General features: G+C 33.3%; 1 protein-coding gene across 1 annotated transcript; it reads left to right on the top strand.

Annotated features, from left to right (window-relative positions):
• The first annotated feature begins 9,536 nt into the window (after nucleotides 1-9,536).
• On the top strand, nucleotides 9,537-103,634 carry LOC115884599. The gene is made up of 10 exons (XM_030903228.1): nucleotides 9,537-9,791; nucleotides 83,396-83,621; nucleotides 84,037-84,204; nucleotides 84,270-84,404; nucleotides 87,955-88,277; nucleotides 90,465-90,613; nucleotides 91,398-91,922; nucleotides 93,599-93,805; nucleotides 100,862-101,076; nucleotides 103,101-103,634. The coding sequence occupies exons 1-10, from the start codon at nucleotides 9,755-9,757 to the stop codon at nucleotides 103,297-103,299; spliced, it is 2,184 nt and encodes a 727-aa protein (XP_030759088.1). The 5' UTR covers nucleotides 9,537-9,754; the 3' UTR covers nucleotides 103,300-103,634.
• Nucleotides 103,635-121,896: the final 18,262 nt, after the last annotated feature.

Genomic DNA, 121,896 nt, shown 5'->3' with positions numbered 1-121,896 from the left:
TTAATTAAAAATAAAAACTTTTTTTTTATTATGCGACGTTTCGCCTCATCATGGTGGGCTTTCTCAGGCACTTTATTCTTGAAGCCGCAGCCGCCTTGCTACGTGTCTGACACATTCTTCTATATAGACTGGTGGTAGCAAGGCGGCTGCAGCTAAAATCAAGATGCTGAAAAAACCACCATGATGAGCTTTATCTGCTCAAAGTTTCCATTACAATTAATAAAAAAAAACCATACCAGAAAGGAAAATATATATATATAATATATATATATATATATATATATATATATATATATATATATATATATATATATATATACTTGCCATATATATATATATATATACTATATATATATATATATATATATATATATATATATATATATATATATATATATATATATATACATATATATATATATATATATATATATATATATATATATATATATATTTATATAAGAGTTTTTTGCCTTGAACTGCTAATATTCTAATATAGAAATTAATTCCACGCTGTGTTCGACATAATGTGGATTAACCTGCTCTCACTACCGGTTTCGGGGCCCTACCCCATCATCAGATGAGCCTGGGTATTTCCACAATATGTCGAGCACAGCGCAGAGTATATAAACACGACTTGTCGTAAAGTAGCGGTAAGATATTAAGTCCCGCATCGCGAGATAGCGGCCTGCGTGCAATGGTAGTACTTTCGTACCACCGAGGCACAACTATCGATAGTAAATAAAGGCTTTTTTCGGCTAGCCCAAATTATATAATGGAAAATAAATTTCTTGCAGTTTTTAGGTATATAATAAAATTATATAAGAGTTTCTTGCCTTGAACTGCTAATATAGAAATTAATTCCACGCTGTGTTCGACATAATGTGGATTAACCTGCTCTCACTACCGGTTTCGGGGCCCTACCCCATCATCAGATGAGCCTGGGTATTTCCACTACCAGAGACCATTAGTGGTTTCAGAATTATCAGGTTATAATCCCGAGCAACGATGAGTCTTCCTGTGCTGGTTCAAGACAAGCTCTGCTCTCAATTACCTAAAACACAGAGACATTTGTCAATGCGTATCTATATAATAATGCTATATATATATGTATATCGTAATAATAATAACTGCTCATATGCATATATATATATATATATATATATATATATATATATATATATATAATGCTATATATATATATATATATATATATATATATATATATATATATATATATATATATATATATATATATATATATATATAATTATATATATATATATATATATATATATATATATATATATATATATATATATATATATGTATATATATATATATATATATATATATATATATATATGGATATAATTCTAAAGGTTTAAGAAAAAAAAATAAACTCATATATATATTTACAGGGTGGACCATTTTGGTTGTTTCTATAGGGTATCTAGGAAACCGTGAGAAATATTCAAATTTTGATATTGCACTCTCGGATTCTTTTTTTGAAAAAATTACGATGGCGCAAACGGATCGTGGCTATCTTGATTGAATTTTGTACTTTTTTAAGATGTTCGATAGTTTGTTTATTTCAGCAACCACAGAAAAATTAACTATACATTCCAAAGGCACTTTTCTGTGTAGAATGCAGTGGCGTAGTCAGACTTTTTTCGAAAAAAATATTTTTTGATATATTAACTATACTTTGTACCCCCTGTATATTTTTAAATTTTCTTATTCAGCTTGGCATGGGATTCTCGACAATATATAACACTCTATATTTATTTTCACTATTAACCTCAACATTTCAAATTTTTCTTAAATTATCCACTTAGTAGATAGTAGGCCGCGCCGAGTAACAAAGTAAACGGTTGTCATGGTGATCGGAACATACCTTTGATGGATGCGGGACATTTCATTTCAACAGATTGAAGTGTGTGTAATTTAAATAATGGCAGCTGATTTATATTTTGAGCGGTATCCAGAGCGCGAGCAACCAAACCCAGCCATTTTTAAAAGGTTAGAAGATAGTTTAGTCAATTTTGGATTTTTTCAAAACCCGCGTCCGAAAAATGATCATAAAGAAGATGAAGAAAATCAATATATTAATATCCTCGGAGCCGAATACATGAATTAGGAATTAAATAAACTCGAACAATACGAAGCAAATAAAAGATAAGTGTGACAGAAACAAAAGAACATATTTTAATATAAACTCAAGAGGTTACTTCAATCGGGCTTCTCAGTCAATATAAAAAAAAATAAAAACAGAAAGACTACATTAAATGTTCAAACTGCCGCCCATTATAATCTAGACAGAGTTGGTACCGTCTCCGCACGCCGCCGCTAACAGCATTTTAATAGCTCTATTTGATGTTGTTGGATCTAGTGTTACGGCTCCGAGGACATTAATAAATTGATTTTATTCATCTTCTTTCTGATAATTTTTCGGACGCGGTTTTTGAAAAGGTCCAAAATTTGACTAAACTATCTTCTAACCTTTTAAAAATGGCTGGGTTTCGTTGCTCGCGCTCTGGATACCGAAATATAAATTAGCTGTCATTTGCTTATGTTTGTTAGACTCAATATAACATTCTAACATATTATATTTCTCAAAATTTTCAAATTTACTAATTTTTTTATTATTGAAATTACACACACTTCAATCTGTTGAAATGAAATGTCCCGCATCCATCAAAGGTATGTTCCGATCACCATGACAACCGTTTACTTTGTTACTCGGCGCGGCCTACTATCTACTAAGTGGATAATTTAAGAAAAATTTGAAATGTTGAGGTTAATAGTGAAAATAAATATAGAGTGTTATATATTGTCGAGAATCCCATGCCAAGCTGAATAAGAAAATTTAAAAATATACAGGGGATACAAAGTATAGTTAATATCTCAAAAAATATTTTTTTCGAAAAAAGTCTGAGTACGCCACTGCATTCTACACAGAAAAGTGCCTTTAGAATGTATAGTTAATTTTTCTGTGGTTGCTGAAATAAACAAACTATCGAACATCTTAAAAAAGTACAAAATTTAAGAATCCCCCTGTAGTCGAAACCGATCAAGATAGCCACGATCCGTTTGCGCCATTGTAATTTTTTCAAAATTTGAATATTTCTCACGGGGTCCTAGATACCCTATAGAAACAACCAAAATGGTCCACCCTGTACAATATTATGAACAATATTTTTTCAGTGTAAAGGTTTAAGTAAGTAGGCTTTGGTCTAATCTATTGACATACCAAATTCCATTTAAATCGGACGATTTTTTGATTTGATTCATTGATGATTGGGTTTCGTAGCGCACGAAACATCGTCAAAATATCATGAAAAGATGGGGCTCTTCGAGCGCCATCTACATTCCGAGTTTCAGCCCCCTAGCTCACATACGTCCCAAGTTACGACGCTCCTTCTTAACCTCCGATCGTTACCACTTTTCCTGGCGCCTCTCGTGTGTCACGGCCTTGAATTTCTACTCCCATCGCGCGTAAAGAAGTTTTACTTCAAAATATTTAGCCGAGAGCTATTCTTAGTGCAATTAATTCTGGGTTACTCTACTGTTAATATTGTAATTTAATACCCTAAACAAACGTGATACATTTAAATTTTCCGATATTTTCGTCAATCTGGCATCGTGGCAATATTCCCGATGCAAGTCAAGGGTTCAGTCTGACCCTGACCTTCGCCCCTGCTGTTAAGGGTAGGGGACGTTTACCCTTCCTTTCGCTGCTGTTGCGGGCTGCAGGCGCCGCTAGGGCCGGGTTTATAATTGGCTTTTCTTTTTGAGCGAAACTCGCAAAGACGTTTTCCGCTACGTCGATCATGGACGTAGTGGAAAATCTAAGAAAGGGAGTTTTTGTCAGAAAATGCATAATTTTTTAATATACTAGATCACCTGAGGGACTTGTTCTTACGTTATTTTCTAATGTGATTTTAAAATATAGCGGTTTAATTTTAGTGTCTCAGAGATGATGTCAAAAGATTTTTAAAAATGTTAAAACTGATTTCATAATATTACAAAAAGTGTGCTTGGGAATTAAAATCTAATCTCTAATCGTGGTGTTAAACATTCTAGAAATTGTTAATAACTGGAGTTTTGAAAAACTACGATACTTTTTATGTTAGTTTGATCTAATATTGCATTTGTGTAATTTATTTTTTGTATTAAAGATCCTGGTTTTGTTTACTTACGAATAAAGAGAGTCGATCATTTTTTCTTTTTTAAATAAATATACTCACCGACACGAAAAATGACACCTTAAAATTTTGATGTATTTTAGAGTTTTATATATTGTGTTCTACTGGACCGATTTTGATGATCCTTTAAGCAATTTGTAACTAAATTAGTTTGTAACTGACTTTTTAGCATTTCTTTCTAAATTAAAAATGAAGTTTTCATTTGTCAATTATACGAGGGAACACAAAATGCTGGGAATACAAAATGCTGAACACAAATATTTTGTGAAAGTTTGGAACACTTGTGGAATATGTTAAACAAGCAAGGAATTTAAAAATTATTTTGATATCTAGGGGCATCCTTTCTCGATGGTTTATTTTTTTGTTTCATCTCATTAGCTATTTTTTTTGGAGTTATTCGCTTTTGAAGAAGTCATAGTTTTAACCTAAAAATGACGAAAAAAATGTTATTGTTTTTTTTCAAAACCGAATATCTCAATAAAAATAAAGCTATTGAGATGAACCAAAAAACAAACTATTGAGAAAGGATGCACCTAGACAAAAAAATGCTTTTTAAATTCCTTGCTGTGTTAACATATTTCACAGGGTGTTTCAAACTTTCACTAGAATGATTATTGTTAGTTCCTAGTATTTAGTACGTAGAAAAAATTGGGGGTATTTGGGAAGGCTCGAAAGGAAACAGATTATGATTACAAAATTACATTCATATGCAGGGAAGACTGATACTATATTGGCGAAATGGGTTGGGTAGTGCAAATACGTACAGTACGTCTGTCCGTTTTGTAGCTACGGGGTATCCGTGAGAGGGGAAACGATATTCTCTCGATGTTTTTCCTAAAAAATTAGACAACGCGTCCCATCAATAAAAATTCGACAAATTTGTAAGTAGCCAATAAAATGAGTGGGCGGAGCGATTTGCGGTGACGTACTCGTCAAGTCGACGTATAAAATATATTGCTATTTATTTAAATGTTTTTTGTCCGCGTTCCTTTCATAGACACAGATCCAGCAGACGTACTTTAAATATTACACTCACGCACACTCACGTTAACTGTACCTACAGGAAGAAATGATGTAGAATATCATCATAATATACAACTACCAGGCGCTACATGCTGTGGTATACTTTTTTTACCGTAAAGAAAGCATGCATTAATCTTTAACTTGCAGATAAGTTTGTTTGATAAGTCCTGTGTGCACTCTCCAACGGAAGACAAAAAGTAACGAGGCAAAGAAGACTTGAAAGATAACATAAGGACCCCTTAATATTACCATTAATATTATGAAAGGTTAAATTTAGACTTTAATTCGATTTTAAATACGAAAATACAATATGAGAAATAGTGTTAATTTTGTCAACCCTGTAACTCTTAAAGGTTATACCTGTGAAAAATATTCATTCACGCAATTTTGTAGAGAATTTTCTGATCTTCAATTTTCTGTATAGGGTACTTTTTCGTAGGTGTCATATTTTCAGAGATATAAGCTAAAACGTCATAAAAGTGACATTTCCATTTCCATTTCCTCTCCTCTCCACGAGCTCATCGTCTATCTTCGAGGACTTTTGACACATATCAGCCCAAGTCTAGAGAAATCATTTAAAACCATTTTCAAAACTGTGGGATTTTTTTCCACCGATTTCTCTAATTTGACTGGGCTAAACTATTTGATTTCAGTGTTTACTGGTATAAATTTCTCAATGATTCTTTACATGAACATGAATTTGATTATCCTGTAATACCGACTAACGTTTCAAAAATTTTCAGATATTGCGATCAAAAGATCGGATGTCCCTCCAATTTGTAAAATACTTAGAAGAAATGTTCAGGTTTGGGATATAATTCTGTGAACCGCTCTAATTTGTAACCCAGAAATATATTTAGGAATGAAATCTACGAAGCTAGTTCTTAATAAAAAGTGATCTTATATTTTTTTCTTGTAATAGTAGAAAACCGTCTTTTTTTTAAGTTACACCTCGTTAAAAAGTTTTGATCCTGTTCATAATTCAATCCGTTCAAAGAGCTGAAAGTTATAGAAATGTAGTTATTTTAAACATTGTGTAAAATAGTTAATTTCTTTTTAATTTTTTCTAAGTTTCTATTATTTCTGGAGCGACAAAAGACAGTGCTATTCAATTTTCCTTCTAGTAATCTTTCGGAAGTACTGAATTAAATGCACTCGTGCCTGTCTATGAATAGTTTCGCGCAAAAACTCTTTCTTGCGGGTTTGAAATTGTCTCAGGACCGCCCGACTTTTAATTCCTAATTAATAGGACGCCGAGACGCTCCGTGAAAGACAATATGGTCGCTGCTGACGTCATTTCCACCCAAAAATCTTGCCACGCGCCTCTTTTTCTGCACTTTCGACCTTGTTGCCACACAGATAGCGATGTTCTAACAGACGAAGCTGTTTTTTTTTTAATTTAACAGAAGTGTTGTTGAATGTAGAATCTGTAGGAATCTATTGTGTGTCCCACTTTCTTGTGCTATAACGAGTTATAACTCATCACACAGTCTCGGGGCTTTGACAAAAGCCAGTATTTGAGACGGCTTCACAGGGGCTAGTTCTTCATCTCCGACATTAATCGTACCAAAGTTTATGGTGCAAATGGTTGTCGTCTTGGCGCACTCAGTGTTGAGGTGTTCTCCATTTTCCGTTTACGGTTTTTACGTTTCCCCATTTTCCCTACAGAAGCTGCATTCTACTACTGAGGTGTTCGTTGAGAAGACAGTGTCCTGTTAAAATACCCGTGACAATCCCAAGATTGTTCTTACTTAAATCCAAGAAAATCTTTGATTTTTGTCGGTCGTAAGCTTTGAGAAATTTCTTCGAGTATCTTAGACCTTTGGAGGATTCCCATTTCAGGTTACGGAAGCAGAACGGTTCTGGTCCAGTTAGTGGAGTGTTTGCTCTTTTTCTAGCTGGATCGTTTGCTTTTTCATTGCCATTTCTATCCCTTAGTGAGGTGACACACATAATAGGAGGACTTTATTTTAAGTAAAGCCGTAAGCATGGTAGGTTAAGAAATAATTATAAAAATTTAAAAATAATGCACGATTTTCTACATCATTTTTTGCGAGAAAAAAAAATCACATAGACGTGTTCCTGGGGTTGAAATATATCACCCTTAAAAGTATTTTCACTTATTTAAGACTCACCCTGTATAAGCGTTTTCAGGAAACGCTGGCCGCGTTATCAATTGAAACATAAGTGTAAGTCTACAAATATTTTACGGTGCAGATATCGACTCAGAGTTAGACTCGTTTGCGAGAGCGGGGATCTGCATTACGATGAGTCAATGATACAAATAGTGAGACAGAGTAGTATGATATCTGTTTTGAAACAATAAAAAAATATATATAATATAATGGTATAATGATTTATCTATACTTAAATGGATGAGGCGGCGAGCGTTCCCTGAAAGCGCTAGCGTTCCTCTCTGCAGCTGATTTAGCCACGATCTCTTTATTTATCTGCCCGTTTGCATACGGCTTTTAAAATAAATAAATATGTCATTCCACCAATCGGCATGCATGTATGCCATAATTTTTTTTATTCTTCAAATTTAATTTTTTAATCATTTTTAAAATTTCATGCCTCTTTCGCGTTGTCTGTCGGCATTTTAGCGACTAGAAAAATGTCTGCCAACAATTTTCCACGTTTCTTAATAATAAATAAAAACTATTTTCGCAATTATAACTCGTGTACCTTATAATAATTTTAGTATCAAAATTTCACCCTTTCGATTGGCCGCCCCCGCTTTAAGCCCCGGGTTCGCGCTGACAGACATGACTATTTCGTAATGGCTACACAAAAGGATACTTCACACAAAAAATTAGCCATGCAACGATGATAAGGTTTTTTTATGTAGCCAGCTTTTAGACTATAAGTCCATTATATTTCTTACAACGTACCTAACTTAATCTTCATTACGTATAAAGGGTCATACTTCCTTGTCTAAAGTGAACGAATAGAAAAAGGCAAACATCGTATTTGTATTACCCACCGAAATCGAACAATACGGATCGCCGACTGTCAAAGTTAAATTTTAACGACTCCGATAGTTTCCCGAAATTTTTTTTCCCGGAAGAGGATTTTTATCACTTCCAATGGTCTAAGACACTCGAAAAAGTTCCTCAGAACTTACGACCGGGAAAAATCAAAGGTTTTCCTAGATTCGAGTAAAAACAATCTTCGGATTGTCACGGGGTTTCTAACAGGACACTGTCTCCTCCACGAACATCTCAGTATAGGCTGAAGATGAGAAACAACGGCGAATGTAGATTCTGTGGGGAAAATAGGAAAATACTAGAACACCTTATCACTGAGTGCCCCGAGACGACGACCATTCGTGCCATGAACTTTGGTACGGCTGATGTCGAGAATGGAGAGCTGGTCTCTGTGGAGCCGTCTCAGATACTGGCTTTTGTTAAAGCATTGAGACTGTATGATGAGTTACAACTCGTTATAACTCAAGAAAGGGGAACACACAATAGATCTGTAAGGTCGCGGTGATTAACTACCCTCCTAAATATTCTACATTCTACAACTAAATCGAAAATATTCACGTGTTTTATGGAGAGCATCGGAGGCTTTAGGAATTTCATGCTCGACTCTGCAAAGAATAATTTCCAGAGGAATCGTGAAAGATAAAGAACAAAAAGCAGCAAAACAAGTCACAACATTCGTTTGTCCCGTGGAATTCCTGCTTATAAGATCCATGGACATATTATTAGGGGACGTATTTATTCATTGTATACCGCGGGTAGGCTACAATAAATTTGCCATTGTTTAATATTTCGTTATTAAATTTGTTATTGTTAGTTTAAAATATGGAGTGTAGAGGTAGGGTAAAGGTTGCAGTTATCTCTACACTCCATAGTTTACAACTTTTTATTCTTAATCTAAGTTTACAACTCATGGACCAAGTCAGGAAATGCGTGAAAAGCTATATGGCGCCGAAAATTATGACGAAAGTTTCAAACTTCGCAAATTGAACAGTATACACATTGTTTAACTAATTTTATTAATAAATATAGTGAGTTTACAATACTCATTACTTAGTTATAAATGTTAACATAAACGTGTCTAATTAAAAAAGTCATAGTTGTAATACATACTATTATAAAAAATTCTCTTTTAAACAAAACTGCGGCAATTCTTAACAACAAAGCCAACAAAGCCTTAGAAATCACTACCCCGCAGAAACGCGGATACGCACATCCGCTACAGTAGGTACCACCATAGCGTGGTGCCGTCGAAAAGACGGCCTTCCAAGGTTGTAGACAACGAGCCAGTACTGACATTGCACCAGTTCCCTATCGAAAACCATAGACTTAGCAGCAGTACGGTTCTTGCCTCGCTGGTCGCTCGTAACAGTAAACTCGCTGGTAAAAGTACTTCGTCGTCGCGCTAGTTTGTGGTACCCTAATAGGGTACTTCCGCGTTTTGTCAAGTTGCAGGGTGTTTGGAAATTTGTGATTTTAAACCAATAATGAAAACTTTATAGGTCCTATTAATTTTGAATTTTGGAAAATTTGACTACCATGGTACTTTTACTTCAAATAAGTTTGATTTTGATTGGTGAGTAACTTCGATCTAAGTTCCAGTTTTTTATAGACTTTCGGAAATAAAATAACAGAGTCAGTTTATATCATATACAGGGTTGTTCACCACATACGACACGGAGTATTGCAGCTAAACAATTATATTTTTACAAATTGTAAGTTTTGGGTTCGTTGATGGACTATTAGAGCTACAATTTAAAAATATTTGGTAATATTTTTACGAGATACAGAGTGTCCCAAATAAGTAAAAAATATTATAGTTGTATTTTTTTAAATGGAACACCCTATATATTATTCTATTTTTAGATTCTACGATTGAAATAAACGTAAATTTGATTATGGTTTATTATACTTAAACCTTACCGTTTTTGAAATATTTTCAATTTTATGAAATTGCAGTAAACATTTTTAAGCTTCATTTCTCCAAGGGTATCAAAGTTTTTGATACTAAATATTTACTGAAGTTTATTTATTCATCAGATATTGTATTGCAATAATAAACAAAATACTGCCTTATACAGAGCTAAATAATTATTAGCTTTAAACGGTAATAACTTCTTTAATTTAAATAGAACACCCTGTATATTTTACTAGAATCAGATGCACAATTTAATTGTCTATCAAATTGTATTATGCTATTCTTTACTTATCTCTTCAAGTTTTCGTAGAAAATACATTTTCTAATAATTTAGGTCTCATTTATCACTATACCCATGGAATATTGACATTTTAAATGATTTTTAAAGATGTAACACATTTTCAAAGAGTACAGATACTAATATTGTCGATATAGTTCGCTTATTTCATTAAAAAATAAAAAAAACTGTTTATTTTTTTTTTGTTAAAGAGGACCAATTAATATGATCCCAGTATTCAAACTACATTAATTGACGGTTTACGTTGATTTATAATAATTGCAACAAATACTAAAAAACTGAATTTTGTATGTGTATTAACGCAGTATGATAAAAAGTTATAAATTTTATATAATTTTTTTGACGAATACTTATTTATAACAGAGGCGTTCATTTTTATAACTTTTAATTATATTGATTTCTCAGTCAAATCCACATTTATTTAGAATAATTTATTAATTAAAACAATTAAGTACCAATGCAATTAACTAATTTTTGGGCTGAAGTAATGGTGGTATATTTAATTGGTATACTCTTACAAAAATTTTAATAGTTTTCTTTTTGTAAACAAATGGGCTTGCAATATTATTATTTTTACCACAGGTAAATTTTTTAAATATGTTGCTTTAAAAAAATCTAAAATGTCAATATTCCATGGGTACAGTGATAAATGAGGTCTAAATTATAATAAAATGGATTTTCTCTGAAAATTTGAAGAGATAGATAAAAAATGGTATAATACTACTTGATAGACAACTAAATTGTGCATCTGATTCACCTGAAATATACGGGGTGTTCCATTTAAATTAAACAAGTTATTGCCATTTAAAGCTAATCATTATTTAATATAAATTTTTGGACACTTTGTATAAGGTAGTATAATTTTTATTATTGCAACACAATATCTCATCAAAAAATAATCTTCAGTAAATATTTAGTATTAAGAACTTTGATACCCTTGGAGAAATGAAGCCTTAAAATTTTTACTGCAATTTCATATAATTGAAAATATTTCAAAAACGGTAAGGATTAAGTGTGATAAACCTTAATCAAATCTACCTTTATTTCAATCGTAGAATCTAAAAATAGAATAATATACATGGTGTTTCATTTAAAAAAAATACAACTATAATATTTTTTACCTATTTGGGACGCTCTCTATCTTGTAAAATTATTTTTAAATTATAGCTCTAATAGTCCTTCAACCAACCCAAAACTGACAATTTGTAAAAGTTAGTCAGTTTATATCAAGTATAAACAGATTCAGTTTATACTTGATAACGACTTGATACTTGGTACATACAACTCGAAACATCGTGTAATGAATGAACCATCGTGAAAGATATGAAAATACAAATATCTTTGGTGTAGCCTGAAATAAAATATTTGCTTAAACCCTCATTGCCTTTAACCCTTAAGTACTAACATATTGAAATAATCCCGCCTATACTAACAGACCGTCTGAGAGACGCATTAAAAAAAATACATATTTTGTTTGTGTCTAACAGATTTTTTGTAAGTGGGGTGAATCATTAGCATTAAAACTACAGGAAAAAAATATCGAATGATATTATGCAAACATGTTGTATATTTTTGAAATAAAACTACTAGTTTTGGATTTTTGACATATCTTTGTTTCTCATCGAGATAGAAAAAAAACGAAAGGAAAATGAAAAAATATATTTATTATTATATTTAGCATATAAACGGATATCTATTAAGCACAACAAAGCAAAATAAAATATAAAGAATAAAAAAATGACAATGCCTAAAGATGGGCTTGTTCCCGACACACTTTTTTGCGCATTTCAAACAAATTGCTCTCTTCACTTTCTTCGATATTAGTCTACTGATCATTCACATCCATATTTTCATCATCTATAACAAAACATACAAAGCTACATACCATTAGATATTAGTTAAAAACCGTTTTTTACCTTCTAATTCGAATTCAGAATTATGATCCCTCTCTATAGCAAAATTTTTGCCACATTCGGATTCTATGTCACTATTTTGATATTATCGCTGCCAGTCTCTTCAAACCGCTTTAGAAGAGTATCCTTATAATTTTGCTCGCCATACTTCACATGTTTTGAGCTACTAAGTGCTTAGTTCATTCCACAAATTAGAAAAAAAAATTACGTTAACGCTAACACTCCGTCTGTCAGACGGCATCGACAGTTTGAACTAAAATATTTCGAAAACTACACACTTTCGCAAATTGCCCTGCCGGTCTTTAACTTGTTTTGATACGTATTGAAATTAATTACATAGCTGGATGATAATTAGAAGCGGAGAGGGGGGGGAGATGTCATATGTCCAGCTAATACGTTGCGTCTGTGAGACGGGGTGTTAGTACTTAAGGGTTAATTTTTGAATTTTGGTGAAACCTGGGTGTCGTACTGCCGACACTCGAACGCATTAAACAAGTTGCAACAGAGACATCTTAGACAATTCTTAAGAATCAAATGTCCAAAGGTGTCGGTCCTTGAAAAAGCTAACTGCGAGAGTATTGAAGTCATGATTACAAAGTCCCGCTTATGATGGGCTGGTCACGTATGCAGAATGCAAGAAAACCGCATACCAAAATTAAATTTTAATTAAAAATAAAAATGACGAATGAAAGTTTTCCCTATTTTATTTTACAGAAATATTTATTGGCCAATTATTCATTTTGAATGGTTAATACGAATTCGTTCTTTAGTTATGAGAGATACAAAAATATTAAATTTGGCAAAAACACGACCAAACAAACATAACAATCACAAGTTATGTCACAATATGACAAATCTATTATGATGATTATGATTTTCTTCTAGAGTTCTGTGTAAAATATTCTCAGTTATATTATCTATGAAAAGTTACAAAAAGCACACTGTAAACATACGAGAATCTTTAAAAATCAAATATATTTCGTAGATCAGTACTTGGAACATACAAGTCGAAATGTCATGTAAATAGATACTCTGAAATAAAATATTTTCTCTATTTCCACGCATCCGGTAGCTGGAGTCAGTTTAACTGGTTAGCCAATCCTGGCAAAGTAAACACTTTTTCGCCTCAGTGCCACTACCACATGCTAGTGCTGGCGCGGCGTAGCAGGAAAACTGGAGCCAGCTATTTTATACGTGTAAATCAGCCTCTATATTCGAAAAAATGATTTCGCGAATAATAAATGGGTATGTATCTTAGATAAGTATCTAATTTACACCCTAAAAATTGTTATTAAGAGGATGGTGTAAAAAATCATATATTCTACAGGTTTCTTTTATGTTCGTTTTATAAAGAAGGAAAAACAAGATACCTAATAAGCCTGAGATAACTTCTGGTACTAAAACAGCTGGGTATATTCTCAATGAAGCAGAAAAATAAAAAAAAAATGTCGTTCATATTCACCAGCTGTTCCAGTAATGAGCGACGCCACTAAGGTACAGACAGTACTTATAATAAGTACCTACATTCTGTTACTACCCATGACAAAAAGGTAAACATTCTGAAGAACCACGTTGACTGCATGACAACATAATCCCCCTTTTATAACAACCAGTGGTAAACCTTCAAATATACATAAATTATCGCAAAAAATAACCTAATACACTTTATTGGAAACTATACAAAGAAATATTGTTTTGCAAGGTCAAAAAACAAGACGTATTATCCAACATAATTACACATATGGTTATTACGACAATATAATATTATTTTTTGTCATTTATATTTTTTTTTCATTGAATAGCAATTATAAGTTTGCTACCAGATGCCTTTTTACACAAATTAGTGTTCCAAATAAATTTAAACCCCTTTCCCAAGAGCTTTCTCTTATATTGCAATTTACAGGTATTTACAGGCATTATGTTATTTAATGAGATGAAAATGAAACTAAAATATTACATCCCGCTTATTTCTAGAAATTAATGTAATATTCGTGGAAACTAACAGATGGAGTAACATAGGCAAAGTTTAGTATAAAATTTTTACTTTTTATTTTTTTATTTTACATTTTAGAAAAAAATGAACTCTAACTACTAGTTCTGTAGCTCCTAGGATAAAAAAATTGAGAATTATGTTTAAGTGCAAACCTAGACTATGTACAAGGATGTATTCCAGGAAAATATTTTAACTTCATAGGGTGGCTCAGAAAAGTGTGCGTGTAAAATATAAATAAATGCCTTTATTGTCAAAAAATTTTACAATTTGTAGACAAAGGTAAAGTACATAAAATACAAACAAAGTAACAAAACAAGTAAACAAACAAAAGAGAATATAAAACAAGTATACAAATTACATTGTCAGTCTTATTGTTTGAAATAAACATTTATAAATGTTTACAACGTCAAAGAATAAAAAAATAAAAATAGTATTCAAAAATATTTAGTAAGTTTATAGTAAATATAGTAATAGCAAATATTAGACCAGTGTTTACAAGATCAAATTCGATTATCAAAATATAAGTCATTTACGGCGGAGGAAGCCTTGTCTAGTAAATAAGATTTCAATGCTTTGCCAAATGAAGAAAATGATGTTATGGATTTGATTTAAAATGGCAGGTGATTGTGCATTTTTTTCCAGTTGTATAATATTGAACTTTTAACTAACTCTGAGCGTGGGGTACGTGGGGTAGGTAGATAAAGATCTTGCTCCGCGTTTCTGAGTGGATAAGTGTGAGATGGCCTATCTTGAGAAGCTGATACATGCTTACGTATTGGGCAAACGGATTCAAATATAAATAAGGAAGGAAGAGTTAATATTTTCAATTTTTTAAAAAAAGTCCTGGCAATGAGTTCTGCTGTTTAGTCCCAGTTTTGTCTAGTAAATAAGATTTCAATGCTTTGCGAAATGAAGATAATGATGTTATGGATTTGATTTCAAATGGCAGGTCATTGTGCATTTTTTTCGAGTTGTATAATATTGAACTTTTAAGTAACTCTGAGCGTGGGGTAGGTAGATAAAGATCTTGCTCCGCGTTCCTGAGTGGATAAGTGTGAGATGGCCTTTCTTGAGAAGCTGATACATGCTTACGTATTAGGCAAACGGATTCAAATATAAATAAGGAAAGAAGAGTTAATATTTTCAATTTTTTAAAAAAGTCCTGGCAATGAGTTCTGCTGTTTAGTCCCAGTGAATATCGAACAGATCTCTTCCAGAGCTTGAAAATACCAGGGTATTTTGAAGCATCTGTATCGGAGTTATTTTTTTTTAAATGGAACACCCTGTAATATTATTACATTTTTAGCTTCATTTCAGATCACCTATCATAATCCTAAGATATGATAAATATATTTCGATATTTTCAGAGGCGACAAAAAATGTAGTTGTCACTGCAAATGTAACTTTGAAAAACTTTGGTTTTACCGCATTTCGAGTTGGTTAGCATGGTTATTTGGAGGGTGTTAATTCATTGGCAAAATCCTAGGTTTAGCGCTTTTATCCTAGGTTTTACCGCGCTTATCCTAGGTTTTACCGTATTTCGGACATTTACAGTAAATACCTACTAGAACGACCATTTTACGAAAAAAAAATCGGTTGTCGGTTGAGTTGGAAAATATTTATAGTAAAACTAGCGTATACCAGCGACTTCGCGTAGAATTAATCATTTGTAATCAGTGGTGAAGCTATGGGGGGTGTTGGGGGGGGATGCTCCCCCCCGATGTATAATTTAGTTGGGAAATTAGTCATGACAACGCGACGTCTAAATCCCAAATTAAAAATATTAAGGATGGTACGATTTTATTTTAATTTTAGAGTTGTCATAACAATAATTATTTATGCATTTTACAATGGTCAATAATGTTAAATTTAAGTTTTAAATTAATAAAACAATTTTTTTTAAACTAGGGTTTTTATTCCTATCACGATACATTATTACATGTATTATGGCCTCTAAAAAAAAGTAGGAAGTTGGAAAAATTGCTTGTCCTCAAAAATATTTTAATATTTGAGGGATAGTTTCACCCCCTTAGAATTCGAGTTTCGAAAAATCCCTTCTTATCGAACCTCTACACCCTAAAGTCAATCTGTTTTCCAAAAATCAGCTTTTTACGTCAAGCGCTTTAAGCAGGATCGTGATTAATCAATGACCAGATTTTTCGAAACACCCTGTATACATTTTTAAAAAATCTTAAAATATGTTAAAAAAACAAAATAAAATATACGCGTTTAAGCGTTTTTTCGGAAACTTGACCGTTTTTTAAATAAAAAATATTGTAATATTTGAGGGGTGGTTTCACCCCCTTGGAACTGGAATTTCGAAAAATCCCTTCTTATCGAACCTCCACACCCTAGAATCAACCTGTATACCAAAATTGAGCTTCTTACGTTGAGTGGTTTGAGCAGGATCGTGATTAATCAGTATGTCAGTCACTTAAGGATTTTATATATTAGTATAGATTTATGTAGGGGTGGGGGTAGTATTCACTCTTCCTTTACTTTTTCTTCGTTTTTGTGAAAGTCAAATTTAATGTTAAAGCACTTAGTAAACATAGACCCCCAAAATTTTATTCAAATCGGAATAACGGTTCTTAAACAATCTGGAAAAATGTTTATTTTTTAAAGTTTGATGACCCCTAAAGGATAAACGAAGCGCTTTTATATAGAAGTTTTGATTTAAAAAAATCGTAGTAGTTCTATCACAGTTCTATGTCCACGGAATATTGAAATACCCTGTATATTTAGGAAAGTAATGATAGGTGCGTGCAAATTTTGTGATTATGAATATTATGTTTTGATGAAAATTGACTATTAACTATAACAAAATATTCTATAGCAAAATAAAATAAAATTTTAATATTTTTTTGACTTATTAATTATATAGTTTATTTTTTCCTTTCAGAATGAATTATTGTTGCCCTATTTTTTGCTTATTTTTAAAATATCATAAAAATCAATGCTTAGAATAATAAAGTTAATGTAAAATATGAGTGTTAAATGGGGACTGATTTTTAATACAATTTTACTACAATTTTAGTTACATGTTAGTAAGTTAACAGAATTGGTAAGAAAACACCAAGACATCTATAAAGAGCCTCTTTAAACAGAGATATTAATGGACTGCCTGAAAACCTGGAAATGACATTAAAAGCTAGAAAAATAGAGCTATTTTTTGAGAAATGAAAAACCCAAATTGATGAAACGATTCGGAGAGATTGGTATTCGTATTTTTAGAAAATATGTCTAAAAAAAAAGGATTGTAATCTGTGTTTTTTTATTAAATAGTGTAAGAGAATGATTGCTGGCTTTGTATTTAATCCCTTTAAAATTGTTTTTTAGGGACAAATCGGGAAAAAAAGTAACTCTATTAGTTTCAGACCATTGCGCGTGGCCGTTAATTCCTTAGATCATAAATTTTCGTAGATAAAGCTATAACTGTATAACTTGGATGTCGACATATATTTTTTCTGTGATTTTGTAATTAGTCATTATTTAATTACATTCTATTTTGATTTATTATTCATTACTAGCAAACGTGCGTTTAGTGTCTTAGTGCCGCGCTTATTCAACATATTCATGGCAACGCTTTCTATTATTTTTCGAAACACCGGTTCTCATTAGATTACCGAAGTTAAGCGACGTAAGGCGATGCTAGTGGATGGACGGATGACCGGCTCGAAACTCTGCATCGTGCGTTGTCCAATAAAGGCAAAAGTGTAAAATATATTGACACACACTGCTCATTCACGTTTCGAGGCCGGATGAGATCGGATATCTCGTGAGTCGATTTAGACACTTGCCAAGTCGGTAGGCCATTGACCATGATATGGCCGAAGACCGCGGCTCAGATTCCGCGTAAACAAAGTAGGCCCCGTCCAGATTAGCCCTGGCAGCAAAAAAGAGACGTTAACTTCAAATCTTTACTTTACTTTACTTTCTATTGTAGTGAACAGTAAACTGCAGGGAAGAGGAATGGGCATTAGATACAGATACAAGGACGGTCTGTTCAACATAAAAAGACTCAGAGTAAAAATACGTATAAAATTCATCACAGAACTTCAATATGATGACTGCGCTCTAGTTGCAAAAACGTTACAGCAATTACAAGAAATACTGAACACATATACCTGGGAATAAGAGGGTCTTAAGTTGAACATCGGTAAAATTACAATCATGTGCACACCCCGGAAAATTATAATAATGCTATAAAAATTGGGGAACAATAATTATTGGAATATGTAGCGGAATTTAATTACCTCGGCAGTTTGATTTCGGAAAAAGCCAATATCGACTCTGAAATTCAGCACAGAATTAGCACCGCTTCAAGAGCATTCTGGAAATTAGACAGGATTTGCTACAACCATAATTTGAGAACAAGAACGAAACTTGCAGTGTACCGAGCAATAATAATCCCTACCATGTTATATGGCTGCGAGACATGGAGAGTGACAACATATCTATCAACCGCCCACAGGTGTTTATCAATCGCTGCTTGAGAAAAATACTAAAAATCTTTTGGCCAGACACTATACGTAATACACATCTGCTTCATCTTACAAACCAACAAGAAGTAGGCATTGAAATTTGCAAAAGAAAATAGGGATGGATACCTTGCGAACACCTTGCGAAAACCTGATGGTAATATAGCGAGATTAGCGTTGGAGTGGAATACCCAAGGAAAAAGAAAGCAAGGACGACCTGCTCAAACACGGAGACGTTCCATACTGGATGAGCTTCAACAAGTAGTAACTGCCAAAAATAGGACCCGATAGAGAGCTTTCACTGAAGCCCTTTGCTCTGCGTAGGAGATATAGGATTCTATACAATCTATGTTATATGGAAGCGAAACCTGGATGCCGTATTGTTAAGAATCAAATGGTACCACCATGCCTCAAACCTGTCGTGTCTCAAACGATCCAAGAGGTCGGACACACGAGAAAATTCATGGATAGCTGACACACGAGGAAGTTTGCAACCGTTGTTGCTTTCAAAAATTGACAGATATGGAACAGTTTAGAAAATAGTGCACTAATACCAATGACCTTGCGATATAAAGGTCGAATTGCGGTGTCACAATATTTTCCCAAGCTCTCAAGACAGTGAATCCTAGCTAGGCAAGGATAATCGGCACCCTATCTTGGTTTGGAAATCATTGGCATCCGAAAAATACAGACAACATTCAGAGATTTTTTCATTTTTCTGCCCAACAACGGGACTTTTCTCATTGGAGAAAACAGTCACTGATGACCCGAAATCTCCAAAATGTTCCTTATTTTGGAAACTCCAATTTTTGTCCTGGTTTTACCTATTTGGTAGCTCGGAACCAAGATAGGATGCCAATGATTCTTGCCAAGCTCTCAAGAAAGTGAATCCTAGCTAGGCAAGGATCATCAGCATCATATCTTGGTTTTAAAATAAGGAACATTTTGGAGATTTCGGGACGTCAGCGACTGTATTCTTCAACGAGAAAAGTCCCGTTGTTGGGCAGAAAAATCAAAAGATCTTTGAATTTTGTCTGCACTTTTCTGTCTGAGTTCGTTGGGTGGAAACACTTTCATCTTTTGCCGGCCGACCTTTGCTTGCTGCCGTTTGTTCTTCATCAAGAAACTTTCAGATTCTACAAAGGATTATTGTATAATTAGCAAAGGTTGAAATTAAGTAAGCCGGAGCATCCTCGGTAGTTAAACAAAAAAGGAAATTATTAGTTTTTCTAACGCAGTTTGCAGTCGTTTATAACGCGTTTTCTTGTTTAACAAATACGAGATAACCATTTTTTCAGTGTTTGGTGCCAATGCGATAAAGTGAGCTAGAACGAAAGTCGTTTAACATTTATTTAACGAGTTTGACGAAAGAGTCGCAAGTCAAAGAGTTAGTTGTCTTTGACAAATATACCGGGTGCGTCTCAAAAGTGGCTTACCCTTATAACTTTTTTACTTTTACAGATAAAAAACGAGATTTGGTGTGTTAGTATATGACATAAATTAGGATTGATTGACGTATTCAATTGTTTTTGGTTTCTTCTTGTTTCACCAGAAATGACTACTATTAACTTTTGATTTTTAAATGGCACCCTTGTTATTTTTTTACTTTATTCGATCGAAAATGACACTCTGAATAGAATGACATATCATATATCGGATACGGTTTATTTGAAATTGTAACATGCGGTTCATAACGACAATATGACTCGAAATACCAAGTATGTGGTACCAAATTATTTGTAAAAAATGTTTTTTTCCAAATATGCCAATGAGCCACCCTTGTTCTATTTGAAAAAAAATGAGATATGATTAAAAATACGATTTGGGCATCTTTTAACCGACCAGGACAAGACACGAAAAACATTAGACGATCAAATCTATTTCTCCAAAGCTCCTTGATTAAAAATTAGTATTTTTAACACAGCCATGGCACTCTAGATTGAAATTTAAAATACGATTTTTCTTTAAGCGAAAATGTCAAAAGTTGACATGTGATATGTTATTCTATTCAGAATGTCATTTTTTATCGAATAAAGTAGAAATATACCGCGGGTGCCATTTAAAAATCAAAAGTTGTAGTCATTTCCGGTGAAACAGGAAGTGACCAAAAACAATTAAATACGTCAATCAATTCTAATTTATTTTATATACTAACATACCATATCTATAGTTTTTTTTATCTGAAAAAATAAAAAAGTTGTAGGGGTGAGCCACTTTCGAGACGCATCAGGTTTGTTTTTATAAGCAAACTAGTTGTAACTGAATAAAATCCGCCTTTATTGTGAATGATATGAATCACAGATTAAAATTTATTAAGCAGTAAACCTATACCGAATCCATAAACTATGCATGGTCTAGGTTCAGTCCAAATAGGCGTTTGAGTAAAATAATAAGAAAATTTTAATTTCCAACTGGTTGCAACAGAGAGAAACACTAGGGAAAGAGAGAGGAAGAAATATTTTCTTTAACTTTTTCCGCTCTTAATTAAAATGCAGTTTTGATTGGCGTTTTTCCGTTCCATGAATTTTCCAGTTTTCCACCACCGTCTCTTTCATCTTTTGCCGGCCGACCTTTGCTTGCTGCCGTTTGTTCTTCATCAAGAAACTTTCAGATTCTACAAAGGATTTTTGTATAATTAGCAAAGGTTGAAATTAAGTAAGCCGGAGCATCCTCGGTAGTTAAACAAAAAAGGAAATTATTAGTTTTTCTAGCGCAGTTTTCCAGTCGTTTATAGCGCATTTCCTTGTTTAACAAATACGAGATAACCATTTTTTCAGCGTTTGGTGCCACTGCGATAAAGTGAGCTAGAACGAAAGTCGTTTAACATTTATTTAACGAGTTTGAAGAAAGAGTCGCAAGTCAAAGGGTTAGTTGTCTTTGACAAATATACCGGGTGCGTCTCAAAAGTGGCTCACCCTTTTTTACTTTTACAGATAAAAAACGAGATTTGGTGTGTTAGTATATGACATATTAGGATTGATTGATGCATTCAATTGTTTTTGGTCACTTCCTGTTTCACTGGAAATGACTACTATTAACTTTTGATTTTTAAATGGCAACCTTGGTATTTTTTTACTTTATTCGATCGAAAATGACACTCTGAATATAATGACATATCCATGACATTTCATATATTACCTTTTGACATTTTCGGATATGGTTTATTTGAAATTGTAACATGCAGTTCATAACGAAAATTAGACTCGAAATACCAAGCGTGTGGTACCAAATTATTCGTAAAAAATGTTTTTTTCCAAATATGCTAATCAACCACCCTTGTTCCATTTGAAAAAAAATGAGAAGTGATTAAAAATACGATTTAGGCATGTTTTAATTGGCCAGGATAAGAGACTAAAAACATTAGACGATCAAATCTATTTTCCAAGGCTTCTTGATTAAAAGTTAGTGTTTTTAACACAATCGTAAGCAGAGACTCTAGATTGAAATTTAAAATATGATTTTTTTAAAGTGAGAATGTCAAAAGTTGACGTATTATCTCTGCATGGTATTATATTATATGTAGTCAATCATTAAATGATACAAGAAGTTATTTTTGTACTATTGGAGGTTTATAAGAATAAAACCTTTTAACTTGTTTAAGAAAGATAAGAAATAAAATATGAAAATACCAAAGCACAAATTAACTACAGTAATTTGTGACCAAAGGGTATACAAGAAGCTATCTGTGCATCATAAAAAACTAGAGCTTCCTTACCTTCAAGAAGAAGTCTTTAATTTATTAAAGACTCCTTCCAAAATAAGAAGTTTTTCCCCTGGACCCCTTAATTTGTACAGGGTATCCCAGAAATAAGTGCAGATATTTTACGGGGGTAGATCTGGTCAAAAAACATTTTTCTCTTTACTATTTTTAAAATAAACTGAATATAACTGAGTTATTTAACTTTGAAAATTTAAAAATAATATGGCTACGTTTTGAGAACCGCCGGCAGATATCGCCCAACACCATTCAATTACGCGGATCGGTACCCTGATCTCAGATAATTCGCCGCCCTATGTTGCCCATTAGACAAGAAAGTATATATGCTTAAAAATAAATCAGAAAATCATACCACCTGAGGAGTTTAGCAGAGACTGCAGAGATGCATTACATTTTTAAAGTGGTGTTATTATTATACAAAATAAATTAAAAGAAAAAAATTACCTACATCATTAAAAAATATACTTATGACAAATTTAGTAATGATAGAAGAGTAACTGTGACAGTTATCTTTTTCCTGTTCGATAACCACTTAACTAAAATACACTTCACTGTGCTGCTTTCAGTCCCCATTTCTGACACACTATTTTCATATAGGCTTCATCATAATTTGAACCACTGATTTACAAAACACCTTGAAAAGCGCACACTACTTTGGATACCTTTCTGATTGAACAAATGTTGAGAAGTATTGTACTGAATTATTGTATAGGTCTATAAACAAGGACCAAGAATATTACTTCCCTCTAGTAGCTTTTTTTAATTTTAAAGTTAATTAATACATGTATATTATTCTAGCTAAATAATGCCAATTTTATAAAACTTAGAAATGACTACCAAAGCCAGTAATTAAATATTAAATCAAAACGAAAGGAACTTTAATTGAGTTTCGCTGTTTTTTAATAAGCGACCTGAAAATCTTTGATGTAACTTTTTATAATCGGTCCTCAATAAAAAAACGATGCTGCTGCCTTGTGTCTACATCAATATTTGCGTTTTATTCTTTAGTCGTTTACTTATTTTAGTATTATCTCTCGTTTTTAATTAATATTTGAAAGTTTTATTCTTCTGTTATATCCTTTTCATCTTCACCGTATCTAACTAGCCGTGGGCTATTCTTTGGTATGAAATCGTGCAGTTCCATTTTGTAGACTCTTTTTCAGAAAAGACTTAATAACAAATACAGATATATCGGAAACATTTGTAATAAAATTGATTTGGGTAAAAAATACAGCATGGTTATTTTAAAGAATAGTAAGTTTTTTTAATTTTAAATTTGAAACATAATGTATGAGTACAACTTGTTTTTCTAATTTTTTGAATTAAAGAACTGAATCAAGACGTCAACGGTTTTAATAGACGTATCTACACTAAATATCTGAAGTGTTCTGGACACAGTTAGATTAAGACAATTTTAATAGTTTTTTTTATTCACTTTGAGTTTATTTTTAATTCACATTTGTAGCACTTGTTATATTTACAACTCTATTCTAAGATTCCTCTATTAAACCTGCCACTTTTCTAAATCGTACTGGTACAAATTGAGCTTGAACCATATCGTCTTCCATACAAAGTGTCGTAATTGACATTTTGAAAAGTTTGATCTAAGAATTAAATTTTGTTAGATATACCATTTTTTCCTCTAGGAGATGCGAGATCTTGTCGTTGGTAGGGTGCTAGGGGGAATTCCTTCTTCTTAACATGAACAGATCCTTTGAAAAGAGTATCATTTTAAGCAGCGAACAGGAACGGAAGAATTTTAAGCATTTGTGATCTTTTATCTAATTTTTAATCTGTAATAATTAAAATATATTTTAAACGTGTATCTTTTTATTACCGTTGAATATTTTATTCGACATACATTATTTTTTGTTAAATTAACAAAAGGTATATCACAGTCACCTAGATTTATCAAATTATAAAGATCTACTTATGCAAAATCATAACAATGAAAATATCTAGGAAAATCGTTGTTTAAAGGGTAGGCAACCTTAATAGTATTTTGAAGATATATGAATTTTCCATTGAGTATTGGAAATAATATACCGGCTGTTCTATTTAAAATAAAGGAGTAACTTGCTTTTAAACGTGACCAGAATTTAATATTAATTTTGTCTCACCCTGTAAAATTTTTCGGGTCAAATTTTAATTTGATTAAAAGTACAATAGTTATTTTAACTATATAATACGCTATACCAGATAAATTATAATTTACGTAGCATTTATTGAAATTTTAAATTTGTACTTCAGTTTTAGAAATTGTTAAATATGTCAAAAACTTTACAGTTTAGCCATATACTTTTCTAATAAAACTTACCATTATTTGTCTCCTAAGTCCTAACCTAACCGAAAATCAATTAATATATAGGGTCTTCCATTACAAAAAAAACTTTTTTGGGGACACCCTGTAGAACTCTCTATATTTAAAAAAAATGCTCTAAATCAACCTACATATGCTCACAAAATTTCATTTCAATACAAGCTGTAGTTCTCCTGACAGCCTCCGCGTCGTATGAGAGGCGCCACCCTGTACCTATATGTACTGTTCATTCAACTATATTGACAATAAACAAATAGTTAGCGGTCTTTTAGGAAGTAAGATGATGTTTAACCATGTGGTATCTAAGAAAATATTTGATGAATATTTGCAGAAAAGCTTGGGCATTATTACGAAAATTGGGTGGAGATAATCAAAGAATAAGAGTGGACACTCCTGTGACTCCAAACGAAATCGCCTCTAATATTGTTGATACCTCAAGAGCACCAAGGGACCGTGCACACATAATCGAAATCAAGCGACAATTAAAACAGCTTAAATCATCCTGTGCTGAGGAGACAGCAAACTCCCAGCCTTTTACCTTCGAAGAAGTATTATCTGCATTAGAACATATTAAGACTGGCAAAGCTCCGGGATTTGACGGCATCCACTCGGAATTCCTTCTGAATTGTGGTGAATTTACAAAGCGATGGTTGATGCACTTTTTCATCGACATAATTAAAACAGGCACTATTCCACAGTCACTAAAAAGCGCTAAAATCATTGCCATCCTAAAGCCTGGTAAGCCTAACGACAAGCCACAAAGTAATCGCCCAATCGCACTGCTGAGCACAATCTACAAGCTTCTGGAGAGACTAATCTACAACAGAGTAAGCCCAAATATAATAGAGAGTATGAATATTGAACAAGCTGGCTTTCGTCCTGGACGTAGCTGCGTAAATCAGGTTCTGTCCCTAACAACTTACATCGAAGCAGGATTTCAACGCCAAGAAAAAACATCAGTTGCTTTTATTGACTTGACAGCGGCGTACGATACAGTTTGGAGACAGGGACTGATCTGTAAGCTAGCTAAAGAAATCCCCTGCCGAAAAACCGTCAACGTAATCGACGATGTGCTCCGAAATAAACTCTTTCAGGTAAAACTGGGAAAGAAAGAAAGCAAAAAGATGAAACTTAATAACGGATTGCCACAAGGTTCTGTCTTAGCTCCATTGCTGTTTAATTTATTTATCGCTGATATGCCTGCTACTTCAGCTAGAAAATTTGGTTATGCGGATGATTGGGCGATAGCTACAAGACATAAAAACCTCTAGGAGACAGAGGCTGTTCTTGCGGAAGACCTGTATTCCCTGGGAAACTACTTCCGCCAGTGGAGGTTGCAACCGAGCGCGGTAAAGACGGAAGTTAGTTGTTTCCATCTTAATAATAAATTAGAATAGAAAACCATGTTTCCATCTTAATAATAAAATTTAATTAGAAAACCAAGAATTTAAAATAAGGTTTGAAGGTAACTGGCTGTCCCATAACAACATCCCAAAATATTTAGGCATTACACTAGATAGGACCTTGTCCTTTAAGAAGCACCTCACACAAACTGCAGCTAAGCTCAACACTCGGAATAATATCCTCCATAAATTATGCAGCACCACGTGGGTGTCATCCGCGCGTACCTTGCGCTCCTCTGCGCTGGGTTTGGTCTCTACTGCTGAGTACTGTGCCCCGGTGTGGCTCAATAGTTCTCACACAGGAAAAGTGAACGTCCAATTGAACAATATAATGCGTATTATATCAGGAACAATAAAATCAACTCCCACCCAATGGCTTCCTATTCTAAGTAATATTCCTCCTCCACATATACGCAGGCAGTATGCACTTTTTAGGAAATACACTAAAATCACTAACATGCCGCAACTGCCGATACATTTGGATGTCCATGATCTGGATAGGAACAGGCTTCGTTCAAGACGTCCAACATTAACAACCGCAAGCAGCTTACACCGGGACGGTTTTAAATTAACAGAGTCATGGATTAGGGAATAGGAATCAGAGTTACCAGGCCACGCCGGGAATATGCCGGCTATAACTCAGAACCCACCAGGCTTTGACATGCCACGTAAAACATGGTCTGCGTTGAACCGGATAAGGACAAATCATGGTTGTGCCGATTCTATGTTTAAATGGGGAAAGTCAGCTTCCCCAGAATGCGACTGCAACACCGGCAGACAAACTATCCGGCACATAGTAGAAGCATTAAGATCCTATTCCGGTCCCTTTGATGATTTCCTGGAAGCTACAGACAGTGCAGTTGAATACATCCGTAATTTAGATGTTTGTTTGTAATACTTGTTGTATGTATATTTGTTTGTACATTTTAGACTCTTATTGTCCAGTCATGTCAGACTATTATTATTGTTTGCACACATACTTATTTCCTGCTCTTTACTTGTACAGTGATTGTGATTCCATGTTTTGTTGTGATGCTTAGCCATACGATAGGTAGATCTAAGAAAACATTCTCGTCAATTACATTCCCTTAAGCCATACAAAATCACTTACCATAAGTAGTCGAAATATCAGAGCACAGATATATACAAAGAATCTCTGATATGTATTTTTTTCTACAACACTCGTGCGACTAGCAAAAGACCCTTGGTATTACTGGGCGTCTTTTGGGCTTACTAAATATTAGTGATGGGCAAAACTACGATTGTCCAATCGCAATTGAAACTGCGATTGTGATTTTTAAATCGCTGCGACTGCGATTGCAATTTTAATATTTACCAAACCAAATTATTTGTAAAAAAATTATTTTTCTAAATACACCAATGGGCGATCCTCGTTCCATTTGAAAAAAATGAGATATGATTAAAAATACGATTGGGCATCTCTTAACTGGCCAGGACAAGACGCGAAAAACAATAGACGATCAGATCTATTTTTCCAAGGCATAATGATTAAAATTAGTGTTTTTAACACAGCCATGACATTCTAGATTGAAATTTAAAATACGATTTTTTAAGCGAAAATGTCAAAAGTTGGCATATGATCTGCCATTGTATCCAGAGTGTCATTTTCTATCGAGTAACGTAAGAAAATACCGAGAGTGTCATTTAAAAATTAAAAGTTGTAGTCATCTCCGGTGAAACAGAAAGCGACTGAAAACAATTATTGAATACGTCAATCAATCCTAATTTATGTTATATACTAACATAACATCTTGTTTTTTTTTATCAGAAAAAATTAAAAAGTTATAGAGGTGAACCACTCTTGAGAAACGTCCGGTATATTATTGATCGTGGCCCTACCATTTAGATTTAATAAATAAATAATATTAGAGAGAAAATTCAATCGCAATTAATTATATAAAATTCTTCAATAGACCACAAATTTATATTCGCACCAATATCACAAATCGCAACTCCTAAAAATTCAAACTCGCAGATGGAAATCACGGGCCCAGTTTACAAAATCACAATCGCAGCAAAATCGCAAATCGCAACAAAATCGCTAATTGTAACAAAGTTGCAAATGGCAGCTATAGTAGTACTGGTTGCCTAAATTGAAACTCGCAAATAGAAGACATGGCAATCGCAGTTAACTATGAGTGCCAATTGCTAATCGCAGGTTGCGATTGCGATTTTAAAATCGCTGCGACTGAATCGTAGTTTACGATTTCTTGCTTATCTCTACTAAATATACCATAAGCCATTGCAATTATAAACCAGATATTGAGGAGATACGATTTAAAATCCGGTGGCGACTTTCCCCTAGTTTTAAAAATTATTGATTTTATTAGATGGAAAATTCTGTCTTATGAATATTTCAGACGAAAAAAACTTATACATAACGAGGTATTACGTAAAACCAAATGAAAATTCTGAAAATATAGGCGTGTAGAAAAAAAAACGAATTGCAAACTGGGGGATGCAAACAGAAAGCGGATCTTCCGGTAGAAAAACGATATTTTAAATTTAAAACTACACCGACCGACGGTGGAAATAAAATAATTTAATTAACCATTTTCATTATATATTTATCAAACGGAAAATGTTCTAGCGTAAAGAGGAGGATGGGGGGCACCGGTAAGTAGAGTCATTGCGTTGGAAAAATGGAAATCGGGTTTGGGGGTAAATTTTCCGACCAGCTAACCGCGGAAAAATACTATATTAGTATTAAATTCGGTTGGGTTGTGCCCAATTTGGCGTAATAACAAAGTTTTACCTATTTTGCGATATACATGTTGCTGCTGTAGTACACCCCCCTCCCCTACCTTTGTACGCTTTGCTCGTTCTAAACTCCAAAGCTTATTTAATATTATTTTATTTTTTGTCGAGTGATTTCAAGAGGTCAATTTTGCTTTTTATTTGTCGTAACATGGAAAATATAAGTGCCTTGTCACATGGAGCGTCAGTACTAGGATTTCCGGAACCGGAGCTGTTTTTCGGAACCAGGAATCTCGGTGCCGCGCTTCTTAGGAACCTGGATTTCACGTTTTTTTCGGTACTTTCGGTACTGACTAATTTTTTAAAGCAAGGGATGGTTTTTCTAAGTAAAATGGATAAAAAATTGACGTTTTTAATGAAAATAATATCAAATTATTAAGTAATCAGTCATGAAAAAATTAACATGAACAGAAGCATCAAAAAACAAGTAAAGAAAAAAGTATAGGTAACTTAAATTTCATATCAAACAACATAAACCAACTTAACTGAATTTGAGACAAAAGCCTTAAAATATTGAATTAAAAATGCAAATATCTATTAAAACATAACATAATAAATATTATAGGAACTTCAAAAGAGAAAAGAAGCAAGAACAGTAAGAAATAGCCATCATTACTTATTTTGAACAGTTTGATTTCGACCGCTAGAAAGTATCAAAGGACGTTCTCACGTAACAAAAAAATATTTTTTTAATTGTTACCGAGGTCCGGTTCTGTGATGGCCAAAAAGATCTGAACCCTAATTGGTAGTATTAATTAGAGTTTCCGGAATCATACTAAAATATTTTTGTTCAATGATTGTGGAATTCGTAAATTATTAGCAAGCAAAAAAAATTAGCTGCTTAAAGTAAAACCAATAAAAAGTTGAGTTTCAAATGAAAATAATATCAAATTATTAAGTCATGAGAAAGTAAACATGAACTCAAATAATGAACACAAGCGAAAATAAAAAGAAAACACATAGGTAGCTTAAAAATTACATCAAACAACATCAACCAACCTCGAAACCAACTTAACTAAATTTGAAAAAAAAAATGACTATAAAAATAATACGAAAAAATATAACTAATATATCCAGCAATATTATACTAAATAATAAAATAACATATTTAAACTTCAATAATTATTGGTAATAAATATTATAGAAACTTCAAAATAACTTCAGAAGTAAGATTATATGATGTAAATGAGTAGGACAATGCACACTATACGTTCCGTTTCCCTTCCGTTCCATATCCTTTCCTTCCATACATTTTTTTGACGGACGGACTGAAGCGTATCGGAAACAGCGTTGTCAAATTCTTACATTTGTACCAGCTCTGTTAAAATTTTGCTGATTGAGATTCATTCTTTCACCTCTTAATTAAATCTATTACCTTTTTCAAAAGATACAAATTTTTAAAATAAAACTTTCGTAATGATATAAATTGTACAATAAAAAATATGGAACTGATACGGAACGGGAGCTTACGTATAGCGTCAATACATTAAAAAATACGGAATGGAAACGGAAGGTATAGTGAGAATCAACCTTTAGACATAGCATCACTATTTATTTAGAAGAGTTTGATTTCGACCTTTCGCACGTTACAGTTGAGGGTTGGAATCTTTGGTGTTACACAGCAAAATAAAACACTAAATCACCACAATACACTAAAACACTTTTACTTTTACACTGGACGCGCGTTTCGCTAACCATGTTAGCATCATCAGCAGATGATTGTAAACAGTTTATAATCATCTGCTGATGATGCTAACATGGTTAGCGAAATGCGCGTCCAGTGTAAAAGTAAAAGTGTTTTGGTGTATTGTGGTGATTTAGTCTTTTATTTTGCTTTCGCACGTAATAAAAAATATGTGGGGAATTCCCGGTACTTTTGGTATCGGGATTTCCCGGTTCTGAATCCTAGTTAATACTCTATGCCTGAACAGATAAGACGTAAGATAAAAAGTAACGTGTATAACAGGGCTTAAGTTATATTTTTAAGTTTTAAGTTATATCGTATGTATATATGAATGAAAAACTGGTCGATCTTTTTTTTCGAGTTACATATAAGATAGATAACGTAAGCTCCGGCTGCTGGTCATTGCGTTTATTTCTTTCGCAGTTGAAAATGCCCGTTAACGACCTATTATGGGGTACCCACACACGTAATCGTGACTTCGAATTGTCAATAAAAACGCTAAAGGAACTTTAATAGGAGAAAGGAAATTGTAACTGTCGTTATACAGGGTGATTAGATTGGTTACCTAAATTTAAGGAATCCACCAAATTACATTTTCTACAAAGTAGGCATACATTATTATTAGTGTAGGTTTACATGAATCATAATTAAACTACTATTTTATTCTTCTGTTTCAAAGCTCCCCGATAGATCTAAGGTTCCCGATAGATCACCGTTCCCGATAGTTAAGCGACGTTAAACGTGGCAAGATGATAGACAGGTCACCGGCTGGAAACTCTGTCATGCTGTAGTTCCATGGCAAAAGTGTAAAATCTATTGACACACACTGTTCATTCGTGTGAGTAAAAGTCGATTTAGACTAAACACTCACGAAATCAGTAGGCTATAATGTTTTCAACCAACTTAAGGTTGATTCTCACTACCCCTTCCGTTTACATTCCATATCCATTTCATATCTCTTCCGTATTTTTTATTGTATTGACGCTTCCGTTCCGTATCAGTTCCATACTTTTTATTGTACAATTTTTATCATTACGAAAGTTTTATTTTAAAAATTTGTATCTTTTGAAAAAGGTAATAGATTTAATTAAAAGGTGAAAGAATAAATAGATATCAGCAAAATATTATCTGAGCTGGTACAAATGTAAGAACTTGACAACGCTGTTTCCGATACGCTTCAGTTTGTCCGCCAAAAAATGTATGGAAGGAAAGGATATGGAACGGACGGGAAGCGGAACGGATAGTGTGCATTGTCCTATTCATTTACATGATATAATATTTTATGTAAACGGAAGGAAACTGATACGGGAGGTATAGTGAGAATCAACCTTAATACTTGGTTAGCTGAACATATTATTATTATTCTGAAATTAAAAAAGCGTCTTAATAACTTGTATGTTTCAACGGAAATAATACATATCATCATCATCATAATAATTTTCAGCTTATTCAATCATTTCCAATTATGTTGTAGACTCTCTTACATACTCTCTTTGTAGTTGGGCCCATTGTTGTCCATTGTTGGCTATGCAGGCCCAAGTAATCCCTGCTAATTTCCTAATATCATGGTTCCATGTCAGGGTTGGTGTTTGGTCTCTTCCTCTAGGTTTTTTGAATCTTGGTGGGTACCATGCTGTAATTTTTGTGGTCCATCTGTTGTTCGTCCTTCTTGCCAGGTGTCCTGCCCATTACCAATTACCTGAGTTTTTTTGTCGTATCAACTCTATTATTTTACGGTCTCTCTTGGTTCTTCCCAGCGTATTTCGTTCCATTTGCCACCTGCAGTTTCCTTATGATGTCCGTTTTAAGTGTCCAGGTTTCGCATGCATATGTCATGACTGGTAGTAAATATTGGTTGAATGTTTTCTTCTTTAAATAAAGTGACATTCTAGATTTAAATATGATTAAGTTTCTTCCACAAGTACTCCATGCTAACTTAATTCTTCTGTTGGTTTCTGGTAGTAGAGATGACGAGCTCTGTATTAGTTGCCCAAAATATATATATTCTTCTACTATTTTCAGCGTTTTGTTATTTACTAGAATGTCTTTTCTATGTACCAGTTCGTTACATTACTTTAGTATTTGCTAAATTCATTTTAAGACCCACTTTGTTGCTCGCTGTATTTAGTTCGTTAATTTGTGCTTGTAGTTCTTTAGGACTATAGGAAATTAGGAGTATATCATCAGCGAATCTTAGATTGTTAAGATATTCTCCATCTATAACGATCCTTTGTTGGTCATGTTGAGTTGACGGAAGATTTCTGCTAGTGTTGCTCTCAACAGCTTTGGGGTTATTGCGTCTCCCTGTCGTATTTCTTTGCCAATTGGGAACTCTGGGGTTGTTTTATACTTATATCATTACTCTTGCTTTGGCTTCCTTGTATATATTGGCGAGAGTTTCTATATAAAGCCTGTCCATTGCTTCTTTTGCTAGGGCTTTTATTATTACCGTAGGATATATCGAAAGCTTTCTCAAAATCTATAAAGGCTATGGCTGGATTTTTTATAGAGGTAGGAAAATACATTTGCGTATCTCAGAGCCAGATAATTGGCCTGGTATGTCGGACTCAGATTTCAATACCGACTAAAAACCTCCTCTTTCTCCGGCCTCTGCAATCCCCGCGGAAACCGCCGTTAGGCATTACTTCACAGGGAGAGGATCCAGCAATTGCTCTCCCTTCCATTAATTGAAATCAATCTCTTCTTCTAACCGTTCTTGTTGCTGGCTCGTTTTCTCTCTATAGACCGCAGGAGTTGAATCACTTTCTTTGTGAAAGTAGTTGTCGCGTTCCAGGATGCCTCCGAAGAAAGCATCGCATCGATTAGTGTCTCTGGTTGAATTGACTGTTCGAGGACAATCTCCAGATGACTACGCATTAAATTGAAACGTGAGCACACAAAGAACACGTGCTCCGCGTCTTCAGGAACTCCTGGACAGAACGATAAAGATATGCTCGGAAGCAACCATGTCCTGAGATCATCTGCGTCAGATAGTAGTTGACCTCACCATGTTTTCGATTCAGCCAACCATTCAATTGAGGTAGAAGACGGTACGTCCACCTACCCTTTGTTGCGGCCTCCTACTCTACCTGCCATCGGCGTATGCTATGCTACCGCTCTTCTCTGCTGAGTGCATTTCTTTTTCTCAGTGCTGACGATCCTCTTCGTTGATAAAGGACGTGCCTTTCTTCGGCTAGAATTCCAATTATATATTCCATTCCAGCGATAACGCACACCGCATCCTCAGACACCGTGCGGAAGGCACTAGCTACTCTCAGGGCACTCAGCCTATATTAAGGCTATGGCTAGAGGAAGTTCGTATTCGAATAAAAAATAACAGACAATTACAAACACTTCAGACTTCCGTCGTTGCACAAACACTGCTTATCAATGCTTTGAATGATTTCTCAGCTAGGAACATGCTGTTTTAAATTTAAAAAAAATCTGCATGTATTCTAAGACTAAGTATTTTTAATATTAAAAAAACTATCTAAGTCTAATTACAGAACTCATCCTAAACGAAAATAGCAGTACGAATTGTGGACTGGCAAAATCTGGACACGTATATGGAGATCTAAAAACGATCGCGCGGATGTCGATTTTAAAAAAGCCTATAGCGCTCTGGTGCGCTTGGATGAAGCGGTTAGGCGCACGAACGCACCGGCTCTAATGGACTGTATGTAAAGAAGCGGACTCGAGAATCCACTGTTTTAAACATAGAAAAATTAGAAATTGAGCACGTGGTAATTTTTGGTCTACCCAATTCAAGAAAAAATAAAAATATATATCGTCGAGTTTTCCAAGAGGCTATTAAGCTTGATTTTCATGCATCCGTTATCCGACGATATGATATAATTGTATTGGTTAAATTTAAAGACTTTGATTGGTTAGGAAATTACGCAGTTTTTAAATTTATTGCATTTTCATGCCTCCGTTCATCGGATAGGGTAAGTCCGGTACAGATGCCCCACCGGGTGAGATGGCCACAGCGCGATGGCCAATTTCTAATCATGTGACTTATCAGTTGATTCCCGCTAGATACGGCAGTAGTTTACCTGCTGCTATTATGGTCTGACATAATTTGAATGTCAATAAAAAAATAGGCTAGTTTTTACAAAGAACTGTTTTTATATAAGTACATATTTTTTTACTGTCAGAGGTCGCGTGGGAATAACTTAATATTATGTAAGTTTTTGGTATTTCATGCCATTTTATATTAAAATACATGCTTCGTGAAGTATCATAACTTCAAAAAATTAATCATATGTCGCTGCATTTTAAAACCTTGCGGTGGGGCATCTCTCCCATCGTATTGGGAGAGATGCCACATAGGAAGCTGGTAAAGATGCCCTACTAATTCATTTACTAAAAAGTAACTTTTTTAATCATGCCTACTGAATATAAAGTAAAATGTCCCGAAAGCGCTCAGTGGTTTGAAAAATCATTGGCTGCTGCTTTGCAAGTCATTAATACCGACCAAATGGGCATAAAAACATAATGCATGCTTTTGGAATCCCTGCAAGGACTTTGAGACGTAGGGAGGCAAACAGCAACACAGAAAAAGCAAGCATAGGGCCATCCTCAACTTTTGGATATTAGTTAAAAAAATAAAAAATAACCTTAGATATTTAACCAATATGTATATGTATTTTTTTGCGGGGCATTTCTCCCATGTTGGAAGGCCATCTCTCCCGCAACGTAGGTAGAGATGGCCAATTATATATTTTTTTATTGTTCTCTTACTATTATATATACTTACTGATTATATCACTATCTTAGTCCTATTATGAATTATTATTAAAGATAGTTTAGGATTGCATCATTAGTTTTATTTAAAATTAACTACCAATATGTATTATTAGCCCCAAAAGAAAAGTGGGGCATCTCTACCGGACTTACCCTATACGATTTGCTTGTGATTGGTGTCATTTTATATTTTCATTTCCATAATGATTTCGCTGTTTTACATATAGTATATGAGCTAGCAACATTTTCGAGAGAGAATTTTAAGAAAACTGGTTCTTTAATTTCTATATATTTCGCTATGCTTTCCTGAACAGAGTACATACATACTACATACTGCCATTAATGGCTGACGTGTATTCGACACACATCAGAAGATGGTCACGCAAGGCGTTTCCTTTCATGAGCTTTTCTGTGACTGAAAAGCCCGATACGTGATGTTATCTGCCTATACCGCACTCCGGACTCTTTTTTGGTTGTCGCTGCTAACTGAGTTTACAATTCTTCTCCATTGAGTTCTATTGTGAGCTGCTTCTTCCCACTCATTCTGCATGTTAATCCCCCTCAAATTTTCGTCGAAAATGTCCTTGTACCTTTTCAGTTGTCCACACGGCCTCCTGTTACCGTCTACAAGTTCACCGTAAAGCAGAGATTTTGGTATGCGGTTTTCTTGCATTCTGCATACGTGACCAGCCCATTTTAAGCGGGATTTTGTAACCATGACTTCAATACTCTCGCAGTTAGCTTTTTCAAGGACCGATACGTTTGAGACATGATGGAACCAACGGATTTTTAAGAGTTGTCTAAGGTGTCTCTCTTGCAATATGGTGGGGATTATAATTGCTCGGTACACTGCAAGTTTCGTTTTTGTACTCAAGTCATAATTGTAGAAAACCCTGTCTTTTAATTTCCAGAATGCTCTTCAGGCGCTGCTAATTCTGTGCTGAATTTCAGAGTCAATATTGGTCTTTTCCGAAATCAAACTGCCGAGGTAATTGAATTCCGCCACGTATTCCAATAGTTCTTCTCCGATTTTTATAGCATTGTTGTGATCTTCCGGGGGAGTGCACATGATTTTAGTTTTGTCGATGTTTAGCTTAAGGCCCAAAGCCTTGTATGCCCAGGTATATGTGTTCACCATTTCTTGTAATTGTTGTATCGTGTTTGCAACTAGAGCGCAATCATCAGCGTATTGAAGTTCTGTGATGAATTTTGTACGTATTTCTGCCCTGAGTCTTTTTATGTTGAACAGACCGCCGCTGCCGGCGCCGTCGTATCTGTATCTAATGTCCAATCCTGAACAGAGTGCGGACCATCTGGCTGCCGGTAGATAGATGTTGCGTTCACTACTGCGCATCATATTTGTATTCAACATCTGTTCATTACTGCGCATCATAAAATCGCACTATATTTCAGGAACTAAGAGGCAATGGGACAAACTTATCTGTAGCATATTTAGTTTCATAAAAACGCAGCAAACTAATGGAAAAATCGCATCATTGTGTCTCTACTCATAAACGAGAAATCCCATAAAACACACGAAAATGGGAATAACCAAGAGATACTGTAAGATAATAGAGTGGATATGACAAAAGATCCAGGTAATAGATGTCACCTACAGAGTCAAATTCCTTAGGTGCCAATGGGCAGGACACCTGGCAAGAAGGACGGACAACAGTTGGACCACAAAAATTACAGCATGGCACCCACGAGGAATTAAGAGACCTAGAAGAAGACCGAACCTGAGATGATATTACGAAATTAGCAGGGATAACTTAGGCCAGGCAACAATGGACCCAACTACAAAGAGAGTATCTATGTGAGGGAGGCTACACCATAATTGGAAATGGTTGAATAAGCTGGAAATTGTGATGGTGATGATATAAAGATATAATAAGTTATTTTATATCATCACCATCCACCATCACCATCTCCATTTATCTACTTCTGGTATAACCGGAAGTATTAAAATCTCCCATATTTTCAAACTTTCCCTTATCGTAGTTTTTGCTATATCGACGGAAATTGTTCCCGTAGGGAGATCCTGTATATTTCGACTTGAATAGTCCCAATTCGTTACAAACCAACCCAACCATACACCTAAAGCAAAATAGATGACAGAAAAGTTTAAAATATGAAAAATTCTGTCCTTTTATATCCTAAACGAAATATTTCCTCAGTTTCATATAAATAAACGTCAGATTACGTGAGCTTTTCCATATTTCACCGTGCTCAAACTACATCATATTCTTTAAAGATATAAAATATCGTTCGAACATTTTTCAATAAAGAAAACTAGATAATTCTTTTGCACGATAAACTTAAATATCTCTTTAAAGTGATTTCAAAGTTGAGAATTACCCTCGAAACGTTTTAAAACTCCGATTAACTGGCATTTAAAAGTTCTTCAGATAACTTTTATAAGCAGCCGAAGCAAGGACCATATCGAGCGTGAAAATTACCTCAAGTAGCCACTTAAAATTATTTAAATGATCATCGAATCTTTTTTTAATTTTCTCATTTTATACATTATATCCTCTATTTGTAGCTTAAATGGATCCAATTTAAAGATGTGGAACTTTGCTTTTTATTTTTGGAACTTTTATTATTTTAGAATAAAACGAATTTAGATCTTTATAATGATTGTCCTTAACAATACTCCATTTAACAGTATTATCACTTTTTGTCCCATTGTTTCCTAATTTTGAAAGAGAAGTTCAAGAAATGTCGTTGGATAAATTTAGGTTAGTTTTACCCTTGTTTTACTAATCCCGCGTAAAATGTTTTGTGCAATCTGACTAGTCTTCATTAGGCATTTTGCTAAAAGCGACTGAAAACAGATAGCCGGCGTTTTATAATATGCCTAGTCTTTTTGCAAAATACCGAGTTATTCGATACGCCTGCGACATATACATTTCAGTCACTTTCATCTTTCATCTGTCCAGTCAGTTGTTTTAGAATCAATATAAAGTATCACCAAAAAAAAAGGAATGTAATTGTTATAGTCTGTGAAACGAATAACTTTGAATTTGACAGTTCCCTCGGGCTTTTCTAGTGTTAATTTTATTAGGTTAGCAACTTGCAGCCAATGCTGATGCAATGCCGTCTCTAATAGTACAGTCTCGGAGCGAGATTTATGACGTCACGCCAGTTAGATACTACGGATTAATTACAGTGCAATCGCGATAATATGAACACAAAAAATTTTAGGTTGTTCATACTAATGGTAATGTTCATATTATTGAAGGTAGTAAAAATACATAATAAAATACGGATTAATATTTTAAAAATCGTTTAATCGTACATCAAAATCAAGTGCTTAATATCTATGTACATTACATGAAACTAATTATTAGTTCTAAAATATGAAGTTATTTTTGACTGAGTTTGTTTGGCCGAAATGTTAGCTAAAACTGCTTTTTCAAGAATGTTTTTAGAGTTGTGATATCCGATAAATTTATTGCGTTTTGTTTAGCCCATTCTAATGATACTGTAAGGGCCTGGACTGCTTCGCTATGTTTAATTGTAATTATTGGCTGTTCCTCGATTTCAATGTCACTCTCATTTGAATCCATATTTTCAGCTTCTTCCAGACTCGCTTCTTCTATCACTGAATCCCTGTTCCATTCTTCAATCTCTACAGCCGTGTATTCCGCCTGTTAAAACGTTTAAAAATGACTACATAATATGTATTAATTTATACTATAGTTAATGACCTAGCGCTTACTTTAGATAACACCGGTTTTTAAACAAAAATGTACAAATGCAAAACTTACAGGCCCTATAGCGCCTAAAAGTGCTATTGTGTCTCTTATTGGGTCGGCAGCTCGTTCTTCAATAATTGAAAATATAGACATAAATAAATGAAGACAACAGCTAATTATTAGCTGTTGTCTTATGCGTGATAGAGGCAAGTCGTCCTCATCTAATGCATCCGTAAAGTCAAGAATGTTTCGCCAACATTTTGAGATCATGTCTGGGTTTAGTTTTTCCCATGCGGCCATTAAATGGATCAACGCATCCCTTAACGTAGTTTTCTTAAGGGCTTCACCTACAGTGTCATTTCCAGTAATAATGGAACTAAGAAGACTGTTCCTATAGAAAAGCTTGGTAAGCCTAAGCACATTCTGATCCATTGGCTGAATAAGTGGTGTAACGTTCGGAGGCATGAACATTACAAAGATCATACCATCACTAGATTTTAAATCTGCTGCAGGTCATTGGAGCAGGTCATTGCAGCACATTGGACCAAACCAAACCAATCCAAAAGAAGTACCGCCTTTTCTGGTAGATTTTGAGATCTCAGAAAACTTTTAACCTAAAAAACCGTTAGTACATTAAAGTTAGAAATTAGAGGAGAATATTTTTTATGCTTACCTCTGGAACAAATTGCTGAAAAAAAAACAGTTTTTAAAAAGTTCACCAGTCATCCAGGCGTTCTTAGTGTGCCGGTACACCAAGGGATTATGAAAGTTTTTGAAACATCTCGGATTTTTTGCAATTCCGATAAGTAATGGTTTTATTTTATGCGACCCTGAGGCATTGGCGCATCCCAAAAATGTAACTCTTCGTTTGGCTATTTTGAGTCCAGGTGCAGTTTTTTCGGTTAGTGATACATATGTTTTATCAGGTAACAATTGCCAATACAACCCAGTTTCATCAGCATTGTACAACTGGTGCTCATTTAATTCATATTTTTCAATCACCATTTTTAGTTTTTCTTTAAATGGATTAATAAGTTCTGGCTGACTTGACAGTTTTTCTCCGGTTATTTTTAAAAATCTTACCCCATACCGTTCTTTAAACCGTTGCAACCACCCATCACTTGCTTTAAAGCTGCTAACTTTTAAACTGGAACTTAAACTCAAAGCTTTTTGCCTTATCATCTCTCCAGAAACTGGCATATTTCTCTCGCGTTGTGCAAGGAACCATTTATAAAGCAGTTTTTCCATTTCCGGAAGTTCTCCTTTTTTAATGTGCATTCTTTTGTTAATTTAGACGCACAACTTGCAACTCTTTCGACAATTCTTCTTTTTTTGTTTTTAATCAAACACACAGTTGATTTGGCAATACCGTACTTTTTTGCCAAAAGCGTCACGCCTAACCCTTTATCAACATCTTCTAAAAGTTTCGCTTTCTCATGAAGAGAGAGACATTTTGATTTGCCTTTCACTTTAACCATTTTAAATTATTACAGTTAAAGAGTTATTAAACACTTTATAGACTCTGTTTAGGAAACTAGCTGCGTTCACCTCTGTTACATAAATAACAATGAATTTGAACCTCTTTAACAGACACAAAATAGGAAAAAAACAAGATCTAACAAGTTGTTCATATTACCGAGATTTCAGCCTGTTCATACTATAGAGTAGTCAATGAAAAAATTATTGTGTTCATATTACGGAGTGGTTCATATGACTGCGTGTTCATACTATCGCGATTGCACTGTATGTTGTAGAATACATGGAAAACATAATTCTTCCTCGTATATGTAATTTTTTTGGATTATATTCGACACTATTTTTTTCATATGACACAACACTGATGAAGGCTATAAACGTTAGCTATAACCTTTTCTTTAAACCAAAAAAAAAATAATGAAAAACCAAATGAAAACTTAAACTTAACATTAAAAGCGTTTTTCCCGAACCTAAATCCGAAGAAAATCAAAAATTTTAGAATAATTTTACTGACGCTTTTTTTTCTATGATATTGTATTATTTGCAAATATAATTTTTCGAACATTGATGCTTGCAAAATATACATATAAATTTTGTGAATGCAAATAATAATACATTCCTATTAGTAGATATTGAATGTTTTTTGTTGAATTAGATCGATTTTCAAACCCCATAATTTAAAATATATTTTACATTTTACCCATTATCTTATGTACCTATTCATTATTTGTATATTGTAAAACATTTGATGCATTTGTATGGTTCATAGTTTATTTGCCAAAGTATTTATTACTATAAATATGTATATATATTGTATTTATTAACTGTATATTATGCATATTTCATGTAAACTATATCATTTTTAAAATACAAACCAAAAATACGAGGAAGAATTATGTTTTCCGTGTATTCTACAACACATTTATTAATCCGTGGTATCTAACTAGCGTGACGTCATAAATCTCGCTCCGAGGCTGTTCTATTAGAGACAGCATTTGTCTGATATTTAGAAATTTCAAACGCTGATGACATTTTACTTTTGTAAATTATGACATTTTGCGTTGATTTTTGCAAGAAGAGGAAGAACTGTCACCTGTTTTATTATTTTCCTTTTCTATTTCACGAAAGTAAAAAGAGTTACCTATCTGATTCGTACAGGCACTCATTTTAAAGAATATTAGTAACTTTTTGGATAGAGGGCTTTTATATTTGCCATGTTGGTAAAAAATAACGGTCAAAATTCAAAGTTATTCATTTTATAGACTATAGTAATCTAATTACTAGTAATGTAATTGTTAGTAATTATTTAAAATACATTTTTGGACACTCTGTATAAGGTAGTATAATTTTTATTACTGCAACACAAAATTTAGTAAATAGAAATACTTCAGTACGATATTTGGTTTTAAAAACTCAAATACGCAAAGAGAAATGAAGTATTAAATATTTCAAAAACGGTAAGATTAAAATGCGGTAAACTTTAATCGAACTTACCTTTATTTTAATCGTAGAAACTAAAATTTAATAATATACAGGGTGTTTCATTTAAAAAAAAATACAACTTTGATATTTTTTATTTATTTGTGACACTCTGTATCTTGTAAAAATATTTTTAAATTGTAGCTCTAATAGTCTTTCAACCAACCCAAAACTTACAATTTGCAAAAATCTAATCGTTTAGCTACAATACTCCGCATCGTATGTGGTGCACAACCCTGTATTCCCGTATATTGCTTTAGGATAGCAAAACAAACGCGTATACACTTCATGATGCTTTTGTACCTCTGCACGCCTCTGGACGAAACTTTCCGCTGGAAATTTCGCGAAAAGCCAGCGTTGGCAATTTCGGCACGCGCCACCGGGCCCCATTTCCACAAATAAATATTCAAAAGCGTAAACAGGCCGCCGATGCGCCTGCCGTTCGTACCTTGGGCCGGATCATCGAGTTCGGCAAATACGCCACCTGGCGGGAGCGTGCCGTTACTACCGGCCCGGGGGATTACACATATTTTCGCCGGATTTAATCACTCGCCAAACTATAGCAAACGAACGCCCGAATTACAATATATGCGTATGTCCGTGGGTGTCGCATAATTTCCATGCTAATAGGCTGTATGCGATTTTTTATTTGTTTGCATCGGGGTCGATGCATGGAGTGCGCCGGTAGTGTCACTGACAAATTTCTGGGCACCAGTAAAATGTGAAATAGTACAATGGAGTAAAAAATAGTTTTTAAAGTCAACCAATAACCGTTAATGTCCCGATCATAATTCGTTTAGGAGAATCATTTTCTTAAAAATCTCATCGGCAAAAGTCTTGCACCCCCAGATAAATTTTTTTCTTTGCATAGCATATTGTTGTGGCTATGTGTACAAATACCTTAATATGTGTCTACAAAAAATAGGTCATGAAAGCAATGAAAGAAAACCTTATCGATGGAATATGTATGGTTTTGTTATTTACGGTCAAATTTTGTTTCTCAGTTCGAGTTCAATCTTGTAGTAAGTGTTGTGAAAGGCGACAAAAATGCAAGGGCACGAAATTTCTGCCTTCGATAGGGCCCGAATTATCGCTTTGCATGAAGAAGGTCTCAGCAGGTATCAAAATGCTGATCGTTTAAATTTAGTGCGAATTACTGTAAGCCGAATTATACAACGGTATATGGACACCGGAAATGTAAGATCTCGTCCTAAGTTGGGCCGTACAAGGGTAACGACTGAACGACAGGGTCGCTACTTGGCTCAATTTGCCAGAAGAAATCGGTCAGTTCCAATTCGAGAGCTACGATCTCAGTTTCAACGAACTTAGCACCGAGTGATATCAAGCCGAACCATTTCCAGGCGACTTTCTAATGCTGGATTGCGGCGTAGACGTCCACTGCGAGTCCCTCTATTAACTTTACACCATAGGCAAAGGAGGCTACAGTGGGCTAGAGAACACCAGAACTGGTTATTACCTCAGTAGAGAAACGTAATTTTCACTGACGAAACCAGGATAGGTTTGATCAGTGATGACTATCGGCAGCGAGTGTGGAGGGAGGCAGGGAGGCAGCATTGCTTGAATACAGCCCTTGCTGTTGCTCCTTATCAAGGAGGAACTGAGATGTTCTGGGGTGGCATCATGTACAATAGGCGAACAGAGCTCATTCATATTCCTGAGGTGATGAATGCCCATTTGCATGTGGAAACTAATCAGACCAATAATTTATTCACTGCGAGAAGAAATCGGCAATAATTTTATTCTCATGGATGATAACGCTCGTCCTCACAGAGCTAGGATGGTCCCGGAAGCATTAAATGAAGGGGAAATAACTCGTCTGGACTGGCCTCCACTCCCCCCGACATGAATCCTATTGAACATGTCTGGGACTACATAAACAGAGCTGTATTTCGCAGAAATAACCCACCAAGAAATCGCCAGGAGTTGATCATAGCCGCTCAAGAGGAATGGCAGAACGTACCTCAAGAAACCTTAAACAACCTTATAGTGGGGATGTTCCGACGACTTGATGCACTCATAACAAATCGAGGAGGCAATACTTTATATTAGTAACCTTAATTTTGTCAGAATTTATTATTTATTTATTTATTTTCTCTTTTTTGTCAAACATTTTTTTTATAGAATTTGCATTTTTTTGTATTTTGGCAAAATATATTATTAAACTTGGTGAAAGTTTTCCTTTTTTGTGTTATTTTTTAACATAACTTTAGCATCTATTGATTTCCACGAAAAAATAGTTTGAAATGTAATTTTTTATTAAAATAGTAAGGGGGTGCAAGACTTTTGCCGATGAGTTTATGTTTCAATCTTTGAAACTTCAAAATCATAGGATACTAACTGGCGCAGGGTTGCCACAAGAAAATTTTTGATTGTGCAGAACTTGGCCATAAAAATGTGTAGCATTGTGTAGCCATCCATGACCAATAAGTGTAAACTATCCTTTAGACTATCCAATAAGACGTACGTTTGTCAAATTTTAAAGCATGATTACGAGTCTCATTTCCACTCGTTTGTATACGTCAGTATATTCATTTCCCATTTCATATCATGATTGTCACGTCATGGACGTCAATGATTAAACGTGATTTTATGGATAAATTAGACAGGTTAATTGTGTTTAAAAACTGTAAACTATTTAGGACTGTTTAATCAGCTAAATTTGTCCATAGAAACTGAATTCCTTGCTGATAGGGGAGGAAATGAAATAGGAATTGAATAATATTCACTATGCAAACTAGTGGAAGTGAGACTGTGATCTACAAGGCAGCCATGGGCCACCATGCTGACCCACCACCACCTCCACGCAAAGCTAATCAACCTATTCCAATATGGCGGAGATAGAAGTGCTTTATTTGCCGCGTATTTTAAAACCTGTTTTATTTCCAAATAGACATTTTTCACACAAATGTCGGGTTAGATTACGTAATATTGCACTAATTTTTTAATATTCAGGGAGTCTAAAGTTCTCCACATAAGTATGGAATTTTTTGTATTATTACTTTTATGAAAACATCAGTTAGTTACTTTTTATAAAAAGGTCTGCTTTCTTAGAAAATAGGTAGTGTTAAAATATCCAAAAATGTTAATACCTACCCTTTAATATCTATCTTTTGATTATTATAAGTAACCATTATAGGTCTGTTCTCAGAAGAATCCCTGACTAGTCAGCACGTTTTTCATTGGTTGAAATGCGTAGAAACGTGAATGTTAGTCTGGTTTCTACACATTTCAACCAATAAGAAACGCGCTGACTAGTCAGGGATTCTTCTGAGAACAGACCCTATAAAGTACTATGCAGACTGGCGGCGAAAGCTTTTTACTCATTTAGGTGTAATATCTTGATAAATACTTCTAGTTCTTACCTTAAAATAATTAATAATAGAGGAGTACGACAATCACAAAAGTTTGAAGTTCCCTATGTGGAATGTCTGGTTTGAATTTTTATTACACTGTTATTTTATCACAATTTTCTGATCACACCATGCACTGAACACTAAGAACTAAACAAACGTGTTGTAGAAGCACAACAAACTAGAGATAATTAATTATTTCTGGTATGCAATCGGAACGAGAAACCACTACCGGCTTTTCAGGTTAAAGGTAAACAATTTAATAATGCGCTGCCTTCGCCGCCATATTTGCCTTGCCCATATCATGTTGATTAGCCTTGAGTTGAGGTGGTGCTGGTCAAATCAAATCGCAATGTTGCCAGTTGTTGGCGGGCGCACGAGCACGGTTCTGCAATGTGATTGGGCGTATTTTTCATACGTCATCAATTGGCACTTTAAAATTATTTCAAATTAAAGCAATTTTGAGGGCCTATAAAAAAATTATTCAATGTCATGGAACTATTTTTTTTTGGATAAATATACTGAAAATAGTCTTCTATTTCAGATTTTGTCCTTAAATTGGGTATTTTATTTTTTGTGAAAGAGCCCATTGTGTAGCTTGTGACAATCCTGAACTGGAGATAAAAATAAAGATTTTCTTCGTCTTCTTAGGTCGCCATCTCCCTTCGGAGGTTGGCGATCCAACTGGCTATGATGGTGCGTGACACTGCACCTCTAAAAACTTCAAAAGATGTTCTTTCGAACCGACGACGCAGATCTTTAAGCCAGGAATTTTGCCTTCTTCCCACTGATTTCCCGGCCTCAATTTTTCCTTCAATGACCAGTACGAGTATAATCTTTAAAAATATATAAAATAAATAAATAAAAATAAATAGAAAACTTTCATTCGAAATGCTAAAAGTACTCGGAGGAAAATTATAATAAATCGAAAAAATACTAAGATTATAACACTCTGTAGCTACGAAACAAAGCAGAATCCAAGCTATTTTGATATGAAAAATAAATCTTATTTTTACGTGAGGAATCTCCCCACGGGAGATGGAACATATTTTTTTATCCACCCTGTATATCAAACGATCCGACTACCAACCACGTTCATCGCCGCGCGTCGCTTAAATTCAGGTTGAACAGTAACAAACATACCAACGTAAGTTGGACTGTTACTATTATATTTTAGATTTGTATTTTATTCGTTGTTTTGTGACTTTGGTATGCCGTAACAATTTTATTACATATCTACATTTACTCATTTATCAAAACGCCTAAGGCGAGGTGTGTACGGTACCTAATACAGTTTAAGATGGAAAGTAAAAGTAGTATTAGTCCTGATGTCTTCCTGTGTCTATAAATCATCCTCAACGCCTAGCGATGGTTTGGTACCGATATCGTATCATTGAGCAATTTAAAAGGTATAGCCTCGATTTGGTTTGTTTATATAATTAAAATGTATAAAACTTAATTTTCATCGTAACATCATTATTCATTGATGTCTTCTTACCAAATTAGGTGGGATCGCACCATGTACAAAATTTATTAATATACCGGGTGCGGTCTCAAAAGTGGCTCACCCCTATAACTTTTTTATTTCTTCAGATAAAAAAAACGGGATTTGGTATGTTAGTTTATGACATAAATTTGGATTGATTGACGTATTCAATTGTTTTTGGTCACTTCCTGTTTCACCGGAAATTACTACAAGTTTGGATTTTTAAATGGCATCTTCGGTATTTTTTTACTTTATTCGATAGAAAATGACATTCTGAATAGAATGACATATGACATGTCAACTTTTGACATTCTCGCTTAATCAACTATCGTAGTATTTTAAAATTCAATCTATATAGAGTACCATGGCTATGTTAAAAACACTAATTCTTAATCAAGAAGCCTTGGAAAAATATATTTGATCGTCTAATGTTTGTTATGTTAATTGTGTCTTGTCCTGGTCAGTTAGAAAATGCTCAAATCGTATTTTTAATCATATCTCAATTTTTTCAAATAGAACGAGGGTGGCTCATTAACATATTTGGAAAAAGCATTTTTTTACGAATAATTTGATACCACACACTTGGTATTTCGAGTTAAATTTTCATTACGAATCGCAAGTTATAATTTCAAATAAACCATATGCGAAAACGTCAAAAGTTGACATGTGATATGTCATTCAATTCAGAGTGTTATTTTCTTTCGATAAAGTAAAAAAAATACTGAGGGCGCCATTTAAAAATCAAGAGTTGTAGTCATTTCCGGTGAAACAGGAAGTGACCTAAAACAATTGAATACGTCAATCAATCCTAATTTATGTCATAGACTAACATACCAAATCTAGTTTTTTTATCTGAAAAAATAAAAGTTATAGGAGTAAAATATAGAAAAAAAGGAGTGAAATATAGGAGTGAATATACGAAATGTGATATGTCATTGTATTCAGAATGTCATTTTCTATCAAATGAAGTAAAAAATACCGTGAGCGTCATTTAAAAATCAAAAGTTGTAGTCATTTCCGGTGAAACAAGAAGTGACAAAAAACAATTGAATACGTCAATCAATCCTAATGTATGTCTACTAACATAACAAATTTATGTATACTAACATACCAACATACCAAATATCGTTTTTTAACTGAAAAAATAAAAAAGTTATAGGGGGTGAGCCACTTTTGAGACGCACCCGGTAGGTATCTGATAAAAGCTTTATGCAGAGTGTTCTAGAAACCACATTGATTGATAGAATAAAAAGTATATTTAGGGGAAAAATTACAATTTAAACTGCATTAATTAAAACAAAATCTCACATTCCCGAATATGCCAAAACTTATATCAACTTAATAATATTAAATGCTCCACAAATTTAAGCTATATATTTAAGCATTTTTTAATTCTCCGTTAAATTTTAAATATAATTTATGTATAATATTTTATACCTACCTATGTTTAACTGTTTCTCAAATATTTTCAGCTTCATGTCAAGGATGACATTTTGCAGAGCAAAATATAATTAATTTAATATTTTTAGCATTGATGAATGTTTTAATTAAGGAATTTATATTGCCTTTAAAAGATAATTAAATTTATACGTCAATATCTGTAATAGATGATAAAAAATAAATTGATTTAATAAACTATACAAAGTCGAATTTAAATGGAAACTACACACTATACAAAAAAAACGCAACGGAAAAAATTAGTCTGGTTTTTAAAATGTTATATTTTTTTAATTTTTTTCCCTATTTCCTTGATTTTTTTAGCAAACTGTATATAAATCAGGGTTGGCATGATTTAAATGAAATGATTTAAATCATGATTTAAATCAAGTGATTTTTTTAATTTTAATCATGTGATTTAAATAAAAAAATCAACTTTTTTAAAACTTTACAATAAATCGAAAAATAACTGTAAAAGTTATAAAAATGTGTCCTAGAAAACTATACAAAATATTTCTATAACATATATACCCTATATCTATTCGTTAAATAAAATGTTACACTTGCTATTGTTACATTTAAATATGTTTAATAAATCGAAAAAAAAAATTGTAAATGTTATAAAACTATATAAAAAATGATTTGTATAACACATATTATACCTACTACATAAATATCTATTCATCAATTAAAATGTTGGACCGATTTTTGAAGTAATTTCGTGTGAATCCATGACTTCTAAAGGGCAGGGATTTATTTTGAAATTTATGTACAAGTGGCAAATAAAATGATGTTCGAATACATTTCATTCGCAACCTCTAGTGCAGAAAAAGGTTCTTTTGATGCTATATCTTCAAAGCGTTGTCAGAAAATATGCTGTTTTATATCTTTTTATTTTACACTTTGACAACAGATAATACTAATTTCATTCTCGACTTAAGACTATTTCCGAACAATAGTGTATTGTGTAAGGAATAAAAATTATACTTTTTTTGACGAGGTTGTACGTTTGACGGACTAGCGTAAACAGGGAGGCACAAAAGTACATTTTTACTCCGAGTAGAATATACTATATTTTTACAAATTAAACATTACAAATAATTTTTTAATCAATTCCAAACGTTGCAAATAATATAAAAAGTAATGCCTTGTAAGTAATCGAGTAACAATTTGTACACTCGTTGAAATTGACGCTTAATATCAGTTTAATAATATATTTTTTGTACTTTTGGTGCTTAGGCGTAAAAGTGCTTTACTTTTATGTCTAGGCGTTGAAATTACAAAAATAATACACTTGTGGCATTTCAAAAAAAATCCTTATGATCTGAAGCGAGCGACTTTTTTTGCAGAATATATTGGTGACCGATGTCTGGGAAAATGACATGCGTTGTCAGTATTGCGGGCAGAGTTATGAAGATTTAGCCATTTAGGATAGGAATTTAATTGGAATTGAGTCCTAATTATTTGGAAATCGGATTTAAATAATGTTTTCTATTAAAATCATGATTTTTTCCAACCCTGATATAAATATATTAACTTTAATCGTAAACTCAGTTTATTATAAACTTTATTATTTGACTTTTTATACATACTTTTTATTTTCCTAAAATATTATTTTTTGGTCAGAACCATGTCTCCTGAATATATCGTTTGAAAAAAAATGAACTTGACACAAACATTTTGCAATTTTTTCAATTATCGTTCCTTGTTGATGTTATATTTCATAATGACGAGGTGGTGATTATTGTTGTGTACGATTGAATATGGTTCCTAGTATCGAAAATTGTGCAAAAGTCATTGATCTTGTTGAAGATGGTCGAAATTATGAATATTCGCTTGGTCATTGAAGGAGAATGAGAAAACATAACACAACATATTTGCAGCCTCATTAAGAGTATAAACCAACGTCCAGAGACAGTTATAGTATACCATAGCAGCCGGGGAAGGCAATACAAAATATTAGAGTATTTAGAGTTTGTTTGTACACTTAGTTATTACAGATATATATTTTTTAATATTCTTGGTTCTGTTAGTGTTACTAATATTTATGAAAACCAAATCTGTATCGTTACTTTTTAACGTTTTTTTAAATTTTAATATAGAGTTCGATATGACATTACGACAATAGTCACCAAAACCACCTCCTGATATTAAAATATAACCTTATAAAGTAATGATAGATGAAAAAATTGCAAATTGTTGGTGACAAGTTTATATCGCTCTTAAAAATTAGCCAAGGCATGTGTTGACATGAGTCAAAAAGGAAAATGTTCAGGAGACATGGCTCCGATCGAAATGATGTTTTAGCACAGGGTGTTTTAAAGTTAAGGTATAAAACAACCCTTCAATTAACCCTGTATAATAAGCCAAATACTAAAGTTTATAAAAACTGAGTTGAATAATTAAAGTTGATATATTTATATACAGTTTGCTAAAAAATTCATGAAAATAGGACTAAAAGAAAAAAAAAACACTTTAAACTTGACGAAAAAATTCCCCTTTGCGTTTTTTTTTGCATTTGTGTATTTTATCTAAAAGGCTACTAGGCTTAAACTTAAAACCTAAAGTAAAATAGAAAAAAAAATCTAATTAAATGGTTCATAGTTCTGATAAATTGTCATTACATTAAACCTAACGTAATCTGATTGTTAGAAGAGAGAAAAATCCAAAAGGGCAACACTTAAATTCTATTGACCGTGTTTATTTCCTGCCCTAGGAGACGCACACCACCTAAACCTTCAATCGACCTAATTTACAGAAAAAAGTGTCAATGTGAGCCTGCAGAGCTGTCAATAATATTCTGCCAATTGGTCTTAGTGATGAGCGAGACTAGTCTTGGCATTGGTCTTGCACAAAAAGCATGACGACAAGCAGACCTATATCGACCAATACAATACTTTCTCAAGACTAAGACAACATGTGTGCAAGCATGCAAGACGCTTGCGGTTTTCCATTTTTTTTGCACGTTTGTGTGATATAAGAATTTACTTATCTGTTATTTGTTTGCTGTTATTATTAGTTTAATTTATTACAAATAGTGTTTTCCCGACTATTGCATACAATTTTAAAGAAAGAAATTTCAATATAATATATTGAAAAATAAAAAAAATATGTAAGTGTTTAAAAAAATCTCTTTACTGTTTTATTTTTATGTACAGGTGGGTCAAATTGGACACTTTTAAAGAAAACGCCCTTTTCTGTAGGAGATAGACGAAAACTAATATCGGTGTCTGGGGCTCAATTTTTATCAAAAACCTGATGGTGAAAACTGCACATCGATATCTATTACCGTTTCGGAGTTACGAGGTATTTTTCAAAAATTTGCATTTTAAACAAATCGCTCTAACTTTTTTGCTAAGGAAAATTTTGTCCTTTTATAAAAACATTTCCAAAGCACCTTTTTACCTAGAATTTAATAAGTTTAAGTATAATTCTTTTAAAATTAATAATTTCAGATAGTCTTGCTTCATGCTTGCTTCATGTACGTTACCGTAGATGGAGCTGAAGGCTTCGTAGTGTTTATATAAATAAACAAAATACATAAAAATAATTTTTTGCCTCTTGTATTTTGTTTATTAATAATTTCAGAGTAATCAACAGAAAAATTGATTTTATATTTGGGACACCCTGTATATTTTTATTTAACTGAAAAGGACTTAAATTTACCTTTCCAAAAATATAGCACACTTAATATTTTGTTATAGGTCCCCTTCGAAATACAGAATTTTTAAAAGTTTGCCACTTTTAACTAGTAGGCCTTATCGATGATCTGCCTCTAATGGAATTCGAAAACATATTTTTCCAGCAAGACGAGGCAACGGCTCTGAACGCTGAAGCTATCAGCAACTTTTTGCAGCCAATTTCGAGAATAATTGAATAGCTAACCAAGATCCCAGCCGTTGGCCGTCGATGCCGCCGGACTTAGTGTCTATGGATTTTTATCTTTGCGGAAGGAATGAAGATTCCAATTTTTAAATTGCCCGTGTAATCTAGACAAGAATTAGAAGTACTTGTAGTGGCATAACGCTTAGTTATGTACTAAGTACCCTGTACACTGTGCAAAGAGGTTATCTTTCACCCCCTCTGAGTTAAGGAATTCCGCGAAAATTGTTCAAAAAAGGTCCCTTCTGCCATAACAGAAGACGGTTGATATGTCGAACACCTGTAACAAAATTTCATGTCTTAGTTTGCTATTTATTTTTATTGATATTAGATATATATAGTTTAAATGTATTGATATTAAATATAGTTTAAAATGTTATAAAATTCTGCATCTGTCATTGCAAATATTATTTTCCTCTTAATTACTGCTCAAAGCTAGAATTTTTTTGCATTTCAGCCGGTGTTGTCCAAAGCCTACTTATTCAAAGTGGTCGAATTTTTAAAAACTCAATATGTCGAAGAGAAATCAAGCAAAATATCAAGTATGTTTTATTTTTGCAAAGGTAATTTGAAATTATCGTCAATGAATTAAAAATATACAGGGTGCCCCATAAAAATTAAATGTTCTGTTGATAATTCTTAAATTATTAATTTTAAAAAAATATACTTAAACCATTAAATTCTACGTATAAAGGTGCTTTGGAAATGTTTTCATAAAAATAAAAAAAAAATCATACCAAAAAAGTTACAACGATTTGTTAAAAATGCACATCTTTGAAAAACACGAACCCGAACTCCGAAACGGTAACAGATATCGATATGCGGTTTTCACCATCATGTTTTTGATAAAAATTGAGCTCCAGACACCGATTAGTTTTCGTCTATATCCAATAGAAAAGGATGGTTCCCTTTAAAAGCGTCCAATTTAGCCCACCCTGTACACTGTGCATCTAGTAAAAATCTATTAAAAATACAAGACTTGCAAGAGTCTTGCAACAAGACCAAGAGTTCCTGTTTCCCTAGGGTTCTTGTTCAGATCCCCTGAGTGAGTATCATGGTCGTGACTTGTCTTGAAATTTTAAAGTCGTAGGTATACTTGGAGTTCTTTTCTTCTTGCGATCTAGTTATTGTTGGAATACTGCTCCTATAGACCTTTTTGCCGAATCATTTGCATTGTCATTAGAAAATGCCAAATTTAAACGTAATATTTTTCTTTTCCGTTTTTTCAAATAATTATAATATTTCTAAATATGAATTAAGGAAGTAACTACATTTACAAATTGTTTGAAAAATGTAAACACAATTCAAATACACAAATTGCTGACACGCTCTATTTGCATTGCGCGAGATTAGATCTGGAAAGTAATTGAACCTATTATGCTTTCCACATGAATACTCTTTAAGGCTTGTCCAGCGCTGATATAAGAAACTGGTTATTTTGAAACCTAGTGTCTATTTTAATAACATAGGGATAATAAAGAATAATTCTAATAATAATATAAATTTATGAAATTCGCATACCGTGAAATGGCTGGTAATGTGATTCATCAAGTTTAGATATACAGGGTGTAACATATTAGGTGGATTTTTTTTATTAACAAACTTACACAAAACAGGGCGATCTGTTAATTAAAATACGAATATACAATACTTCGTCGAACATAAGAATACGAACTTTGAGAAGGCTTTTGACTCAATATATCCTAAGGCAATCAACTAGGCCCTAGCGAAACAAGGTAATGGCAGGCCTTATATAGAAACTCTCAATTTATATATAGAAACTCTCGCCAATTTATACAAAGAAGCCAAAGGAAGTGTAATAATATATAAAACAACCCCAGAGTTCCCAACTGGCAAACGAGTACGACATGGAGATGCGATATCCCCAAAGCTGTTTACAGCAACATTAGAAGATATATTTCGTTAACTGGACTGGACCAACAAAGGATTAAAAATAGATGGAGAATATCTTAACCATCTAAGATTCGCTGATGACATAGTCCTAATTGCCAATAGTCCTGAAAAACTACAAGCACAGATTAACGAACTAAGCACAGCCAGCAATAAAATAGGTGTCGCATTGGGAAAATGAACATAGCAAAAACTAAACTAATGTACAACGAACTAGTAAACAGAAAAGAAATTATAATAATTAATATATTTGGAATAACTAATACACTGCTCGGGATCTCTACTACCAGAAATCAACAGAAGAATTAAGTTAGTATGGAATATAGGAGAAACTCAAATTTGAAACTCAATATAGGAGAAACTCAAGTCAAATCTAGAATATCACTTTATCTAAAGAAGAAAACATTTGCTACTAGTCATAACCTATGCATGCAAAATCTTGATACTTAAAACGGACATTAAAATAGAACTGTAGGTCGCGCAAGCCTCAATGGAACGAAATATGCTGGGAATAACCAGGAGAGACCGTAAAAGAATAGAGTGGATACGACAAGAGACCCAGCTAATAGATGTCATCCACATAATCAAATCCCTAAAGTGGCAATGGGCAGGACACCTGGCAAGAAGGACGGACAACAAATGGACCACAAAAATTACAGCATGGTAACCACGAGGAAATATGAGACCTAGAAGAAGGCCAAACCAGAGATGGGACCATGATATTAGTAAATTAGCAGTGATAACTTGGGCCAGCATAGCCAACAATAGACGACAATTAGACAACAAGATTCGGCTGCAGGATTATTACGCTCATCATATTTTTAATGAAAACCTAATTTTTACGTATATTTATGAATAGGAAAATACACTTTTAACAGGGTGTCAGTTAAAAAGTTACCGCAAATAGAGTTGTTAACTTTGCCACGGTTCAAAGTTCCGTTGATTCAAAGAGTTCAGAGTTCCGTTGAGTTCAGAGTTCAGAGTTCCGTTGAGTTCAGAGTTCCTTTGAGTTCAAAGTTCCGCCAACAATGCGTCGGGCATCTGTAGCTCCTATAATAAGAAACTTAGGAATTTTGGATAAGTGCTAAAATATGTATTAGGATGTATTTCCAACCTTAAAGATCTACTGTGTCCGATCTTTAAAGTCGCGGTGATTAACGCCCCTCCCATTCATTTTACCTTGTAGTAAAAACCGCAAACTAATCTTCATAAATCAACCGTCTACACTAGAAAGCTCTGACAATTCGCAAGTACTTGGACTGAGAATAAACTTGCTCTAACTGCTGTCTACAAGCTTTGCGAGTACTTTCTGAGAGTAAATCAAGCAATTTTACTTCCAAGTGGACACGAGGCTTTAAAAGCGTTGCTCTATTCCTTCTAAGTCCGACCATCCAAGAACTCTATGACTATTTTCTATACACGTGTGATTTACTTTAAATATCATGTTTAACATGGCTCGCTGAAACTTGGAAGAACCTAGCTGACACTTTTTTTATAATATCGCCCTACAACAACGAGTAATTTCAGTTCAAATCCACGCGCGGTTTTCATATACGCTTCGCCATTTATTATTAATTACTTCTACCTGCTTTCATACAGTTTCGATAATGCCATGTTAAAATCGTACCCGCTGTAATTAGTCATAGGCCAGTACACGTAGCTGTGCTGAAAAAAAGTGTGCGGCTGAGTTTACGGTTCATTTGAAAAATTGCTGCCTTTTACCGTTCATTTCGTTGTGAAAAATAGCGCTGGCTGCCCGCGCTCTTGTTTTAATAACATACAACAATTCCATTTTCAAAGAGAATACCAAAACGGCGAATATATGTATATTTGTGTTCGCGTGTGTATTCATAAATAAATTATTTTTACGTTTAATCGTACCGAAAAATTTTCCGAAAAGTCGATTTCACAAACCGGACTGGCTCTCTGGCGATTTTATTAATGTTACCGTACTAGTTTTTTTTCAGTATTTCGTTTATATTAATATAGACGAATTAATAAATCCTGAAATCCATATCCGTATAACAAGCTCAAAGGTTTTTTTTGTCCTATCCATCCCGCGGCTATACCGCTTCACCAATTTTGATGATTTTTTTTTAGATGAAAGGTATATATTTGCAGATTGTTTATGAAGCAGTTGTTGATTGTTTATGAAGCAATGCTAGTGCAAAAAATAGGGTTTAATCTTCAAGCTATACTGCTTATCACCTAAAAATACATATTTATTCTTAACTTTGAATAAAAAGGCTAAGAAAGAAGCATATCAACAAAACTAGATAACGCGATAGGGCTGGGGTAGTATATGGCTGACTTAAATTTATTTATTTATTTAGAACGTTTTAAAATATAAATTAGGATAGATTCAATAATTTGCTGATTTTCTTTAACGTTGAGTGAATAATTATTAGTAATTAAGATTGCTAATAAAAATATTTGTAATAAAAATAAATAAGTTAATATACTTATTTAATAACAAAAATACAGATACATTACTGAAACAACTAAAACAAATAGACGTGTCCCACAAAAAAAAAACACGTGTGTGTTTTGAATGCATTTCAAAATTGGCCGGTTTACTATTCAAATAATGGCTTTAGTGAAAAGTTGTTATATACATTATTTTTCATGCTTTTTAGGAAATGGTCGTACGTTGCACAAGTAACTCTTTTTGAAGCAATACAAAAGATTCTTTATATTTTACATGTAAACATATACATAACTTTTACATAACTAAACATATCTACATGCAAAGAGCCCCAATAAAAATATATCATCTCTACCTCTTTATACAAATTTGCAATTATTTCAACCCAAATTTCGATTTCTACAAGCTTTTTAGAGGCAATAAAACCAAATAATTATTAAAACACCAATAATAATAAAATAAATTGAACATATATTATTTACAACAGTAATTATCAGTTATTATAACAACATTACTAATCTGTGGACATGGATATTTTACGGTTTTTAACATTCTTTACGTTCACTAGGAACCAAGACGTTTGCTACAGGGTTGGCATGATTTAAATCAAGTGATTTTTTATTTTAATCTTGTGATTTAAATAAAAAAAATCAACTTTTCAAAATTCAAAACTTTATAATAAATCCGAGGGGTCAACCACCATGTTAAAAAATGTACAATGATTTCTATATTTGGCAATCACTCATCAGTTATTCCCATGTATTCCCAAGTATTGCCACTGATTTCCACTAATTGCCAAGTATTTTTATATGATTCCCAAGTGATTCCCAATTTTTTAACGATTCCCATGTGATTCCCGATTGATTACCTGATTTCCACGCTGATTTCCTAAGCAATCACTTGATTCCCAGCCAATTTAATTACGAAAACAATGTTTAAGTGTTTATTTTCGTTTTATTGTGATCGAAAAATATGTACTAGCCGCATCTTCATAAAAAAAATGAATATTTTAAAACAATATCAGAAATTTTAAAAATATTTCTTCATTACGCCATAAGCAATAATAAGCATGATTTCTTAGAGATTTCATTATATTTCATTATAAATTTCAAGTTATAATAATTAAAATACACATACCTACTTACATTTAATGCTAAAAAATGAAACAAAATATGATAAACTGAAACTAAGAAAATCCTTATGAATGACATGCGAGATTGCGAGATACATTAACTAAGTAAAACTAAAACATACATAATAGAGGTATATTTGGCTTGTAAGTTAAACAGAATAAAAACACGTGTGTGTTTTGAATGCATTTCAAAATTGGCCGGTTTACTATTCAAATAATGGCTTTAGTGAAAAGTTGTTATATACATTATTTTTCATGCTTTTTAGGAAATGGTCGTACGTTGCACAAGTAACTCTTTTTGAAGCAATACAAAAGATTCTTTATATTTTACATGTAAACATATACATAACTTTTACATAACTAAACATATCTACATGCAAAGAGCCCCAATAAAAATATATCATCTCTACCTCTTTATACAAATTTGCAATTATTTCAACCCAAATTTCGATTTCTACAAGCTTTTTAGAGGCAATAAAACCAAATAATTATTAAAACACCAATAATAATAAAATAAATTGAACATATATTATTTACAACAGTAATTATCAGTTATTATAACAACATTACTAATCTGGGGACATGGATATTTTACGGTTTTTAACATTCTTTACGTTCACTAGGAACCAAGACGTTTGCTACAGGGTTGGCATGATTTAAATCAAGTGATTTTTTATTTTAATCTTGTGATTTAAATAAAAAAAATCAACTTTTCAAAATTCAAAACTTTATAATAAATCCGAGAATAAATCGAAAAATAACTGTAAAATTTATAAAAATATATCCAGAAAACTATAAAAATATTTCTATAACAAATATATCCAATATCTATTCATCAAATAAAATGTTTTACACTTGCTATTGTAAAGTTTAACTACTTATAATAAATCGAAAAATAATTGTACAGGGTGGGTCAAATTCGACGCTTTTAAATGGAAACACCCTTTTCTATAGGAGATAGACAAAAACTAATATCGGTGTCTGGAGCTCAATTTTTGTCAAAAACATGATGGTGAAAACCGCATATCGATATCTGTTACCGTTTCGGAGTTACGGGGCGTTTTTCAAAAATGTGCATTTTTAACAAATCTCTGTAACTTTTTTGCTATGGAAAATTTTGTATTTTTATGAAAACATTTCCGAAGCACCTTTTTACGTAGAATTTAATGGTTTAAGTATATTTTTTTTAAAATTAATAATTTAAGAATTATCAACAAAAAAATTTATTTTTTATATGGGACACCTTGTATATTTTTAATTTATTGAAACTAATTTAAAATTACCCTTCCAAAAATATAACACATTTGATATTTTGCTCGATTCCTCTTCGAGATATAGAGTATATAAAAATTCTCCCGCTTTAAATAAGTAGGCTTTGAACGACACCGATTGTAATGCAAAAAATTCTAGCTGTGAGCATCAATTAAAACGAAAATAATATTTGCTATGAGAGATGCAGAATTTTAATATGCAGAATATTTGCTATGAGAGATGCACAATATCTAACAACAATAAAAATAAATAGCAAACCAAGACATAAAATTTTGCTACAAGTGTTCGACATATCGACCGTCTTCTGTTATGGACAGACGGGGCAGTTTTTGAACATTTCTCGCGGAATTCTGTAACTCAGTAGGGGAGAAATATACCCTTTCATAACTACTAAGTATTTCTAATTCTTATCTAGATTATACGAAAGAATAAGGAACCCTTTATTCTTCGGCAAATATATCCATAGGATTAGATCCATGGGCACTAAGTCAGGCGGCTTCGACGGCCAACGGCTGGGATGTTGGTTAGCTATTCAATTATTCTTGAAATTGGCTGCAAAAATTTGCTGATAACTTCAGCGTTCAGAGGCGGTGCGTCGTCTTGCTGGAAAAATATGTTTTCGAGTTCCATTAAGGGCATATCATCAATAAGGGGTCCAAAGCCTCCTTGTTAAAAGTGGCGAACTTTTAAAAATTCTGTATTTCGAAAGAGATTATAACAAAATATCAAGTGTGCTATATTTTTGGAAAGGTAATTTTAAGTTCTTTTCAGTTAATTAAAAATATAGAGGGTGTCCCAAATAAAAAGTCAATTTTTCTGTTGATAACTCTTAAATTATTAAATTAAAAAAAAATATACTTAAACCATTAAATTCTACGTAAAAAGGTGCATTGGAAATGTTTTTATAGAAATACAAAATTTTCTACAGCAAAAAAGTTACAGCGATTTGTTAAAAATGCACATTTCTAAAAAACACCCCGTAACTCCGAAGCGGTAACAGATATCGATGTGCGGTTTTCACCATCATGTTTTTGATGGAAATTGAGCTCCAGACACCGATATTAGTTTTCGTCTATCTCCTATAGAAAAGGGTGTTTCCATTTAAAAGCGTCGAATTTGACCCACCCTGTACAAGATAAAACTGTATCTAATGATTTATTGATACTACTTCATATCTATTTATCAACATAACTACAACAATTAAAATGTTGGACCGATTTTTGAAGTAATTTCGTGTGAATCCATTAGATCTCTAAATGACAGAGATTTCTCTTGAAATTTATGTACCTACAAGTGACAAAAATCCGCTGTTTGAATACGTAGTTTCCAGAAATATGCTGTTTTATAGCTTTTTATGTTGTCTGTCTATGTTTTTATGCTACGTGTGGTCGGTACTCCTCTACGGTGTGGAGAGTTGGACACTAAAAGCAAGTGCCATAAACAAACTGGAAGCTTTCGAAATGTGGATATACCGGAGAATCCTCAACGTACCATGTACGGCCAAGATAAGAAGGAGGACGTGCTCAGACGTATTAATAGAGAACGTGAACTTTTCAACACCATAAAAAAAAGAAAGACTGTATACCTGGGTCACATCATACGTAACCAGAGATAGAAGAAGATGTTGTTTGTATGTTGATCAATATAAATAACTCTACTTTTCTACATAATTTCCGTGAATATTGAGGCACTTGTCATAACGTGGCACCAGTTTTTCAATACCCTCCTCATAAAATTCTGCCGCCTGACTGGTTAACCACTGTATCACAACTGTTTTGACTTCGTTATCGTCTTGAAGACGCTGACCGCCCAGGTGTTTCTTCAAGTGCAGGAATAAATGGTAGTCACTGGGCGCCAGATCAGGGCTGTATGGAGGATGATCAGAGTTTCCCATTTAAAAGATTTGATGAGATCTTTGGTCCGATTAGCCACATGTGGACGGGCATTATCATGCAGCAAAACAATACCCTTACTCAACTTGCCACGTCTTTTGTTTTGGATTGCACGGCGCAGATTGTTCAATGTCTCACAATAAGATGCTGCCTTGACTGTCTCATTACGAGGCAGAAACTCCACTAGCAATACTCCTTTTCTGTCCCAAAAAACTGCACATGATTCTCCGGGCAGAAATTGTTTGCTTAAACTTCACTGTTTTGGGTGATGATGAATGTCGCCATTCCATGGACTGTTGTTTCGATTCTGGTGTTTCGTAGGCCACCCATGTTTCGTCACCAGTAACAATTTTGTCTAAAAAATCTTCACCTTCATTGTGGTACTGCTCAAGGAAAGTCAATGCACTGCCTAAACGTTGGGTTTTGTGCAAATCCATCAACATTTTCGGAACCCAACGTGAACACAATTTCCGGTAATTCAAGTTCTCGGTCACAATGCGATACAAAACACTACGAGAACATTGAGGAAAGTAGTCGCACAATGATGAAATTGTAAAGCGTCTGTTTTCTTTCACCTCTTTGTCCACTTTCTGCACCGAATCTTCATTAACGACGAAGGACGCCCACTCCGTTCTTCATCATGCATATTTGTGCGGCCATCTTTAAATGCTTTCACCCATTTCCTTACCATTCCATCACTCATAATGTTTTGTCCGTAAACTTCACAGATCTCACGATGAATATCGATCGGTTACGCCTTTCACTAAGAAATCGTATGACAGCCCGTACTTCACAATCGGCGGGGCTCACGATTGTCGGAAGCATCTTAAACACTCAATAAACAACATATACAATGAAGAATCAGACTGTACTGGCGTCTGTGCATAGACAAGAGATGTAGGTAACCAGCGCGCATGCGCGGAACGCCGACCGTAGCGCTGCGGCGGCGGAATCGCAAAACGGTACTTACTTAAAAAACATGCCTCGTACTTGACCTTTTCAAAATTTACATGGGATTTCCTATGTCCCGCGGTCCGATGCACCACACGGTATATTAACAGAATTATTATTTTCGGAATATTTTGAAGGAAAAGTTGTAATTTCAAAGTGAAAACAACGCGTGTAACCTGCTCATCTCTATACAGGATGCTACAAATTCGAGGTACGAGCATTGGTATCTCGGAAACCGTAATAGACACGAAGATGGTTGCGTTGGGGCAATGTTGCCGCTTTGGGATGTTCACCAAGATGCCATCAAAAAAGTTTTAAAAATTTCAAGGATTGTTGAGTCTTTTGGAAAAACGGATTTTTTTGAAAATCAATTTTATTATTTCCTGTCGTTACTTTTTAGAAAATCAAAATACTAATTGCACATTCTCATAGTCACTTTATTACGGCTATCTGATGGTATTTTTATATTTTCAAATTAGCTAATAATTTGTGAGATACAGAGGCCAACTTAATTTTTTTAAATACGGACCTGCATTTTTTATTTCAGGGTTTGAAAGAACTCAGTTTCCCGAGTACAATGATATGCCAGACTTTATACTTTTTTTTCTTTTGGGTGCCTTAACAACAAGAAAACTATTTAATTATTAATTAAAATAATTTCAAGTCCGACTCTGTATGGTTTTTTAAATTATTTAATCTAATTATATTCATCGCAACAATACTGATCAGCGCTTATTTATTAAATTAGGAAAATCGAGCCAATTGAAAGATTCAAATAAATAATATCCAGGTCATCAATTTAAAGATATTTTTTTTCACTTTTTTTATTGTGAATTTGAAATCTCAGTGTACGATCTAATAACATGCATCATATTAATCGTAGTTATTATAAATAAATCAACTTCTACGAACTAGTCTACTACTATTGCACAAATTTATTTTTCGTTCAATTTTATTTATAGCTCTATGAACAGATCTTCTTCTTATACTTTCGAATGTGTTTTGTACCCTGTATTGTAAATGTTGAGATGAATTTGTCACTGTAAATGTTCGAAATGCGGTAAAAACTACGGTTTTACCGCATTTCGAGTTGGTTAGCGTGGTTATTTGGAGGGTGTTAATTCATTGCTAAATCCTAGGTTTAGCGCGCTTATCCTAGGTTTTACCGCATTTCGGACATTTACAGTAACATATTAGTTTCACTTTTACAAATGAAGTCAAGTAATGCCCCCCCCCCCAGGTTTCGATGGTTTCGATGGCATCGAAACCTGGTCATTTCTAGCTGCAATGGAGGCCGCGAGAATTGATTCCAGATATTATTCCATTATTAAAATATATCTATGATAGTGCAACCTTCCAAGTTAAATTAGATGATGACCTCAAAACAGAAAAAATACCACTCGGCAAGGGCGCGAGACAAGGAGATACCATCTCTCCCAAGTTATTTACTCTGGCACTAGAAAATGTCTTCAAGAAATTAGACTGGGAAAATAGAGGTCTAAACATCGATGGGGTACACCTTAGCCATCTTAGGTTCGCAGACGATATTGTCTTGCTGAGCACCGACATTCAAGAACTGAAAACCATGCTAAAGGAGCTAAATGACCAATGCCAGAAAATTGGCCTTAAAATGAACTTGAAGAAGACCAAGATAATGAGCAACAATATCCATAACATTACCGTAGACAACGTTATTATTGAAAACGTAGACCACTATATATATTTAGGTCATAAAATCAAGCTGGGTAAGGAAAACCAAAATACGGAGATCAAACGCAGGATTCATTTGGCATGGGTAGCATTTGGAAATATGAGCGATATTTTCAAAGATAAAAAGGTGCCCATCAACCTAAAGAAAAAGGCTTACGACAGCTGCATTCTACCTGTGCTTACGTATGGCTTAGAGACTATGGCAATTACCCGAAAAACAGCAGAACAACTACGAGTAGCACAAAGAGCCATGGAAGGAATCATGTTGGGAGTCACCATTAGGGAAAAAATACGGAACACCCACATACGTCAAAAAACAAAATTAATAGATGTTGTTAAAAGAGTGGCAAGTCTGAAGTATGGATAGGACATGTGGCAAGACAAGATCCAGACCGATGCGATGGTCCGAAAAAGAGATGGGTCGATGACGTCAGGGCAGTGGCGGGAAGACAATGGATAAGATTGGCTAGATATCGCGAAGCCTGGAAAAGCCTAGAAGAGGCCTATACAATACTTGAAATTTTTAAAAAATGTTTAATGGCATCTTAGATCTTGGTGAACATCCCAAATCGGAACTTTGCCCCAATTTAATTATGTTCGTATCTATTACGGTTACCGAGATACCAATGCTCGTACTTAAATTTGTAGCACCCTGTATAATTACTTATTACAAGTAATAAGTAAAATATTTTTTTTTAAAATATCTTATTATTTTTTCAAACTGCATAAGAATATTATTGATTATATTTGATATGGGGTATACAAAAATTAGTAACACTTTTGGCAAGAAGTGTCTCGTGTTTCTCTCTTTTTGTTAAGGCCTTTCTTATTGTAAAGTACTTTCGATTTGAAATACATGCTCACGCGTCTACGCTGTTTCTACCTGTTCGGTCACTTTCCTTCCTGGTTGATTTTTGCATCACAGAACTGGTATTTTGTCCATAAAAAAGAAAACGCAACTACTAGCATACATATATTAAATCGGATCAGCAGATAAGGTCACACAGATTAGATATAACTGCTTTTATTTGTAACTGTCATTGACTCCGATCCATTCTGATTTATTCTAGATTTATTAGGTTAAAACCATGATCACTGTTTTTTTTCCTATAATATCGTATGATCGAACAAAAACCGTTAAAGTAGGCATAGAATAAGGTTTCACATCAAGCTTTATTCATTATGTATTATCTTTTTTGAACTATCTACACTAATGCAGTATTATGAAAAAAAGCGGCGTCATAATGGTTTTGAGCTGATAATCGAAGATAATATCTATCGGGTCGACCTATATTGGGTAATTCAAATTCGACCTCCACCATGGGAACCTCGAAAACTATGGGAGATACGAGGATTGTTAAATTAGAGTAAATTTGTGCATTAATGTTCTTAAAAATATGCCATTTAGAATTCCGCGTAGTTCCGGAGATATTCGAGAAACTTCGAAAAATAACCTCACAAAAAAAGATTTCGATTTTACTGGGAGGTTATTTGACAAGGTGTTGACAACGTTTCGTCTTTTGACCAGCATCATCAGCTTTATGTGTTCCTATAGGCGCCGTTTAGTTTTTACGCATCTAAATACATAAATTCATTACGAATCTAATACCGGGTCACGGTCAAAGTAAACACGAGTTTGAGACAAAAACAAGACAAACTTGCGAAAAAAATGGGGAATTCTGACTAGACAAACGAGACAAATTTTCCACACAGCAAGGACAAAAGTACAACAAAGTCAAGAGTTTAGTTGTTGCGAATGAGTTTTATTAACCATGTGTGATTTCACTGGTCTCCTACTGTTGGCAGCACACGCCATCCACACTGCGCCGACAACTTGTCGTAAAATATACGAACAAAACATAGACACTTTGATCTGTACCGACTCGAGACGGGACATTGAAAAGCCTCTGAATTTTGAAACAAAAGAAAAATGAGACAAAAATGTCGCAGAAATGTGTCGGATTTGTCGCAATTTTGTCGTAAAACATGAATGTTTCTGTCTTGTCGTTATTTTGTCTGCTTGGTCTGGACCCGGCATTACGATGTGCAACAAGTTATGCATATAGTGCCTGTTAAACGTCAATAATCTGTAAAAATCGTTTTTTAGATACGCAGCATTGGCTGTTTGAATGAATCGTATTAATTGAATTATCCATCTTCGTATTTCCTATAATCTCCGAGATCCCAAAGGTGGGGGTGGAATTTCAATTACCCTGTATGTGACATTTATTAAAAATTTATCACTGAACAACAAGTTTTCTTAGTAATAGTAATACTTCTATAATATTGATCTGAAGTTATAAAATCTTACAATTTTTAGACGCAACGAAAAAGTAAAGTCAACTAGCTTAATAAAAGTAAAATCAACTACCCTAAATTAAACACAAGGAAATGGCCCGTATGAATAAAAATGAGCAAAACCTTCTACTTGCAAAACTTGAAGCATATGTTATGTAGTTTATGAATAAAAATGTAAGTAAAAGGTTTTGCTCAAACTTGTATTAGATGAAGCATGAGCATCTACTCACGTTTAAGTATTTGCTCAACTTGTTATGAATAAAATGTATGATTTGCGTCCTTAGTTGAGCATATGCTCCAAAATTTTTACATCTGGTTACTAGGAGGTGCACCTTGCAATAAGCTGGTCATAAAATGGGAGAATTCGTAAATTTACGTGCACAGAAGCAATACAAAGTGCGAAGGGAAGCTAATTGGCGAGATTTTAAATCTCTTTACAGATTTCAAGAATGTAAAGAAAATGTAAATTGGATGGCAACGTACTTTTTGGGAGAAAATTTTGAAAGAAGAGGAGGCGCTCTTTCTTTAAATGAAGGTTTATATATATAAAATGAAGGTTTTCTTGCGATATATGGCAAATCCTGGATTTCAGATGGGTGTAGCAGAAGAATTGGGAATCACTCAGTCGACTGTTTCAAACACAATTTCATTTGTAATGAACAAATTAGTTGAAAAGTCCCATTTATGGATCAAATTTCCGTCAACCCAACCCAAAATAAACGAAGTACAGCAAGCGTTGCAAGAAAAATTTCAGTTTCCAAGTGCTATTGGAGTGATTGATGGCAAGCAGGTTCAGATTTTGAAACCGAATCAACACGGTGATGAATACATCAACAGATGATTGGCGACTCTAAATGTGCAGGCAACATGTAACTCAGTGGAAATGTTTACTAGTGCTGATGTTAGTTAGCCGGGTTCTGTACACGACGGAAGAATTTGGAGGAACTGCGATATGCGTGTAACGTGGTGTAAGTGTAACTATGCAACAATTTCCTGGTGCAGTACTACTGGGTGATGAAGGTTATGGCTTAGAACCGTGGCTAATGACTCCCTTTAGAAACCCTAATAACGCATTGGAAAGAGCTTACAACAGACTGTTTAAGAAAGGGTTATAATTGAAAGGTGTTTTCGCCAACTTAAGCGCAGGTTTCCAGTTTTGAAATATTGTGTCGAGTTTAATTAGATAAAGTTCCATTCGTTATTATTTGTTGTATTTTGCTTCACAATATTGCCAAATACTTGGGAGATGCTGATTTTGAATATAATGCAGAACCAGACGACAATTATTTTCATAACGGTGGTGACTACGAAGTAGATGAAGATGGGTTGAAACTGTAGAAAACTGTAGAAACAGCGTGCAACTCGAGTGTACGTTAATTTTTGCAAGTTTCGACAGGAATGACCAGGCGCAAATGCTCATTTTATTGAAGCAAATGTTCTTGAGTATAAGCCAATCATTATTCATATCAACTGGAGTAGATGCTTATACTCCGAGCTGTTACTCTAAGTTCTTGCTTGGAGCGTTTGCTGATACTCATGAGCATTTGCTTTCTTTTTATTTATACGGGCCATTGTGTGCACCATGTGCGCATATTTGAAGTGAAACTTCTAACTACTTCTGTCTGTCCGTCTGAGGGCTTCATTTTTCTTCAATATCAAATCCTTAGTGCCACCCCGATGAAGATGTAAACGAAACGTCGTATCCAACTTTGCACTGTGGGACCGTGTGCACCATAGCTCACATAGCCTACCCCCTAAATTTGGCCGCGATCGGACAACATCAACTTTTGACGTTTCTCGTCACATACACATACACGGGCAAGTTGGCTTTGGTCCACTCTATTGATACACCAAATTCCATTTAAACGTTGATTCTCACTATACCTTCCATTTCCATTTCCATTCCATATCCATTCCATATATTCGTTCCGTATTTTTATTGTATTGACGCTATACATAAGCTTCCGTTCCATATCAGTTCCATACTTTTTATTGTACGATTTATAGCATTACGAAAGTTTTGTTTTAAAAATTTGTATCTTTTGAAAAAGGTACTAGATTTAATTAAGAGGTGAAAGAATGAATAAATATCAGCAAAATTTTAACAAAGCTGGTACAAATGAAAAAAAAAATGACAACACTGTTTCCGATAAGCTGTAGTCCCTCCGCCAAAAAAATGTATGGAAGGAAAGAATATGGAACGGAAGGAAAACAGAACGGATAGTGTGCATTGTCCTATTCATTTACATGATATAATATTTTATGTAAAATGAAGGGAAACGGAAGGGAGCTGATATGGAAGGTATACTGAGAATCAACCTTTAACCGCACATGCAGCAATTAAATGCCGCATGTGCGGTCGCGGCATTAAGTTATGAAATATAAAAATTTTTAAACACACAAAAAAGTAAAATCAAGTAGCTTACCTTAAATTAAAGTAAACACAAAAAAATAATAGGTAAATTTATTTAAAATAAAATGTTTCATAGTTCAAGGTTTGCTTTACACAAATTTATTTTATAAAATACCTACTCCATATTTTTGCTGGAATATAACAAAAATATATTTGCGAGGTTTATAATAAAAAGTAATAGGATTTAAAGTCAATGTCAACTTTTTCTTGCACTTAAATCCTGTATCAAATAAGCAATATCATGATGAATAAGTACAATCTGTTTTTTTTTCAAAGCTACTACTAATCTGTTTGTATTTTATGGGAACATTATTAATATCCGCTGTATATGTATAGTGTAATAGTATAATAATAATAATTGCAAATATAAAACATTCAATACGTAATTAATGAAAAAATAGAACTTTTTTTATTATTTTCCGTGTATGTCCAAATTAATTAATATATGTTACAGTTAATTGTATTACTATTGCTTAAATTAGAAACCCAAATGTTGCCAAAATACATAAATTCAGTTTTACCGTAATTATTTTACATAGTTTATCTGAAATACTGATTGAAAATGAACCTTTTATTTTGTAAATTTAAAATACATTACTATTTCAAACAATTAGTTTTGTGGCAAATGAATAAATAAATACTAATTTATAATGATTACTTATAATATTTAAACATTTATTACTGTGCATCATTTTCATTTAAATAAAAAAAACTTTTAATATTATTAGATCTAATAGAATATTAATAGATAAATGTACAACAAAATAATAAATCACACGTTATAATAATATAGACAATACATTTTATCTGTCAATTTGCTTTATACAGGGTAAGTCTTATATTGGTGTTAGCTACTGATATTTCCGTGAATGTCACCATATTAAAAATAAAATTTAAAATAAAATCTTATTTCTACATATTTTAGTTTTACACCTACAACGATATCATATACAGGGTGTTTCAAAAAACATGTGCCATCTCTCGTGATGAGATTCCTCACGTAAAAGTAAGATTTATTTTTCATATCAACATAGGTCCGATTCTGCTTTGTTTCGTAGCTACAGGGGATTATAGTGTATAGTCTTAATATTTTTTCAATTTATTATAATTTTCAAGTACAATTTCGTATCGCATCAAGTACAAAATATCTAAATGCAAATTTTAATTGGCATTAAACAGCCTATACTACACACACCGGAAAAGTCTAGGGATATTACAATTTTATCCAGCCAATGTCAGTAATTTTATTATTTGCATTTCTGAAATAATAAAATTAAAATAAACAAATAGTTTACAGGACGTATTGGGAATAAAGATGCGAAATTTACCAAATTTTTCAAATTTACCTTAATTTATATAAGAACTCAAAAAAATACACACATTTTTTTAAATTCTAAACTGTGAATTAAAAAAAAAAAGATAAAACCATTTTTACTTAATAAAGGGTATGGCCTCCTCTACTGTTCATTACAGCCCTACATCGTCTCTCCATGCTCCTGATCAGGTTGTCGATCTCTTCTTGAGATACAGCCTGCCACGCTGCATTCACGGCCCGAACCAGATCCCTACGAGTTTCACGAGGCATACCCATTCTCAAAATTCTTCTGTGGACCGCGTCCCATACGTGCTCGATGGGGTTGAGGTCAGGAGATTGTGCCGGCCAGGGTAAGATGTTTAATTGATGAGCATTGATAAACTCACTTACCACTCTGACTGTATGAGGCCGTGCATTGTCATGCATGAGAATGAAGTTTCTCCCAAAATCATTGGCATATGGTAACACGACAGGCTCAAGAATTAAATCACGATATGTGATTCCTGTTAGAAACCTTTCAAGAAAAACGAGATCGGTTTTTCGGCCTAACTGGACTCCTCCCCAGACCATAACTGTTCCACCTTGATAAGGGTGCACTTCCTGAACATGATCCAACCGAATAAGATTTCCCGGTTCTCTCCATACCCTAAGCCTTCTCGAATCCGGATGAATTCCAAAGCGTGGCTCATCCGTGAAGAGAATATTGGCCCATTGTTCATTCGACCACTGAACATGATCTTGGTCCCACAAATATCGTACCTCTCGATTTCCTCTCGTTAAGGATTGAGCTCTCCAGGGGCGTCTGCTTCTTAAGTTGACCTCTCTTAATCTATTGCGAACAATGTCAGGACTAACGGTTACATTATGTGTTTCCAGGAGAATTAAACTAAGCTCTGGTGCTGTAAGAGTCGGTCGGCGTCGAGCATTTAATTGTAAAAAATGATCTTGCTGAGGGGTAGTAATGCGATGTCGCTTTGTGTGCCTTTCAGCAACATCACCACTTTCACGGTAGCGTGTACTTAATCGCGATATTACACTTTGCGTTGTATTTAATGCTCTAACTACGTCGATTTGGCATATTCCAGGTTCAAGCATAACCATGGCCCGTAGCATTTCGTCTCTGTTAAGATGTCTACGCTCCATAATGTCGTTTAATACTAAACAGAGTTACTTGAATGAATTCTGGCCAGTTATCATAAAAACATAGCCAGTAGAGCTTAAATTCGAACAACTGATGCTAGGTGCTTTTTATACATTTGACAAAAAATGCACAAACACTTCTGCAAATATCCCAAATTTAGAAATAACTAGTGTGGCTACTTAGTTTCAATCGAAGTAGAAAGAATCGGCCTACAAATATGTGGTTGTTTATTCAAAACATTTATTTTTAACTTTAATAAAATTATATCCCTATATTTTTCCGGTGTGTCTATTTTGTTATCAAAAGAAAAAAGTCAGTGGCGCACATGTTATTTTCGAAAAATATTCCAGTGATAACCCATATACCCCGGTTCAATCTGTCGACACTTTTTTAGCATTAAAATATGTAGCACTTATAGTACTTTTACCCTCAAAGTTTCATTCGAATCACTAAAAGCACTTGGTAGAAAATTATAATAAATCGAAAAAAAAGAAAAGATTTTAACCCCTTGTAGCTACAAAACAAAGTAGAATTGGACCTAGTGAGGAACCTCCCTACGAGAGATGGCACATGTTTTTAGAAACACCCTGTATAAAAAATAAGAACTTTTGTAAAAATTAGCAATTATTCCCGTTGATATGAACTTCGTAATTTTATTTATAATAACAACGGTTTAAAGCAATAACAGAGATAATAATATGTAACATGCTGAAGATATAGCATTGCAAAAAAACGATTTAATAATATTGATATAGCATCATCGACCAATGTAAGGTAGAAATTTCTTTTAAACTTTCTTCGGCCATTTGCACATATGGTACTCGTGTGATACCTTTTCTTGACCTTCTTTATTGACAGCATCTTTAACAGCAAGTCGTTTTATTGTTTATTTATTCATTTTATAACACTGTTGTGTGTTATATTCACATTCCCCGGTTTTTGATAGCGTAAAAATATTAGGTTTTTTGACGTCAAAAATGTGGTAATCAAAAGTTAATAGGTTTATTTTTGAATAGGCCAAACGCTCCCAAAATAATTGGCAATATTTGCTGCTGCATGTGTTGAAAAAAACCGGGAAAACTCAGTTATATTGTTGAAATACTTTTTTGAGGATTTATTCGATCTGGCATCTGATTATACGATGTGAAAATGATATTCTACACAATTAATCTACGGGGTATTTGAAAAAACATGTGCCATCTCTCGTGGGGAGATTCCTCACGTAAAAATAAGATTTATTTTTCATATCAAATAGGTCCGATTCTGCTTCGTAGCTACAGGGTGTTAAAGTCTTAGTAATCTTCCTATTTATAGTATATTTAACAAAACTTTGGTTGCACATCATAATACGACCACCAGCAAACTCCATAAGATGGCGCATGGTGTCATTGATGACGTGCAACCAAGGTTTTGTTAAATATACTTTATTATAATTTTCTTCCAAGTACTTTTAGTGATTTGAATAACATTTTCAGGGTAAAAGTTACTATAAGTGCATATATAAGTACTATAAATAAGTACATATTTTAATGCTAAAAAAGTGTCAATAAATTCATCAGGGACGTGCATATGGGTTATCACTGGAATATTTCTCAAAAAAAACATGTGCGCTACTGACTTTTTTTCTTTTCATATCAAAATTGTGTAAGCTGGTTTAATGGCAATTAAAATTTATCTCTTGATATTTTGTCGAATTCGGCCTCCTTGATGAAATAAACGCAATTTTATTAATCATAATTAATAAAATTAAAATAAAAATAATTTTATTCACAACCTATTATTACTATTAGTTCTACCTACAGCAATTTCAAATAAAAAAAAATGGTATTTAAGATAACTCCAAAAAACTTAATTTCCAAAAGTTTTAATATCCTGTAACTCTAAAACTATACATTTCCATACCCATGTTTATAGGAACTTTTTTTCATATTTTTTTATGAGGAATCAATGAGTACTTATTTAAAACTTTCGTAAGTTAATAATACAGGGTGGCCCATCGAAAACGTTCCGCAAGGCATAACGGCCAGGGTAATTTTTTTTTCAGAAAATTCAAAAACACGTCAATTTTGTTTGTGAGGGGCACAACTTTTGCCCCAAAAATGATTGCAAAATCTTCAACCCTCTAAACGGGGGTGTCATCCCCCAACTTTTTTCAAATGGGAAGGGGGGTCAAGTGGTACCGCAATGAAAAGGGCTTTTTATTCTTTATACTTTCCCGCTTCGTTTTTGAAAATCGGTCGAGTCGTTGAGAAAATATGAAGGATTGAAATTTGAAAAGTTCATTTTAGACATTTATCAGAGTAAGTGATAAGGATAAATTCTTTCGGCCAATTTGCTGTTTTTTCTTATTATTTCTAGATGTTTACGCATTTTTTCACTTGCCACAAGGTTGAACGATCAGGTGCGGCAGTTGCTAGATAGCTGTTCTGTGACTTGTGCGTTGAAGTTCTTCTCAATATCGTTAAACTTTTTAACAATTATGGTGTACTCACTTGCAAAAAAAGTGGAAATAATCGAACTTTATTTTAAAAATAATGAATATAGCAATCGGGTTCCGCAGATATTCAATGAATGCCATCCTGAAAAACACCTTTATGGCAAAATTGTTCGCGAGTTAGTAGCAAAATTTCGCGAAACTGGTTCCGTTATGAATAAAAAGAGGCAGAGGGAAAACCCTGTAGTAAATGAAGCTATGGAGGTATTCGTATTGGGCCAAGTTGCCATGGATAGTACGCTGAGTACAAGGAAATTAGCCAATGCAAAATTAGCCGGCGTGAATCGTTCAAGTGTCCAAAGGATATTAAAAAAAACACAAGTTCCACCCGTACAAAATTCAGTTGGTACAAGAACTCAACGAAGACGATTTTGATCGTCGCTTGCAATTATGTGAAACTGTGAGTGAACGAGTGGCAAGAATGATAATAATTTCCTATTTAATGTGTGTTTTTCGGATGAGTGTACTTTTTTTTTGAACGGTGTAGTTAATCGGCATAACTGTCAGTACTGGGCTGAGGACAACCCCAGGGTTTGTCACGAGGTGCACACACAAAACCCTCAGAAATTGAACGTGTGGGCTGGTATTTTTGGAAATTTTATTGGGGGTCAGTTTAACGATATTGAGAAGAACTTCAACGCACAAGTCACAGAACAGCTATCTAGCAACTGCCGCACCTGATCGTTCAACCTTGTGGCAAGTGAAAAAATGCGTAAACATCTAGAAATAATAAGAAAATACAGCCAATTGGTCGAAGGAATTTATCCTTATCATTTACTCTGATAAATGTTTAAATAAACTTTTCAAATTTCAATCCTTCATATTTTCTCAATGACTCGACCGATTTTCAAAAACGAAGCGTGAAGGTATAAGGAATAAAAGCCCTTTTCATTGCGGTACCACTTGACCCCCCTTCCCATTTAAAAAAAGTTGGGGGATCACACCCCCGCTTAGAGGGTTGAAGATTTTGGAATCATTTTTGGGGCAAAAGTTGTCCCCCTCACAAACAAAATTGACGTGTTTTTGGATTTTTTGAAAAAAAAATATCCTGGCCGTTATGCCTTGCGGAACGTTTTCGATGGGCCACCCTGTATTAATTTTTTAAAGGCTACTTTTAGACTTGGATCAAGGTCAAAATAAAATTGCGTTTATCTCATCAAGGAGGCCGAAATCGACAAAATATCAAGAAACTTTTAATCGGCATTAAACTGCTTATATTATTTCGCTAACAAGAGAAAGAAAATCAATGGCATACATGCTGGTTTTAGAAAAAATATTCCAGTGATAATCCAGTGCACGTCCCTGGTGAATATGCCAACATTTTTTTTAGCTTTAAAATATGTGGCATTTATAGTAATTTTTACCCTCGAAATTTCATTCGAAACGCTTAAAGTACTTGGAAGAAAATTATAATAAATCGAAAAAATATTAAGACTTTAACACCCTGTAACTACAAAAGAAAGCAGAATCGAACCTATGTTGATATGAAAAATAAATCTTATTTTTACGTGAAGAATCGGCCACCCCACGAGAGGTGGCACATGTTTTTTGAAACAGGGTGAGTCTAAACAAGTGCAAATATTTTTAGTGGTATTATATTTCGACCCCTGAAACACGACTATGAGGTTTTTTTCGTGAAAAAAAGTACAAAATTTGGAATTTTTTGAAAAAAAAATTGGAAATATTTTTAGTTTTTAGTTAAAAAACATAATTTCTTGATATTATGGCAACATAGGCAGTAGATTAAATTTACACATACACAAATACATATCCAGAAAAGATCCAGTGGTTATCAAAATTTAAGCAAAAAATCAACTGGGTTATATTGGATTTAAAGAACGGTAAAGAGAAAATATTATGTTTCTTTTATCGAGATCTACGAGCCCTAAAAATATTTGCACTTATTTAAGACTCACCCTGTACAGTTTAATAACTTAATCTACTTGATTTGAATAGATTTCTCACAATAATAGTTATTTATGATATAAGTGCTAAAAGTGGTATTTTATTTTGTGACTAATTTTTACTGACGTTTGTAGAAAAAATTATTTTAAGAATAATTTTTTCATAATAAAATAATGAATAACGTCCCCGGATTAACAAGAGGAAGAACTTTTTTATTATTAATATTTTGAAAAAAATACATCTTTCATTAAAAAAATTTGATTGTTCTAAAATGATTAATCCCGTTTATACTTTTCCAAATTTCCCAACCATTTTAGAGAAAATTAAGAAAAACATGAAAATAGTGTTTGGTTTGCTTTGGTTTTGGAATTTTTACCTCGATTGGAACCAAACTCGGTACGTAAATAGATGTACCTACCCGAATGAAGTCCTCAGAGACGGACAGACAGGCAGACGGACAGACATACCGAAATAAGATAAGAAAAAGTTTCACTTGAATAGTTTCGTTTCAATATGCGCACATAGTGCACCATTTTTTTATTATACGGAATATAATAAGATCTCAAAAATATGAACAATACTAAAAACCGATTCCATGTTCAATTATCTTTGTCGGAAAAATGATGACAATTAAAATGTCGTTTATTACGTTAATAAGAGTAAAAGCATTGCGTAATATTGCTACAAATAATTTAATATTAACATTTAAGAGATTGTAAAATTCAAAATAGACCGGCAACATTGGTTTTTTCTATAAAAATCCAAATAGGAACAGGAAGCAAACTGACTTGACGTTTATTTTAGGCTTCTAGCGCAGAAAAGAGAGAGTGGCGTTGTAAAGAAGGAAAAAATAACAGAAAAATGTTGATATTCTCTATCGATAAATGCTAACTAAAAGGACCTAGTTTAAATTAAAAATCCATTTAAAAGAAAATGTAGCGGAAACAGTTTAGTCGTAATTGTGATGGATTAAGGCAACCAGCTTTAAAAGTCGTTTTATTATCTTTCATTTTCTGTATTTATGGAGGATTTCCTGTAATTTCGATTTATAGTTTATAGTTCTAAATAAAATGTACTGGTATATAATGGATAAATATACCGATCGATATATCGTACATTACAAAATATTTTAATCATTGTTCTTACTTCTTTATTTAACAACTTTTGTTTAATTGTTCTATTAAATGATGCTAAAATTGATCTACTGAAAATAAGTTTTATAACAGAAAAAGTTATATAAAGTATTAAATTGTAAGTAAATAAAATACAGTATGGGGGGGATATAAGAATGCACTGAAAGAAATTATACAGGGTGGGCCACTGAAAACTTACAATGTCTATAATTCTTAAACCAAAAAAGATATCAAAAAAATAAAAAAATACCGTTTCTATAATATCGAGGGGGAATACATATGACGTATTTTTTGAACCACCCCGACCTACCCCTTAGGCGGTACCCCTACTCACTTGAAAATCTTAAATGGCGTTAATAAATCTTAATCACCCCACTTATGGCGCCTTTTTGGAAAGCCCATGTAAAATGCTAAACGACGATGATAACGTTTTTAGGGTGAAATTGAAAAACTACCCCCTACACGAAAAATTAGGTGGACATTAATGAAAAAGTAATTTTTTCAGTAAGGCAAATGAGTTTTTTTAAAACTACTCCGACCCACCCCTAGGTGCCATCCCCTCACTTCTAATCTCATCAATGCCATTTTTAAATGTAGATAAAAAAAAAGGCAACACAAAGAAAAAAATCATATCTCGGTATCGTATATACAGGGTTGTCCGAACTGTATTCCGGAAACTTCGGCAGCATATTCTGCAGATAAAAATAATTAAAAAAGTTCGTATAAACGTATGCCCTAAAATGCTTAGTTTCGGATATACAGGGTGTAGAAATTTCATTTTTATTTCGATTTTTTCCAAATAATTTCTGAAATAACGTCAATATTTGGATGAAAATTGGTATCTGGGAGTTTTTTGACATGAGAAATTTGATTTTGATGTCAATATGACTCCTACCTATAGAGGGCGCCACCTACACATTTTTAACTGGTTTGAAGACTAATAACTTTTCGTTCGTACCTGTATAAGACCACTGAATACAATAATATACATTTCCGACGTTTTTTTATGTAAAAAACCTCTCTTGGTAAAAATCGCGGCTCAAGTTTCGTTTAGCCGAAATCAGTTACATAGAATATCGGTTTATAGGATGATTCTATACAAGAAAACTAGCACTACATAATTTGATTTTTGCCGCGGAAATTCTTTGTTTTTGAGTAAACTCGAATTTTTAATTTTTCTATTATTAACTAAAATTTAAAACTTTACGGTGTTTTTAATAGTTTTTTTCATTATAGAATGACGTAAAAACATTTAATATAACGATGTGATCTAATTTTTATTCGAAAATATATTTTTATCACAATAATTTTCATTGATTTTTCCGGGTTTAGAAGTGCCGAAATGTGATAGGAAGATAAAAACTACATATTTTTGTTTGATTAATAATTTGCTATAACTTTTCTATATAACTATTTCCGCGGAAATCTATCATAAGGGCGGTGTAATGGAAAATCTTCAATATTAAGTTTTCCATAGTATTCTCAACTATTTTGCATACTTTCGGTTTGGTTTTAGTTGGTTTGGTTTAGTTGTCGTTTTTATGCTTTATTGACAATTGTTTTTAAATTTTCGCATTTATTGACCATAGCGATATTAAGTTGATAAGAATAGATAGTATTCATTGATCTGTGTCAAAGGTCGGGAAGAAGATCACTGCATAGTGGTGAAACAAGGCATTTCCGCGGATTTTCATTTTTGTATCGGTGCTTAAAAATAAGTCTACAATATAAAATAATATTAGTTTTTTATATATCTCATTTCGTTACTTGTGAACCATATTCAAAAAAATGGCAACAGCGCATTTCCGCGGAATTTCATTCTCGTATTAGTATTTACAAAGACGTCTAAAATATGAAACAACATTAATTTTTCATGTATGTCATTTCGTTACTTTTAAACCGCATTCAAAAAATGGTGGCGCGTTTCCGCGGCAAAATTTTTTCAGTAATATACTCCCTGAGGTACCTAAATGACAAAAAAATTGTTTTTTCTTTTTTTACAGATTTCGGCTAAACGAAACTTGACCCAAAATCGCCACGAGTAATGGGTCTCGAGATATTTGAAATCTAAATTATCAATGCCAGTCATCATTGACATAAATTAAGCATGGTTGACTAAATAGTTATTAGACTGAAATCATAAATTTGAAATGTTATTGTGTCAAAAGTACTACAGAAACTGTTACCTCTTCATTTTTTCGAAAAAAAAATTATAATTAATTTAAAAAAAATAAAAGCTCCCAATTTATAATTTCAGTCAAATAACTATCTACCCAACATGTTTATTTTTTGCAATAATGACATGTATTGACTATTTTCATTCTAAATATCTAAAGAACGGTTGCTGGTAGCGATTTTTACCAAGAGACCTTTTTTGCGTAAAAAACTTTGTAAATATGTATTTTTATACTCAGTAGTTTTATACAGGTACGGACGAAAAGTTATTACTCTTCAAACCAGTTAAAAATATGTAGGTGGCGCCCTCTACAAGTAGGGGTCATATTGACATCAAAATCAAGTTTCTCATGTCCAGAAAACCCCAGACACCAACTTTCATTTACATATTGACACTACTTCAGATTTTATCAAATTATTTGGAAAAAGTCGAAATAAAAATGAAACTTCTACACCCTGTATCTCCGAAACTAAGCATTTTAGGACCTACATTTATACGAACTTTTTTACTTATTTTTACCTGCAGAATATGCTGCCGAAGTTTCCGGAATAGAGTTCGGACCACCCTGTACAAGCCCTTGCAGTTGCAGAGTTGTAATTGCGAGATCTATTCTTTATTCAAAATAAAAAAAATGTTTTAAATTAAATACTATTCCAAACTCGATAAACTAAGATAAACTGAACAAAAAACGGGATTAAAAGGGCACCGATATGGAAAATGATCGAACCAAAAAAAGCGACACGGAAAATACGATTTTCTCTTTATATCACGCGTTTAAATCCCGGCATTTATTAACGCCCCTTTTTACATCAATAGCGGCAATTAACTGGGGCCAAATTAGCCAGATATACGTGTCAAACGCGAAGCGAATTGTTTCAGTTTACCGTTCGAAAAATAATCAACGCGAATTAGTGCCGAAATTGTGGCCGCTAATAAGCCGTTTGTCAACGTTTGTCGAAATAAATGTTTTTTTTCGCGCCCCGGTGGTGTAGTTATTACTATTTTATTGTTTGTATTAATTATTGTGACTGGATTGATTCGTAAAAATTCTAAAGCGTGCTTCGCGAGATATATATGTTTAGACTATACAGTATAAATATCTATAAACCAATTTATAAAATACCAAAATATGAAAAAATATCTCGACAATTTTATAAAAATGTTTGTGCTGAGTGCATCACGTATCGGGCTTTTCAGTCACAGTAAAGCTCATGAAAAAAAAACGCCTTGTATGACCATCTTCTGATGCGTGTCAAATATTCGTCAGCGAGTAGTTTTTAAATATAAAAAGCATATGTGTTGCACTCAGCACACAACATTTTTTCTACATATACTACATATACATACATACTGCCATTACTCGCTGACGAATATTTGACACGCATCAGAAGATGGTCATACAAGGCGTTTTTCTTTTCATGAGCTTTACTGTGACTGAAAAGCCCGATACGTGATGTTATCTGCCTACCGCACTCCGCATCTGGGCAACATAATAAATAAAATAGAAAACAAATTTCTTGCAGTATAGGTATATAATAAAATTATATAAGGATTCTTGCCACTTAACTGCTTATATAGAAATTTAATTCTACGCTGTGTTTGTCATAATGTGGATCAACCTGCTCTCACTACCGGTTTCGGAGCCCTACTCCATCATCAGGTGAGCCTGGGCAGATCCACAAAATGACAACCACAGCGCAGAGATAGTTAATTCCGACTTGTAGGAAAGTGTCGGTTAGATATTAAGTCCCGAACGGGAGATAGCGGCCTGCGTGCAATGGTAGTACTTTCGTACCACCGGGGCGCAACTATCGATAGTAAAAGGATGGTAAAAGGCCTTTTATCAGGCAAGCCAAATTATAAAATAGAAAACAAATTTCTTGCAGTATAGGTATATAATAAAATTATATAAGGATTCTTGCCACTTAACTGCTTATAAAGAAATTTAATTCTTTTTTACCATCCTTTTACTATCGATAGTTGCACCCCGGTGGTACGAAAGTACTACCATTGCACGCAGGCCGCTATCTCCCGTTCGGGACTTAATATCTAACCGACACTTTCCTACAAGTCGGAATTAACTATCTCTGCGCTGTGGTTGTCATTTTGTGGATCTGCCCAGGCTCACCTGATGATGGAGTAGGGCTCCGAAACCGGTAGTGAGAGCAGGTTGATCCACATTATGACAAACACAGCGTAGAATTAAACTTACAACTCGTCCCTGATAAGCATTGGCATTGCAGGGGCAATGCCAAATACTGCAACTATCTACAATAATATTTATAATAAAAGTAAGCAGAGATAAATTTTATGTAGTTAAACACTGGTAATGTTTCATCATTAGATATTTATTATCTTGGGCTTCAATTAAAAATTTGTCAAATGCCTGTCGAGTACAAATTTTTGATTTCTTGGAACGGTATCCTACAGGCTTCTTCTTCAAAAATGTAATTAATTTGCTAAAATATCGGATTTCAACATTTTTATTGATTAAAATCGTAATCTTCAACGTTGAATACTCTGACCAAAGGCACAAATTACCCAAATCGCTCGGCAAACCCGACACGCCTATTGAGTGGTGTAAATACACCAGTCGTTTAGTCCGAAAACCTATGCTGTGTCGTATTCGCTTGCTGGAATGACATAGTGCGTGGTTATATGTTTCTTTTTAAAAACGCATGTAGGATTTTTGTTGAACTTTTGAACTGTTATTTCTAAGTTTTGGTAATTTGTATATCTTATTTAAAATGGGATGCAAATGTGTTTATTTATAAGGAAAAAAAAGATATTTATAGTATAAAAAATTAATTTATTTAACAAAATTTAATTAAAAATGTGACAAAATAGTTACCTTTCTATTGGTTCTATCTGACTTTTTTCGATTATATAAATCTCTTGTAAACTTTAATACATCAAATATTTTCAATCTAATAAATCATTTAACGATGTAAATAAGAGGAAACTTCTCACATGGGTGGTCAAATTTTATAGTTTTCATTATATCAAACAGCCTCTGAGAAATGTTTTCAACTCAAAATGCCTTTAATTATGTTTGACTACATCATTAAAAAGGGTCTTCAAATACATCAATGTGATATTTGTCTAAAATTTGCAAAAGAATCCGAATCTCTGGATAACTGGAAATTATTAACCCATTTAAAAGCCTTTGATCATGAAAGTGGAAAAATTTGTTCATTTTATTTACAGGCTGGAAAAATTATATATATTAAATTTTGATGAGTTTTGCACTGATAGACATTCAGAGGCTGTTTGATATAATGGAAACTATAGAATTTGACCACCCATGTGAGAAATTTCCTCTTATTTACATCATTAAATTATTTATTAGATTGAAAATATTTTATGCCTTAAAGTTTACAAATAAAGATTTATATAGTCAAAAAAAGTCCGATAGAACCAATAGAAAAGTAACTATTTTGTCACATCTTTAATTAAATTTTGTTAAATAAATTAATGTTTTTAAACTATAAATATCTTTTTTTTCCTAATTTCCTACGAACTGATATATGACGAGCAATCTATTAAATTACTGTGAGATTATATGCCTCGATCACATATTGGTGCAGATTATTTTAACCCAAACAAATAATAACGCAAAATATACATTGATGCGGATTGTCTATGAACTCTTTCTGAAGGTCACAGAAACCGAAACGCGGAATTCGGTGTTCTTTCGCATCTGTAATAGGTAATTTGTGCCAAAGGGTTCATGGCTTTAATATTTTTGATTTTTTTTAAAAACATGATAGAAGAACGTTTTCAGCAACGTTTTTAACATACCTTGTGGCACACCACACAATGAACAGTTTATAACAAATTTCATACACCTTTTTAGATTTGTCGGGTAATAATAAGATAGCACACAAACAACTTCCACTTCCTCCATTCATCAAATTGTATATAAATTTGACATTCGTCTCCACTTATGGAAAAGAAATATTTTAAATGGAGTAGTTCGCTTTTTTTATATTTTAAGATTTTATTAAGTTTCTCTGTTAGTTAATGAATTATAAAAGTTTTAGTTTTAGAAAATAAAATAATATAACATCAGCTCCTATCCAACTCAATAAACTATGTTGCGCATGCTGATTCCATCTCCTTAGCGTAGTCAAACGTCAATAACATATATTTTTGGTTTGTTTCCATAGTAATGAATTGCTTTGTTTAGTAATTTTAATATTTTTACAATTATTGTAACAGTCTTAATTATAGTTCATACCAATTAAACTTTTAGTCGCGTGATTAAGATTGACCGGCACAGCGTTGCCCACTTTTACATATTTTCTTTTAATCAAAGTATTTTAGGAAACAAAAATAAATTAAAAATATAAATATAATAATATAAACAATTATTATTTACATCAACAAAACTCACCTCCTTACCAGCACTTAAGGGGCATAAAGAGCCATTACTGCCGCATTCACGTTCAAAATATTCTAATAAGGTTACGATGCGTTTTTTGCATTAGCTATTAAGCTATCTTGTACACTTCGCACTAAAAGAGGTTCTAGAAAGAACAATGTTCGACTACAAGGTCTGCTAGTAAACATTTTCAAGTTTAAAGTATCACAACACAATTCATTTAAACCAAAAAAAACTCGTAATACAAAACTAAACGGTCAAAACGAATGACATTGTCAGGAAATAAATAAATAAATGTGGCAACTTGGCATTTTTTACAGCAGAGCTACCAGCTGAATCCTCAGCGGGAAATTTAAATTCGAGTTAGTCAGCCTGGCGCAGAATATGTCCATGATTGGCAACAATGAATTTAAAAATCGCGCCCTTAATAACGTAACTAAAAGTTTAATTGGTATCGCTTATAGGTAGATTCTTACGTGAATCAATTTTTTTAATTGGTATAAAAAGACAGAAACAAGAATAAAATGTCTATTATTTGTTACAGGTGTTTCTTTCGTTACCTCCATAACCACCATACACCATGACAAACCTGAATCAGTTACCATCACAACGATCACAAGTACCACTCCAGAGAAAACCTTTGATAGTTCCACGGCAGCACTGGACACGGAAGAGGTCGCCATTGCCTACAACGTGACCTTGGCGCCATCTGAACGACAGAAAAGGCTGCTTCCTTACGAGAATTTTTATTTTAATCAACCTTTTAACAGGTATTATAAATAAATTTATTATTTTTAAAAACTAAGTCAATCCCATGTAAATTCATGTAAAATTTAAAAAATGGATCGTTTATCAAACTTATAGACTTCCTAATGTAAATATATATTTAAAAACCCTGTAGTTTATTGTTTGAACCCAATGTTATTAAATTAAACAGGTTGCCACGTAAAGTTAAATTATTCTTCAATAGAAGTTTTTTATTTATTTTCCTCTAATTTTGCTGAATTTTTGGGAAGGACAATTTCATAAATCATATTAAAAATATCTAGTTTATTAATTATAATACATTAAGTACACTAAAACTAAAATATATATACTTTCATCACTTAATCCATGAAAAACGATATAAAATTATTTGTAAACAAGCTGAAATCTGCTGGGTACAAGCTTTTAACATTTTTCCAGACCTCACCTTGCAGGAGTATCAGCTCAACAATACCGGGACTTCCCATACGAGAAAAGACGCCCTCTGAAGTCTGAGTCTCAAAACTACCGTCCTAAAGACGTACTGTATCAACAAAGACCTAAGTTTACACCTTTCCTGGAGAGCAATGCATTACCTGGACCATTTAGGTATGGATGTCTTGATTACTCCTTGCAATTCTTAATAATAATCAAACATTATTTTTCCACAACAGACCAATGGTCAAACCACAAAATCAACCACAGACTATTAACGACGAAGAAGAGGAGAAGTATCATTCTGAAGAAGAACAAAGTTCCCATCCAGATTTCAGTGCCATCTACGATAAACTTGCTCAATTGAAACTAAGGTATTTTTCGCTTTATTTAATATGTTCTGAGAAAAATAAGTAAACGTAGAGATGCCCTAACATACCTACAGGGTGTCAGGGTGTTTCAAAAAACTTGTGCAATCTTTCGTGGGGAGATTCCTCACGTAAAAATAATATTTATTTTCCATATCAACATAGGTCCGATTCTGCTTTGTTTCGTAGCTACAGGGTGTTAAAGTCTTAATAATCTTTTGTTTTATTATAATTTTCTTTACTTTCTTTTTACTTCTTTCGTACTTTTAATGATTCGAATGAAATTTTGAGGGTAAAAGTTACTATAAGTGCTACATATTTTAATGCAAAAAAAGTGTCGAAAAATTCATCAGGGACGTGCATATGGGTTATCACTGGAATATTTTTCAAAAAAAAAACATGTCCGCCACGGACTTTTTTCTTTTGATATCAAAATTATATAGGCCGTTTAATGCCAATTAAAAGTTATCTCTTGATATTCTGTCGAATTCGGCCTCCTGGATGAGATAAACGCAATTTTATTAATCACAATTAATAAAATTAAAATATAAATAAAATTAATAAATTATATATTTTACCTAATTTATTATAAAATATTATTACTATCAGTTATTATTACTATTAGTCCACCTACGGCAATTTCAAATAAAAAAATAATGGTATTTAAGATAATTACAAAAAAAACAATAATTTTAAAGAGTTTTAACATTTTGTAACTTTCGTTAAATTGTTTACACTATTTTGCTAACAAGAGAAGAAAAGTCAGTAACGTACACGCTTTTTTTAGAAAAATATTTCAGTGATAACCCATATGCACGTCCCTGGTGAATATGTTGACTTTATTTTACCCTCAAATTTTAATTTGAAAGACTAAAAGTACTGCAAAGAAAATTATAATAAATCGAAAAAATATTAAAGCTGTACGCACACTGGTGCGATCACGACCGCGATCACGATCTCCACGCGGCCGCGGCCAAAAGTTGCTAAAGAATACAATACATATGAGCCGTTTGACATTGGCGCGATCGAGTTTTGGAGACAAAGCGACCTGGCGGCGCACAGTGTAACGAAATCGGGAAATGCGGGACATTAGCCCAAAAAACAAAAAAAATAATTCAAGTTTTTTATATAAATGGATAAAGGACATCCCAGAGCCTCACCATGTGAGATATTTCTTGAGTTGACCTCTTAGTCGGGGTGTTATGGCGGGTTAAAGTTATGGTTTCCTTAATTTACCAAATCTGTACAAAAATTTCATACAATGACATTTATTATTTTCAGAAGTTTCCTTGTGTTGTTCAATTCCAACAATTTTTTCCGTAAAGAGAGATCTTTTACCAACAACAAACCTGATAAAAACGTCCCAATTTTTTTCAAGTCTAGTTTCTACATGTTTTATGACTTTCAAAAAAACGCTTACATTCGCGCAAGGTTATATATACAAAATATCATAGAGTGAACCTTCTAGTATACTGTTACATATAAATTTCATCCACTTAGATCCGAACCTGGAAGAAAAAAATGTTTTCCATTGATTCGACCGTAGTTTTTATCCGTAATTTTTTGTGTTATAATTTCTTTATTGAAAAAGCTATACGCTTGCTATGAACATATTGAATGCTATTTTAGGGGCGAGGAACCATCCTCACATTGGGGTGGGGGAGAGTTTTCATCAATTCCGAAAATCTCAACATTGGAGAAAAAATACTCAAGAGAATATTTTTTCAAACCGGCAATATTTTCTTCGATGTATTTAATACTCCACCCTCAATACTGCATCATTGTTGGTGCCAAACTATTGAAGATATATTACACAACTTATTGATATATTCAGATCCTCTACTTTCACATCTGCGACCAAAGCACTCTAAAAATAAAAAAAGTAGACTTGTTTTCGGAAGCGAAAGAGCTCTTGTATATGGATGGAGAAGAAATTGCGAATGATTTTTAAGCATGTTTTATGTAAGTGCCTTATATATTATGTTATTTTGGAATAATATACACCCCACATAAATTATCGCATTACTTATTAATTTGGAAAACTGCAAAGTATTCTTAAATTCTCTTGGTTAACAATAATCTCAAAAGTTATTTGCATTAATAGCAACTTGTTAAGGAATGGAAAGTATATCATAACTCAGGCAGACCTTAGATTTAAGTTTTTCACATAAAAATGTTTGAAGCGTTTCAAGTTTCAAGAATAAATACTACGAAAAACATAAGTGTTGCGAAAATTTTTGTGAGGTGTGTATTATGGTTTCCTTTGTTGAAGTTGAATACGTTTTTTTCGCATATTATGATATTATTTAATACTGTTAAATGATATTTGCCACTTGTGTCGTTCTTTTTGAGTTTTGCAGTCTTATCTAATTTATCCCTGATTATTTGAATATCTAGGAATATTGATTGAGTTTTGACATATTAGCGGGAGATAAATGATTGTTCGGCAGTAATTTAATAACGTTTTTAGTCCATAAGAGCTATAAACTCTTCATAAATAAAAAAATATACCTGTAAAGTCCTTTTTATAAAACTTCGTAATTTTTTGACCTTCCATTACGCCTTTTTTTACTCTTTTCGTCCTGTAGCAAAAATTCCTAGTCATATTATTTAATTTCTGTCATAAAATGTCAGCAAGAATAGTAAAAACTGAAGAAAAATATGCCAATGTCCCACTATTTTAGTTTTCGTTACATTGTGCGCCGTTCTATTCTGCGGTGGCGATCAGATTCAACTTGTCGAGTTTGATCGCGTGATCGCGACCCAACTGATAGGAATTTTCCGTTATTTTGTGTGTTTTTTCTTGTTGCAATTTAGAAATTGAGTTAACAGAGCAGCTAATTAAGGCTGTAAAACTACGCAAAATTCTATATGATTTTTCCGATCCAAGTTACAAATATAATAGAATTAAAAATAGAAAATTTGAGACAAAATTGGAGTTGCAATTGGATTGCATAGTACATTTTTATTGTTTAAGTTTAAATTTTGTAGGTGAATATTTAAGAATGTTTTTTTTTCGGTATGCATAACTAATTATACCGGGTGGTACATCGGTGTTGGAAACAGAGGAAACCCCATGCAAATTTTTAACTGGTGAGATATTGGCTCTCCCGTTGATTTTACAGCCAAGTCGTAAATAGGTTTTTGAAGGACTGCGCATGTTGAATACACATACCAAATTTGAACAATTTTGGGCAAGCCATTTTTAACTAATTTAAGAAAAACTGGATCTATTTTTAAATTAAAACTTATAAGGTATGTTAACATTTGCCTGGTTTTGCTATGGTACCTGTTCAGCTTTAATTTAAAAATAAATGCAGTCTTTCTTCAATTACTTAAAATGGCCTAGTCCAAAATTGTGCAAATTTGGCATGTGTATTCAGCATATCCAGCCCTTTAAAAAACTATCTACGATTTCACTGTAAAATAAACAGGAGAGCCAATATTTGGATAATTCAAAATTTGCATGGGATTTCCTGGTTCCAACAACGATGCACCACCCGGTATGTTTATTTTGATACCGTAACTATAGCGCGTATTTATTGTTCATTTATAGACAACATTCTTTCCAAAAACAGACGTCATACGGATACAGAATAGTACCCTATCAAAGACCACACAAGGAGGAAGAGATTAGACCTGTAGAGTACCCTAACAGACTTAAGTACAAAGTACAACCAACCAAAACGACTTACGAGACCTTTACTGCCACAAACATCGATATACCTTCGCCTGATGAAGAGCAGAAGTACCATTATGAACCTCAAACGTACCAGACATCTTCTGGCAAAGAGGAGGAGGCTAAACCTTACGTACACCAACAAATAACTTTAGAAATACCAAGGGGTAGTATTCCTTTAGTGTTCAATCCACCATTAGGTAAGCACACTGTTTTAGTAAGACAATAGTAATATAAAACACTCCTAAAGGTAATAATTATAAGCGATGTAGAATGTAGAATGTTTAGGAGGGGAGTTAATCACCGCGACCTTACAGATCTATAGTGTGTTCCCCTTACATACATACTTCTCTCATCATACAGTCTCAATCCTCGACATCAGCCGTACTAAAGTTCATGGCACGAATGGTCATCGTCTCGGCGCACTCAGTGATAAGGTGTTCTGGTGTTTCCCCATTTTCACCACAGAATCTGCATTCGCCGTTGTTTCTAAGCTTCAGCCTACTGAGGTGTTCGTTGAGGAGACAGTGTCCTGTTAGAAACCCCGAGACAATTTGAAAATTGTTTTTACTTAAACCAAGGAAGACCTTTGATTTTTCGCGGTCGTAAGTTCTGAGGAACTTTTTCGAGTGTCTTAGACCGTGGGAGGATGCCCATTCCAAGTTACGGATGGAGTCTTCCAGATTCTTCAATTCCGCTTTCAGTTGGTTCCCGTTTGGAAAACAGAATGGTTTTAGTGGAGTGTTCGCTCCTTTCTTAGCTAGATCATTTGCTTTTTCATTCCCTTGGTGAGCAGGCACCCAGAGTAGGAGGACTTTATTTTCTTTGTCTAATTTGTTAGTGTGTGCTAGAGAAGCTCAGGCATTCTTTGACCAACTTCGAATTGATGGTTACTGAGTTGATCGCGTTTAGTGCTGCTTGACTATCGTATAAATTGTACACATCTTTCGATAGCGTAAATTTATGCCTGAAGGATACTGAGGTGGATGCCCATTGGTTCGGAGTATTTGGTTTTCGGCCCAAATACTCCTATCCCTGTCCCTGCTTTGGTTTTGGAAGCATCAGTATACCACGTTATGGTATGGTCTTTTATATGCTGAGTAAGGCGTTTCTTCCTTCCAATTCTTTTTATTACTCAACACTACAGTGGGGTGTTTCTCAAAGTTGTAAATTCTTGGTATGTCATCCACTGGGAGTTGGAAAAGTAAGCGATACTTAATCGAAGATTATAAGCGATACCAATGAAGCTTTTAGTTACGTAATCGAAGGTGCGATTTTTTAATTCATTGTTGCCAACCATGGACAAATTCGGCGCCGGGCTGACTAACTGGAAGTTAGTTTTTCCCCTGCGGATTCAGGTGGTAGTACTGCTGTAAAAATGTCAAGTTGCCACATTTATTTATTTATTTCCTGACATTGTCATTCGTTTTGATATTTTAGTTTTGTATTCCGAGTTTTTGGATTAAGTGAATTGTGTTGTGATACTTTAACATTGTCCTTTTTAGAACATCTTTTAGTGCGAAGTGTACAAGATAGCTTAATAGCCGTTGCAAAAAACCTTATTAGAATATTTTAAACGGGAAAGCGGTACTAATGGCCCTTTATGTCCCTTAAGTGATGTTAAGGAGGCGAGTTTTGTTGTAAATAATAACTGTTTATATATTTATAATTAATTTATTTTTGTTTCCTAAAACATTTTGATTAAAAGAAAATATGTAAAAGTGGACACTGCTGTGCAGGTCAAGCTGAATAAGGTGGCTTTGAAGTTTATTATTGGACTTTTTGGGTTGGTTTGGAAAATACATAATAAGTGAAGTTAAATTACAAAAAAGTTATTTTAAATTAACTGCAGTTATTATTTTATACAGGGTGTCCCAGAAATAAGTGTAAGTATTTTAACTGGTAGTATATTTCGGTGTCAGAAACACGCCTATGAGGTTTTTTTGCGAATTCAAAAATTTCCAAATTTTCAAAAAAAAAATTGAATTTTTTTTTAGTTTTAAGTTAAAAAAGATAATTTCTTGATAATATGGCAAAATATATTGTAGATTAAATTTACATGAAAGAAAATCCAGAAAAGATCCAGCGGTTCTCAAAATTTAAGCAAGAATGGATTTTTTGTTTGAATTTTCGGAGTAAAATAACTCGGTTATTTTGGAATTACTTGAAAAACGGTAAAGACAAAAAATATTTCTTTTGACCAGATCTACCACCCCTTAGAATACTTGCACTTATTTCTGGGACACCCTGTATATTTAGAAATGCTGCGAACAAAATATTAGTAATTCAAAAAGTAAAGTTAATTATTTTTAGAGACAACCCAGTAGTTGTCTAGGTGGTATAAAATTAATAGTGTATTAATTTACAGTTTTATTGCATTTTTGTAGTTAAAAAACCGGTAAGCTCCACTAGAGTTAGACCTGTAAAGCCGTACATAGTACTACATCAAGATAAACCCTATTCAAGACAACCTGTATTTGTCTTGAGGAAGCCTAAACCCATACCAGTTATAGAAGAAAATTACACTGCTCAAAAAGTAAGCTCAATTTTTATAGTAATCATGTTTCGAGAGTAACTGCCTTTTGAATATCATCTTTTTATAGTAATTATTAAGTAATCACTTATAGTAATCATACAGAACCGCTTTTGAGTTTTGCACTTATTTATATCTTTTTTTCCATAGCAACTGTTAAAATTGCCTTATATCTATCAAAAATAGTAGATAAAATAGTACTTTAACCGCAAGGGTAGATTAAATGATATTTTAACAACGATTATATTGTAAAAACTTGATTTCTTCTCGCACGTTTTTTAATTGCTTCCATTTTTGAAAATGTTTGTATTCCTTTTCATAAGTAATTCGGGATTTAAATAGAATTGGTTTGATATGGCGTTTGTCGCCTCAGCCTGAATATCTGTTGGTAATTTACTTATTTCGTTTTGAGCCATTTCTGGCTCCAATTCAATCAGCAATAGACATGAAAGAGAATTAAAAAATATTTACTCAAAACTGACAACTAACGAGACAGCTTTATTTATTTGTCAAATTACATAGAAACCAACGCCAACCTAGCACAATATTTTTTCTACTCGTAATAAATATCTGGAAATAATAATTTCTGAATATTTTTTAAAAAGTAACTCGCTATGGAAAAAAATATTGTTTTATACACGACGATAAAATTGCATTATCGTCTCCCGAAATTAATTCACTCGCGATTTCATCGCTCGTGAATTAATCTTTTCGGTCGACGATAAAATCCCATTTTATCGTCTTGTATAAAAAATTAAAAATGATAAAAATTAAAAATTTATTTCAGCTTATACCGATTTCGCCTGAAAAACATCACCACGGCTTCCTGCGCAGGCCGATATACGTACCTCAAGATCCACCGCGTCCTACGCAGTACGACCACGCATACGAAACTCAGTACCAAGCCACACAGGCCCCCATAGAACCATCCGTAAACGACTACGGTTCTTATATCGCACCTCCTAGCTATAACCAGGAGGAATACGGTTCCAGAGTCACTCCAAGACCTCAAAAAATCGAGTTCGTTCCCATTGTAACGTCTCCTAGACCAGAATACCAAGGTCCAAGCGAGTACTACGCTTATGGCACGGTTGAATCGACTTCAGAAAGAGTTGCCACGCCTAAAGTAGTAACCGCCAGGCCGGAAATTGAAGTATTTCAAGAAGGAAGTTCGGAGGAATCGCAAAGTTTGGCGAATATTTTGAGGAAGTTGCAGGAAACGAACGCTTTGCCGCACACTATAACGCCTGATAACATCGATAACAGTATCAAAACGTTGGTGAAGATTCTAAATACATTAAAACTGCAACAGGTAGGGTTTTTCATAGGTCAGATTTTCTTAAACCTCTATTATAATTAATTAATGACTTAAATCTCAAATATCCATCTGGTCCGAACTCTATTCCTGAAACTTTCGCAGCATATTCTGCCGAAAAAAAGTATGTTCTTAAGTGCTTAGTTTCAGAGATACAGGGTGTAGAAGTTTCAATTTTACTTCGAGAGAGAGAGAGAGAGAGATTTTTACCAAATAATTTATATAAGTAACGTCAATATTTGGATAAAAATTGGTGGTTGGAGTTTTTTGATATGAAATTTGATTTTGATGTTAATATGACTCCTATTTGTAGGGGGCGCCACCTACATGTGTTTTAACTGTTTTGAAAAGTAATAACATTTCGTCTGTACCTGTATAAAATTACTGGGTAAAAAATATACATTTCCGTGATTTTTTACGTAAAAAATGTTTCTTGGTAAAAATCCCTAAAAGCAGCCGTCCTCAAGATATTTAGAATTGAAATAGTCAAGACAAAATAACAATAAACATGTTGAGTTGATAGTTATTAGTGACTGAAATGATAAATTTGGGATTTTTTTTATTTTTTTTTAAATAATCATAAATTTTTCTTCGAAAAAATGATGAGAAGACAGTTTCTGTTAGACTTTTGGCACAAAAACATTTTAAATTTATGATTTCAATGTAATAACTATTTAGTCAACATGTTTAATTTATATGTCAATGATGACATATAATTTAAACATTCGATTCCAAATATCTCGAGAACCATTACTCGTAGCGATTTTTACCAAGAGATCTTTATTACGTAAAAAATGTCGTAAATGTATATTTTTTACAGACGGACGGACGAAAAGTTATGACTCTTCAAACCAGTTAAAAAATATGTAGATGGCGCTCTCTACAAGTAGGAGTCATATTGACATCAAAATCAAATTTCTCATGTCAAAGAACTCCCAGACACCAATTTTCATCAGAATATTGATATTACTTCAGAAATTATTTGGAAAAAATTGAAAAAATGAAACTTCTACACCCTATATCTCCGAAAATAAGCATTTTAGGACATACATTTATACGAAGTTTTTTATTTATTTTTATCTGCAGAATATGCTGCCGAAGTTTCCGGGATACAGCTAGACCACTCTGTATATTTTTTTTCAGATAAAAGAAATGATAATGTATGATATAAATCAGGATTGAGTGACGAAGTCAATTATTTTTGGTTACTTCCTGTTTCACCGGAAATGACTACAACTTTTGATTTTTAAAGGGGACCCTCGGTATTTTTCTACTTTACTTGATAGAAAATGACTATCTGCATAGAATTCTGAAATATCACATATCAACTTTTAACATTATCGCTTAGAAATAGAATTTTAAACTTCAATTTAAAGTGCCATGACTGTGTTATAACTAACAATTTTTAATCAAGGAGCCTTAGAATACATTTGATAGTCTAATATTTTTCACAACTATTTTTTTCCAAATAGAACGAGGGGGGGACTTATTATTTAGTATGCAGCATTTTGCTATACCAGATCAATATGCTATAATAAGTATCTATATCAACTGTGGTGACGTCAGAAATCATAGTCTCGACCCCCTACCGTAAAAGGTAGGGGGCTGAGACTGGTAAAGTCGAAATTATCAAATATTTTTTTATTGAAACTCGGAATTTAACAAAATTTCAGAAGCAGCAGAAGCCAATAATAGTCCAAGATTATTCCATGGATGTAGATAACGAAGCGGGTGTTGATCTGTTCGATACTCCAGCTGGAGGCACACCAGGAAAGGCTGGAATAGATTATCCAGCATTGTCCAACATACCCAAGACCAGTTTCAGTTGCAAAACGCAAAGATACAAAGGATTTTTCGCCGATACTGATACAAATTGTCAGGTAAAATATTATAACATATACAGGGTGATTTTATTCAGGGTTAGTGCTCAGTGATAACTTACTACACCAATAAAAGTTCAACAACTAATTTAGAAACAAACTTTTACTAGTGAATGTTAGCTAGAAGAATATTCACTAGAGCTTACTACTGAATGTTAGCATTCAAATTCGCTTTGTACTGTTACTATATTCCAACAGCTGTCCTTGACGTACTATCCCGAAATTACGATCATGGCCGATCGATAGAGATCGAGATATTCAATTTTAATATCAAGACGTTTAAAACAATCAAATTAATATTAAAATTAAATAAAATTAGAGAATCAGGAGAAAACATTGTTTGTGCACTATATGCGCATATTTGAAGTGAAATCGAATGATTATGCCGAAATCGACCCACATTTTTCTTCAATATCAAATCGTTAGTCCCACCCTGATGAAGATGTAAACGAAACGTTGTATCCAAATTTGCAGGGTGGGACCCGTGTGCACCGTGCGTCGCTCATATTACCTACTCACCAAACTTGGTCGCGATCGGACGACATTAACTTTTGAAGATTCTTACGTCAAAACTGTCACAGTCGTTAGTCGTACAGCATGATACAAAGAATACAAGGTATGATATTGCGCAGGTTGGTCACTACGTCACAGGTGATAAACGGCACCATTGGTCTGTAAGCTCCGCGCGCCAGTTTCAAATTGTCAAATAGTTGACACGATAAATGTGAAAATAATTTTTCAAATGTCAAGCTCGATGGTTTGACATAACTTTTGAGGGTTATGTCTTAATTCTTCCCTATTTTAGGTCTTTTTTATTAGTGGCAATTGAACAATATGGATATTTTTTGTATGGCGTATGACGTCACAGGTGGTGTGCGCAAACTTAACGAAATTGGAGCCGCTATCGATCATACCTTGTTTTCTTTGTACCATGGTCGTACACGGTTAAGTTGGTCTTGGTCTAATCTATCAACATAACAAATTTCATTTAAATCGGACGATTTTTCGATTTGCTTCATTGATGATGGGGTTTCGTAGTGCACGAAACGTCGTCAAAATATCATGAAAAGATCTACATTCCAATCTATCTAATATTCCAAGTTTCAGCCCCTTAGCTCACATAGGGCCCAAGTTACGACGCTACGTCGCCTCGTAACCTCCGATCGTTACCACTTTTCCTGTCGCGTCTTGTGTGTCTTCGCTCGTAAAGAAGTTTTACTCCAAAAATGATAAAATAAATACAATTTTTTCATTCATCTAGGGATATTTCATCACTCCTAATACGGACATTATATTTGGTCCATATTATGATTGAATGTGATAAAATGAATAATATGCACAGGTAAAATTATTTTAGCAAACTAAGCATTTGTAAAATATTAAGATACTAAAAAAATGTATTTAAATACAAGATACAAGTTGAAATTAAAAAATTGCATACTAGACATATAAAATGCATACTATAACATACTAAAATATGTTAATAAAAAGTTGGTAGGCAGTTCTTAGAGTTTCAAAGTAAAGGAATTTTTTCATTTTTTTATCTCAAAAACTGACAAATTTTGTTGCAAATATTATTCCTAATTTTAAATTCAAAACCGCATTTCGTTAGCTACTGTAATTTTGGAGTTACGATTTTTTAATTGTTAGCCCCCTCCCATACCCCCTTACCATAGTGTTGTGATAATTTAAGCTTAAAAATGTTTACTAGCAGACCTGGCTGTCGAACATTGTTCGTTTTAGAACATCTTTTAATGCGAAGTGTACAAGATATCTTAATAGCCGTAAAAAACTCATCGCAACTTTATTAGAATATTTTGAACGGGAAAGCGGTAGTAATGGCCCTTTATGTCCCTTAAGTGCTGTTAAGAAGGTGAGTTTTGTTGATGTAAATAATAACTGTTTATACAGGGTGGCGCACCTCATTCGCCTCGGTTGATTATACGAAAACGGAAAGATGTAGAAACTAAATTTTTTATGGGCATATGTGGGAAGACAATGTGCATAATTCAAAAATTATTTTCAAATGTACAGGGTGTGTCAGAGCTAAGATCCATACCAAAGTTATATTTTTTCTTACGGGACACCCTGTATTTTATTTCACTTTTGGATTCTTGGACATAAAATAAGGTATTTATTATAAGGGTTTAATATGTTTAGATGGTTTGGTTTTTGAGATATTTAAAGATATTTAATTATGCATGCTATAATAAAAAAGTTTGTCAACACCCTCTACATTACTTTTTAGAGTTAATTTTTGTGCTGACTTTGAAGCCAGGGAAATGAACTTTACTAAAAAATGTATTGCTTCATTAAATGTATACAGGGGTATCAAAAATTGCTGGTCTATTTTAAATATTTATTTTACACAAAAACTTCGTTATTTCAAATACAACACTATGTATTTTCACGTTATCTGCAAACCCTAAATGTAACGCCTTCAGGCATTTCTACTTTAAGCAAATCATCATATAAAATGTTCCACAATGTGGGACCCAAAACTGAGCCTTGCGGAACACCAGTATTTATGGTTAGCGTTTTTGTAATATTTTCAGCTTCCATCTGTATTGACCGATCTGAAAGATATGATGATATGATCTAAATCAAGTTCTTCTCGATGCCTCTTCTATCTAGTGCCTCTAGGATTTGTTGCCATGAGGCGCTATTGAAAATGCATTTTGCACATCAAGGGTGATAACTGCACAGATTCTTCTGTTCTGAGGAGCAAAGTTTGCAGCATCATCCGCAATTTTGAGTACTTCACGTATGGCATCAACAGTTTGTCGACCCTGTCTAAAGCCGTACTGTTTTTCGGAGAGACTTTTATCGGGCTGCGAGAGTTCTTTTTTTAGCTTTCCCAATATCAGATGTTCGTAGAGCTTTCCCTCTACGTCCAGTAAGCTAATGGGTCTGTATGCTGTTGGATCATGAATTTCTTTGTTTATTTTAGGTAATAAAATAAGTTTAGCTTTCTTCCAATCAATAGGGAACTTGAATTCACAAGTCATTTGATTGTATACAGAGAGTATATACTCAGGGTTTAGTTCTGCTCTTTCGAACTATATTAGGGTTTTCTATACCTATCTGGCTCAGATTTTGAATAAAAAACGATTGTTCAATAAAATGGCAATCTAGATGGCTGGTGTCGCCATGGCAATTTGTTAGTGACAGTTAGTGGCTATTTTCAAAATCCACATTAGTAAATGGACTTTATTTAAAATTATAACAGTTTATTTTTAATTAATTTACCTACAATAGTTTAATAAGTCAGTATTTATTATTTTATCAAGAAAAATTAACATCAAGAAAAATTATTATTATTTTATCAAGAAAAATAAAGTAGTAGTTTTTTATTTATATTACGATGACTTGTAGATATACTGGATTTTCTCTATAAAAGAACCAATTAAGACAAATTCATTTTCTTCACTTCCAACGACGTTTTGCCTAATAGGTTTTTCATTTACCCACCCTATCCTGTGAAACAGAAAAATTAGTTTTTCAAAGGAAATCAGAAAAAAAATCCTATTTGGATATCTTTGAGCATAACAAATAATACAAAATAAAATCACTAGTAACATATCCATTCCTTCCGTCAGCAGATACTGCTTCATTTCTCTTGAAAAATTAATAAATACTTATTAATCTTATTGTAGGTAAATTAAATAAAAATAACCTGTTATAAATTTAAATAAAATCCTTAAACTAATGTCGATTTTGAAAATAGCAATTAAATGACACTAGAAAATTGCCATGGCGTCACCAGCCATCTTGATTACAATTTTATTGAAAAATTGCTTTTTATTCAAAATCTGAGCCAGATAGGTATAGGAAACCCTAATATAGTTCGAAAGAGCATTTAAATCTGCTTCGACTTATTTAAAAAAATACATAGTGTTGTATTTGAAATAACGAAGTTTTTGTATAAAATAAATATTTAAAATAGACCAGCAATTTTTGATACCCCTGTATACATTTAAGGAAGCAATACATTTTTTAGTAAAGTTCATTTCCCTGGCTTCAAGGTCAGTACAACAATTAACTCTGGAAAGTAATGTACAGGGTGGTAACAATATTTTTTATTATAGCATGCATATTTAAATATCTTTAAATGTCTCAAAAACCAAAGCATTTAAACATATTAAACCCTTATTATAAATGCCTTATGTATGTCCAAGAATCCAAAAATAAAATAAAATACGGGGTGTTCCATAAGAAAAAATATAACTTTTTTATGGATCTTAGTTCTAACACGCCCTGTACATTTGAATATAATTTTAAATTATGCACATTACCTCCCTACATATACCCATAAAAAAGTTTGTTTCTACATCTCTCCGTTTTCGTATAGTCAACTGAGGCGAATGTGGGGCGCCACACTGTATATCTATAATTAATATATTTTTGTTTAATAAAATATTTTGATTAAAAGAAAATATATAAAAGTGGGCAACACTGTGCCGGTCAAGCTTAATCACGTGACTAAAAGTTTATTTGGTATGAACTGTAGACATACATATTCTTTGGTTAAACATAATCTAAAAAATATATAAAATAATAACTGCACCCGATAGCCTTTCATCGACCTGGAGAAAGTCTACTATACTATAACACCACACAGACTGGATTTTTCCAATGAAATTGGTCTATGCAACAATTTTTAAAAAATATTTACTTTGAAACGATATTAGAAAATATGACAACATTGTCAAAAATTGCTGATGAAACCCAAGAGTGTTTTGGACTTTGTTTACGTATGTATGCAATTTTAGTATCGTTCAATACTGGACGAGGATGAGGGTTTCTGTTGCAGCAAGTTTCATAGCGGGCTTCCACTCCCACTATCGTCGTCTCTTGTCCTGCTACCCATACTATTAGACATCAAGTCACCATCTATCGACCATATATTTTAGCTTTAACAAATGGGGAGTTATAAATGGCTTGTTATCTTTATAGTTTTATTGCTCTATACAGGATGATTCCCGGCGAAGGCACAACAATTTGTTTTTTGATTCGTCTCAATAGCTTATTCTCAGACAAATTTACATAAATAAATTCATAATCCGAATTTTGTCCGGAGTTCAAATCTCACTTGTCCTGAACTTACAAAAACTTGTGTGGAAACCATATTAATATAGTCCTTCTTAGTCCTATTCAATGCAAACGGATATGAATTTCTTTCCTTTTAGCTACGCAACGCTATATATCTACACAGACACACTTTGCAGTAAATAGAATAGAGAAATTAACACTGACAACTATCGAAACCGCAATTCTACATCAATTTTAACGGTTTTGAGTAGAGAAGAGGTCAAAATCGAAATTAAATCGAATTTTTGGTGCGACGTGTCGTGCCCTGTCAGAGTGGGTTAACATTTTCATTAGTAAACTTGCGTCAATTGAGTTGGGAAACGTTTTAAAGGAAATCAAATTATAACTGTACCGGAAATGTTTGCTATACGCTCGCATTCTTAAAAATCTTATTAATATTATTTATTCTGTAATAAATTTTAGTATTTTACTTCTGCAAACTTGATTCTCTAACTAATTTATGAATTACGTTGATACTATACCACTATATTCGCGTTCATGTTTGTAAGCCTTTTTAGAAAATCACAAAATAGGCTGATATATTAATTAACCGATAGCTGGCAACAGAAAAATTAAAATTTAGCACAATATTTCTCTAAGATCTGAGTCTAGAAACATGAAATTATTGTTGATTGAAAGAATTGGGAAGATACGCAACCTGATGGGCAAATTCGTGACAAGGCGGATTTGATTTCCCCTTATGTCTCAAGTGCTGTACGGTGGAGCCTCTACTCGTTCTGCGGCCAACGCATAAAACACTCATTTGCTCTAATTCGGCCAGCGAAGGAATATTCAAGACGGTGTGGAACACTGAAAGCGACAGTGTTGCCGTATTAAAATGTATAATATCTGTAATACGTTTGACTAAAATATCTTTGGGTGAAAAAACCGCATTTTTGAATTGAACATTTCGTCCTATTGCTGCCAAAAGTCACTAACTAACATTTTTCCGAACAACCATATTCAATCACTAACTATGTTTTGAAGCGGAGAATCGATTGCAAAAGTCATTAACTACGATTTCTGGCTATTTATGTTTTATTTTAATACCGAATAGTTACTAACTATAACATCTTTATGCAACGCAATTCATCTTTAGACGCATTTTTCTCGGAAGTAATAAAAAGTAAGTTAGTGACTTTTGGCAGCAATGGGACGATTTATTCGTGTTAAACATTAAATAAACAACAAAAATATATTTTTTATAGTTACTGAATATTTCGTATGATCGAAAAAAGTTGTTTAGTTGGCTTGGAAATGGCAAACTATTGACATTTACTATAATATTTTACATATGAAATAACAGCGATCTTCATTTCAAAGCCATCCCTAACGCCGTTCCTTGTTTAATCATATAATATTATAAGCGTAGTAAATTGTTTAATGCTAGAAAAACAGTATTATTAGCGTACTGTACCCAAAATCCGTAAATCTACGGATTAATCCGTAGTTCTGGCAACACTGTCTCCGGCAACCACCCACTCTGTCGACTGAAAGCAGAACTACGGTACAGTATTCTTCATCCGCTGCGCTGTAAACAATCATCAGCGCCGGGCGCAGAAGTAAACTAAATCTCGGACAGCCGGTGACGGTAACGCCACCTACATCTCGCACATATTTTGTGCCACGAAATCTCCCATAAGATTGCGCATATTCTAATTTCTTCAGTCAACAATATTATAAAATATTAATTTACGACAAAATTTTAACCACAGGGAATTTGAGCATTAGGCGCTAGATATATCATGCATTAGTGCATGGTAATAATATATAGCTATTATATATTTATGATATATATCATGCATATATAGATCCACATACATGAAGTAACATACATAGCATAAAAATAATAAACCCTTTACAACAACCCTTACAACAATTGAAAATTTATAATGCCAATTTAAAAAAGGCAACATATATTTTCAATAAAAATCAAATTACCAATGCACATCTTTATTATTCTAGGTATGGCATTATTGTGATCTCAATGGTGGGCAAGCTTCGTTCCTGTGTCCCAACGGTACTATCTTCAGTCAAGTGGCACTCACTTGTGATTGGTGGTACAACGTAAAATGCTCCTCAACCACACAGCTGTACGTTTTAAACGAAAGACTCTACAAATACATCATACCTTTGTCACCCAAATTCCCAGAAGACTACACTGGACCTCTTGTGGACAAGTAATTACATTATTTTCACTAAAATTATTTTAAAACTAGACCATAATCCATGTAGATGTGATTTTCAGCTTATATTCTGTAACCAACATCTCTAACCATTAATCTTGATCCATATAAAAAGGAGAAACTTCTACTATTAGATGTGGCGCACCTCATTCGCCTTGGTTGATTATACAAAAACGGAAAGATGTAGAAACAAAATATTTTATGGGTATATGTGGGAAGGCAATGTGCATAATTTAATATTATTTTGAAATGCACAGGGTATGTCAGAACTAAGTTATATTTTTTCTTATGGAACACCCGGTATTTTTTTCATATTTGGATTCTTGGACACAAAATAAGGCATTTTTTAAAGGGGTTAAATATGTCTACAAGCTTTGGTTTTTGAGATATTTCATGCTATAATACAGATTGTCAATATTGCTTTTCAGATTTAATCTTTGTCCTGACTTTTAGTCAAAGAAAGAAGCTTTACTGAAAAATTTGATTGCTTCGTTTAATGCATACATGGGTATCAAAAATTGCTGGTCTATTTTAAATATTTATTTTACATAAAAACTTCGTTATTTCAAATACAACACCCTGTATTTTTAAAAAGAAATCGAAGCAGATTCAAATGCTCTTTCAAACTATATTAGGGTTTCTTATATCTATCTAGCTAAGATTTTGAATAAAGAGCAAATTTTCAATAAAATGGCCCCCAAGAGGGCTAGTGTCGTCATGGCAATTTTCTAGTGACAGTTTACAAATTCGAAATTAGTTTATGGACTTTATTTAAATTTATACCAGTTTACTTTTATTTAATTTATTTACAATAGTTTAATAAATAATATATTTATTAAATATGTATTTCCATTCTAACAAGAAAAACAAAGAAGTAGTTCTTTGATTTATTTTACGATGACTTGTAGACAGGTTTCTGCCTAATAGGTTTTTTATAAACCACACTACCAGCTCTTGTAAATAGGACAAGTAGTTTTTCAAAGGAACGCTTATCCGGAAGATTCCTATTTGGATATCTTTGAGCATAAGCCTTTGAGGCCAAGATACAATTTTTCTCACAAAATAAAATCACTAGTAACATATCCATTCGTTCCGCCAGCAGATGCTTTATTTTTTTTGATAAAATACTGAATACTTACTTATTAAACTATTGTAGGTAAATTTAAGTAAACTGTTATAAATTTAAATAATAATGTCCATAAACTAAGGTCGATTTTGAAAATAGTTACCAAAATTGTCGCTAGAAAAATGCCATGGCGACCCCAGCCATCTTGATTGGCACTTTATTAAAAATCGCTTTTTATTCTCAATCTGAGCTAGATAGGTATATGAAATCCAGTATAGTTTGAAAGAGCATTTGAATCTGTCTCGATTTATTTAAAAAAATACAGGGTGTTGCATTTGAAATAACGAAGTTTTTATATAAAATAAATCCTTAAGATAGATAAGCATTTTTTTTACTCCTGTATAAATTTAAGGAAGCAATAACATTTTTCAGTAAAGTTTATTTCTCTACCTTCCAACTCAGCACAAGAGAAATTATTATTAATTCTGAGAAAAGTAATGTACAGAGTGTTAATAATATATTCTATTGTAGCATGAATATTTAAATCTCTTTAAATATCTCAAAAACCAAAGATTTTATTTAACCCTTATAATAAATGCCTTTTTTTAGGCTCAGGGATCCAAAAATGAAATAAAATACTTCCATAAGAAAAAATATAACTTTGGTATGGATCTTAGTTCTGAAACACCCTGTATATTTCAAAATAATTTTAAATTGTGTACATATTGCCTTCCCACATACACCCATTTAATATTTCCCCACAAATATTTTGTTTCTACATTTTTCCGTTTTCGTATAATCAACCGAGGCGAGACTAACACTTTTTTATTTCATTTACTATGAAATTAGTATTTACAATTTACATGATATTTTTCCGAAGAGATAACTGAGAACGATAAAGATACTTAAATCTTATTAAATAATAAATCAATAATTATGTAATTAATTTTAGATATCTGGCGATGAAATTCCAAGAAATGGAAGAGAAGTTGAGAAAACAGAAGAAGGGTAAAGGAAACAGCGATAAATCTGATGAAGATAGCACAGAAACGTCGGAATCCAGCGAAGAAGACACTAGCAAAACAGTTGAAGAAAACACTAGCACTGAATCGACAGAAGAAGAGACTACGTTAGATAATGCCACGAAATAAGTAGATAATAAAATATTTGTGAGATCGTTATTGTTTGTAAATATTATTGTTGACTGTTTTTATTATTAATATTATTATACCACACCAAACGCCATATTTTAGTAAAGTAGCTTTCAGAAAACAGTTAATGAGAAGCTTTATAATTAATTTTGTTTTGTTCTAGTCATCTTCACTGTCATGCATTTTTAAACATGTAAGAACTGGTATATTTCGAAACTAGAAGCAAATAATAATGTTTGTATACAGGACGTTCATTTTAAATTACTATTTCTACTCCTTGTATTTTTAAAAGAGAAATAGACAATATTTTTGATTACATATAATGGTAGTTAGCTAAGCTGTATTTATATTTCTAGTATTTATTTATTTTAGAAATAAAAAAATCTTAAATGATTTTGTTTTATTATTTACACAGTTTCAATCCTACTTTTAACTGAAACCTGGTAATCTAGAGACTTGAATACCAATTCTAATTTACTGTTCTATAATTTTGTTCGACGACTTTCGCAGCTTCAATGAACTATTCCTACTCTTGATATTTTGTTGGAGGAAGTTGTTGACTAATTGTGCTTTTATGAGTCCCATGTAATAAAAAGTTATTACATATAGGATATGTAATAACTATATACCGGGTGCATCTCAAAAGTGGCTCACCCCTAAACTTTTTTATTTTTTTTTAGATTAAAAACGAGATTTGGTATGTTAGTATATGACATAAATTAGGATTGATTGACGTATTCAATTATTGTTTTTGGTCACTTCCTGTTTCACCGGAAATGACTACAACTTTTGATTTTTAAATGGCACCGTCGCGTCGGTATATTTTTGCTATACTCGATAGAAAATGACACTCTGAATAGAATGACACATTATATGTAAACTTTTGACATTTTCGCTTATGGTTTATTTGAAATTGTAACATGCAGTTCATAACGACAATTTGACTCGAAATACCAAGTGTGTGGTACCAAATTATTCGTAAAAAAATGCTTCTTCTAAATATCCTAATGAGCCACACCCTTGTTCCATTTTGAAAAAATTGAGATATGTCTAAAAATACGATTTGGGCATTTTTTAACTGGCCAGAACAAGACACTAAAAACATTAAACGATCAAAACTATTTTTCCAAGGCTCCTTTATTAAAAATTAGTGTTTTTAATACAGCCACTTTTGCGCCAGGGGTGCCAGGGGTGAGCCACTTTTGAGACGCACCCGGTATTATTCGTTTTTGTTTACAATGGAATTTTTAATATGAAGCGAATTTACTACTCAAATTAATCCTATAAAAAAACTAAATCATCCTGTACATTTTTTAATACAATCACACCAACATCAAAAAGAACCCTTTGAATAAACTTTTTATAAATAAAAGTAAAGTTGCCTGTTACAAAACATTTTAATATACAACCCGGAAAAATATAAAATAAATTCAAGGACACTCTTCTATAAAATACACACATTCATTAATCTCTCCCTTTATACAGCTGAAAAGCAATTACATACACTGATTTTTTATAAAAAAAAGACGAAAATAACATAATTCCGGCCCTGCCGCCGTTGCAAATTATTCATATTCGCTGCTCATCATTCATAAGAGCGGCGAGATCGGCCGACGCGTCCCCCCCTGATTATGCAGCCCCCATTGGCCCAATCCGAGCGACACGTGTATCCCCCCGAATGACGTAATTCGTTTTTACAAGGCCCGCTCGAAAACTATAGCCCCCTACTACCCTTCGGGAAGAACGGGTGTCGGTAAATTCGGCCGCCGAGTTGCAACCGAAAATGCAACTCGACTCGAGTGCGTCGGGGTGGATAAAAATACAGTAGCGGCTCGTCGAGATTTTATTTCATATTTCGTTTTTACATTAATATTCTTTATTTTTATAATTATTCTTTGTAACCGTAAGAACGTGCTTCTGATATAAAGAAAAATAATCAGATTTAAATTTTACTTTATATACACAGCTTTATATACACAGTGTATAGCCTAAACGTCAAATTTAGTGATTACCACAGCCACTGTGCCATAAAGAGAAGACATGTGGCTATCTATTTCAAAAATTAAATTGTTCGAATGTCATAATAATAATGACCGCAGCTGTCATGGAATTGAGCTATTAAAAAATTATCGTAAATAATGTTTTCAAATGGAAACCCACTATTTTTATTTCACTAGTGAAAATACTTTTCAATTCATTACTTTTTGACTATACATGTTCCTATACCTAAAATAAATTGTTTTTAAGTTATTTGAGATTTAGTTTTAAAGCGTATATTTTTCTTGATTTTTACCAGTAACCTATGACTTTAAACGTCAAGTGATCTAAAACAATATATCTGGCCATGTCATATTGTGACACTTTGTTCAAGAAGCAGTATGTTATCGATCATCATTTCCAAGCCAACTTTGCGCTGTTTTTTTTTTCGATCATACGGTATATTATTAATATCAAATATTAGATATCACTAAAGAGCAAAAATATGAAATATATTTTTATAAATACACTTTTTAAACTCTTAGGCAGGCAGTATTTATAATATAGAAAATTCAAATAATTCGTTCTCTGACAGATGGAAATAAATTGTCTGAGACTTAATGTCAAAGGAAGCTAGATAAAATCAAGAAAAATAAACTAAATCTTAAATAACTTATAACGATTTATTTTAGGTATAGGATCATGTATACTCAAAAAGTAACGTATTGGAAAACCTTTTCACTAGTGAAATAAAAAAGTGGGTTTCCATTTGAAAAAAATGATTTATGATAATACCAACCACATGGAGAAGAGCAAAAGTAATCTTCATACCCAAAATAGGCAAAACTGACTGGACAAATCCCAAGTCATTTAGGCCTATTAGTCTCACATCGTTCATACTAAAAACGCTGGAGAAAGTAGTTGACAACCATATTGGAGAAAATCATCTAAAGGTTAAACCACTGCATGATAGTCAGCATGCATATAGAACAGGCAGATCCACAGAAACTGCTCTGTACCAATTAACGGAGCTAATACAGACAAGTCTGGATAGCAAAGAAACAGCAATTTGTGCCTTCTTGGATATTGCGGGGGCGTTTGACAATATACCACATAAGGTGGTCAGGCGATCTCTAGAAACAAGAGGGGTGAACAGAACTATTATTCGCTGGTTTTGGGAAATGCTGTCAACACGAACAGCAGAGGCTCAGATGGGCACCAAAACTGTAGCTGTTAAAACAACGCAAGGAACTCCACAAGGTGGAGTAACCTCCCCTTTGCTGTGGAGCTTGGTGGTGGATGAACTACTAGATGAATTAACTCTAGCGGGAATACACTGCATTGGGTATGCAGATGACATAGTCATGATCGCTCGGGGGAAACATGAAGGCACCTTGTGTGATATTATCCAAAGAGGACTCCGTATCACTGAGAGATGGTGTAGGACTGTCGGGCTGAGTATCAACTCAGACAAAACCGCGATAGTGCCATTCACCAGAAGGCGAAGTCTGAAAAACTTGAAAAGAATCCAACTAGATGGAAAGGAAATACTGCCAACACAGGAAGTTAAATACCTGGGAATAACCCTGGACAGTAAACTCCTGTGGAACAGGCATATTAAGAACACTACCAGCAAAGCCATAAAGGCTCTCATGATATGCAGAAGACTGGCCGGAAATAGATGGGGCTGCTCCCCTAACATTTTGCGCTGGATGTATACCATGATAGTAAGACCCATGATTACTTATGGAGCAGTTGCCTGGTCAAAACTGAGCAACGGACGGCAAGGCAACTATGCAAAGTCAGAGACTAGCATGTGTTTGCATCTACAGGAGTCATGAACCTGTCCAACAGCAGCAATGGAGGTCATTCTGAATTTAACACCACTGCACATTGTCATTGGTAGATATGCCAATGCGACCTGTGTTAGAATGGTCACTAACGGAATTAGTACTGGGGAGAATTGTCAGATCAGGGGCTTGGAACACCCTCAAAAGGAAATACCACTTCTGCAACTCCCAGTGGACGATATGCCAGAACATTACAACTTTGACAAACATGTCAATGTAGTATTGAGCAATAAGAAGGATTGGAAGAGCGAAACGCTTGCCCAGCAGTTAAAGACCATATCATAACTTGGTATACTGATGCTTCCAAAACCAATACAGGAACAGGGATCGGAGTGTTTGGGCCGAGAGCTAATTACTCCGAACCAATGGGCACTTACCTAGTATCCTACAGGCGAAATCTACGCTATCGAGAGATGCATTACAACTTATCTTAGATAGGGAACTATCGGAAACAAAGAAATAGCCATCTTATCTGATAGTCAAGCAGCGTTAAAAGCGATCAACTCAGTATCAATCAATTCGAAATTGGTCAAGGAATGCATAGAGAAGCTGAATAAATTAGGCAAAGAAAACAAAGTCCTCCTACTCTGGATGCCTGCTCACCAAGGGCTAGAAGGCAACGAAAAAGCAAATGAAATAGCTTGAAAAGCAAAGAACACTCCGCTAACTGGACCAGAACCGTTCTGCTTCCCAGGTGGTAACCAACTAAAGGCGGAACTCAAGAACTTGGAAGACTCCATCGGCAACCTGGAATGGGAATCTTGCAACGGTCTAAGACACTCGAAGAAGTTTCTGAGGACTTATACGACCAAGAAAAATCAAAGATCTTCCTGGAGTTAAATCAGAACAATCTTTGATTGTCACGGGGTTTTTAACAGTCTCCTCAATGAACACCTCCGTAGATTGAAACTAAGAAGAAACGGCGAATGCAGATTCTGTGGGGAAGATGGGGAAACACCAGAACACCTTATCACTGAAGGCGCCGAGACGACAACCATTCGTGCCATGAACTTTGATACGACTGATATTGGAGATGGAGAACTACCCTCTGTAAACCGTCCCAGATACTGGCTTTTGTCAAGCCCTGGGACATATGATGATTATGATTCAAGAAAGGGGACACAATGGATCTGGCAAGGTCAGTGATTAACCCCTCCCACTCATTCTAAATTCTAAAATTCTAATATTATTAATATCAAATATTAGATATCACTAAAAACAAAAATATAAGTATTTTTATAAATACACTTTAAACTCTTAGGCATTATTTATAATATAGAATTCAAATAATTCGTTCTGACAGATGGAAATAAATTGTCTGAGACTTAATGTCAAAGGAAGCTAGATAAAATCAAGAAAAATAAACTAAATCTTAAATAACTTATAACGTTTTATTTTAGGTATAGGATCATGTATACTCAAAAAGTAACGTATTGGAAAACCTTTTCACTAGTGAAATAAAAAAGTGGGTTTCCATTTGAAAAAAATGATTTATGATAATTTTTCTCAATCCATGACAACTACCGCCATTATTATATGACATTTGAAAAATTAAATGTTTGAAATAGATAGCCACATGACTTCACTTTATGTCACAGTAACTGTGGTAATCACTAAATCTGACTTTTAGACTATACAATTTTTTTTGACAGGCAGTTTTTTTCGTCCAAAAATTTTAAATATTTTTTTTTCTCAAAAACGGTTATTGTTAGGCATAGAGTGTTTAACACCAAATTCATAGAATTTTACAGAGAATTTAAGTATGTAATAAAAAATGGGGACACCCATTTACAATAAGAAAGTTGCTGTCAACTTCCGGTATTTCCGGAAGTGCTACCATGCTTATACTTTACCTTGCCCACACCCGTAAAAACCGGCAACACTGTATCGGTCGCACCGGCTTCTCGCCGGCCCCTTTTGATGCTGTCTCTCTGTCTGTCAACCGGTCATTTATATTATTCTCTGTCTTACACGTTAAAATCCTATACACAGTAATCAAATGACCAGGTCGGTATATAGGGAAATTAAAACAACTTTGGTTGCACGTCATCAATGACACCATGCGTCGTCTTATGGAGTTTGCTGGTTTGGTTTGGTCGTATTATGATGTGCAACCAAAGTTATTTTAATTTCCCCATATTCTTTAAACTGTGATAAAAGTATGAAAATATCATGAAAATATTTATTATTAAACTGACATAAAGTGTCAAATTCAACGCACGTAACCATAGTTTCTCGATATATAATTACATACAAGGTATGACTTTTAAATCTTTTTATATTATGTATTTGGAATGTTTGAAATTGTTTAAAGTATTATTTGTAGCGTTTGAAAAAAAAATAACATGTTCTATTCGGAATAAAAATAATTTTTTGTGCCTCGGCTATATGTCAAACTTCGCCACAAAAAGTGTCATTTTTACTCCTAATAAAATAATATACTATTTTCTACAATCGTACAAAAAGTAGCTACCGTATGATCGAAAAAAAGGCGTCAGCGATGGTTATGAAATGAAGGTCGCTGTCATTTTATATCTAAATTTATATGAAGGATGAAGAATACAGTTCAATTACAAACAATTAATTATTTATAGTGATTTACAGTAATTTTATTAATATTCTCGTCGATTGTTGGTGTGAAAAAAATATGGACAGTGTCCCCCAATGAAGATGCGAACTACTATTTATGACTAAATTTAGTAATATTTGAGGGGTAGTTTCATCTCGTTATTTGGCTTTCGAAAAATCCGTTTGCCAAAAATAAGCTTTTTACGTCAAGCAGTTTAAGCAGAATCGTGGTTAAGAAATTACCCAACTTTTTGGAACATCCTGTATGATTTTTTAAAAAAATTCCAAATATGTAAAAAAAACAAATAAATTATGCTTGTCCAAGCGTTTTCCCGAAAGACTAACCGTTTTTTAAATAAAAAATATTGTAATATTTGAGGGGTGGTTTCACCCTAAGGTTTCACCCTCTTGGAACTGGAATTTCGAAAAATCCGTTGTTATCGAACCTCTACACCCTAGAATCAACCTGTATGCCAAAATTGAGCTTCTTACGTTTAGTGGTTTGAGCAGGATCGTGATTAATGAGTATGTCAGTCACTTAAGGATTTTATATATTAGTATAGCTTTATATGGGAAATGTCATCGATCGCCATTTCCCAGCCAACTGGACGCCTTTTTTTTCGATCATACGGTATTTTTTACACTACTGTATTAAAAGTAAATTTTTTACATTAGGGTAAAAAACACCTTGACATGATGCGTTTAACTAAAGATAAAAAAATTGTAAATTTTTGTAAAAATATGTCAAATCCTGGAAGGTAAACCAAGTACCAGTACTGGACACCTCGCAGCAAAATTCCGGAAAAAAGTTTTAAATGAAGAACAAGAACCCGAGACCTCCACGAGCAGAAATGAAAATAAAATTTTAATCAATCACAATTGTTTATCTCCATCATTTACCGGATGAAGAATACAGTCGATTGTTGGTGTGAAATAAATATGGACAGTGTCCCCCAATGGAGATGCGAGTTACTATTTATGACCAAATTTAGTTTTAGTTCCATATCCTCCCTTGCCACCGCCACTGTTCGCAGGTGTAGCGCCCCAAAACTCCGCCCCCGTTCTAGGGGCGGCGATTGCGGCCGTTGCAACTGCACCCCGGCCTGCACATGCGTTATGCAAGGAAGGGCACGGAAGTCTCGTCTATCCGTCACAGCGTCCGAACGCGCTAAATTATTGTTTTAGTCGTCGAAGGACGGTCAGAGTGGCGTGACGTAACCGGATAACCGGATCCTGGAACGATCCAGCAACGCGTCGCACGCACACGTGTCCCATCAGGCACGTGCCACAACTGGACCGAAAGAGCGGCTGGCGCTCAACAAGTGTCCGTTCGTCGACAGGCTCTGTCAAGGTCAAGGCGGAAGAAGGTCATCGATTTCCGAGGGGCTCAAGGTCGCAGCAAGAGTCCAGAGTCGAACTAGAAGTTAGTCTTGCATGTTGTCGAAAATTTCGGAGAATTTAGATACAGAATCAGTTTAAAAATTTTATTTAATGATGTATAAAAATAATTTTGGTAGAATATCAACGTAGCAAAATCTCTAATTTCTATAATATTCAAAAAATCTAACCAAAAAAATGCGATAGGAAGGGTTTTATTTGATTTGCTCAAAAAATCATGTTTTAATTATTATGCTTAAATCTGATATGAAGTTTTGATGAATTGTAGACAGTTATTGAAGTCTATCTTTCATTTATTATTTTTTTCCATAGAAACTGTTAAAATTGCCTTATATCTATCAAAAATAGTACTTTAACCGCAAGGGTAGATTAAATGATACTTTAACAGCGAGGATAGGTTAAAAACTTTATTTCTTCCCGCACGTTTTTTAATTGCTTCCATTTTTGAAAATTTTTGTACTCCTTTTCATAAGTTATTCGGGATTTAAATGGAAGTAGTTTGGATATGAATATCTGTTGGTAATTTACTTATTTCGTTTTGAGCCATTTCTGGCTCCAATTCAATCAGCAATCGACACGAAAGAGAATTAAAAAATATTGACTCAAAACTGACAACTAAACAGACAGATTTTATTAATTTGTCAAATTACATAGCCAATCCAGCACAATATTTTTTCTACTCGTAATAAATTCGTTGAAATAATAATTTCTGAATATTTTTTAAAACGTAACTCGCTATGGAAAAAAATATTGTTTTATACACGACGATAAAATTGCAATCCCAAAATTAATTCACTCGCGATTTCATCGCTTGCGAATTAATCTTTTTGGTCGACAATAAAATACGATTTTATGGTCTTGTATAAAAAATAACTATTATTCATACTCATAACTTTTTAGGTTGTTGAAAATTCGAAGATTTATTATAATACAGAATCAGTTTGAAACGTTTTCTTAGTGATGCTAAAATTTACAGATTTTTTCTATATATTTTCATGATGCTTACATCAAGTTTTAGCTAATTTGAAAGAAGTGCTGAAACCACAATCAATTTCTAATAGTCCAAGAAAATAGGCCTTGAAATAAGAAACTTTAGTAAAAACTTGAATTTTTGATATAAGTTACTTTGAAAGATCTAAAAACGATATGTGATTTTTTTTAATTTACCCCCGAGAAGGGGTAAAATAAATAAATAAAATTATTTTTACAAAATTTCGGAGAAACTGTATCTAAGGACTAGAAAAAAATACCAATAGGTATGGTAGGCTATTAAGATCGGCAAAAAAAAAGTTTTTTTATTTTCACTCAAAATGAGTTATTTGGGTCATAAATGACCTAAATACGAAATATTTGCATGGGGTCTGTCTGTCTGTCTGTCCCTCTGTCTGTAACACGATAACTCAAAAACCGCTAAACCGATTTTAACCAGATTTGTAACAAAAATACTGTGGCACCCGAGAATCTGCCCATTAATTTTTGGGTGTGGGGGTTTGGTAAGGAGGTATGGGAGGGGGTTAAAAATTTAAAAAAATCGTAACTCCAAAATTACAGTAGCTAGCGAAACGCGGTTTTCAATTTAAGATTAGGAATAATATTTGCAACAAAATTTGTAATAACATCAAAAATAGTCAAAGTCGCATTTTTTGACATAAAAAAATGGAAAAATTCCTTTACTTTGAAACTAAAAGAACTGCCTACCAACTTTTTATTAACATATTTTAGTATGGACGGCTATACGTACCTCCCGGCGCCAATTTTTTTACAAAATATACTACCCCTAAAAATATTTGCACTTAAGACTCACCCTGTATAATAATTGTAAATAAATAAAAAATATTATCTATTTTTTAAAATGTTAAAAATAGCATTTATTATAAAGGCTAAAATATATTTTATTTAAAAATAGATTGAAAAATAAATAAAACTTATACTTTATTAAAATATATTATTACATTTTATTAAAATATCATATTTTACAAAATGCACTTACCACGCAAGCCTATTTGTTACAACCAAATTGAACTTTTCATAAAAAAATAATATATTCAATATAATTTAACCACAGATTTAACTAAATACATGAGCACTAAATATACAAAATAAGTCTTAAATAAGTGCAAATATTTTCAGAGCTGGTAGATCTCGATAGAGGATATATATTTTGCCTTTGACGCATGTTTTTCAAATAAGTTTAGTCTTGAATAGGCGAGTTTATTATACCTTGAAAATAAAAAAAAAGTATTTTTTGATTTTTTTTTCTTCCTGAAAATCTAATCCACAGGCTGTTTTAAAAAACATGTGCCAAAAAATCTACTGCCAGTTAAAATATATGCACTTATTTTTGGGACACCCTGTATAATCTAGCGTTACTTTAAAACTATTATTTTTATCATAACATAATTGTATATGATTCACCTCGTATACATTAATGTAAACAGGGTGTTTCAAAAAACATGTGCCATCTCCTCATGTAAAAATAAGATTTATTTTTCATATCAACCTAGGTCCGACTCTGCTTTGTTTCGTAGCTACAGGGTGTTAAAATCTTAATATTTTTTCGCTTTATTACAATAATTGTCTTCCAAGTACTTTTAGCGTTCCGAAATTTTGAGGGTAAAAGTTACTATAAGTGCTGTAAATTTTAATGCTAAAAAATGTCGATACATTCATCAGGGACGTGCATATGGTTTATTACTAGAATATTAAAAAAAACATGTGCGCTACTGACTTTTTCCTTTGATATTTTGTGTAGGCCGTTTAATGCCAATTAAAAGTTATCTCTTGATATTTTGTCGAATTCGGCCTCCTTGATAAGATAAACGCAATTTTATTAGTCACAGTTAATAAAATTAATAAATTATATATTTTACCTAATACATCAGTTATTATTACTATTAGTCCAACCTAACAGTAATTTCAAATAAAAAAATTATGATATTTAAGATAATTACAAAAAATCTAATTATAAAAAGTTTTAACATCCTATAACTCTAAAACTATGCATTTCCATACCCATGTCACAAATTTTTCAAATTCAAGTTTTTACCAATACAACTTCGTATTTGAACTTGAACGCCTATTTTCTTGGACTATGAATGGTTTAACAAGAATAAAATGCAAAATAGCTCTCTAATTTTAATCGAACACAAATAAAATAAAATAATGCTATTCCTTAATAAGCTCTTTTACTAACGACCAGACCAACCCAACTGTTCTTTTTTTAAAGTTGGTAATACCGGGAAAAAGATTGAAGGAAAGGAAAACTATCTACTACTTTACTGGAAAAATTGTACGCTTGGGTGATCATATTTGACGACACATATTTAGTCGATTCTTTTTATTTTTATTTTTTTCGTTATGTTTCCGAGATGGAATTAATTCAATTGAACAGTTTAAATCACGCAAAATCGTACCATACGATCGAAAAAAACAAGTCACTGTGATGCCTTTTTCATATAATATGGCATTTAATCTAAACTCAAATAAATATGTAGAATGTTTAGGAGGGGAGTTAATCACCGCAACTTTACAGATCTATTGTGTGTTCCCCTTTCTTGAGTTATAACGAGTTATAACTTATCATACAGTCTCAGGGTTTTAACAAAAGCCCGTATCTGAGACGGCTCCACAGAGGCCAGCTCTCCATCCTCGACATCAGCGGTACCAAAGTCCATGGCACGAACGGTCGTCGTTTCGGCACACTCAGTGATAAGGTGTTCTGGTGTTTCCCTATTTTCCCCACAGAATCTGCATTCGCCGTTGTTTCTCAGCTTCAACCCACTGAGGTGTTCGTTGAAGAGACAATCTCCTGTTAGAAACCCCGTGATAATCCAAAGATTGTTTTTACTTAAATCAAGGAAAATCTTTGATTTTTCTCGGTCGTAAGTTCTTAGGAACTTTTTCGAGTATCTTAGACTGTTGGAGGACTCCCATTCCAGGTTACGGATGGAGTCTTCCAGGTTCCTCAGTTCCGCCTTTAGCTGGTTTCCACTTGGAAAACAGAACGGTTCTGGTCCAGTTAGTGGAGTGTTCACTCCTTTTCTAGCTAGATCATCTGCTTTTTCATTGCCTTCTATCCATTGATGAGCGGGCACCTAGAGTAGGAGAACTTTATTTTCTTTGCCTAATTTGTTCAGCTTCTGTGATGCCTTTTTCTTATAATATGGCATTTAATCTAACCTCAAATAAATATACTTACATTTATTTTTTTTTGTATTATTAGAATTTTCAATTTAATATAGGTTCTTGGTCATCATACTGTGAATACAAAAAAATATTATACAGGATGGTCCGAATTGTTATCAGGAAACTTCGGCACCACGTTCTGCAGATAAAGAAAGTAAGAAAGTTTGTATAAATTTATGAGTGTAGAAGTTTCATTTTTATTTCAATTTTTTCCAAATAATTTCTGAACTAAAGAAGATATTTGGATGATTGGTGTCTAGGTGTATTTTGACATGAGAAATTCGATTTCGATGTCAGTGTAACTCTTACTTGTAGGGGGCATCACCTAAATGTTCTGCTGCTTTGAAGAGTAATAACATTTCGCATGTGCCTGTATTACACTACTGACAGAAAAAATATACATTTTCGCTATTTTTATGTAAAAAGTGTGTATCTTGGTAAAAATCACTACGGGCAACCGTTCACATGATATTTGGAATCGAAATAATCATACATGTCATCATTGACAAAAAATAAACATATGTTGACAACATAGATATTTAAGAAAAAATATGTATGATAAAGAAGATACTATTGATTATTTGGCACAAAAACATTTTCAAATTTATTGTTTCAGTCTGCTATATAGTCAACATTAACTAGTTTATTTTTTTTAATGATGTATTCATTAATTCGATTCGAAATATCTTGAGTATGGTTGCTTGTAGTGAATTTTACCTAGATACCTTTTTTGCCTAAAAAACGGTGCAGATTAATAATTTTTCGGTCAGTAGTATAATACCTGTACGGACGTATAACTCTTCGAAAGAGTTAAAAATATGTAGGTGGAGTAAAATATTATGTAGGTGGAGGAAACAAGTAGGAGTAATACTAATATCGAAATCAAATTGTATTAAATGTCAAATAACACCCAAAATTTTCATCCAAATCCAGATATTAGTTCAGAAATTATTTAGAAAAAAATGAAATAAAAATGAAACTTCTACACCCTGTATCTCCGAAACGACAAACTTTAGGACAACAATGTATACGAATTTATTTACTTATTTTTATCTGTTGAACATGGTGCCGAAGTTTTTCGATTACAATTCGGACCACCCTCTATGTTATATTATAGAACATCATTTATTCATTTCTATACAGGGTGGTCCGAACTGTATTCCGGAAACTTTGGCAGCATATTCTGCAGATGAAAATAAGTAAAAAAGTTCGTATAAATGTATGACCTAAAATGCTTAGTTTTGGAGATACAGGGTGTAGAAATTTTATTTTTATTTCGATTTTTTTTCAAATAATTTCTGAAGTAAAGTCAATATTTGGATGAAAATTGGTGTCTAGGAGGTTTTTGACATGAGAAATTTGATTTTGATGTCAAGATGACTCCTTATAGAGGGCGCCACCTACATACTTTTTACTGATTTGAAGAGCAATAACTTTTCGTCCGTACCTGTAAACTAGTGAGTAAAAAAATATACATTTACGACATTCTTTACGTAAAAAAGGTTTTTTGGTAAAAATTGCTACAAGTAATGGTTCTCTAGATATTTGGAATCGAAATTATTGACATAAATTAAACATGTTGACTAAATAGTTATTAAGGCGCATTCTCACGACTCGTGTACTTCACAAGTACACGAGCGGTGAAAATGCGCCTTTAGACTGAAATCATAAATTTGAAATGTTTTTCGAAGAAAAATTTATGATTAATTTAAAAAAATAAAAAGTTCCCAAATTATCATTTCAGTTAAATAGCTATCTACTCAATATGTTTATTTTTAGTCAATAATGACATGTATTGACTATTTCCATTCTAAATATCTTGAGAACAGTTGCTAGTAGCTATTTTTACCAAGAGGCATTTTTTACGTAAAAAATGACGAAAATATATATTTTTACTCAATAGCCTTATACAGGTAGGTCAAAAAGTTATTACTCTTCAAAACAGCTAAAACACATGTAGGTGGCGCCCCCGGCAAATAGAAGTCATATTGACATCAAAATCAAATTTCTCATGTCAAAAAACTCCCAGACACTATACACCATAACCTATACTTTTATACATACACCTCATAATTTTCATCCGAATATTGACGTTACTTCAGAAATTATTTGGAAAAAATCGAAATAAAAATGAAACTTCTACAACCTGTATCTCCGAAACTAAAAGCGTTGTATATATAGTAATACGGTTTATAAGAATTTATATGCCGAATCAAGCAAAAGGCCAGAGAAGGGACGGCTACGACAGACAACATCCAAAAGTGACAAAAATTAAAATGACAAACAACTGTCATACATTCTCTCATTAGATAGACTATTGGTAGTGTGTTGAAAGTTGAAAGCAATGTTTCAACTGATTCTGTAATAATAAGATTGTAAATTAATTCAATAACTCAATATTACATTTAAAAAAAGAAATAATAATCTAGAACATCAAATTTTTCAGGATTAAATATGCCCAATCAATTTAAAACATGATTTTTAAAGTAATGGAGGTATACGTTAGGTGATAGGGTAAAATACAGATCAACTTATATAAAAATAATAAAGTTTTTAACTGATTCCGTAATTCTATAATAACTAAAGTAAAAATACAAAAAAATTAAAAGTAAAGAGAAATATTGAAAATAATAAATACTGCATGAATATTCCACCATTATTGAAATAAAAACCAAAATTATGAAATAAGCTTAATAAGTTGCATTTAATAAGTAGTAATAATATCTGTAATGAATAAAATAAACTCTATGTAATTAGTAAATATAAAAAATCAGAAATATTCTCGTCATCAATATTGCTACCCGTACCCTAATTTTATAATAACTTTATAATTACATAAAAAGCAATGCACTAAAGTATGTGTCTACAGTCGTTAAAGTATTTTATCTAATTGTAAAATCTAAAGTAGTAGTAAATATTTTTTTTAGTGTCATACAGGGTGGTTCAGTTTATTTATAAATACATAAAAAATCTATGTAAAGTCTGTGTGTGTGCTAACATATTATTTCCTGTAACTGTAGAATCTACAAAGTGTTCAAAATATTAAATACAGAGTGATTCAGTTTCTAGCACTATAACTAACAGCAATATACAGGGTGTCCCAGAAATAAGTGTAGATATTTTAACTGGTAGTATATTTAGGCCCCAGAAACACGCGTATGAGTTTTTTTGCGAAAAAAAAATATTGAAAATTCTATATTTTTCTTGACATTTCCTCAAATTTTAAAAAACTTTTTAGTGCCACTTGTTTCTTCACCTGAAATTTATCTACGGTGTTGATCTAAAGCTTGCAGTGTTGCCACCACCTAAATTATCCATATTTAACATATTATCACAGATATACTTAAAAAATAACTCTTAACATTGCCATATTACGAAATAGTTTTAATAAAAAAAAACATTCTTTTGAATATTTTGCTTGTACTTTCCATTTCAATGAGAACCAAACTTGGTAAAATTATTCTTATGAGGTTTAAGAAAATCATGGTTGTACCGCAAAATAACTTTATTTAGAACTAAATTTAATGAAATAATTCACCATATTATTCATAGTGAGATCACATAAAAGATACCAACATGTTTATCGGAATTCACTATTCGGAACATCGACAAAATCAGACAAATTAACCGTATACTAACGACACAAAACAACTCATTCCAGGGATTTCAGATTTCACTAATTATAGCATGTTACTTCTTTTGACTATCTGGCAACACAGGGCGTTGAATAAGCTGAAAAACCTCGTAAAAAAACTCTTAATAGCCGGTTATCGCCAGCGGTTCTCAAAATGGTGCCATTATTTTCTTAAATTTTCAAAGTTAAATAACTCGGTTATTTTCAATTTATTTTAAAAATGGTAAAGAGAAAATATGTTTCTTTTCACTAGATCTACCACCCCTTAAAATATCTGCACTTATTTCTGGGACACCCTGTTATATTAACTAAAGTTTATTGAAACTAAAAGGCCCCATAAATAATGGGTGACAATTTTTTTTACAACCTACATCATCAATGCTTTAAACCTTAGTTTATGGGGATCAGCTTACGTACAGCATCGATGTTTTCCTGGGTGACTGCCGTGATTTGGTGGATCTGTTCTTGCATCGTTGCTAAGACTAATCCGTCCACGTTTAAATTCTCCAGACCAACAAGAATTGCGACTAATGACATTGCCGAAAACAGAAACCAACTCGGCAAGGCATTGTTGTCGAGATAACTGTCTTTGAAAATTGTAAAAGATTATTGCGAGAATTTTCTCGGTTTAATTCCATTTTACAACTGCCAAAGAACTGCAGCTACACAGAATTTTAAACATAATTCTGACTTTGAAGTTAAAATCTTGTGTAAAAGTATCATATAAAACACATGTTTTGTTTAAAAATGAACAGGTTTATCACGGATCACGGTTGATTTTTTTTCAACTCTGATACATCTTTTCAAAGTGTATTCACAGCGCAATGTTTATTCATATGTATTTTGAAAATAGATTATGGAGTGAATTTTAAAACGTGATATGCATCTATGCAGCTTTTTCTAAACACTAGTTCATATTGTATATTCGATACAAAATTAATTGGTTTCAACCTCATATTAGGAATATTGCAAACCGTTGAGAGCCTACGTGATATTTCTATATATATTAATCGGTTTAAAACGTTTTACGTCTTCCGATGCATCTCTCCATGCCTGCTTGTCTCTCCATGCACCGTCTCCGAGAGATCTTTCCTCCATAAACGTGTCAATCCCTTCCTGCCAACTTCTTCTCGGTCTACCCGGTTTTCTTCTTCCTGCAGGTTTCCTGTTTATAATTTGCTTTGGGATTCTTATTTCTGTCATTCTTTGGACATGCCCGTACCATATGAGTTGACTGTTCTTTATCTCGTCCACTATTGTATGTTTAACTTCCATAATCTCTCTTATGCGTTCATTAGTTATTCGCTCGAGTCTTGATTTGCCTGCTGATCTTCTCCAAAAATCCATTTCTGTAGCTTCCAGCATTCGTTTTGTTGTTTCCTTAATTGGCCACACTTCACAGCTGTACGTGGTTATACTCTTGATGATGGTATTATATATTAGTGCATATCACAACTTAAGCCAAAAACTTAATACAAAACTAAAATGTCAAAACGAATGACAATTTCAGGAAATAAATAAATAAATGTGGCAACTTGACATTTTTTCCAGCAGAGCTACCATCGCCAGCGGGAAATTTAAATTCCAGTTAGTCAGCCCGGCGCAGAATATGTCCATGGATGGCGACAATGAATTTAAAAATCGCGCCCTCGATTACGTAACTAAAAGTTAATTGGTATCAAACATATTTATATAGGTCTAAGAATTTTAGTTGCACTTTTACGATTTTACTGATTGGGATGTTAAACTTACTTGTTTATTTTCCCAGCCGTCTCGAATTTTTTATAGCTTGTTTAAATTTTATGAAACCGCGGGTTTTATTTACCTTTTCTGTACGTTATTTTATTTCGACGAAAAAGGGCATCTTTGACCTAAACGATTACAATTGTTTAAAAAAATAAAACAAACAGCGTCTGAAGGAATAACTGCCAAAGAAATCAGGAAGTGATTTAAAAAAAATGTTCGTAAAAGGGGTGTTATACCAACTATTATATTTATGTTGGCAGATTATACAGGATCCAGCAATAGTGCGTCGGGCATCTGTAGCACCCAGAATAAAAAACAACTTGAGAAAACCTAATGTAGGAGGATTTATTTCAGGAAAATATTTTAACTTCTATATAGGGTGGTTCAAAAAAGTTTGAGTGGATCGGGATGATTTTTTTTAAAAGGAACACTCTGTATATTGTTGCATTTTTGGATTCTTTTCAGACCACTTTACATAATCCTAAGACATGAATAAATATATTTCGATAATTTCAGAGATATCTATGAATAAATAGAAAATATATATTTTTCAACCTTCCATATTATAAAAATTATTACAAATGCAAGAACCTGTCCTGAAATCCAAAACTATATTCAAGGGCGTAGATAAGGGGGGGGGGGGTACTGGGGGACAGTACCCCCCCCTGACGCTTAACGAGATACGAGAATTGAAATAGTCATTGACTATGAAAGGATTTTTTTAAATTAAAATCCGACATATAAGAACACTTTGTATGCTTTTAATTATGTTGATTTATCGTTTATAATATGTTCGACCTAATTAAAAGCACATACAAAGTGTTCTTATTGGCCAGGACAGATTAGTGGGGTTAACTCTAATCAATATCCATAAAGATATTGAAATAAATGTTGATGTTGTTATTGATAGGTTTTCCAAACAGCGTACTAGAAAACTTGATTTTGTTTTGTAGTTTTATTTATAGTTTATAGTTTTTATAGTTTTTTGATAGTTTAGAGTTTTTTATAGTTTATAGAAAATTAACTAATAAACGTCGTTGTTTCATTTTTGTTTATGTTATTTACAAATCTATATTTTAATTTTTGTGTTATGTTTTTATATCTTTTTGAAGACAAAAAAATCGCCGTCGTTTTAATTCGACAAAAAAATTCCGACGGTGATTTTTTTTGCGACTTAATCATAGTACCACCCCCATAGCCTACACCTATCTAGGCCCCTGACTATATTAGGTATTTACT

This window comes from Sitophilus oryzae, unplaced genomic scaffold (genome assembly GCF_002938485.1).
Source record: "Sitophilus oryzae breed Bouriz unplaced genomic scaffold, Soryzae_2.0 scaffold_302_pilon_pilon, whole genome shotgun sequence".
Classification (NCBI taxonomy): domain Eukaryota; kingdom Metazoa; phylum Arthropoda; class Insecta; order Coleoptera; family Curculionidae; genus Sitophilus; species Sitophilus oryzae.
This window is presented reverse-complemented; position numbering and strand designations above follow the sequence as displayed.

What these genes read in the sequence shown, in the direction of transcription:
- LOC115884599 (XM_030903228.1), top strand. Translation starts at nt 9,755, where the DNA reads ATGGTACTTTTACTTCAAATAAGTTTGATTTTGATTG. An exon ending in AATAAGTTTGATTTTGATTG is followed by an intron (nt 9,792 to 83,395) that starts GTGAGTAACTTC and finishes TATTTGTTACAG; the next exon opens with GTGTTTCTTTCGTTACCTCC. An exon ending in ATACATTAAAACTGCAACAG is followed by an intron (nt 91,923 to 93,598) that starts GTAGGGTTTTTC and finishes ACAAAATTTCAG; the next exon opens with AAGCAGCAGAAGCCAATAAT.